Source organism: Triticum urartu, chromosome 5, assembly GCF_003073215.2.
Source record: "Triticum urartu cultivar G1812 chromosome 5, Tu2.1, whole genome shotgun sequence".
Taxonomy (NCBI): domain Eukaryota; kingdom Viridiplantae; phylum Streptophyta; class Magnoliopsida; order Poales; family Poaceae; genus Triticum; species Triticum urartu.
This window is the reverse complement of record NC_053026.1, coordinates 257,248,240-257,392,418: the sequence shown is the minus strand read 5'-3', so window position 1 is coordinate 257,392,418 and position 144,179 is coordinate 257,248,240.

Genomic DNA, 144,179 nt, shown 5'->3' with positions numbered 1-144,179 from the left:
TGTCTCTAATGCATAACCCCAAAACTATAGTGGTAAATTGGTAAGAGACATCATAGAACACACCATATCTAATAAAGTACAATTACGATGTCCGAACACACCATTACGTTGTCGTGTTCCATGTGGCGTGAATTGTGAAACAATTCCAAATTGTTTTAAATGAAGGCCAAACTCGTAACTCAAATATTCGCCTCTGCGATAAGATCGTAGAAACTTTATTTTCTTGTTACGATGATTCTCCACTTCACTCTGAAATTCTTTGAACTTTTCAAATGTTTCAGACTTGTGTTTCATTTAGTAGATATACCCATACCTATTGAAATCATCTGTGAAGGTCAGAAGATAACAATACCCGCCGCATGCTTCAACACTCATCGGACCACATACATCTGTATGTATTATATCCAATAAGTCATTAGCTCGCTCCATTGTTCCGGAGAATGGAGTTTTAGTCATCTTGCCCATGAGGCATGGTTCGCAAGTATCAAATGATTCATAATCAAGTGATTCAAAAATTCCATCTGCATGGATTTTCTTCATGCACTTTACACCAATATGACCTAAACGGTGGTGCCACAAATATGTTGCAAAATCATTATCAAGTTTGCATCTTTTGGCATCAATATTATGAATATGTGTATCACTATGATCGAGATTCAATAAATATTTCACATTGGGTGTATGACCATAGAAGGTTTTATTCATGTAAACCGAGCAACAATTATTCTATGACTTAAATGAATAAACATATTGCAATAAACATGATCCGATCATATTCATGCTCAACGCAAACACCAAATAACATTTATTTAGGTTCAACACTAATCCCGAAGGTAGAGGGAGTGTGCGATGGTGATCATATCAACCTTGGAATCATTTTCAACACACATCGTCACCTCGGTTTTAACTAGTCTTTGTTTATTTTTCAACTCCTGTTTCGAGTTACTAATCTTAGCAACTGAACTGGTATCAAATACCAAGGGGTTGCTATAAACACTAGTAAAGTACACATAAATAACATGTATAAAAATATACCTTTATTTACTTTGCCATCCTTCTTATCCTCCAAGTACCTGGGGCAATTCCGCTTCCAGTGACAATTCCCTTTGCAGTAGAAGCACTCAGTTTCAGGCTTGGGTCCAGCTTTGGGCTTTTTCCTGGGAGTGGCAACTTGCTTGCCATTCTTCTTGAAGTTCTCTTGCCCTTTTTCTTGAAACGAGTGATTTTGTTAATCATAAACACTTGATGCTCTTTCTTGATTTCTACCTTCACCAATTTCAGCATTGCGAAGAGCTCGGGAATCGTTTTAATCATCCCTTTATAGTTCATCACGAAGTTCTAGTAGCTTGGTGATAGTGACTAGAGAACTTTGTCAATCACTATGTTATCTGGATGATTAACTCCCACTTGATTCAAGAGATTGTAGTACCCAGAAATTCTGAGCACATGCTCACTGGTTGAGCTATTCTCCTCCATCTTGTAGGCAAAGTACTTGTCAGAGGTCTCATACCTCTCGACATGGGCATGAGTCTAAAATACCAATTTCAGCTCTTGGAACATCCCATATGCTCCATAGAGTTCAAAATGTTTTTGAAGTCCTGGTTCTAAGCCATAAAGCATGGCACACTAAATTATTAAGTGGTCATCATATTGAGCTTGCCAAACGTTCATAACGTCTGCATCTGTTCCTACAATAGGTATGTCACCTAGCGGTGCATCAAGGACATAATTCCTCTGTGCAGCAATGAGGATAATCCTCAGATCATGGACCAGTCGCATCATTGCTACTATCATCTTCCAACTTAGTTTTCTCTAGGAACATATCAAAAATATAGGGGAGCTATATCGCAAGCTATTGATCTACACCATAGATATGCAAAACTATTATGACTAAGTTCATGATAAATTAAGTTCAATTAATCAAATTACTAATGATATCCCTGTGGGAGTCTTGGATTAGGGGGCCTTAGGTGTCTGGTCTATTCGCTATGGGCCGGACTGATGGGTCATGAAGGTGAAGCAGAAGACCACCTCCCGTGTCCAGGTAGGACTTCTTTGTGCGTAGAATGACAAGTTTGGTGTCCGGGGTGTAATATTCCTTTCCTATGTGAACCGACTTTGTATAACCCTAGGCCCCTCCGATGTGTATGTAAACTGGAGGGGTTAGTCCATAGGGGGCATCAGAATAATCTTAAGCTAGACAGCTAGGGTTTGGCCATTACGATCTCGAGGTAGATCAACTCTTGTAACCTCTATACTCATCGAATAAAACCAAGAAGGACGTAGGGTTTTACCTCCTTTGAGAGGGCCCGAACCTGGGTAAATACCGTGTCCCTGTTGTCCCTTGTTACCATCGATCCTTATACTCACAGCTTGGGCCCCCCTACCCGAGATCTGCCGGTTTTGACACCGACAATGGTGCTTTCATTGAGAGCTCTGCTATGTGGTCACGAAAATGATCTATGGCTCGCCTTGTCATGAACGATGATATCACTTCTGGAAGGAGACTAACTTCAGGATAGGTCCTCCAGCTCGGCGGTTTCACGGTGGGTGCCCACACGGCCATCAAGCCGATAACGTCCCCTGTGATCGCCAAACACCACCCATGCATCAGTCTCGAATACTCTGAAAAGATGGATCCGACGGACGCCTCGTCCTTAAATGAGTTGCTAGATCACATCACCGCCCAGGGGCTTTCAACGTCCTATGATCAGATCGGGCTTAAAACTGACTAGAGGGAAATCAATCTCCCGCTGATCACTCTCCTGGTAGCGGTCGTCGAGGAACGGGCCAAAAACACTTCTTCTCCAAAATTGAAGACCAGCTATGTTCGGACCTCCAAATCCATTGAGTCGGATAACCTTCCTTTGGGTGGGACCCCACGCCCCGCGAACTCAGGGTCGGACATAGAGTCCCAGGAGCACTTGGATCTTCCCCGACCCGAACTGGTGACCTTAGATATTTTACAAGCTCCGGACACAATTTTGGGTCGGGATTTAAGTTTTAGCCCACCCACCCACCACAATCAATACTCTCCAAGTAATTCAGGACCTCCAGGCATATATGACTTGATGTACGTACGACAGCAACCTCAGGAAACGGTCCATCACTTTTGGGCTAGGTTCCTACTTGTCAAAAACAAGATTAAAGATTGCTGCGGCGACGATGCAGTCCTAGTCTTTCATCGCAATTGTACCGACAAGGGAATTTGGAATGCCCTCGACCGCCGTCACATACAGAGTTTCAAGGAACTATCGCACATAGTAAAAAAGTACTACGCAATGGAAAGCACATGGAAGGCCCAGCAAACCCAATTGGAATCTGCTGCCTTTAAGCAGTGTACTGCCCGGGCAAAACGGATACATCCTCACGAGGCATCCGACCATAAGCCCGTCGGCAAGAAAAAACCTTTTTCGGGATACAGGTCCGTTCTTGACGTACTCGTCATGAAGCCCTGTCCGATACATGTGATGCCAAGCATAGACTCAACTCACAGCCTTCGAGCATGTTGGGTACTCCGGCAAGTAGCTAAAAGTGGGGAGGCCATCCTCACCACCTCCACTCCAGAGAATCACCCTCCAAAAGATGATGATTTTAACGTCCTTACGGTCTTCGAGACTTTCTCTTCAAATATCCGGCGTAAGAGGGAACTTCATGAACTTATCGAAGTCCACCAAGTAGCCGCAGTGAGCCCATGGAGCGACGCGGCAATAACCTTTACCGCTGACGACGAACCAAGGGCCCGATCAGTCCGAGTGCTTGCCTCTTTAGTACTAAACCCCATTGTGGACAACTTTCGACTTACCAAAGTGCTCATGGACGGCGACAGTGGGCTAAACCTCATTTATGAGGACACGCTCGAAAAACTGCAGATCGATAGAACACGCATCGAGCAAAGCAATACCACCTTTCGAGGCATCATCCCCAGTCGAGAAGCATGATGTTTGGGGAGAATTAAACTTGATGTAGTATTCGACACGCCTAAAAATTACAGGTTAGAAGAGTTGCTCTTCCATGTTGTTCCCTTCAATAGCAGATATCACGCCCTTCTAGGATGGGACGCTTTCTCACGCTTCCATGCAATACCCCATTACGGGTACATGAAGCTTAAAATGCCAGGGCCCAATGGAATACTCATAGTCACGAGTGATCCAGATAAGGCACTCCGCGCTGAAAACATAACCACATCCTTGGCTCTTGAGTCACTATCCGAAGCCTTTGCGGCCGAAGAACTAACCACCCTACTATCCATGGTGGACAAGGAAGATGTAATACTCGACAAGAGACCTAAATCCACCTCTTTCAAGCCAGCAAATGAAATAGGTTAATTTCAAGTGCACCTGATGAAGCTATGTACCTAGGGTAGGGGCACGGACCTGTCCAAAGAGCCCTACCCAAGGACATCCCTAGAAGAAGTCACCTTTCAATCGACTTGAAGGTATCCCACTCGACGGGTTCAAGACACTCGACCAAGAAGCTATCACTCGACCATGAAGCCAACCACTCGACTGCCAGGAGACCCAAAGTCACTCCGCAGGCAAACGGTCGGCTATTAAGTAGTCTTTATGGTCATTATAGCACTTTATTAGGGGCGTTACCAGAAACGCCCAACCTTAAATGTACCTTAAACCCTGCATTACTGAGGGCAGGAGAGGACCGGCAAACTCTATATAAGCCACCCCCTCCTCAGTACGAAGGGTTCGCACCCCTGTTATTCACACGCCTATAATCCAATCGACCGCCTCCGGGCACCGAGACGTAGGGCTGTTACTTCCTCCGCGAAGGGCCTGAACTCGTACATCTTGGTGTGTTTACAACTTCCCAATAGCTAAGATCTAGACTCTCCATACACCCCCCCCTACATCACTGTCAGAGTTAGAACCACGACAGTTGGCGCCCACCGTGGGGCAGGAATCTTAGCGCCTGATTGGAGAAGTTGCGATTTTTCCGATCCCTTTGATCATGGTTTCGTGCGGAGTTTTGGTGGAGGGCCGCGAGATCCGCCTCGGCGCGCTCACATTCATCGCCGACGACTCCGCCTGGCTTCAGGAGGCACCACTCGACATTGACGCGCTCCCCGTCCGCGGTGTGACGCACTTCCGCGCATGAGTTCGTGGCGTCCTCCTGCGGCAGTCGTCGACCCAGTATCGGTTGGCCCCCGTGTCGTCTCCCCACTCTGTCTCCCATCGGCGCAAGCGCTCCGGTCGGTCGAGACTTCAGAGGTGGGTGAGGCATGCCGTGGCTCGCCAGTCGGCCGCCCCACAAGTCGCGGCAATCGAGCCCGACGAATCCCTCTGCGGCCTGTTCGACCTGTCGACTGGCTCCGCGGAGACCGCATCCGAGTGCGACAGCAGCGACCCAGCGGCTGAGGTTCTGGCGGTCGATGGAACGCACAGTCCTCCCAGTTTCCCTCGCGCTGATGGAGGCGCGGGTGGGGGCGACCCATCGCATCCCCACGATGAGTATCTCCCCGAACCTCTCACGTCATTACAGCGAGAGGAGCTTCGCTGCCGGAACATGGACGCACTCCACACTCCTATCGTCGGAGAGACCCCCGAGGCCCGGGCCTTGGAGGACGCGCGCTTGGCTAACTTGGCCGAGCGCACTCGACTGGAGAATCTTCAGCGAGCACTCGACGAGCAAGCGTGTCAGCGGGCTCCCGAGTCTAGTCGACGTCAGCTCTTCCTGCCGATGCAGGTATACCGAACCCCAGTTCAGAATTTGGCCGCCGAGGCCCGTATAGCAGAATCGATTCAGCCCTCCCAGTCGGAGGCTGGCAGGGGCTTGTTGCAGATCAGAGCGTTGCTCCGGGCGGCGGGAAACCAGAATTCCGCTGTTTCTCAGTCACGGAATAGGATCCACAGTTGATCCGTTGCAACAGATACAGTCTAGTCGGCTCACAGCCCGAGATCGCCCCCGAGGCGTGAGGGACGCGGTGACCGGCATGATCAGTACAGAAGGAATGAGCAGTATGATCACCGATCCGATCGTGATGATCGATGTCGAGTGCCAACCCCTCCCCCGAGGAGTGGGTCATATGCGCCTCGACATCGAGATGACAGGCGCCCTCATAGTGTTGGGCAGAGGATTCCAGTCGACCCCAGGGACCCAGGCTTTGACGCGAGATCTATCCTCGTTCAAGGTTTGGTTGACAGGAACAGAGCTCATCAGGAAGGCCGCAATAGAGATGCGCCTGCCGGCAGCAGAGTACATGTTTCGGGGCCGGAGTGTTTCAGTCGAGCCATCAGAGCCGCAGTGATTCCTCCCAACTTCAGGTTGGCGACTGGAGTCAGCAAGTTCACCGGTGAGTCTAAGCCTGACACTTGGCTCGAAGATTACCGAGTGGCTGTACAGATTGGCGGTGGCAATGATGAGGTGGCCATGAAGCATTTTCCTCTCATGTTAGAGGGCTCAGCCAGAGCGTGGCTAAATCAGTTGGCACCCAGCAGCATCTACACTTGGGAGGACCTCTCCCGAGTGTTTGTCACAACCTTTGAGGAAACATGCAAGCGACCAGCGGGCCTTACAGAATTGCGTTCTTGCGTACAGAAACCGAATGAAACTCTGAGGGATTACATCCAGAGGTGGATCACGTTGCATCACACAGTTGAGAATGTGCCTGACCATCAAGCAGTTTGTGCCTTTAAAGAAGGCGTTAAATACAGAGAATTGAATCTGAAGTTCGGTCGAACTGGAGAGATGTCTCTGAACCGGATGATGGAGATTGCCACCAAATACGCTAATGGTGAAGACGAAGATCGACTTCGGAGTGGCAAGCACAAGGCAGTCGCCCAAGAAACCGGAGGAAACTCCAGTCGGAAACAGAAGCGGAAGGCCGAGCCAGCCGCCCCTGGGGAGGCCCTGGCCGTAACCCAGGGAAAGTTCAAGGGAAAACCCAAAGGCCCCTGGAAGCCCAAGAAAGTCAAGGATCAAGATGGAAATGATGTTTTGGATCTGCCATGTCACATCCACACCAAGAAAGATGAAGAGGGTAATTTTATTTACCCAAAGCATACCACTCGACAGTGCCGGCTCCTGATCCAGCAGTTTCAGGGAAAACAGTCCAAAGATAAGGAAAAAGAGTCGGACAGAGTTGAGGACAAGGAAGATAGTGACGATGGATACCCCCAAATCAATTCCACCCTGATGATTTTTGCTGATGTCGAAAGCAAAAGTCGACTGAAAGTCATTAACCGTGAGGTGAATATGGTTGCTCCGGCAACACCTAGTTATCTGAAGTGGTCCCAGACTGCCATCACATTCGACCAGTCTGATCACCCTACGCACATTGCCACCCCTGGGAGGCAAGCTTTGGTGGTCGACCCAGTTGTCGAAGGCACTCGACCGACCAAAGTCCTGATGGATGGTGGCAGTGGCCTGAACATATTGTATGCTGAAACATTGAAAGGAATGGGCATTCCGATGTCCAGGCTCAGTACCAGTAACATGAGCTTCCACGGAGTTATTCTTGGGAAGAAAGCCGAATCACTCGGCCAGATCGCTCTTGATGTGGTTTTCGGTGATTCAAAGAATTACCGCAAGGAAAAGTTGACATTCGAAGTTGTGGACTTCCAAAGTGCTTATCATGCCATTTTAGGCAGGCCAGCTTACGCACGCTTCATGGCTTGACCATGTTATGTGTATCTCAAGTTGAAGATGCCTGGTCCCAAAGGTGTGATCACTATTACAGGCAATCGGAAGAAGGCAGAAGAGTGTTTTCAGAAAGGCTCGAAGATTGCTGACGCTCAGATGGCAGTTGTTGAGCTGCAAGAATACCAGAAGACTGCTGATCCGAGTGAATTGCTGCGAGCCAAGAAGCCAGCTTCAGAATCAGCTTTTCAGTCATCCGGTGAAACTAAGCCAGTTCACATTCACCCGACCGACCCCGATGCTGCTCCGACTCACATCTCAACGACGCTTAACTCCAAATAGGAAGAAGCGCTCATCCAGTTCCTCCGTGAGAACTGGGACGTCTTCGCATGGAAGCCTTCTGACATGCCTGGAGTTCCCAGGGGGCTGGCTGAGCACCGCCTACGAGTCGACCCAAAGTTCAAGCCTATGAAAGAACATCTTCGACGGTCCGCCGTCCAGAAGAGGAAAGCTATTGGCGAGGAGGTGGATCGGCTCTTAGCAGCGGAGTTCATCCGAGAGATTTACCACTCCGAGTGGCTCGCCAATGTTGTCATGGTCCCCAAAAAGGACAAGTCACTTCGCATGTGCATTGACTTTAAACACATCAATCGGGCCTGCCCGAAAGATCATTTCCCTCTCCCCCGCATCGACCAGGTAGTGGACTCGACCGCGGGGTGTGAGCGTTTGTCTTTTCTAGATGCTTATTCAGGGTACCATCAGATCCGTCTGTATGGACCCGACGAGATCAAAACGGCTTTCATCACCCCATTCGGATGCTTCTGTTATATCACCATGCCCTTCGGCCTCAAGAATGCTGGAGCCACGTTCATGAGGATGATTCAGAAGTGTTTGCTCACTCAAATCAGTCGGAACATAGAAGCATACATGGATGATATTGTGGTTAAGTCACGGAAAGGTTCCGACCTACTGACTGACCTTGCCGAAACCTTTGCTAACCTCAGGAGATATGATATCAAGCTCAATCCATCAAAGTGCACATTCGGAGTTCCAGGTGGAAAGTTACTCGGTTTCCTCGTTTCCGAACGGGGAATCGACGCCAATCCCGAGAAAGTTGGCACCATACTCCGGATGAAGCGCCCTGTGCGTGTACACGATGTCCAGAAGCTTACAGGTTGCTTGGCCGCTCTAAGTCGATTCATTTCTCGTCTCGGTGAAAAGGCGTTGCCTCTTTACCGACTGATGAAGAAGTCTGACAAGTTCGAGTGGACTCCAAAAGCTGATGCAGCGTTCACAGAGCTCAAAGCTCTGCTCTCCACCCAGCCGGTGCTTGCTGCCCCAATCAGTAAAGAGCCTCTGCTGCTTTACATTGCGGCCACGGGACAAGTTGTCAGTACAGTACTTACGGTCGAGCGGGAAGAAGAAGGAAAGGCCTTCAGAGTTCAGCGCCCAGTATATTACATGTCTGAAGTTTTGACTCCTTCGAAGCAAAGATATCCCCATTACCAGAAGCTTGTATATGGGATTTACATGACCACGAAGAAGGTTGCACACTACTTCTCTGACCATTCCATTACAGTCGTCAGCGACGCTCCGCTGTCAGAGATTTTGCACAGCAGAGATGCAACTAGTCGAGTGGCGCATAGCATCATCACTGACAATGGGTCAAACTTCGATTCCGACAATGGGTCAAACTTCGATTCCGACAAGTTCAGAGCTTTTTGTGCCTCTCAAGGCACACGAGTCGACTACGTGTCGGTCGCGCATCCCCAGTCGAATGGACAAGCTGAAAGAGCAAATGGTCTAATTCTCAAAGGACTGAAGCCTCGACTGATGCGTGATCTCAAGCACGCAGCAGGCGCTTGGGTCGACGAGCTTCCGTCAGTTTTGTGGGGACTAAGGACCACCCCGAACCGGTCGACTGGAAGAACGCCATTCTTTCTGGTTTACGGAGCCGAAGCCGTCCTGCCGAGTGATCTACTTCACAACGCCCCCAGAGTCGAGCTTTACGACGAAGACGAAGCAGAGCAAGCCTGGCAAGACGCAGTCGACCTCCTAGAGGAGGAGAGGGAAATGGCTATGATCAGATCGACCATCTATCAGCAAGACTTGCGTTGATTCCATGCCAGAAATGTGAAGAGTCGAGCCTTCCAAGAAGGAGATTTGGTCCTCTGAGTGGATCAGCAGAAACCACACAAACTTGCTCCTACTTGGGAAGGCCCCTTCATCGTCACCAGAGTCCTCCACAATGGAGCATATCACCTCTACAATGTTGATCGCCAGATCGACGAGCCACGAGCTTGGAATGCAGAACTGCTCCGCCCCTTTTACACTTGAGTTCTCCCTTGGACGAGATGTAATAAGAAAAATTTTCTGCAGTTTATTTTTACCAAAGACAAGAGTGTTCCAATAATTGCTGTCACTTTTGTTTGCATACGAAATCCCCAGTGGGTGACTTAGCTGCGAATCCGTTCCGCCTAAGTTTGAAAAATCCTACCGAGTGGAGAGCCAGACTCCCACTCGGGGGCTTAGCTGCAACCCAATGCTTGCCTGAGTGTTCAAAAATCCTATCGAGTGGAGAGCCAGACTCCCACTCGGAGGCTTAGCTGCAGCCCAGTGCTCGCCTAAGTGTTTAAAAATCCTACCGAGTGGCGAGCCATACTCCCACTCGGGGGCTTAGCTGCAGTCCAGTACTCGCCTAAGTTCTCCCACTTAGAGACTTAGCTGCAGTCAGGCACTCGCCTAAGTTTGAAAAAATCCTACCGAGTGGAGAGCAATCCTCCCACTCGGGGGCTTAGCTGCAGTCCAGTACTCGCCTAAGTTCTCCCACCTAGAGACTTAGCTGCAGTCAGGCACTCGCCTAAGTTTGAAAAAATCCTACCGAGTGGAGAGCAATCCTCCCACTCGGGGGCTTAGCTGCAGTCCAGTACTCGCCTAAGTTCTCCCACCTAGAGACTTAGCTGCAGTCAGGCACTCGCCTAAGTTTGAAAAAATCCTACCGAGTGGAGAGCAATCCTCCCACTCGGGGGCTTAGCTGCAGTCCAGTACTCGCCTAAGTTCTCCCACCTAGAGACTTAGCTGCAGTCAGGCACTCGCCTAAGTTTGAAAAAATCCTACCGAGTGGAGAGCAATCCTCCCACTCAGGAGCTTAGCTGCAGCCCAGTGCTCGCCTAAGTGTTTAAAAATCCTACCGAGTGGCGAGCAAACCTCCCACTCGGGGGCTTAGCTGCAGCCCAGTGCTCGCCTAAGTTTGAAAAAATCCTACCGAGTGGAGAGCAAACCTCCCACTCGGGGGCTTAGCTGTAGTCCAGTACTCGCCTAAGTTCTCCCACCTAGAGACTTAGCTGCATTCAGGCACTCGCCTAAGTTTGAAAAAATCCTACCGAGTGGAGAGCAATCCTCCCACTCGGGGGCTTAGCTGCAGCCCAGCGCTCGCCTAAGTACAGGACACAACCCAATCCACAAGGAGTTACGCCACAAATACAAAGTTATTCCGAGTGAAGATCGAGTTCCACTCGACGGATCAAACCATGAAGATATTCAACGAGAAATCAAGTTCAGATAAAGCCTAAAGGTCCCAGACCTCAGATCAAAGTACTCGAGCCCTCGGCTCGGCAGAGTTTAACGGTTACAAATCCACTTGGCATTCTGAGGCAAATTTAAAGTGAAGCATAAAAGTTTTTCATTCCTCAGGAGGAGGACTGGAAGGGGCGACAAACTCGTCCAAGTCGATCCCGTCCGCAATACGAGTGGCAGCGGCGATGAAAGTCTCCATGAAGTCTTGAAAGTTGTGCTTCCTGGTATTGGCAACTTGGATGGCGGCCAGCTTTTCCTCTCGCGCCTCCTTGCAATGGGCGCGGACCAGAGACAGAGCGACATCGGCACCACATCTAGTGGAAGATTTCTTCCATTCCGCCACTCGACCCGGGACTTCATTCAGTCGAGCCATGAGAGACTCGAGGTCGTTCTGAAGTGTCGTCCCAGGCCAGAGTGATGTGTCGATCCGCGACATCGCAACCTTCAGTCGAGCAAGGTAGTCAACAACACTGGTAACACGAGACTCCAATCGGAGCACGTCCATAGCAGCCTCATCCTTCACGAGAGAACTGTCGGGGTCCAAGCCTGGCTCCACTCGACCGGTTTCCTCTTTGAAGTTCTGGCAGAATTCTGCAAACACGATTCAAGAATCAGACAGTGGCTCTACACGGGTTTGGTAACTGCAAGACAGTCGGAGCAGAGTAATTACCTTCGAGCATGACGAACAGCTTCTTGGCGAGTCCACCGAGATAAGTCTCCAGATCGTTCCTCTTCCCCACCAGCTCACCTGCCTTGTCGTGCAGAGCCACGTTTTCGTTCTTCAGTCAATTGACCTCTTGATTGGCTACCTCGAGAGCAGTTTTCAGTCTGGAGTTCTCCTGCTCAAGAGTTACGACCGAAGCCAGTTTCTCTTCTGCAAGCCTCGCTTTGTTCAAGACCTCCTTCTATGCCTTTGCAAGATCTTGATCCTTCTTCTTCAGAGCTTCCTCCAGTTTATCTGCGCTGCATCGAGTGAAATCAACATCAAGAATGGACAAGAAAGAAAAGCCACTCGTCAAGAATGGAGAACCTCACTAGCCATACCTTTTGCTTCTTCCTGCGCCTTCTTCAAATTCTCCTGAGCAAGCTTCAAGTTAAGGTTGAGCTGGATCTGCTGATTCTCCAACTCAGTATAGCGAGCTACAAGTTCGCAGGATTTCTGTAAAAGGAAAAATCAGTCGACAGACGTCCAAAATAAGTTGCTTCCGAGTTACTAAGAGACAATGATGACGTTTCTAAGACTACAGCCGAATCAAGAACATTCGACAGTAGTCTCGGGGACTACACCCAGTGGGTGCACTCAGCATGCCCCCACTGTAAAAAAGAAGTCGACTGCCCGCAGTCGACCGGATACAGTCCCATTCGACATGGCCTGACCAGACCGAGTGAAGAAATACAGCTACAGCAACACAATATAAAGACTACAGTCGACTGCCAGCAGTCCACCGTAGTCTCGCGGACTACACCCAGTGGGTGCACTTAGTGTGCCCCCACTCGTCCAAGAATCGGCAGACACACCCAGTGGGTGTACAGATACAAAGATCTTCAGAAAAGAGATTCTTCAAACAGCATATCATAACAGACCAAGTGTTGAGTCGACTGACCTGGACGTTGCTCTGAAGAGCCGAGCTCGCATCATAAGCTGCTTGGCTGGCCTCCCGAGCCACCTTCACTTGCTCCATCATAATCCCCGCCTGGCGTATAGCCTATTTTGCGGCAGCCGCTTGGTCCTCAGGGATAGGGTACGCGGCAAAAAGCGAAGGCGGATCCGCAGTCGACGTCGAAGGCCGCACACTTGTCAGAGGAATGGCGAAAGTCACAGAAGCCCGAGCGGTGTCACCACCATCCCGAGCTACGGCCTCAGACGCCGGAGCAGATTGGGGGGTCTTGTCAGCCGACGCCCTCTTGTTCCTCCTCACTCTCAGCGGTTCGTTGTCGTCGTCATCCGGGAGGTCGATAACATGAGGAGGGGCTACAAGGGAAACATTCAATCGACCAGAGTTGCAATAAATGTTCAGTCGACTCAAAGCGGAACGTCAGTAATTGTACCAGGGTTGGAGATAACAACATCCTCCATCTCTTGGTCGTCGTCCTTGGCGGAGATCTCAGAAGTAGCAGCACTTCAAGTCTCGAAAGTCAGTCAATTTGCTCAATGAATCGACCAAGGATCTGTCCACGGTCGATAAAGGAAAACAAGTTTTATTATTACCCAGAAATGGTGGGGACGGCCATCTTCATCTTGGGCAGAGCCTTGGGCGGCTTGGACGGTGTCGCGCGTGGGTGCTTGGGAGCCTTTCCAGTCAGCGTAGGACAAGAGGTCTGAGGGCGTTTCGACGACTGCCCAATAGGAGCAGTCGCCCTACCACGCTCCCGCGATGGGTCGTGTGTGAGCTTGGATCGCCCCTCCGGGCGGGGGGGTTCAACCTCCTCCTCCTCCTCTTCGCTGGAGTCGACGTCGTCTCCTTGCTCTCCTTCACCGTCGGACTCCCACTCGCCTTGATCGTCTCCGCTCTCACCTCCGCTCGCCTCTCCTTCCTCAGTTGGCCCCTGTGCCCCGTTGGGCGTCGAGTACATCTCGGTAGTCTCCTGGAAAACAACAGACAAGACGAAAGTTAATCAACCTACTCAAAGAAGACTAATGAAGAAAACAAGATCTCAGTCAGGAGCATAAAGACATACCCCACGTCATACGAGTTGTCGAGTGGAATTACCCTCCTGGCTCCTCGGGGGTTGTCTTTGTTCCCCGTGATGCTCGACAGCCACCCCTCCAGCATCTCGTCAGTAACCTCCTCCGGGTGGACCCGAGTGGTGTCGTCGAGACCCGAGTACAGCCACATCGGGTGGTCACGAGCCTGGAGCGGTTGGATGCGCCTCCGGAGGAAGACCTCCAGCAAGTCCATACCAGTCACGCCCTCACGGACAAGCTCAACCACTCGACCAGCAGTACTTTGACTTGGGCCTTTTCCTCCGGCATCACTTTCAGAGAAGCAGGTTTTTCAGCTCGGTCGAGGAGAAAGGGGGAAGTCCGGTCGACTGCCCTGGGGTCGCCTGGTCTTGACAGTAAAACCAGGTCGCCTGCCAACGCACGGACCGACTCCGGGAAAATGATAGATGAAACAACTCTTTCCCCTCGTCTGGATCGCCAGGCCCCCGCACAGCTGGATCACCTGCGTCCTTTCGTCACTCGACTTGGCCTTCTCGATCGATTGGGAACGACAGATAAAGATGTGCTTGAAGAGTCCCCAATGGGGGCGGCAACCCAAGAAACCCTCACACATGGAAATGAAAGCAGCAAGATATACGATGGAGTTGGGAGTGAAGTGGTGGATCTGCGCTCCGAAGAAGTTCAGAAAGCTCTGGAAAAAAGGATGGGGCGGCAGAGAAAACCCTCGGTCGACATGGGTGGCTAGGAGCACACACTCACCGTCGCGAGGCTGAGGTTCGATCTCTCTCCCCGGGAGACGTGCAGCTTCGTGGGGAATGACTCCCCCCTCGACCATGTCGTCGAGGTCTTCTTGCCGGATCACCGACGGCATCCAGTCGCCCTGGATCTAGCCGCGGGGCAGAGCAGACCTTGAGGAAGATCCGCCCCGAGCAGATGTCTTTCCTTTCCCCTGCGCCGCCGCCTTCTTCGCGCGCTCCAGGGCGGATGTCTTGTCCTTCGCCATCGTCGCCGACAAATCTCGCACGGGTCTGCGGTGCTAGGGTGAGAGCGGAGGTGGCGGAGGAGCTTGCAAAGGGAGAGAGGAAGAAGAGAGCACACTGTTTGGAAACCCCGAGACGGCTACTTATAAGAGGCCGCTCCCGAGTGGCTGACTGGTAGGCCCAGGCAATCCAGTCAAATCCCGTAGCGGACGAGCGCGTAGTGCGTGGCGAAAAAGGTGGCGCGGGAATCGAGGAGCTTCCGCTTTATCGCTTCCGATTACTGCGGCCGCTCCCGTCCCGCGCGCTTCCCGAAATCCGAATCCCACGACATCCGCGGGCTGCAAAACAACTTGTCGAAACAGAAGACCCCGCTCGCGCCGACACTCGGTATGTCACAAGTAAAGAAATTCACTCGACGAAAGGCCTGGAATGGATCAAGGCGACTGGAAGAGGTTGATGACGTCATCCGTGACGATTGACCCAAAACGAGGCACTCATGTAGCCCAAAGAACCAGTCGGAAGGATCTCCAACTCTTTCCCTCAAACCTCGATCCATTCGGGGGCTAATGATGAAGCTATGTACCTAGGGTAGGGGCGCGGACCTGTCCAAAGAGCCCTACCCAAGGACATCCCTAGAAGAAGTCACCTTTCAATCGACTTGAAGGTATCCCACTCGACGGGTTCAAGACACTCGACCAAGAAGCTATCACTCGACCATGAAGCCAACCACTCGACTGCCAGGAGACCCAAAGTCACTCCGTAGGCAAACGGTCGGCTATTAAGTAGTATTTATGGTCATTATAGCACTTTATTAGGGGCGTTACCAGAAACGCCCAACCTTAAATGTACCTTAAACCCTGCATTACTAAGGGCAGGAGAGGATCGGCGAACTCTATATAAGCCACCCCCTCCTCAGTATGAAGGGTTCGCACCCCTGTTATTCACACGCCTATAATCCAATCGACCGCCTCCGGGCACCGAGACGTAGGGCTGTTACTTCCTCCGCGAAGGGCCTGAACTCGTACATCTTGGTGTGTTTACAACTTCCCAATAGCTAAGATCTAGCCTCTCCATACACCCCCCTACATCACTGTCAGAGTTAGAACCACGACAGCACCTGATGAATCCTAATAAAATAGCGTCCATTGGAGCATAGCTGGATCCTACAGTAGACGTCGCCTTACGCGTTCTTTCGTGAAAATTTGGATATCTTTGCCTGGCACCCTTCGGACATGCCTGGGATCCCACGTAGACTCGCCGAACACAGCCTCAACATAATCAAAGGGTTCAAACCAGTCAAGCAAATGCTGCAGGGATTTTCCGAACCCAAACGACAAGCTATGGGGGAGGAGCTAGCCAAACTACTTGAGGTCGGGTTCATCAGAGAAATCAAACACCCGAATTGGCTAGCCAACTTGGTCATGGTGCCAAAGAACGATAAATCTTGGCGCTTCTGTGTCGATTTCAAAGACCTCAATAAGGCTTTCCCTAAAGACCCTTTCCCATTGCCCCGCATTGACCAGATCATGATGCAACCGTGGGACACGACTCACCATGTTTCCTCGATGCTTACTCCAGATACCATCAGATTAAAATGAAGGAGTCCAACTAGGCCGCGACGACGTTCATCACCCCGTATAGGCCTTTCTGTTTCAACACTATGACTTTTGGGCTTAAAAACGTTGGTGCCACTTACCAACGCATGATTCAAACATGCTTGGAGAAACAAATTGGCAAGACAGTTGAAACATATGTGGACGACGTAGTCATCAAAACTAAATATGTAGAATCGTTGGTGTATGATCTCCGCCTAACATTCGACAACCTCTGAACGTACGACATACAGCTCAACCTGGAAAAATGCATCTTCGGCGTTCCAGCCGAAAAGCTACTAGGGTTCATTGTCTCCCATAGAGGAATTAAAGCAAAACCAGCTAAAATCCAAGGCTTGTCGCAATTGGCTACACGAACAGACTTAAAGCATGTCCAAAAGCTAGCAGGGTGCATGGCGGCTTTGAGCCACCTCATCTCTAGATTAGGGGAAAAGCATTACCACTTTATAGACTGCTTAGATGCACCGACAACTTCGAATGGACGAAAGCGGTCACAACCATATTGGAAGAAATAGAAACCTTATTAGCAGGCAAACCAATCCTAGCCGCCCGAAGTGTTGGCGAGCCTATGTTGCTTTACATCTCAGCAACTCACCAGGTAGTGAGCGCTGTCCTCGTCATCGAATGAGAGGAAGCGGGACATAAATTCCCCATGCAAAATCCAATCTACTACATATCGGAGGTCCTTACACCATGCAAATGCTGATACCCTCACTACCAAAAGATAGCTTATGCGGTCTTTATGGCATCCCGAAAACTCCGACACTATTGATGTCGCTTGAAGCTACGTCAGTATTTCCCCAAAGAGGAAGGGATGATGCAGCACAGCAGCGTAGGTATTTCCAACGTAGTCAGAGTCGGGATTCCGAGTCGGACCGATTTTCCTTAGAAAGAATCGAGTCATAGAATCGAATCGTGGAATCGAGGATTCTACTAGATTTACTCAAATAAGATATTTTGTATCAACGCCATGAATTTATATGGTTTCTATAGAGTTTCCATACTAAATATAGAGCAAAAATTCAAAGTACGTCGACCACAATAGAAGTTTTATAATCATAGTGGTAGTAATCTAATAGAAGTCATCCCCATTATTGTTGGCCGTGTACGAGGTGGAAGGATGTGCGCTACCATCATCTCCATCTGGGACATCATCGTATTCTTTATCCTTGTTGTACCCATTGTTAGCTTCATCTTCATTGTATTCAAATACATGATTATACTCGTCGCCACCAAAGCCAAATTCATCGCCACTTGCATGTATATATGAAATTGTATGCATTACTTTATGTCCATATATTATATAATGACATCACAACTATATAATCGACATACTTACATGCATCATCTATGTTCTTTGCCATGGTCTCAACTTCATGGTCAGTATTTTCTTCTGCATCAGCACGTGCTTCCCTTCGAGTAATCCTATCAAGGGAGTGCAACCAATCTTGGTTTATATGAAGCACTGGATCCTCTTTTTCTGTGATCCATTCATCATCTGATTCAATATCCTCCAACTGAAGTGCAGCCTTGGCATCCCGTATCTTTTGTCGTTCTTTTAGTTTGAAGTTGTACATCACAAACACAAGATCATTCATCTTATCTTGGCACAACCGGTTTCTTCTCTTTGTATGTACCTTTATGATTCATAATACAATATATTATTTAATAATGAAATTAGCCCAACTGGATGGTTATTGGTTATACTCATCAGATAAAGGATAAAAAAATTACCAACTGAAAGGCGCTCTAATTCCTATCACACCCTGAAGAGCTACATGTTAAACTTAAGACTCGAATGGCAAACCTTTTCAGTTCTGGGAGTAATCTGTGAGTCACGGGGACTCAGCAATCTCACACCCTCGCGATCAAGACTATTTAAGCTTATGGGAAGGAAAAGGGTAGAGAGGTGGAGCTGCAGCAGCACTAGCATATATGGTGGCTAACTTACGCAAATGAGAGCGAGAAGAGAAGCAAAGCAAGGTCGTAAACTAGAAGTGATCAAGAAGTGATCCTGAAACTACTTACGTTCAAGCATAACTGCAACACCGTGTTCACTTCCCGGACTCCGCCGAGAAGAGACCATCACGGCTACACACGCGGTTGATGCATTTTAGTTAAGTTAAGTGTCAAGTTTTCTACAACCGTACATTAACAAATTCCCATCTGCCCATAACCGCGGGCACGGCTTTCGAAAGTTCAAAACCCTGCAGGGGTGTCCCAACTTAGCCCATCACAAGCTCTCATGGTCAACTAAGGATATTCCTTCTCCCAACAAGACCCGATCAGAGTCGGAATCCCGGTTACAAGACATTTCGACAATGGTAATACAAGACCAGCAAGACCGCCCGATGCGCCGACATCCTGATAGGAGCTGCACATATGTCGTTCTCAGGGAAACACTGTATGAACACTACGTATAGCTAAAACCAGCCCTCAAGTTTCCCTGAGGTGGCGCCGCAAGTGGCTCTGTTTTGGACCAACACTTAGACAAGCACTGGCCCGTGGGGGGGGGGGTAAATAAAGATGACCCTTGAGTCTGCAGAACCCAAGGGAAGGTGATAGGTTTTTAGTGAAAATGTAAAACCAAGGTTGGGCCTTGCTGGAGGAGTTTTATTCAAAGTGAACTGTGAAGGGGTTCCCATTATAACCCAACCGCGCAAGGAACGCAAAATCAAGGAACATAACACCGGTATGGCGGAAACTAGGGCGGCAAGAGTGGAACAAAACACCAGGCATAAGGCCGAGCCTTCCACCCTTTACCAAGTATATAGGTGCATTAATTAAATAAGAGATATTGTGATATCCCAAAAAATAGCATGTTCCAACAAGGAACAAACTCCATCTTCACCTGCAACTAACAACGCTATAAGAGGGGCTGAGCAAAGCAGTAACATAGCCAAACAACGGTTTACTAGGACAAGGTGGGTTAGAGGCTTGGCTTAGCAATATGGGAGGCATGATATAGAAAGTGGTAGGTATCGCAGCATAGGCATAGCAATAGAGCGAGAAACTAGCAAGCAAAGGTAGAAGTGATTTCGAGGGTATGGTCATCTTGCCTGCAAAGAACTCCAAGAAGACGAAAACTTGATCCTCGTAAGCGTACTAAACGGGTTCCTTGAACACAAACTCATCTCCCGGCTCTACCTAAGGCAAGAACACAAGTAAGGGAGACAACAATCAACCACGGTGCAATGCGCAAGCAACATGATGCAAAACATGGCATGATATGCGGGATGTGATATGCAATGCATATGCGAGCTCCGGAAGGAAAAGATTGATCCAGGCCTCAACTTGGCAAACCAAGTGTGCCGCTGGAAAGATGAGATGATATCAGTCGAAATCGATATAAAGATCACCGGAATCGAATGCACAGTTTTGAAATGGCAAGAAAAACAAGAATGGCACAATCCTGCGATCAACAACACGATGCCATCTAGAATGCAACAAGAAACTAAGCTATTGCACTCCAACATAGCAACAAAGCACATGGAAGTGATCTACTCAAGATGCTTGACAAAATATGAACACTGAGTTATGGCTAAATCACACAAGAGCAGGTTCGAACAAGCATGGCAAAAGTGCAAAAGATATCAGGTTCTCAGACTTGGCAGAAAACTGGACATGGCAAAAACAGAGTTACGTAGGCATGTTTGCGAGCTCGATGCACTCAACACAAGGCATTGCATGACAAACTAAACATACTAGTAGCAAGAAGACATGATCAGTAAGCTATCAATGGCAAGAACAAACTCATAGCATGCATGGATCAACTACAACAACGTTGGCAAAATTGATTAACACATAAACAATCTGCCAGGAACATTTTGTAGCAAAAGTAGAGCAAGATTGAGTCATGCTAGGGTAGTCCATAAATGCAAACAAGTGCATGGATGGATAGAGCATAACAATATCTCAAAATCATCCTTACTGAACATGCTCAAAAGAGGCATGGATCACTCTGCAGCAACATGAACACATGGCATTAAAATAACAACAGACAAAGACTTAGTGAAATTCTAAGTCCCTGAAATCAGCAACATCACGAGATCTACTTTGCATGCTTGTGCTAGTCACCACATTGATCACAAAAATACATGGCATACACCCCTGTAAATATGCCATGGCCTATATGAAAACACTTGTAGAACTCATGCTCATAGGAGGCACACAATAGTCATGGCAAAAATGACAAATGCTCATAAACTGATAACAATCAGGAACTACCATTTTATAGCACTCTTTCAACAGAAATTAGGGCATCAAGATGGACTCAAACAAGCATGGTGCAATGGAATGAAAAGAAGAGGGCATCATGATGAACATTTTGATATATTGCACGCGCAAAACGGAGCTACGATGAGGAGTTATGGCATGATCAACCAGGCCTGAAAATATCACAGATCTGGGGACTTAGTGAAAAAAACAGGACCGAAAGTGAGCGTCGGATAACTATCATGCGTACAAGGCGGTGAATAGGCGGAATGCTCACCATGGGCCTGGCCCAGAATGGAGAGGAGGAGGCAGGCGGGCCTTGGAGCTGCGAAGGAGCTGGGCCTGGGATGCGGGGCCTGGCGATGGGGCCCACGAGCGGAGGGGCTCATCGTTCTCCTCCCGATCCCGCCTGGATCGGAGAGGCAGGGAGCAGCGGCGGCAGTCCATGCCGGCAAGGGGAGCTTGGGGCGCGGGGAAGGCCGCGGGGCGCTAGGGGCGACTGGATCGGTCCCTCCAGACCCGTTCCGGCCGGATTCGGCAGCAGCACGCGACGGGGCGGCGACGAGGGAGCTCCGGCGAGGAGATGCGGGCGCCGGCGACTTCGGGAGGTGGCGGCTTCGGCGTTGGATGGCGTGTGCGGGCGCGGAGCGGTGGAGAGGAGCTCGGGCGGGGCCGATCCGGCCAACAGCACCGGTGGAGGTAGGGCTTGGCGGCGAGGCCGCGGTCTCCGGTGAGGTGCGGCGATGATCCGGCGAGTGGCGAGGCTGCGGGTGCGGGCACGCGCCCGCGGGCGAGCGACGACGGCGACCGGGCCCGTGCGGGCCCGCGATGGGCTCCGCAAGGCGTGCGGTGGTGGGAAGCGGCGGCGACAAGTGGCACGATGTGAGTGCGCGAGGGCGGCAGCGCGATGACGTGGCAGCTTCTGATTGGATGGAGTGAGGTGGCGGCTGGACATGTCCGGCCCGGAGGAAGAAATGTCCGGCGGCGCGAGGGGAGCGGTGCTAGGGTTTATCCGTGAAATTTCGGAGGGGTGCATATATTTATAGGTAGAGGGAGCTAGGAGAGTCCAAATGAGGTGCGGTTTTTGGCCACGCGATCATGATCGAACGACCGAGAGGATGGAGGGTTTTTTGATGGGTTTTGGGCCACTTTGGAAAGGTGTTGGGCTGCAACACACACGAGGCCTTTACGGTTCCCCGGTTAACCGTTGGAGTATCAAACGGACTCCAAATGGCACGAAACATGACAGGCTTCTACCAGTAGTAAACCAAGGCCGCTTGGCAAATCTCGGTCCAATCCGAGAAAGTTTAATACCCACACATGAAAAGAGGTAAAAGGAGGGCGCCGGATGACATAGGAGTGCCTGAATGCAAAACGGACAACGGGGAAAATGCTCGGATGCATGAGACGAACATGTATGCCAATGCGATGCACATAGTGACATGATATGAAATGCATGACATGCAAACAAAAGACAAGGAAACAACAGTGAATAACTGGAAGACACCTGGTGCAATGGTCTCGGGGCGTTACAACACTCCACCACTACGAGAGGATCTCGTCCCGAGATCTAGGATGGCACCGGAGGGAACACGGAGGAGGAAGAGAAGAGATGCAATTGAGTTGCTTCTTTGACAAACGCGTGAAACCACGAGCCTTGGGAGGTTGAACAAATTGAAAGAAAGAATAAAACGAAGATGAACAAAGTTGAAAACACTCCGTTAGAAAAAGTAACAAGGAACATTACGAGAACCTTGTAGGTTGAAAAGCATAAGAAAAGGGTTGCAAAGGACAAGAAGTACATGCAAGCACTCCGGTTGAAACGAGATGTACAAGGGACGATAAGGATCAATTACGATAAGACTCGGGTTGGAAATGAAGGCATAGAATATGAACTTCGCAAAATGAAAACACTTGGATGCGACTCCGGTTAGAAGAGGAATAATAGACACAACACTCCGGTTAAGTGAATAAGCATGAAAAGAACACGATCCTGAAAAAAAACAAGAAGGGTTGAAGAGAGCAACGTCACAATGCCTCCGGAATAAAAGAATAGAAGTTCGATCATTGGAAAGGAAAGAGTTGATAAGAAAAAGACATCTTCTACCACAATAGAATTTGAGAAGCATCCTTAGAAAGAAGTATTGAATGGATTTGTTGGAAAATCAACAACGAAAACAAAAAGCTGCTTGTGGGCTTATGAAAACATCTCAAAACTTAAGGTGAAATTCTGCCACTAACGAAAACAAGATTGGGTTGATAAGAACAAGGAGACGAGAAACTTATTTCACCGGGAGGATAAAAGAAGAACTTGGGTCATTTATAAGCACCATAGATAGCAATAATCCTTAGGGAAGGCTTTAAGTGAAATATAACCGAAGATAATTCCAATGACGAGATTGATTGGATTGAGAAGAGCTCATGCTCGAAGAAGTTGATGGGTTTAAACTATCTCATACTTGACAACTCGCGAATCATGAAACACGAAGGGAAATTGTCAAGAAATACATAACACCATCTCAATAGATAAGGGAGAACAATTGCACTCCGGATTACAAGATGAAGAAAACTTGAGCTCCTCTGAAAAGAATCTTGATGAACGCTTCGAGAAGGAATTAAACCCTTGATGAAACATCATGTAGAACCTCCATGAAGAACTCCGGTAATGAAATGATGATAAAAAGAAAGAGAAATTGAAAACACAAGGTGAATCCTTGCGATGATTTAGATGGATCTTCGTGATGATATAATGCGGAAAAACATGGAACTCCGGAAAAAGAAAGATGAACAAAAGAAATCAAGAATTTGATGAACCTCCGGAATAAGGAATTAATCACTTGGATGAAACAAGAATAAGAATTACATTATGCTTATCCTTCACCAATTAAATTGATGACAAGCAACGGATTTGGAATACTACTTATTCTCGTTGAAAGGATTAAGAGAGATATAGCATAAACTTGAGAAGGTCTTCAACGAACCACCGGTAGGATTTGAAAGAAGGAATAAATAAATATGATAACCATGGAAGAGAACTCTTGAATGGACCACTGTAAGAATTGAAAATGAAACTAGCAAAGGCACAATACACTAGGAAGAATTTGAAACCGAACAAAATGATACTTAAGGGAATTTAGATAGATAAGAACGAAGAGATCACGAGCTGATTAGAGAAACACTTGAACGATGCACCGGTAAGATTTGGAGAATGATAGCTGAAAGCTGAGAATGATGGGCTCCGGAGAAACAAACTGCAAAGACTCCTAAATTGCTCCGGAAGGATGAAAAGAATTGTCATAATCGAAACCATTATGAGAGGATGGCATCACGCTAGAACCATGAATCTTGAAGAGAATGGAGCAAGATTGCAGAGAAGCTCTTCTTCGGTCTTTAGATGTGTTGAGAAAGATGACGAGAACCACCACTAAGAATTGTTGAGACACTCCGGAAGAATCAAAAGCGACGAGGTTGAGCCACGATGGAAAGAATTTGACAGATCTTAGAGAAAGACATATGACTGATGACAATTCATACTTACATTGTACTTTGAAAAGAATTTGAGAAGCTCTGGGAAAATTAGAAGAGTCAGGTAAGATCCTGGGAAAAGACCTGTGGGTTAGGGCCCACTTAAGAGAAACACTGTTGAACGATTTAAAAGAGCGATTGCGCCAGTTGAATTAAGTGGCTTGAAAGAGATACCAATCTTGAAAGAGCTTGAACGAATGCAGAGTGGAAACGCGAATCTTCGAGATATCTTGAACACTCCGAAACAATTGAATAGCAAGCGAGGAATGATTATGAGGTCCACCGATATGGGAAAATATTTGAAACGAGGAAAAGGGATATGATCAACACCAAAAGCTTGATTTGAATCCACCGGAGAAGATAAAAGAAACGAAGAATGATGAACTTGAAGCTTCTGAGCATCTCCACGAGAAATCACCGGATAAGAATATTGACGAAAAAGAATGGAGAGACCTTACATCAATAAGATGGATACTTAAGAAATCTCAATCCTTGAATGAAAAGGGTGGGTGGGCGGGAAAAACAAAAGCAACTTGGGGACAGATGGAACGAACAACGTTGGGAAAACCGAGAGGTGATCTTGCGGATGTTGAAATGATCGGATCCACTTGAAGGGAAACCCGCCGGTCTAAAAATGATTGACATGACAATCTCGATTATCAAGAAGGATTAGTATTCACATAGGAACATGAGAACACCGCTTAGGAAAGGTATGTAATCAACATTTGACTTCGAAGCAACTTGAATACCACAACTGAAAACAAAACAAAGGATTTGACTCGCAGAATAAGCCGGAACAAACATATGATAGAGATTTCGTCCGAAGTTTTCGTGGTGGGGCCCACACGGGCTCGATCGTACAACACCATCATGTACAAGGAAGTGCACATGACATACAAAGCATCCCCGAGTCAGCATAGCCAAGGACTCTTTAAGACACAACGAGACCATTGTAAAACCAACCGTGGATGGGCGGACCACTAGATGTCGAACCCCAATCTCATATCATGCATCTGTCGAAAAGATATCCTAGGAGCTACTTGAATTCCCACTTATAAACTCCCGAAGCTTTATGGTTATGCAATCAGGTGTTGGGGATACAGGGGAAGCATAATATCTCACCCAAAACTAGCAAATCCTACATCCAGTTGTATCCATCCTTCAACACATAACCAAGAAACCTTCCGAAATCTTTTACCTCAACCTTCGAAAAGCATCCGTTATACGAGTTAAGGCAATACTCCCGAACTCCCACCCCAATACTGGGTGGCGTCGAGGTTATCTCACCAACAACTGCATAAAAGAGATTTTCGATGTCGGCGAAACTTAGGTATTCTAGAACTGCAACGATAAAATTGTGATGACAACACCTCGGAGCTCAACTCCCCGGGACATTGCCACAACCCCTAAATGTCAGGAGGCACCAAGAACAATGTTCTCGTCACAAAACCATCGAAACGATTCCAAGATACCCGCGTGATCCTAAATTTTTTTTTGTGAAATTTGAGAAGAGAAGAGTCAAAACTCTACGTCAGGATGCCTCACCAGAGCGACGAAGGGACTGAGGAGTAAAAAGAATCCTACTCTCCGATATATATATAATCCTATAAGACTCAAAACTTTTTTTTAGACTCAACAATGCCAGCGATTCGATCAAGCAAGGGGCTCCCAAGCCGGGGAAGGCTCTGATTACCAACTTGTAACACCCACGATGCGGCTATATCTCCCACGTGGCGGAGCACGAGTTAGAGGCATAACCACATTGTAGGCATGTCGCAAGAGGGGTAATATTTACACATCCCATGTACTGAATAAGAAAGGGATAAAGAGTTGGCTGAAAATTGCCACTTCACACAACACAATAAATATATCATTACATCATCCAAAATATAATCAAGGTCCGACTACGGAACCAAATAAAGAAAGACAACCCCTCATGCGAAAGATCCCCGATCGCCCCGACTGGGCTCCACTACTGATCAACTGAAACGAAACAACACAATGAACAAGATCTTCATCGAGCTCCTCCTTGAGCTTGGCTGTGTCACCTGCATGGTATCAACGGCACCTGCAACTGGTTTTGGAAGTAATCTATGAGTCACGGGGACTCAGCAATCTCACACCCTCGCGATCAAGACTATTTAAGCTTATGGGAAGGAAAAGGTGTGACACCCGGATAATTAGGCTACAGTGAACCTCTGCTAATGATGCCACATCACCTCGGTTGTTGTTGTTAATCTCGTGTTAGTTCGAAACTGATTCAAGTTCAAATTTGATTTAAAGTGAAACGATAAAAGTTTTCAAAAAATAAAAATAAAATGTTCGCATTGTTCTATAAATTCCCCTGATCATTTGTCATGTTGAAACAAACATCATTTGACTTGCCAATTAATCCCTAGTAAAATATAAAGTGGTCCAAAACCAACACAGATAACCATTTCAAAATAAACAAATGATTATATATTTCCAACTGAGTTGAAACTTTGTGAGCATCATCATATCACTGAATTGCATTTATGTGCTAGGTTTCATATTTTAGTAAAGTCATTTAGTGCCTCAAATAAATAGAAAGCAGTGTCTAAAATAGAAAACAGTATAGGAAAAAGAGAAAAGGAATAAGAGTTGAAGTCTCCTGTGCACTTTGGCCCAGCGTGAATAGTACATGGACCAGCCCAACTGGGTCTTCCCTGACCTTTCGCCACAGTGGGAGGAGGGAGGAGCCGTGGCGGCCATCCCACGGCCATGGACATGTGCCGGCCATCCCCTACCTCCCTGACGCCTACAAAACGCCAACGCAAACCCTAGGCTGCTCTCGTCCGTTCCCCTCTCTATCCACATCATTCCCTTTCCCCTCTAGTTCGAATTTAGCTCGTCAGATCCGTGGTGACCGTTGCCTCTTCGTCATTGACGCGGCCACCTGCGTCTCCGGCGTGCGGGAGCACGTCGAGGAGGTCCGCCACGGTCGACTTCGTCCGTCTCGGGGACCGAATCAAGCCAAGGCGCCGCATAGACGTCGCCATCACCGGTCTTCTCCACCATGGCCGACACCACCAGGTCGTCATTGCCTCTGCTACGGACCGCCCCTGGCCTCCCCGACCTCGCCATCACGCTCACAGTGAGCTCCTCTGCCGGATCCCCCCTTTCACTGCCTCGATCTATCGCTGATGAGGCCGTTCCCATGCTTGACCGCTATGACCGGAGCTCGCACCGCGCGTGCTCGCCCGTGACCCTGGCCGCCCCGCGCCGCGCCCTGCGTCCACCGCCCGCCCAGCCAACGCGCCAGCGGCGCCCTGCACGTGCGTGCGCGCCCGCACAGCCCCGTGCCTGCTGCTGCGTCAAACATCGCTGCCGCTGCCGATGCATGCTTTGCTGCTGCTCCTAATTGTCGCTGCTGTGTTGTTGCTGCTTGCCGCGTACTGGTGCTGCTGCGCTACTCCTGCTGCTTGCTATGCGATGATGCTGCTCTGCTGCTCATGCCACTACCTGCTACGTGCTGCTATTTACTGCTCGTCCGATGGCTGATGCTGATGCTTGGCCATGGCCATTTTTGCCATGCGCCCGTGCGTGCTGTGTTGGCCATGGCAACACATCCACTAGATGTGAGGCCGGCCCTTGTTCAATTAGTATATAGGGTTAATTAGTAGTTAGGTTAGCTACTAGCATATGCCATGTGGACCCCATTAATTAGGTTAATATTTATTTATTTGTTTAGGTATAGCCTATGACATGCGGGATCCACTTTTACTATTCACATGTTGACAAGTCAAATGTTGACTAGGCCAACCCAGCTCCCTGGCCCCACATGTCATTGACTGTGGCTGGCCCACTACTATGTAATAATAGTATTTCTGCCAAAATTCGAATTAATATTTTTTTTAAAAATGATTAAATCTTTAAAAATTAATATAAAATAATCCAGAGTTCGGATGAAAAAGTTTTATATATGAAAGTTGCTCAGAACGACGAGAAGAATCCGAACACGCAACCCGTTCGTCTGCCACACATCCCTAACATAGCAAACACGCAACTTCCCCCCTTCAGTTCATCTGTCCGAAAACGCGAAACACCGGGAATACTTTCCCGGATGTTTTCCCCTACACCGGTACCACCTCGTACCGCGTTAGGGCACACCTAGCATCACGCTTTGTCATGTCATGCATCATCATGCATTTGTTTGCATTATATTTATTGTTTCTTCCCCCTCTTCCCTTGCTAGACACCGAGACCGACGCCGCTGCTACCCAGTACGACTACGGTGTTGACGACCCCTCTCTCTTGCCGGAGCAACCAGGCAAGCCCCCCTTGATCACCAGATATCTACTCTCCTCTATACTGCTTGCATTAGAGTAGTGTAGCATGTTACTGCTTTCCGTTAATCCTATTCTGATGCATAGCCTGTCATTGTTGCTACAGCTGTTGATACCTTACCTGCAATCCTAAATGCTTAGTATAGGATGCTAGATTATCATCAGTGGCCCTACACTCTTGTCCATATGCCATGCTATACAACTGGGCCGTGATCACTTCGGGAGGTTATCACGGGCATATGCTATATACTTTATACTGTTACATTACTTATGATACTGTTCGGAGATGGGGGCTGAAGGGGCAGGTGGCTCCATCCCGGTAGAGGTGGGCCTAGGTTCCCGACGGCCCCCGACTGTTACTTTATGGCGGAGCGATAGGGCAAGTTGAGACCACCTAGGAGAGAGTTGGGCTTGGCCCTGGTCGGCGTTCGTGGATACTTAACACGCTTAACGAGATCTTGGTATTTGATCTGAGTCTGGCTACTGGCCTATACGCACTAACCATCTACGCGGGGACAGTTATGGGCACTCGACGTCGTGGTATCAGCCGAAGCCTTCGTGACGTCAGCGACTGAGCGGCGCCCGCCGGGTTGGACCGCGTAACGCAATTTCCTTAGTAATGGAGGTTGCTAGGTCTGCTCTCCGGCCGCCCACGCAGCGTGCACGTGTGAAATGGGCGATGGGCCCAGACCCCTGCGCCATAGGATTTAGACCGGCGTGCTGACCACTCTGTTGTGCCTAGGTAGGGCTGCGACGTGTTGATCTTCTGAGGCCGGGCATGACCTAGAAAAGTGTGTCCGACCAAATGGGATCGAGCGTGTTGGGTTATGTGGTGCACCCCTGCAGGGAAGTTAATCTATTCGAATAGCCGTGATCTTCGGTAACAGGACGACTTGGAGTTGTAGCTTGACCTTATGACAACTAGAACCGGATACTTAATAAAACACACCCTTCCAAGTGCCAGATACTACCGGTGATCGCTCTCTCATAGGGCGACGAGGGGAGGATCATCGGTTAGGATTATGCTACATGATACTACTTGGTGAACTTACCATCTACTCTCTTCTCCTGATGCAAGATGGAGGTGACCAGAAGCGTAGTCTTCGATAAGGACTAGCTATCCTCCTCTTATTCCAGCATTCTGCAGTTCAGTCCACATCTGAATACCCTCATTCCATTTGATACTAATGCATACACATGTAGTGTAGCTCTTGCTTGTGAGTACTTTGGATGAGTACTCACGGTTGCTTTGCTCCCTCTTTTCCCCCTTTCTATCCCGATTGCTGCAACCAGACGATGGAGCCCAGGAGCCAGACGCCACTGTCAATGACGACTACTACTACTCGGGAGGTGCCTACTACTACGTGCAGCCCGCTGACGACGACCAGGAGTAGTTTAGGAGGATCCCAGGCAGGAGGCCTGCGCCTCTTTCGATCTGTATCCCAGTTTGTGCTAGCCTTCTTAAGGCAAACTTGTTTAGCTTATGTCTATACTCAGATATTGTTGCTTCCGCTGACTCGTCTATGATCGAGCTCTTGTATTCGAGCCTTCGAGGCCCCTGGCTTGTAATATGATGCTTGTATGACTTATTTTATTTGTAGAGTTGTGTTGTGATATCTTCCCGTGAGTCCCTGATCTTGATCGTACACATTTGCGTGTATGATTAGTGTACGATTAAATTGGGGGCGTCACAAAAGGGTAGAGAGGTGGAGCTGCAGCAGCACTAGCATATATGGTGGCTAACTTACGCAAATGAGAGCGAGAAGAGAAGCAAAGCACGGTCGTAAACTAGAAGTGATCAAGAAGTGATCCTGAAACTACTTACGTTCAAGCATAACTCCAACACCGTGTTCACTTCCCGGACTCCGCCGAGAAGAGACCATCACGGCTACACACGCGGTTGATGCACTTTAGTTAAGTTAAGTGTCAAGTTTCTACAACCGGACATTAACAAATTCCCATCTGCCCATACCGGAAAGTTCAAACCCTACAGGGGTGTCCCAACTTAGCCCATCACAAGCTCTCACGGTCAAAGAATGATATTCCTTCTCCCAAGACAACCCGATTAGACTCGGAATCCCGGTTACAAGACATTTCGATAATGGTAAAACAAGACCAGCAAGACTGCCCAATGCATCGACATCCTGATAGGAGCTGCACATATCTTGTTCTCAAGGAAACATCGGATGGACACTGCGTACAGCTAAAACCAGCCCTCAAGTTTCCCCATGGTGGCGCCGCAAGTGGCTCTGTTTCGGAGCAACACTTAGACAAGCACTGGCCCGGGGGTGTTAAAATAAAGATGACCCTTGAGTCTGCAGATCCCAAGGGAAGGTGATAGGTTGTTAGTGCAAATGTAAAACCAATGTTGGCCCTTGCTGCAGGAGTTTTATTCAAAGAGAACTGTCAAGGGGTTCCCATTATAACCCAACCGTGTAAGGAACACAAAATCAAGGAACATAACACCGGTATGACGGAAACTAGGGCGGCAAGAGTGGATCAAAACGCCAGGCATAAGGCCGAGCCTTCCACCCTTTACCAAGTATATAGGTGCATTAATTAAATAAGAGATATTGTGATATCCCAACAAATATCATGTTCCAACAAGGAACAAACTCCATCTTCACCTGCAACTAACAACGCTATAAGAGGGGCTGAGCAAAGCGGTAACATAGCCAAACAATGGTTTGCTAGGACAAGGTGGGTTAGAGGCTTGGCTTAGCAATATGGGAGGCATGATATATCAAGTGGTAGGTATTGCAACATAGGCATAACAATAGAGCGAGCAACTAGCAAGGAAAGGTAGAAGTGATTTCGAGGGTATGGTCATCTTGCCTGCAAAGATCTCCGAGAAGATGAAAACTTGATCCTTGTAAGAGTACTCAATGGGTTCCTTGAACACGAACTCATCTCCCCGATCTACCCAAGACAATAACACAAGTAAAGGAGACAACAATCCACCACGGTGCAATGCGCAAGCAACATGATGCAAAACATGGCATGATATGCGGGATGTGATATGCAATGCATATGCGAGTTCCAGAAGGAAAAGATTGATACAGGCCTCAACTTGGCAAACCAAGTGTTCCGCTGGAAAGATGATATGATTTCGGTTGAAATCGATATAAAGATCACCGGAATCGGATGCACGGTTTGGAAATGGCAAGCAAAACAATAATGGCACAATCCTGCGATCAATAGCACGATGCCATCTAGAATGCAACAAGAAACTAAGCTACTGCACTCCAACAGAGCAACAAAGCACATGGCAGTGATCTACTCAAGATGCTTGACAAAAGATGAACACTGAGCTATGGCTAAATCACACAAGAGCAGGTTCGAACAAGCATGGCAAAAGTGCAAAAGATATCAGGTTCTCAAACTTAGAGAAAACTGGACATGACATAAACAGAGTTACGTAGGCATGTTTGCGAGCTCGATGCACTCAACACAAGGCATTGCATGACAAACTAAACATACTACCAGCAAGAATACATGATCAAGAAGCTATCCATGGCAAGAACAAACTCATAGCATGCATGGATCAACTACAACAACCTTGGCAAAATTGATTAACACGTAAACAATCTGCCATGAACATTTTATAGCAAAAGTAGAGCAAGATTGAGTCATTCTAGGGCACTCCACAAATGCAAACAAGGGCATGGATGGATAGAGCATAATAATATCTCAAAATCATCCTTACTGAACATGATCAAAAGAGGCATGGATCACTCTGTAGCAGCATGAACACATGGCATTAAATAACAGCAGACAAAGACTTAGTGAAATTCTAAGTCCCTGAAATCACCAACATCACGAGAGCTACTTTGCATGCTTGTGCTAGTCACCACATTGATCACAAAAATACATGGCAGACATCCCTGTAAAGATGGCATGGCCTATAACAAAACACATGTAGAGCTCATGCTCATAGGAGGCACACAATAATCATGGCAAAAATGACAAATGCTCATAAACTGATAAGAATCAGGAACTAACATTTTATAGCACTCTTGCAATAGCAATTAGGGCATCAAGATGGACTCAAACAAGCATGGTGAAATGGAATGAAAAGAAGAGGGCATCATGATGAACATTTTGATATATTGCACGCGCAAAACGGAGCTACGGATGAGGAGTTATGGCATGATGAACAAGACCTGAAAATATGACAGATATGGGGACTTAGTGAAAAAAAACAGGACCGAAAGTGAGCGTCGGTTAACTATCATGCGCACAAGGCGGTGAATAGGGGGAATGCTCACCATGGGCCTGGCCCAGAATGGAGAGGAGGAGGCAGGCGGGCCTTGGAGCTGCGAAGGAGGTGGGCCTGGGAAGCGGGGCCTGGCGATGGGGCCCACGAGCGGAGGGGCTCGTCATTCTCCTCCTGATCCCGCCTGGACCGGAGAGGCAGGGAGCAGCGGCGGCAGTCCACGCCGGCGATGGGGAGCTTGGGGCGCGGGGCGCTAGGGGCAACTGGATCTGGTCCCTCCGGACCTGTTCCGGCCGGATTCGGCAGTAGCACGTGACAGGGCGGCGACGAGGGAGCTCCGGCGGGGAGATGCGGGCGTCGGCGACTGCGGGAGGTGGCGGCTTCGGCGTCGGATGGCGCGTGCGGGCGCAGAGCGGTGGAGAGGAGCTCGGGCGGGGCCGATCCGGCCAGCGGCGCCGGTGGAGGTGGGGCTTGGCGGCGAGGTCGCGGTCTGTGGCGAGGTGCGGTGATGATCCGGCGAGCGGCGAGGCGGCGGGTGCGGGCACGCGCCCGCGGGCGTGCGGCGGCGGCGACCGGGCCCGTGCGGGCCCGCGATTGGCTCTGGAGGCCGCGCGGTGGTGGGAAGCGGCGGCGACAAGTGGCACGATGTGAGTGGGCGAGGGCGGCGGCACGATGACGTGGCAGCTTCTAATTGGATGGAGTGAGGTGGCGGCTGGACATGTCCGGCGCGGAGGAAGAAACGTCCGGCGGCGCGAGGGGAGCGGTGCTAGGGTTTATCCGCGAAATTTCGGAGGGGTGCATGTATTTATAGGTAGAGGGAGCTAGGAGAGTCCAAATGAGGTGCGGTTTTTGGCCACGCGATCGTGATCAAACGACCGAGAGGATGGAGGGGTTTTGGATAGATTTTGGGCCACTTTGGAGAGGTGTTGGGCTGCAAAACACACGAGGCCTTTACGGTTCCCCGGTTAACCGTTGGAGTATTAAACGGACTCCAAATGGCACGAAACTTGACAGGCGGTCTACCGGTAGTTAACCAAGGCCGCTTGGCAAATATCAGTCCAATCCGAGAACATTTAACACCCGCACACGAACAGAGGCAAAAGGAGAGCGTTGGATGACATAGGAGTGCCGGAATGCAAAACAGACAATGGGGAAAATGCTCGGATGCATGAGACGGACATGTATGCGATGCACATAGTGACATGATATGAAATGCATGACATGCAGATAAAAGACAAGGTAACAACATCGAATAACTGGAAGACACCTGGCGCAACGGTCTCGGGGCGTTACAAATCAGCAAGGGCATTGACACATATAATTAGATAACTAAAAAAACCGAGGTATATTGAAGAGATGGTTGCTTGTGTGGAAATATTAACATAGTGATTTCTTTAATCTAGTCAAAACTACAGACTGCATTGCAAATAAACCCCTAGAATTTTTGAACAAATCAAGCTGCAAGTCTATCTTTACCCTTTCATTTACATCAGGAACCATTCTTTTCAGGCAATGATAGAGCTCTACTTTTACTTGAGAACCCTTGAAATCAGGCATATAGTGGAAATACGGATTCAAATAATATGCAGCTGAATGCAGAGGCCTCTGGAGTTGTGTTTCCCATCTTTCATTAATAATATTCCATATTCGAATATAACTGAAAATATGGGACAAAAATCAGTGAAACAAAGAAAGTAGTGATAAATAGAATAAAAGTGCGTACTCATGTTAGTCTGGTCTGAAACGTACCTTTTCTTCACTTCGTTAAAATTGTCCTTTATCCTCTCCTTTGCTTGCTCCATCTGAGCATAGATAAATGGCATGGTTGGCTTGTCATTAGAATCAACCATTCTAAGGACCTTGATTATAGGCATCGCAACTTTCAAGCATGCCACAACATTAGGCCAAAATCCTTTACTGTCCATGACAATATCTTGAACTCTTTTACCCTCTATTAAAGAAGCAAAGCGGCTAGCCTTCCATTTAACTGAACTAAACATATTGATTAGTGCACCTTTATGTTGCTCAAGACAAGACAGAGTCAAGTAAGCTGTAGCAAATCTTGTGACAGCATGCCTTATCAAATCCTTTCCTTCTGTAAGTTCTCTCAACTATGCAATAAGCATAGTCCTAGAATAGATGAAAGCAATGATTTCACGTCCCTTTGTGATTGTATTGGCATGCATCTTAATTTTCTTTTCAAAATCCTCAAGCATCAAGTCAATGCAATGTGCACCACAAGGTGTCTAGTAGAGCTCTCTCTTTTCCATTAAGAGATCACTAGCTGCTTTATACTTGGATGCATTGTCAGTAACAAGTTGGATAACATTTCCTCTCCGACCCGCTCTACTATCTGATCTAACATGTCAAATACCTTATCAGCTGTCTTGCTAATTTCTGATGTGTCAATTGATGTAAAAAAACAGTACCTTTTGGGTTGTTCACCAAGAAATTGCAAAGTGACTTTTTCTTTGTATCTGTCCAGCCATCAGACATGATAATACAACCAGTTTTTTCCACTCTTCTTTGTACTCAGAAATCACATTGATCATATTCTGAACTTATTTCTCCAGAAATACAACTCTTGCTTCATGATATGTAGGAGGCTTGAGTCCATTACCAAAGTTACCTATCATATGAATCATCTTGCTGAACTCAGGGTTCCTAACAACATTAAAAGGTATAGCACTAGTGTATAAGAAACGACAAATCTGCGCACAAACCTCCTCCCTCTCTTGCTTTTTGTAGTGTTGGTTCATGGTTCATTGAGCAGTTCTCTTCCTAGTGACAAAATGATCCATCACTTTCTTCTTGCATTTTTGTGATGCCTGCTCTTCATCCTTTGAGGCACGTGCTTCTTCTTCCTCTATGGCAATAAACTTTCTCCTTTTAGCATCATTTGTTTCTACAGTGGTTCCAAGAATCTTAATAAACTTTTCACGAACCTCAGTTGGAACTTTGGTACAAGGCTCGGCATGGAATTTAGTGCCAGCCAAATGATGCTTCAATCTGTATATGCCGCCAGATCTAGTTTCATTGCAAAACTTGCATTCAATTGTTTTAGCCTTTGCATCGATCTCCTCACTGTACTGCCAACCTGGGTCAGTCCGGTTGCCTGCTGCATTCTTTCGCTTGAGTTTACCACCACTGCTACTACCGGTTGTTGACATCTCTGACCTGAAAATTCCAAAGCAACAACAATATCGACTTAATATGTAATAAAGTAGAAATAAAAATACTTATCAAAAATAATCAATAGTGCAATTTTCTCAGCGCCCAAAAATATGATTTGTCCATTTATGTTCTTGTTTTTCTCCTCACATTATTACAAAACTCCCGGCCATACCCACGTATATATGGGCATGCTAGTAAGCCGATTCAATATATATTCTCAAACACAACACAGTATGAAAAAGCTGCAAGTACACGTACACGTACGCACCTCACAAGTATTGCACCCATGAACCTAAGCTAACTAGAACTAGTACCAATTCTGCTTACGTGCACAACTAGTTAGGACCCAAACTTGTTTACTAACCGACTATACGCAATACCAACTGAAGATTAGCTAACACATTAGGTATCCACAGTGTGCATCTTGATTCCTTAACATATAATGGATGCTAGTAAACTCCTAACACTTCTAAAAGACACACACATCAATGCTAGCTATACTCCACTTATTTTCATCACTGGCCTACTATGTATAGTTGCACGTAGGGAACATATAGGAGAGGAAACGTATAGAACGTATGAATCTTCAATGCACGCAATTACCTACAGGGCCGATCCTTGAAGGGTCTTGCTCTCCTCCGATCAATTTTGATGCATCCTTCTTCTCAAACCAATTCCATCTGTCGACAAACTAATCCTCATGTTCAATCTATGCGTTCAATCTAGGGTTTCTGGGAGCAAGGTGTCGGCGGCTGCGTTTGGGGTTGGGAGGGAAAAGGGTCGTGGCTCATATGGAAAGGGTGTGGAGGCTGGCCTAATATCCCACTCAAGAAAAAAGGCTACGGTATTATTATGCTAGAATTAAACGAACGACTCACATGATACATTAGTAGAATCCGTCATAGTCCATAACATATTCGGGATTCTACCGTTTTGTACAGGATTCTACGATCCGGATCCAGAGTCAACATGGATTTTACTTGAACCGGATTCATAGTGGGACTTGGATCAACATACTTCCGTAGGATCGTGAAATCGTAGGATTCTAGCAGTTGAATCGCGACTCTGACTACCTTGGGTATTTCCCTCAGATATGAAACCAATGTTATCGAACCAGTAGGAGAACCAAGTGATACGTCTCCGTCGTATCTACTTTTACAAACACTTTTGCCCTTGTTTTGGGCTCTAACTTGCATGATTTGAATGGAACTAACCCGGATTGACGCTATTTTCAGCAGCCATGGTGTTATTTATGTGCAGAAACAAAAGTTCTCGGAATGACCTGAAACTACACGGAGTTTATTTTTGGAAATAATAAAAAATACTGGCAAAGAATCAAGGCCAGGGGCCCACACCCTAGCCATGAGGGTGGGGGCGCGCCCCTTGCCTCGTGGGCCCCCTGGAGCTTCATCGACCTCAACTCCAACTCAATATATTCGTGTTCGGGGAGAAAAAAAATCAAGGAGAAGGATTCATCACGTTTTACGATACGGAGCTGCTGCCAAGCCCTAAACTCTCTTGGTAGGGCTGATTTGGAGTCCGTTCGGGCCTCCCGAGAGGGGAATCCGTCGCCGTCGTCATCATCAACCATCCTCCATCACCAATTTCATGATGCTCACCGCCGTGCGTGAGTAATTCCATCGTAGGGTTGCTGGACGATGATGGGTTGGATGAGATTTATCATGTAATCGAGTTAGTTTTGTTAGGGTTTGATCCCTAATATCCACTATGTTCTGAGATTGATGTTGCTATGACTTTGATATGCTTAATGCTTGTCACTAGGGCCCGACTGCCATGATTTCAGGTCTGAACCTATTATGTTTTCATGAATATATGTGAGTTCTTGATCCTATCTTGCAAGTCTATAGTCACCTATTATGTGTTATGATCCGGCAACCCCGAAGTGACAATAATCGGGACCACTCCCGGTGATGCCCATAGTTTGAGGAGTTCATGTATTAACCATGTGTTAATGCTTTGGTATGGTGCTCTATGAAAAGGAGGCCTTAATATCCCTTAATTTCCGCTGGGACCCCGCTGCCATGGGAGGATAGGACAAAAGATGTCATGCAAGTTCTTTTCCATAAGCACGTATGACTATATTCGGATACATGCCTACATTACATTGATGAATTGGAGCTAGTTCTGTGTCACCCTATGTTATGACTGTTACATGATGAACCACATCCGACATAATTCTGTATCACCGATCCATTACCTACAAGCTTTCCATATATTGTTCTTCGCTTATTTACTTTTTCGTTGCTATTGTTATCATCACTACAAAATACCAAAAATATTACTTTTGCTACCATTACCTTTTACCACCGTTACCACTACTATTACTTTGATACTAAACACTTCGCTGCAGATATTAAGTTTTCGGGTGTGGTTGAATTGACAACTCAGCTGCTAATACTTGAGAATATTCTTTGGCTCCCCTTGTGTCGAATCAATAAATTTGGGTTGAATAATCTACCCTCGAAAACTGTTGCGATCCCCTATACTTGTGGGTTATCAATACTATTTTCTGGCGCCGTTGCCGGGGAGCATAGCTCTATTCTTTGAGTCACTTGGGATTTATATCTGCTTATCATTATGAAGAACATGAAAGATCCAAGAACCAAGATTTATCCCTCAACTACGAGGGGAGGTAAGGAACTGCCATCTAGCTCTGCACTTGATTCACCTTCTGTTTTGAGTAAGCCTGTGACACCTAAACCTGCTTTTGCTATTAATTTTGATATGTCGCATGTTATTGATGATGCCACTTCTGCTATGCATGATACTTATGATGAAACTACCTCTATGCTTGATACTAATGTGCCACTCAATGAATTTCTTGATGAACAACTTGCTAGGGATAGAGAGAATGAAATTATTGAAACTTATAATATTGATGAAAGTGATGATGAAGGCTCTCCTAATAAATATGAATTTCCTGTTGTGCCTGAGGGCTATGTCATGGATGAAGAAACTAAAAAAGACTTTCTTGCATGCAATGATAGAAGTGATCTTAAGAAATTATTAGCTAAGCTTAAAGAAAAAACTCTAAATGCCAGGATGAAATATGATCCTGCTTATGCTACTTCACCTATCTTTGTTACTGATAAGGATTATGAATTCTCTTATCGATCCTGATATAGTTACTATGGTTCAATCTGATACTTTTTATGGCTATGAATCTGAAACTGTTGTGGCACATCTTACTAAATTAAATGATATAGCTACCATGTTCACTAATGATGTGCAAATTGAAGAAGAGAGTCTCCCACAAGCTTGGGGAGGCTTCTCCAATTACTTAATGCTTTGCCTGATCATCCTCTTAAGAAAAATGAAATACTTGATATCTTTTATAATGGACTAACCGATGCTTCTAGAGACCACCTGGATAGTTGTGCTGGTTCTGTTTTCAGGGAAAGAACACCAGATGAAGCTCAAATTCTATTAAATAATATGTTAACAAATGAAAATAATTGGACACTTCCTGAGCCAGCTCCTGAGCCAACTCCTGAGCCTATTCCTAAACCAACTCCGAAGAAAAGGGGTGTTCTATTTCTCAGTCCTGAAGATATGCAAGAGGCAAAGAAATCCATGAAAGAAAAGGGTATTAAAGCTGAGGATGTTAAGAATTTACCTCCCCTTGAAGAAATACATGGTCTTAATTTACCGCCTGTTGAAGAAATATATGGTTTTAATCCATCACCTATTGAAGAAACACATGGTCTTGATAACCCGACACATGTAGTAAAGGTAAATTCTCTCTATTGATATGATAAAGCTGAAATCCCTCCTACTAAGATTCCTAGCGAATGTTTGGATGAGTTTGATAACTTTATGGTTAAGCAAGAAGACTTCAATGCTTATTTTGGTAGACAATTGAAACAAAATGCTTATATGATTGAACAATTGGGTCATTATATGTCTAGAGTTAAAGGTGAACTTAAACGCATTAGTAAACATGCTTCTATGGTTACTACTCAAGTAGAACAAGTACTTAAAGCTCAGAATGATTTGCTCAATGAATTAAATAGTAAGAAAAATGATCATGCTGTTAGAGTTATGATTAGAGGTGGTAAAATGACCCAGGAACCTTTGTATACTGAGGGCCATCCTAAGAGAATTGAGCAAGATTCTCAGAGAAATAATATAGATGCACCTAGTCCTTCTAAAGGAAGAAAAAGAAAAATGATAGGACTTTGCATGCTTCTAGTGAACCTATTGCTGACCTGAGAATCCCAATGATATTTCTATTTCTGATGCTGAAACACAATCTGGTAATGAACATGAACCTAGTGAATAATGTTAATGATGATTGTTCATGTTGATGCTCAACCTAGTAATGATAATGATGTAGAGATTGAACCTGCTGTTGATCTTGATAACCCACAATCAAAGAATCAACGTTATGATAAAAGAGACTTTGTTGCTAGGAAACACGGTAAGGAAAGAGAGCCTTGGGTTCAGAAACCCATGCCTTTTCCTCCTAAGCCATCCAAGAAAAAGGATGATGAGGATTTTGAGCGCTTTGCTGAAATGATTAGACCTATCTTTTTGCGTATGCGTTTGACTGATATGCTTAAAATGAATCCTTATGCTAAGTACATGAAAGATATTGTTACTAATAAAAGAAAGATACCGGAAGCTGAAATTTCCACCATGCTTGCTAATTATACTTTTAAGGGAGGAATAGCAAAGAAACTTGGAGATCCCGAAGTACCAACTATACCATGCTCCATTAAAAGAAACTATGTTAAAACTGCTTTATGTGATCTTGGAGCCGGTGTTAGTGTTATGCCTCTCTCTTTATATCGTAGACTTGATTTGAATAAGTTGACACCTACTGAAATATCTTTGCAAATGGCTGATAAATCAACTGCTATACCTGTCGGTATTTGTGAGGATGTGCCTGTTGTGGTTGCAAACGTTACTATTTTAACGGACTTTGTTAGTCTTGATATTCCCGAGGACGATAGTATGTCTATTATTCTTGGAAGACCCTTTTTGAATACTGCAGGGGCCGTTATTGATTGCACTAAAGGCAATGTCACTTTTCATGTTAATGGTAATGAGCATACGGTACACTTTCCGAGGAAACAACCTCAAGTTATAGTATAAACTCTATTGGAAAAATTCCATCGATTATTTTTGGAGGTTTTGAATTTCCTCTTCCTACTGTCAAGAAGAAATATGATATTCTTATTGTTGGGGGTGTGCATATCCCCGTTGAGGTAACATAGTGTTATTCGAAATTTCTCCGGTTTCATGTTACTCGAAATGAGTTTGTTAACAAGACTTAATCAACCTTGTTAATGGATTCCTTTTGATGAGCATGAGATGGATGAAGTTAGAAAGCACAAGCTTCTGTACCCTCTTTTTACTTTCTGTTATTTATATTAAATAAAGCAAAAATAGTTATTTCTGTCATTTCTGAATTATCCATGCAATAAAAAATACCCCGAAAAATAAAAGTTCTCCAAATGCCCTGAAATTTAAATATGATTTTTCTGGAATATTTGAGAATATTTACTGGCAGAGAACACAGCAGGGGAGCAAGCACCTGGCCACGAGGGTGGAGGGCGCGCCCTACCCCCCTGGGCGCCCCCCTGCCTCATGGGCCCATGGTGGCTCCCCTCCACTTATTCCTGCACCCACACACTTCTTCTTCCTCCCAAAAAATCACCATCCAGCTCAAGCATGAGTTTTAGCTCATTTTGCTGTGATTTTTCATCTCCTTGCTCAAAGCACCTCTCACAAAACTGCTTTGGGGGATTGTTCCTTGGTATGTGACTCCTCCATTGGTCCAATTAGTTTTTGTTCTAGTGCTTTATTCATTGCAAATTTGTGTCGCCTAGGTGACCATGTTCTTGAGCTTGCATGCCAAATTTATATGGTTCCAAGTAGTTCTAATGCATGATATAGGTCCTAGGCACTTGTAGGAGTAGTTGCTATCAATATTGTTGAACTTTGTTCACTTTTATTTGAAGTTACTAAAAATTTCAGAAATTTTTCAGAAGAAGAAATATGTTTAGGAAAATGTACCAAGGTGGTCCTTCAAGGAAGCAAGGACCCAGGCTTGCAATGCGTGACACTGATGATGAACCACCAAGGGACGCCCCAGTGCGGCCTTGTGAATGGCCTTCAGAGGACTTCATGGATCGAGCAGGAATTAAGGAAGAATTTAACGCATATTTGCGTAACGCTGATCTTGTGAGCTTCGAGGAAGAAAAGTGCTGTCAGTACCACTATCTCACTAGTTCCTTTGTGAGGAGGTTTGAATTTTCATCTTCACGCAATTCTCAAACTGTCCTGTTTGATCTCTATGAAAATTCTTATACTATCTGCCTATCATGTCATATGATATTTCTTTCCTTATAGAATGGACATTTGGACTTCTATATTGTTCAAAGCAATAGTCTAGTTTTTAAATGACAATTTAGATACGCAAGCATATAAACAAGCAACCATGTCTTTCAAAATAACAATGCTAAAATAAGCTATCCCTAGCCCATCATGCTCAAACATTGATCCATTCATGAAACACACTCGAATATTAGCTACACCCAATACTTAAGTACGATCATATTGCCTCCTAGTTGGTGCTTTTATAAGAGAACATGGAGACTCAAATTCAAAAATAAAAATTTCATAAAGGAAAAGAAAGGCCCTTCGCAGAGGGAAGCAGGTATTTATAGAGGTGCCAGAGCTCAAAGAGAAAAACTTAGAGATAAAAACATTCTGAGAGGTGTATCCATCCCACCAACGAAAACGACTTAGAATTCCCAATACTTTCCATGCATAGATATATCATAGGCGGTTCCCAAACAGAAAATAAAGTTTATTCCTTTTTCCACCGTAAGTTTCACTTTCCATGGCTAGCCTATCCACGGTTGCCATCCATAAAAAAACTTTCCAAGGAATTTATTATTTGACAACCTAAAGTAAATTCATTTTTTTGCATTTCGGGATTGGGCATCCCTAATACCTTTGCCTTACTCTCGTGTAATGACAAGTGGATAAACACTCATCTTGAGAATAACACACCTGGCATGGAAAATATTAGCCACCCCTCACCGCTCCACGAGCGAAACAAACACACAAAAGAGAAGTTTATTTTGAAAATTAGAGATGGCACATGCAAATTTTCTTAGAACGGAAAAAGAATACCGCATATAGGTAGATATAGTGGACTCATGTGGCAAAACTAAGTTAAATGTTTTTGGATGCACAAGTAGTGATCATACTTAGTGCAAAATGAAGGCTAGCAAAAGATTGGGAAGTGACTAACTAAGAAACAAATAATCTCATAAGCAAGCATTAAACTTAAATAACACCAAATAATGCACCACAAGTAGGAAATAATTTCATTGCATGACTATTGACTTTTGTACTTGCATAGGGAATCACAAACCTTAACACCAATATTCTTACTAAAGCATAATTACTCATCAGCATAACTCACATATCACATCATCATATCTCAAAACTATTACTAAGAATAAAGTTTATTTTGTCCAATGATCTTCATGATAGTTTTTATTTTATCCTTATTGGATATCTATCACTTTGGGACTAATTTTCATGTGTTGCTTTTGACAAGCTCCAACAAATATAAGTGAAGATCATGAGCATAATATATTTTTCTTTCTCTCAAATTAATTTAAGTGAAGCAAGAGAAAATTTCTTGAAACTTTTACTAACTCTCAAATAAATCTAAGTGAAGCAAGAGAGGATTTCTTCAAAAATACTAAAGCACACCATGCTCAAAAAAGATATAAGTGAAGCACTAGAGCAAGTCCATTGCTCATAAAAATTTAAGTGAAGCATAGAGAGAAATTTTATCAAGTCATGAAATAATTTTGGCTCTCTCAAATAGGTGTGTCCAGTAAGGATTGATGACTTAAAACACAAAAAAAAACAAGCAAAAACTCATATCAAACAAGACGCTCCAAGCAAAACACATATCATGTGACGAATAAAAATATAGTTTCAAGTAAAATACCAATGATCGTTGGAAGAAAGCGGGGATGTCACTCGGGGGCATCCCCAAGCTTAGTTGGTTGCTCATTTTTGCATAATAGATTGGGATGCCGGGGCATCCCCAAGCTTAGGATCTTCCATCCTTCCTCCATCAATCGTAAGATAACCCAAAACTTGAAAACTTCAATCACACAAAACACAACAAAACCTTCGTGAGATCCGTTAGTATAAGAATAATAAATCACTACTACAAGTGCTGTATCAAACCAATTAATATTTTGTTCTTGTATTATATCTAATGTATTCCAACTTTTCTATGGCAAAAACTCATCAAAGAAAACCATAGAGCCATCAAAATAAGCACACAACACAAAGAAAACAGAATCTGTTAGAACAGAACAGTCTATAGCAATCTGACTATTTCGAATACTTCTATAACTCGAAAATTCTGAAACATTAGGACGACCTGAGAAATTTGTATATTGTTATACTGAAAGTGGAATGGATATTTTATCGCTCCCTGGTAAAAAATGAAATTAATTTTGTGAGCGTAAAATTTTATGTTTTTTCAGCAAGATCAAACAACTATCACCCAAGAAGATCCTAAAGGTTTTACTTGGCACAAACACTAATTAAAACATAAAAAACACAATCATAACAGTAGCATAGTTGTGTTAACACAAAAAAACAGGAAGGAAAAAGCAGAAACAAAATTTATTCATTGGGTTGCCTCCCAACAAGCGCTATAGTTATATGCCCTTAGCTAGGCATAAAGTAAGGATCTAAGTTTTGTCTTCCGAAGTTTTGACAACTTTTGTAAGGGTTTTCTCAAACCTGGGAGGATCTTTACACTTCCCTAAATTCTCTGGAAAAGAAACGATCTTAAGACCCAAAATATCCAATCACTTGTTACAAAGATTAATAAGGGCATTCATGCGATTGATACTACCATTGAGATGTTTGAGGGGTTCATTATATTTTTGTATTTCAAGCATATGCTTATGCAAATCACCAAGTTTGTCCAACATTTGAGCTCCCTCAGGGGTAAAAGGAAACCTCTTCTTTTGATGTGGGATTCCCAAAATTCCCTCTAAGATTTCATAGGCAACATTGGCATCAAGTTCAATGAAGTTTCCTTTAGCGGAAAAATCGAGAAGTTGTCTACGATGCAAAGCCAATCCTATGTAAATTTTTTGAAGCAAAACTTTAGTGTCTCCCTTTAAGTTGGAAATAGAATACGATTCCATAAGCCTATACCAAGCATCTTTCAAATTTTCTCCTTGTCTTTGTTTGAAGTAAAGGACTTCAAAATCGGGTGACAAAGGAGGACTAGGGACGCTAGCCATCGAGACAAGAAAGCAAGAGAACGACAAACAAAAAAGAGAGGCGAATAAAACGGCAAATTTTTGTGAAGTGGCGGAGAGGAAAACGAGAGGAAAATGGCAAATAATGTAAATTGCAAGGAGATGAGATTTGTGATTAGGAACCTGGTATATGTTGAAGATCCTCCCCGACAACGGCGCCAGAAATCCTTTTACTATAGCTTGAAGCTACGTCGGTATTTCCCTAAAGAGGAAGGGATGATGCAGCACAGCGGCGGTAGGTATTTCCCTTAGATATGAAACCAAGGTTATCGAACCAGTAGGAGAACCAAGCAACACAACGTAAATAGCACCTGCACACAGATAACAAATCCTCGCAACCCGACGTGTTAAAGGGATTGTCAATCCCTTTCGGGTAACGGTGCCAGAAATTGGAAAACAAACGTGAGAGAGTTGTAAATATTGATAGATCGAACACCAAATAAAATAAACTGCAGCAAGTTATTTTTGGATTTTTCATTTAATAGATCTGAAAATAATAGGCAAATAAAATAGATCGTGAAGGCAAATAATATGAGAAAGAGACCCGGGGGGCGTAGGTTTAACTAGTGGTTTCTCTCGAGAAAAATAGCAAAGCGGTGGGGTGAACAAATTAAAGTTGGGCAATTAATATAACTTCAAATAATTATGACGATATCCGGGCAATGATCATTATATAGGCATCACGTCCAAGATTAGTAGACCGACTCCTGCCTGCATCTACCACTATTACTCCACACATCGACCGCTATCCAACATGCATTGTAACATCCCAAATTTTCAATTTGGAATGTTATACATAGGTCATCATATGCATACCATCGGAGAGAGTTGGGGATTTCACTATTTTCATATTTGATTTTTTCTCAAATTTGAAAAGAGGATCATTTTGTTTTTAATATTTTTCTCTCCGAAATATTTCCAATATCAAAATAAATGAGAGGAGATAAAACGACTTCTCCAAAATAAAATAAATATTGGAGAAAAAATGTTGAAATTAAATAAATATTTTATTTGGGATTTTATTGCTATTTTATTTGGATTAGAAAAATATGCATTTTTTAAAATTGCATTTTTAGGCCAGAAAAATGTTCACTATTTATAAATATTTATTTAGACGATGATTTTTTAGGCATTTTTAGAATTTTTTATTTTTATCTAGGATGTTTCCTTTTCGGAAGAATTTATTAAAAAAATAAACGCGTCGCCCGACTGGGCCAATGGCCCAACAAGCCGGCCCGGCCCAGCACCCCGCAACGCCTCCCTCTCCGACTCGGGACGGAGTCCCGAGCCGCGCAGCCGCCGCCGCCGCCGCCGTGTCCAGCCCGGACTCCGCCGCCGCCAGCCCCTCCCCCAAGACACCCGCACCCCCTCTTTATAAACCCCGCCGCAGCCGCCCTCTCCCCCACATCGCCGGCGCCACCACCGCCATGCGCCGCCTGCCGCTGCCGCTGCGGCCGCCCACGCATCGCCGCTGTTGCTGCCCGCGCCGTTGCCCGCGCCGCGCCATGGCCCTGCCGCCCCGCGCCGACGTCGCCACCTCGCCGGAATTCTGAGCCACCGCCGTTGACTTCGCCGCCGCCGATTTTTTCGGTTTTTGGTGTAAACCGCTCATTTTTTTCTTTAAAACCCTAGATTGGTGTCGGTGTCAAAACCGACGAATCTCGGGTAGGGGGTCCCGAACTGTGCATCTAAGGCAGATGGTAACAGGAGGCAGGGGACACAATGTTTTACCCAGGTTCGGGCCCTCTTGATGGAGGTAAAACCCTATGTCCTGCTTGATTATTCTGGATAGTATGAGTAGTACAAGAGTAGATCTACCACGAGATCAGAGAGGCTAAATCCTAGAAGCTAGCCTATGGTATGATTGTATGTTGTCCTATGGACTAAAACCCTCCGGTTTATATAGACACCGAAGGAGGCTAGGGTTACACATGGTCGGTTACAAAGGAGGAGATATGCATATCCGTATTTCCTAGCTTGCCTTCCACGCCAAGTAGAGTCCCATCCGGACACGGGACGAAGTCTTCAATCTCGTATCTTTATAGTCCAACAGTCCACCAAAGGATATAGTCTGGCTGTCCAGAGACCCCCTAATCCAGTACTCCCTCAGTAGCCCCTGAACCAGGCTTCAATGACGATGAGTCCGGCGCGCAGTGTTGTCTTCGACATTGCAAGGCGGGTTCCTTCTCCGAATACACCACGGAAGAGTTTGAATACAAGGATAGTGTCCGACCTTGCAAAATAAGTTCCACATACAACCGTAGATAGAATAGTATTTCCACAAATCTAATCTGCTGACACGTTTTGGCAGCATGACATCACGCCACAGCCCGGTAATTATTTGAACTATTTTTCTTTAACCAGCCCCGCACACAGCGCGAGGCGGTTTCTTGACACGTCTTGTCAAAGCAGAGATCGTATTCCCCTTATCACGGGATTCTCATCAATACAAACGTGGCTAACCCAACCATGCCTATTGGTATGACTCCTAGATCTTAGGTAAGTCTCGAACAGCCACGAGGAGGACGCCTGATATTCATCCCCTTTATAAAGGGACAAGGCTTTTTCTTTTTTCCCTCCTGTGCTCAATCGAATCCTTCCCCCGCCTCGAGTTCTAACACCCAAAGCCTAGGTCAGGTGCTTCGGATCTTCAATCATGTCTGGATCCAACCTTCAAGGCCGGTGGATGCCTTCCTCCGTCACGGAGGAGGACATCAAGAAGTTGAAGGAGGCCAGATATCTGACCGCCGAAATTTCGCATAGGCTGCCCGCCCGAGGGCAGGTCGTCCCTACTCCCGAACCCAATGAGAGCGTTGTGTTCATCTCCCACTTCCTCCGAGGACTAGGCCTCGCTCTGGATCCCTTTGTTAGGGGTCTTATGTTCTATTACGGGCTGGATTTTCATGATCTGGCCCGGATGCCCTTCTCCACATCTCGTCATTTATTGTCGTCTGTGAGGCCTTCCTCCACATTACCCCTCACTTCGGCCTGTGGCTCAAGACCTTCGATGTGAAGCCGAAGATGGTCGAGGGGCAGTACGCAGCGTGCAGAGGTGCTCTAATAAGCAAAATTGCTGGCGCTCCATGGCCAAAGGGTTCTTTTCCAGAGGTGTCCGGATTGTGGCAACGGGAGTGGTTTTACATCACAGCTCCCCGAAGTGCCAAGTGGGTAGCTTCCCCCACCTTTCGCTCAGGCCCTCCACCACAACTGATGTCATGGATCAGTAGGGGGCTGAGCTGGGGTCCAGCCAAGGACGTGCCAATACTGCAGAGCCTCATCCAAGATCTCTTCGAGGGAGATTTCAGTCTGGTTATGGTAATGCATGTTATGCTGGTTCGTCGAGTCCATCCTTGCAAACGCAGGCCCCTCCGCATGTGGGAATTCAACCCGGAAGGACCGTGCACTATTCAGAATTTCCTCGGCATGACGCACGAGGAGATGTACAAATCATTCTTCGGACCCCAAATAGAGTGTCCGGACACTACCGAGGACGTGGGCCTGAGCTGCAACTGCCCCGCTGCCCAAGTAAGTAATCCCATGGCTGAACACACTGTCCTTTTATTTATCATGACATCATTCTGAAGAATCGCCCTTTGACCAAGACTGGATAACAAAGGAGAAGATGATCCGGTGTTCGGCCCCCCTTCCTGAAGGCTTGGACAATCCGGTGCTGGAAAAGATGCTCGAGCCAACACCTTTTCTAGTGCCCTCAAAGGAAGATGAAGGGGGGAATAAAGAGGGCGGAAGCGGGCCTCCATCTCTACCCATTCCAATCGAGGGAATGAGCGCCTCCGCGAGGGAGGATAACCAACGGTAAGAATCTGACATTCTCTCTCCCCGGGGAAGGAAGATGGCTACCTCTGAAGATCCGGAAACTAAGGTTTCCAAACGGGAGAAGAAATCTCCGCCAGAGGATCCTGCCTCGGAGGGTATTCTTGTCGCACAATGTCTGCACGGGGATCAGCCCTCTACCGAGCTGTAAGTAATCAAAAAGTACTTAATAGTGAAGATATCCTACCTTACTTCCGAAGACAATAACCGATGCTTGTAAATTGTAGTCCGGATCACAGCCCTTCTCGACAGAGTTCATCTTCGGGGGATCTTCTTCTGGAGATGATGGAGAGCAAAATGCCTCCCCCGGACTCCCCAGCTCAAGAAGCGGGCGACCTTGAAGTGCCGTCGCGAAGGGTATCTCCGGATCCGATATCGCCAGAGGATAACCCTTTGGCTGCCCGGCATCCCCAGTATCCGGCTCTTGAGAGTGACAACAAGGGTCCGTACTGTCTGCGGTCGGACACGCTGAAAGATCTTCTGGGGAAAGCTGCCGTCTCGGAAGCGCATCGTATGCTAATGGGTACATTAATTGAAAGGATTTCATCCGCCGAAAGCGGTTTGCACGAAGATTTTATGAGTCTGCTGAAAGGCTTCGAGGTACGTAAAATAATGTATGCCTTTAATAGTACCGCATACGTTAGGTATGCCCATGCAGATAGTAGCCCCTGAGACTCAGGTTGTCGTCGAGAACTGCAGAAAGCAGAGGATCATAGTCCCAGGTATTAACCATACCGCCTTTATGTGGAGGTGGTTGAAGCTTTGGTGGCTAGCCGGACTGATGGGTTTGCCGAACTAAAGCGGCAACTGGATGCAGCAAATGCCGACATCGTGCTTGTCAACAAGCGGCTTGACGAGGCACCGGGTGAGTGATTTTTCTGGTGATCGTCACGTAATAAGAGCAGCATGATGCCAGTATCTTTAATATGTTGTGACTGTAGATGGAGCGGCCACCGTGGAGACCCTTCGGGCGGAGCTTGCCCGAGCCAAGGAGCAAGGAAGGAGTAGCAATGCGGCCGCTTTACAGGCGGCCAAAGAGTTAAGGGCCGAACAGGCCGCACATTGCGTGAGGAAAGAAAAAATTCCCAAGATGGCCGTGGAGTTAAAAGATGCTGCTGACCGTTACCGGCTTCTTGAAGAGGAAAACCAGGTGAAGGCGACGGACCTGGAGAAGGCCCAGGTGGCTGCCAAGGAAGCCCGGTCCAAAATTAGAGCGACGAAGGAGGAGCTGAATCAAGCTGCAGATATCGTGTCTGGGAAGCCCTTCTTGTTGCGGACTAAGTTCGGAGATCCGAAGTATGCTCCTCTGGACTGGCTATGGAGTTCTGCGGACGTGTACATGGATTTGGCTGCAAGTGCTGCTGATGCAGCCGAGTACTTCAAGGATCAGAAAGGTCCCGAAGTGGAAAAGCTTGTTCTGGTCACAGTTTCACGCTCCAGTCCGTCCGCTGCTGCTGAATGAGCGATTGACCGGTTGGGCCGAGCTCCATAGGTTGTCCGGACTTGCCATGAGGTCCGTTGTGGATCACCTGTGGCCGGGAGGGCCAAGGCCGAGTAGCTACTTTAGCTTAGTGCAACAATTCCTTGAAGCTGTGCCACGCATCGATGCTGTAAAGAGATCAGCGTGCATAGAAGGTGCGCGGATGGCCCTTGCCCGTGTCAAAACATACTGGGCGGAGATGGAGGCCACCACTGTTGCGGCACAGGGTTCGGCCATAGGCCGAGTGGCTGCCGAGCACTACTTTGAAGAAGTCCTTGAAGGCGCTCGTTCGATAGAGGCTCAGTGCTCGAAGAATATTATTTTTCCAGTGACATGTAGTCCCATTGTACAAACAATGTTTTATTGAATTTATCAAGGCTGTATTTATACTTTTGCCCGAAAGTGCCTCCGGTGCGGCCGTTTATGTATATATGTATATAACCTGAAAGATGGCAGTCGTCGGCTTCAGCCCCCATGCCTATAATGCGGGAGTGTTCGCAGAAGACGCACGTTCACACTTGATCCAACGTCTTGGTCCATTAAGGAGGTGATAGCGCAGTGAACTAGGCAACCGGACTATAATGCTTTAACACTTTCACTTAGCCAGAGGAGTTTGACAGTGGGGCTACTATATAGCCCCTGCCTGGCCGGGAAACGGCCCTTCATTAAGGCGGAGGAATCCCGAAGATTCCGCTAGGTCATCGAGTGGTTGACCAGTCTCACGCTATATCATGACAGTCAGTTTTCGCCTTTCTCTACTGAGGTGCTCGTCCGGATGAACCAGGGCACAATCGCAGTAGTTCTCCTAGTGCCGCCCTAGCCGATAGAGCGGAACGTAGGCCAGCAAAACACAAGAGCCGGGCAAACCCAACATTTGACCAAAGACATGATTCAGAGCTGATGCATATAAGGCCAAACTCGCGACGCCGAACACTTCCTAAGGTATTCGGTCTTTATGATGTAAACTGGGCCTAAACAGTGCCTTTGTAATAAGCCCCTAGTGTCCAGGTACGTGCATTATTCTGACGTGGCCACATGCCAAGACGTCAGCATCCTTCTCAACTGTACTGAGAATCCGAGGGCTGTGTATCAACAAGAGACAGTAAAAAAGATTTACGCAGGGTCTTAATCTAAAAAGAATCCTTGGAACGGGTCCCTGCTGCACGTCTGCGCCTGTGTCTCTGTTGTGCCGTATTCTGGACGGGTGTAGCACGATGGTCATCTGAAAAGGAAAGGAACTTAATCGAAAAGTTGTCGTGCAAAAGGTAGGTTATACTAAATAAACCATGTATAGTTAAAAATGAGTAAAGTTGAGCCTAATTGCCACTTGTTTGTGCGCTTTGAGCCCCTTGTATTGTAATAGGGGTATAGCCATCAAACCTGTAGTAATTACATATAGCTGCACCGGACTCGTCCAGCCGAGTCCGTGGTCTTAACGACCTGTCAGATCCTTTAGTTGGTGAGGCCGCTTAGTGTGCGGCTGCCAAGGCAGCCGCACGGTCTTCCGCGCGCAAGGAGCGCTCAATATTTCCATTTACTGTAATGATGCCACGTGGACCGGGCATCTTAAGCATGAGAGAAGCGTAATGCGGTATTGCGTTAAAGCGAGCGAAAGCTTCGCGTCCGAGTAGTGCTTGATAGCCACTTTGGAACGGAGCGATGTGGAAGGTTAATTTTCGCTGCGGAAGTTATCGGGAAAGCCGAATATAACCTCTAGTAGCAGGGAGCCCGTGCAATGGGCCTTGGCCTGGCGTTACTCCTTTAAAGGTAGTATTGCTGGCTAATTTTTGTTGGGTCTATCCCCATTTTGCAGACTGTGTCCTGATATATCAGGTTTAAACTGCTGCCGCCGTCCATCAGGACTCGTGTGAAGTGGTATCCGTCAATTATTGGGTCTAATACCAAGGCAGCCCATCCTGCACGCCGGATACTTGCCGAGTAATCCCGATGGTCAAAGGTGATCGGTTGGGACGACCAGTGGCAGAACTCCGCGGTGATAGGCCCTGGGGCATGTGTCTCTAGGAGTGCCGCTTTGTTTCTCCCCTTTGTCACGTGTAACACGTTTACTGTTTTGACTTCTGGTGGGAATTTCTTCTGTTCCCCAGTGCTTTGCTTGCGAGGCTCGTCCTCGTCTTTGGCTTGGTGTATCCTGCCCCTTGTGTTCGGCGTTGAGCTTGCCGGACTGCTTGAAGACCCAACATTCTCTATGGGTATGATTTGCAGGTTTATCGGGGGTGCTGTGGATCTGACATATTTTGTCCAGAATCTTGTTTAGGCTGGACAGTTCGTCTCTGTTGCCTTTGGAGGGCAGCTTTTGCTGACCTGGCCGAGAGCTTCTGAATCCGGCGTTTACCGCCGTGCTCTTCGGGCTGTCTTCTTTATTCCGGCGCTTGTTTTTGCTGCGTCGTGGCTTCCCGTTTCCGTCCCTGACTTCGGATGTACTTGGGTCGCTGGTGCTGCATCGGGCTAACCAGCTGTCCTCGCCGCGCAAAAGCGGGTCATGAGGCTTGTTAATGCTGCCATTGTTCTCGGCTTTTCTTGGCCGAGGTGTCTGGCAAGCCATTCGTCTCGAACGCTGTGCTTGAAAGCTGCTAAGGCTTCGGCGTCCGGACAGTCGACTATTTGGTTCTTTTTAGTGAGAAACCTGTTCCAAAGCTTTCGGGCTGACTCTCCGGGCTGTTGAGTTATATGACTTAAATCGTCTGCATCCGGTGGTCGGACATAGGTCCCTTGAAAATTTGCCCGAAAAGCGTCTTCGAGCTCTTCCCAGCTTCCAATGGAGTTTTCGGGGAGGCTTTTAAGCCAGTGCCGAGCTGGCCCTTTGAGCTTGAGGGGTAAGTACTTGATGGCGTGGAGATCGTCTCCTCGAGCCATGTGGATATGGAGGATGTAGTCCTCAATCCAGACCCCAGGGTCTGTCGTTCCGTCGTACGCCTCTATGTTTACGGGTTTGAATCCCTCTGGAAATTCATGGTCCAGCACCTCATCGGTGAAACATAGGGGGTGTGCGGCACCCCTGTATTTGGGTGTACCGTGGTGTTGGGATGTTTGTTGTGTTGCATTGCATGCTGGAGCGCGCTTGCGTGGCCCGTAGATGGATCTGGTTGCGCCGTCCTTTTGATGCGAGCCCTCACGTGGATCGCGTACTAGCTTATGTGCGGCGTCGTTTGCCGCTCTATGTTGGCCACGAGGTCGTCTATCCGACCGGATGGCCATTTTGTTTTTTGATTGCGGGGGATCTAAGGCCTCCTCATCGAATTCAGGTAGCAACTTTCGCTTCGGGTAGCTCTTGGTGTGGCGATTACCGCCGTACTTCGCTGCAGTGTTGAGTACTTCACTCCATCTGATTCTGAGTGTGTCTTGTGCAGCCCTGAGCCTTTGCTTCTGCTTTTTCAGACTCCTCGCAGTGGCAACAAGCCTTTGATGGGCATTCTGTTGCTCCGGGTGCCTGTCCGGTGTGATGTCGTCCGGACTGTTATCTTCGACGGAGTCGGGTTGTTCGGTTTGATTCTCCGTGTTGCCGTGGTCGGACGATGGTTCAATGCCGTGTTTGTCGTCCGCTGGCTCCTTGCTCTATCGCTGGGTTTATATGATCGCTGCTTCTGCCGAGGCGGGATTTGGAGCGGCGCTTACGCCGCCGCTTTGACTGCTTCTCGAGGGAACAACCCTTCGCTGCGTCCTTCCGTTCCTCGTCGTCGTTTTCTTTGGGTGTGTCCACCATGTATACATCATATGATGAAGTGGGCGTCCAGTGCCCTGTGGGCAGTGGTTCCTGTTCGTCTCCTGCATCGTCGTCCATACCGTCGATGTCTTCGGAGTCGAAGTCGAGCATGTCGGTCAAATCGTCGACAGTGGCTACTAAGTGGGTGGTGGGTGGGCGGCGAATTTCTTCGTCATCCGCATCCCAATCCTGCCGGACATAGTTCGGCCAGGACTCTCCTGACAGGAGAGAGACCTTAATGAGTTCAGTATGTCGCCGAAGGGCGAGTGCTGAAAGATATCCCGGAGGTGAACTCCATGATCGGCGCCCAGTCCGGATTCGATAGGCACGGGCGCAGGCGGTTCGGAGTCCGTGGCCGGGGAAGAATCCGGCAGTTTGGCGTCACGGCTCTCGTGAAGGGTAAGGTCGATACTCGGCTCGATCGCCGATGAGAGTGCGGCCTCCTGGCGGGGTCTATCCACCCCACTGGATGGCGCAATTGGCTCCGATTTGAGGGTCGAGCGGTCGCCGGTGCGATCTCCCGAACACTTGTCCGATGGTAGAGCTAAGTCGTGCTCATCGTGACCGTGCGGCGCACTCGGCAAGGGCTCGAATCCGTCGAAGATCAAGTCTCCGTGGATGTCGGCTGTGTAGTTCAAGTTTCCAAATCTGACCTGATAGGCCAGGGGCGTAGCTCTCGATCTGCTCTAGATGGCCAAGCGAGTTGGCCCGCAGTGCGGAGCCGCCGAATACAAAGATCTGTCCGGGGAGAAAAGTCTCACCCTGGACTGCATCGCTATCGATGATCGAAGGAGCCATCAAGCCTAATGTGACGACACAGAGGAACTCTCAATGAAAGCACCAATGTCGGTGTCAAAACCGGCGGATCTCGGGTAGGGGGTCCCGAACTGTGCGTCTAAGGCGGATGGTAACAGGAGGCAGGGGACACGATGTTTTACCCAGGTTCGGGCCCTCTTGATGGAGGTAAAACCCTACGTCCTGCTTGATTTATTCTTGATAATATGAGTAGTACAAGAGTTGATCTACCACGAGATCAGAGAGGCTAAACCCTAGAAGCTAGCCTATGGTATGATTGTATGTTGTCCTAGGACTAAAACCCTCCGGTTTATATAGACACCGGAGGCTAGGGTTACACAAGGTCGGTTACAAAGGAGGAGATATGCATATCCGTATTGCCTAGCTTGCCTTCCACGCCAAGTAGAGTCCCATCCGGACACGGACGAAGTCTTCAATCTGTATCTTCATAGTCCAACAGTCCGGCCAAAGGATATAGTCCGGCTGTCCGGAGACCCCCTAATCCAGGACTCCCTCAATCGGTTTTTTATTAAGGTCAGTTTTCCTAGGTTTTCGGTTAGGTTATTTTACGAACATTCGTTCGTTTGGTTCTGTTAATGAACGATTTTGTTCGTTAGCCTCTATTAGAGGACGTTCGTCCGATATATTTTTCTTTTTCTATTTATTTTTCACCAAGGACCTATCTGTGATTAATTTTATCGCAGATTAGCCCCTGATCTTCAAACCCTCGCAACTTTTTAACCGTTCGTCCAAATCCAGTGAAACCAACACCAAAATATTTTTCTCGAATCCCTCTTTCCAGTTAATCAACTTGAACATGGTTTGGACAATTTAAAATTTGGTTTCAAGCAGATTTGAATTCGAAGTTCTTTTGGCCGTAGTTTTAGTTTCGTAGCTCCGATTTGATCGATTCTTTTTGCAAATCGAAGCTCTTCAGTTGAACTTTAAGATTGGATCTTCTTATTTGAGTTTTAACCTTGCATATATATGCTTGAGTGCTTATGTATTCTATTGTTTGTTTGCGATAGAATTTTTGGACTGCGAAGCGTGCTACTACGAGTCTCTAGGGTTTGCAGATCGTCAGCAAGGTGAGTAACACTTTGATCATACTTCTTTATTACCCAATTTTTATGCATTAGCTACAATCCTCAAACATTGCATGAGTAGGATCTCTTAACATGTGGGTTTCGGAAGTAGATGATGAGGTAGAACCTATTGCCCTTTTATTATCAAACCATTGGGAGTTACTTCTACGTTATGCTCAGATTGCGATGCTATGCTCGTAGACGTGGTTTGGTTTGAGTGATCTATGACAGATGTGAGATTGTTAATTAATGGTTAACTTAAGGTGACTACTTAAATACACATATGGGTGGATTGGTTGCGGGCACCTGGGGATATACCAGTGTTGTCTTTTGGTTCGCCACCCAGGCTCAAAGGGATCATAAGATTATTCATGCTAGAAACTTCCGTGTGCAGCCACAAGCTATTATTGGCTCTAGGATGGTTGAGTATGTTGCATGACCTCTTTCAGTGGTAGGCTAGCAAATGTAGGGGCAAGTAGGTGTAACTGTCTACCCAGAGTAAAGAGTTAATGCTTCTAAAAGACTATGTCTCGGTCATCCATTTCCCAAACACCATGTAGTGCGAGAAATCCAACGGAGGAAATCGAGTCTTGTGGGGAAAAGTGCACAAACCTCTGCAGAGTGTACAAACTAATCATGATTAGCCATATCCCCGGTTATGGACATCTTGAGTATCTGGTTCTTGAATTATCATGTTGATCTCATCACTCTAAATTAATTTGTTGGGTTGTTAACTACTGTTTAATTAGGATTGAGATGGGGTTACTATTATCAATGTTTATCAACTACCATGATAGTTAAATAAAATATATTCCTTTGTTGTAGGAAAAAATTGGCTTTTCGCAAAGAAATTATAACCATAGAGCCTCCACCAGCCATATATGCATGTAGTGATGGCATTTACTTGTTCATTTCTCTATTGTGTTATCTTGCCGGCATATTCGATGTGCTGACCCGTTTCGGGCTGCAACATATCATGTTGCAGACTTTTTAGACGAAGAGTAAGGTGCGCTAGGTCGTTTGTCGTGCACTCAGCTATGCCGTTGGAGTTGGTGGACTCACTTTATCTTCCAAGCCTTCAGCTGTTATCTTATTTAGATGGCCTTAAGCCATATTATTGTATTAAGTTCTCTCTTGAGACTATCGGTGTAATAAGTGTGTGATTGCTACTCTGTTATAAATCCTTCGAAGTACTGTGTGTGTCAGCATTACCAATCCAGGGATGACACGTATGCACGAAGATTTGACTGTTCGAGGTCAGATCGCTACAAGATGGTATTAGAACACACGCTGACTATAGGACACGACCACTAAGATAAGCCATATGTCACTCTTCTGTACTCATTTATGACTTCTCTCCATTTTCCGCTCTATAGGATGGCGGACTCAAGGAACAAGTTTGCACAACCATATGAAGACACACCTTTTGGGAGACACTTGAAGGAAGTCACTAGGTATCTGAACATTGGAATACCAAGTGAGGGAGTCCTCGATTAGGGGGTTTCCGGATAGCCGGACTATAACCTTTGGCCGGACTGTTGGACTATGAAGATACAAGATTGAAGACTTCGTCTCATGTCCGGATGGGACTCTACTTGGCGTGGAAGGCAAGCTAGGCAATACGAATATGGATATCTCCTCCTTTGTAACCGACCTTGTGTAACCCTAGCCCTCTCCGGTGTCTATATAAACCGGAGGGTTTTAGTCCGTAGAACGACAACTACAACATACAATCATACCATAGGCTAGCTTGTAGGGTTTAGCCTCTCTGATCTCATGGTAGATCTACTCTTGTACTACCCATATCATCAATATTAATCAAGCAGGACGTAGGGTTTTACCTCCATCAAGAGGGCCCGAACCTGGGTAAAACATCGTGTCCCCTGCCTCCTGTTACCATCCGTCCTAGACACACAGTTTCGGACCCCCTTGCTGCAAGATCCGCCGGTTTTGACACCGACATTGGTGCTTTCATTGAGAGTTCCTCTATGTCGTCGCCATCAGGAAGGATGCCTCATCCCGTCTTTAAAGACGACACCGTTGCTAAGGGAGCTTTGGCTGTCGGCCCAACTCTCCGGCTAGGTGGTTTCCTTATGACCGCCTGTTCGGCCGTTGCGCCGACGATGACTTCTCGGGTCATTAAAAACAATCTTCACATCGACTCAGAATTCGCTAAGCAGTTAGATCCAATGGAGCTCTTTTCCCTAAACGAGCTCTTGGATCACATCGCCGCCCTGGGAGTCGCTACAGACTACGATCAGATTGGGCCTAAACCCGATCTGAGAGAGATCAACTCTCCCCAGGTCACCCATCACGTTGCAGTGGTAGAGGAACAACGCGGCGACCCTTCATCTATCTTAAGGACTAGCTATGTCCGGATTCCCGGTCCCTCCAAGACGGATATCCACGGAGGGGAGGACGTTACTCAAGACCTGAACCTAGAGTCAGGCGGCGGGCTAGATTCAGTGGAAAACATCCAAGAATCCAAACTTCCGAGTTCAAAAACTCCTTGGCCCCTGAGTCTTAGATTGGGTAAGGTTTCGGATTCAATTCCACCCACCCACCCAAACATAAGCGATCTATCCCAAATTAGGCAAGGGCCTGAAGAAACAGTACACCATTACTGGGCCAGATTCCTCCTGGTCATGAACAGGATAAAGGACTACCGTGAGGAAGACGCAATTTCATTCTTTTGTAATAATTGCACGGAGAAGGGAATCCTCAATGCCATAAGTCGCCATGAAATTACACGCTTCGCCGACTTGGCGTCCATAGTACGAAAGTACTGTGCGATTGAAAGCGCCTGGAAAACCAAAATAAAATTTTGGGACAATCCGGCCCTGAATACAAACCCAGTCCGAAATAAAAGGGTGCATTATCGCCAGACACCCGGGTTAAACACCAAAAAGAAAAAACCCTCTACAGGGCATGGAACCGTACTGGAGGGATGGCTCAATGGACCCTGTAAGATTCACAGTATAGAGGGCGCCACACCAACCCATAGCCTTAGAGCATGTTGGATACTCCGGCAGGTAGCCAAAAGTGGCGAAGATCTTCTAACCCCAGAAGCCACAGAGCACCAGCCCAGGGATACCAGTACGGTATTAACAGTCTTCGAGACTTTCGCATCAAATAATATGCGAAAACGAACACTCCGCAGCCTTGCCGAAGTCTACCACGTGGAAACAATAAACCCATGGAGTGACACGGCTATTAATTTTAATGCCAGTGACGAACCTAAATTCCGAACAGCCGAGCACCAGCCGCATTGGTCCTCAGTCCAATAGTGGACGGCTTTCGACTCACCAAGGTACTCATGGACGGTGGCAGCGGATTGAACCTCATTTATGAGGAAACCCTTCGAAAAATGGAAATAGACTAGAACCGCATTGAGCGAAGCAGCACAACCTTTAGAGGAATAATCCCCAGTCGGGAAGCGCGCTGTACAGGAAAAATCACACTAGATGTGGTGTTCGGCACGCCGGATAATTACAGGTCCGAAGAGGTCACGTTCCAAGTGGCCCCGTTCAGTAGCGGATACCACGCTCTATTAGGGCGGGAGGCGTTTACAATCTTCCAAGCCATACCCCATTACGGGTACATGAAGCTCAAAATGCCCGGGCCCAACGGAATCATCACTCTTGCTAGTGATCCGGACATAGCACTCCGCGCCGAAAATAAGACAGCCGCACTGGCCCTCGAGGCACTTTCCGAAGCCCTAGCGGCCGAGGAACTGACTGTGCTGCGCTCCACGGTGAACAGGGACGATGTGATACATGATAAAAGATCCAAGTCCACCTCCTTTAAACCGGCGGACGAAATAGTCAAATTCCAAGTCCATCCAACGGACCCTACAAAAACAGCTTCCATCGGGGCACAATTAAACCCTGATGTAGACGCCGCACTACGAGAGTTCCTACGCGAGAACTGGGACATTTTTGCCTGGCACCCTTCAGACATGCCAGGAATCCCACGCAGGCTGCCGAGCACAAGCCTAAATATCCTAAAAAGGATTCAAGTCAGTCAAGCAGGCTCTTCGGCGTTTCTCCGAACCTAAGAAGACAGCATGGGAGAGGAACTATCCAAGCTATTGGAGGCCGGATTCAATCAGAGACATAAAACATCCGACCTAGCTAGCAAACCTGGTGATGGCCCCAAAAGAAGGACAATCCTAGCGCTTGTGCGTCGATTTTAAGGACCTCAACAAAGGCTTTGCCCAAAAAGGATCCTTCCCCCTCCTCGCATCGACCAAATTATCGATCGCTATCGCCAGGACACGATTCATTGTGTTTCTCGACGGCATACTCCGACTACCATCAAATTAAGAATGGGGAGCCCAGACAAGCCGCAAACGGCATTCATCACACCCATACGACCCATTCTGCTTCAACACAATGCCCTTCGGGCTCAAAAAACGCCGGCGCAAACAATATCAGCGCATGATTCAGACATGTCTGCAAACAGATCGGGCAAAATAGTGGAGGCATACGTAGATGACGTGGTCGTCAAAAACCAAGCATGTCGAATCTCTAGTAGATGACTTGAGGCTCACATTCGATAAACCTCTGAAACATACGACATCCAAGCTCAACCGGAAAAATGCGTTTTTTGGCGTACCAAGTCGGAAAAGCTTGGGCTTCATTGTAATCCGGTAGAGGAATTGAAAGCAAATCAGCCCAAGATCCGAGCTCTGTCACAATGGACATCCCAAAGGACCTCACAATACAAAAATTGACCGATGCGTGGCGGGCTCTTAAGCCGCTTTTATCTCCCGCTTAGGAGAAAAGGCATTCCCCCTTTATCGCCTCCTCCGGCGCACCGAACACTTTCGATGGGACGGATGCCGCCACGGCCGACTCGAGAAATAAAAGCCATAATTGGCAACAAACCAGTCCTGGCGCGCCAAACATTGTGAAACCAATGCTATTAATACATTGCGGCACTCATCAAGTTGTAAGCGCAGTGCTCGTCGTCGAACGGGAGACGGACAGACACAATTCCCCCTTCAAAAGCCGTTTACTATTGTGTCCACTATCCTTACTCCATGCAGTCACGGTACCCGCATATCAAAAGATAGTCGTACGCGGTATTTATGGCAATCCCGGAAGCTGCGACACTACTTTCAAGAGTGTTCGATAACGGTAGCCTCGAAGTACCACTTAAACGATATTATAAACAACCGCGATGCGACGGGCCGGATTGCGAAATGGGCCATTGAGCTCCTCCCGTTCGACATAACTTACAACCCACGGCGAGCTATTAAGTCGCAAGTTTTGGCCGACTTCGTCGCCGAATGGACGGAAGCCGAACTCCCTAAAGAGTACGGCACATATTCCAACTAGATCATGCACTTCGACGGCTCCAAAATGTTGGCTGGTCTGGGATATGGCGTCGTTTTGACGTCCCCAACAGGAGATGCAGTTCAATACGTACTCCAGATAATGTATACGGACTCCAACAACGTAGCCGAATATGAGCCCTTCTACATGGTCTCCGGATGGCAGTCTCCATGGGCATTCAACGCCTAGAGGTGTGCGGGGATTCAAACCTCGCGATATCTCAAATAAACGGAGACTTTGATGCCAAGGATCCGAAAATGGTAGCTTATCGCAACGCCGTCCTAAAAATGTCAGCTCGGTTCGAGGGGCTCGAATTTCACCATATAGCCCGGGAAAACAATCAGGCAGTAGATGTCCTGGCACGCATCGGCGCAAAACGCGACACCGTCCCCCCCCCAACATCTTCTTGGAGAGGCTGTTCAAACATCCGTAGTATGGGAAGGGGAACCCGAAATAACAGCCCGGACCCAACCGCACTGCCGACACCGAACATTCTGACATAATTGGAGGCTCTGCCAACGAAATAACATCTTCAGCCCACGTAATAATGGCAGTCATCGCCCCGTGGACAGAACCATTCCTAGCCTACCTAACTAAGCAGGAACTTCCGAGGACCAAAACGAGGCACGCTGCATAGTGCGGCGATCTAAAGCCTATAAAGTCCATGAGGGAGAGCTTTATAAGAAAAGCACCACCGGAGTCCTTCAAAGGTGCATCTCCGAAGAGGAAGGGCGGAATCTTCTGGCACGAAATTCATGCTCCGGACCTAGATGGTGTCTGCTATGGGTGCTGTTAATCTTATATATGAAGGTCAGTCCACGCCCGTGCAGCCCGGGCCTTGTAAGCAGGCCTTCCACGCATACAGGTATTTTAATTGGCCGACGTGTCCGCATGTGAACAAGGGGTTGTTTTTTGGTGTGTTTACGCTCAGGACATAGTCCAACGTTGTGTTGGTTGCCAGCTTTTTGCAAACCAAAGCCATATGCCACCCACCGCCCTCCATACTATCCCCATCACCTGGCCCTTCGCGGTCTGGGGGCTTGACATGGTTGGACCCCTTAAAGGAGGAACCCACAAGCAAAAATACTTACTGGTCATGGTGGATAAGTTCACCAAATGGATAGAATCCAAGCCTGTTAAGACGGTCGAATCCGGGCCGGTGATAGACTTCATATCCGGGGTCGTACACCGTTACGGTGTCCCCCACAGCATCATCACTAATAACGGCACGAACTTTACGGCCGGCGAGGTAAAACTCTGGTGCAAAAACATGGGCATCAAGCTCGATTATGCTTCAGTCTATCACCCACAAACTAACGGTCAGGTCGAGCGAGCAAATGGTCTTATCATGAGCGGCATCAAACCCAGATTAGTGCAGTCCCTCAAGGAATCTAACACGCATTGGGTAGAGGAGCTCGACTCCGTACTCTGGGGGCTGCGGACCACACCGAATCGCACTACCGGATACACACCATTCTTTATGGTGTACAACATAGAGGCGGTTCTGCCCTGCGACATAATTCATGACTCACCTCGAGTGCGCATGTACGAAGAAAGAGAAGCCGAGCTCGATCGGCAGGACAGTTTGGACGCCTTGGAGGAGGAGTGTGACGTGGCAAAATCCCGTTCGACATTCTATCAACAGCAGGCTCGAAGATACCAAAGCAGAGAAGTACGGGTCAAAACCTACAATGTTGGCGAGTTAGTTCTACGCCTGCCCGATAAGAAAAAGGACAAACTCAAGCCCAAATGGGAAGGTCCATTCATCATTGACCAAGTCCTGACTGGTGGAGCGTACCTTCTGCGGGATGCATCGGATAACCGACTCGAGCCGAACCCATGGAACACAGCCCGACTCCGAAGATTCTACGCCTAATGCCGGACTCTGTGTTCATCTCCTTCCTGTGTCCATTTTTATACACTATATGTCTTATATTTTTCTCCTTCTCCCTTTCTTTTCTCTCATAGCCTTTAGGGGCCCATTCGTGCCTTGTTTGCACGCAACTGACGCGCTATCTGCGCTCATTATACCTGGGGGCTTCTTTAACAGAAGTGTATTAATACGGGCTTTATGCCCAACACATGTGTTATCCTTCCGCATGTACCCTTTATTCATCATTATATGCACCGATATGACTTAAGTTTTGGCCAAGCTGGGTTGCTTGGCTCTTGTATTTATGCCCTACGTTCCCGTTAATTCGGCTAGGGCACAAGGGGAGCACCTCTGTGATTGTTACTGCCGGGTCAGTCGGATGTGTACCTCAGACTGGGTGAAGCCGAAAGCTAGCGTTCTTAAGGGAATATTCGGTCGGTGAACTAAAGATGATTTTTTCACTTATTTACTTTTCCGCCCCTAGATGTTTTTTCCTACGTCTCTTCTTGCAGTCCGGACATGCACTTTAAGGCATGCCTCCCAGGGAAAGGAACCCCTAACAGAACTATTCCCCCTGGAAGATGTTTCTTACTAACCATGTAATATAACATAACTAGTTGGGCACTTGTCTGTTCAAGCACTAATGACCCCTACGCCTGGTCTCCATGCATGCCCCGGTTCTTCCATGACCGAGAGGGTATTCGGATACACTCCGGACCGTCCGGTCCCGAGGTTGAAGCGAAAAGGTCTGCCACGACAAACGATCTACAATCCGGCTAGAAGGCATTATACATGTCACTTTAAATTACATAGTCAATTTGACTGGTTGAATTCCTCTTCAATACCATCCACTAGGTTGTCTAGTCTACAGTCCTGTTGGGAATACTTTGCGGCCAATTCTACTTGGCCATACACTAAGCTCATAGGGATCTCATTTCCATCGGGCCCCATAGGTCCGACCTCGGCCATGTGGTTTGGGTCAGCCTTCGTGTACCGCGTCTTCACCAAGGCCCAGGCTTCCCTGGCGCCCTGATAGCAGGCCAATATCTTCCATAATCGGAAGCGCCGCCGCGCTCCCTTCAGCTTCTCTGCAAGCTCTCCAAGGCCTTCGGGCATGGAGACGGATGGCCACAACGCCCGGGCGACGCCTTGCATCACCTGCCAAACTCGTTCGTGCAGTTGTGAGAGCTCGGGAAGAAGGTCACCCGTAGAACCGGGCATTTCCTCTGCAGGACGACCTGTTAGAATACCTACAGACATAACTCTATCAGCCAACTTCCTCGCCGAACTCTTTTTCAAACTTCGTTCAAGCACTTACTAAATATGCCGCGTCGAAGCCTCCGATTCTCATTAACGGAGTCCGACAGTTGGGCACGAACATCCTTTAGTTCCACGCCCAGCTTGGTGTTGGCATCTAGGAGATCATTCTTCTCCTGCCTCACCCTCGTAAGCACGCTCTCACCGGCCTTTAGCTGGCGTAGGAGCTGTTGCTTATCCGGATTTACTCCAGCGTCATCTGCAATTTTATCGTTAGATCTGCATATACGCCGCACTTTATATGATACTTATCATTTGACGAATATATTACCAGAGGGGGTCTCTTTGGGCTCCCCTGCTGCGGCTAGTGCGGCCTGAAGTTGGGCTTTGCACCCTTCCAGCTCCTGGGACAGTTGGATATTCTTTTCTATAAGAACCTGTATAACAAATGATCCTTAAATCAGTTATTCTAACTGTTTCAAGTCTCAGGGGCTACTGATATATATATAATCACCAAATTTTCTCACCCGTATGTCTTTTACATACCGCTCCGTGGCTCTGGCTAGACCATTTTGAGTGGCACGGAGGTACGCATCTCCCGAGTTGAAGGCATCCAATGCCTCTTGGGAGAAACAAGCGTCACGAAGAACAGTCTGGCGACGCTTGTGGTTCATGGCACATTCCACCTCGGAATGGGTGGCGGACAGTCTATCCGCATCCTCTATCGTAGGAGCGCCCGACGCACGCCTTGTATCCGTTCCCGCCTCCGAATACTGCCTTGGAGCCTGGCTGGTGGAGGCGCGATTAGTAGCCTCTCCGGATATAGTCCGGCGAGCGCTCTTTTTCCTAAAATGAAGGCATGGGTGTTAGTATGCCTCCAGGAATAATGCCTTGGAATAAAAACGGCGCGCCGTACCGCTGCGCCGGTGTCTCAATCCGGACCGCGTGTCTCTTCAGCCTGCCTAGCCTCGTGGCCCCTTGTTGGCTAGTCGCCGCAGGCTCGACCTTCCGCCTCAAGGACCTCCCCTGCAAAACACGGTTGTTATACGGTAATCAAAAACACGCAAGGACGGATCCCTTTTCAAAGTACTGGGACTTCGGTCTCGGTTACCTGTGAGGCTGGAAGTAGTCCAGGGTAATCGGCCGTAATGGCCACCAAGGCGTTGTCATTACTCAATTGGTAAAATACCCCATCAATTAGCTTCACAGATATGTCCGGATCCTCTTGGGAGGCCGGGTCAAGGGACCGTTCCGGGTCCTCGGGTTGTGAAGGAGGGCTGTTTATCTCCCTTACAGCCTGGTGCAGCTCCTGCGTTGAAATCGCTAGACTGAATAGTTAACTATGGGAATGTGAAACGGATGGGCGAGAAAAAGTGTCTGCTGACCCATCTCGGAGGATTGTACATAGAAAATCCGCCCTGCGGGTTGACGCGGAGGAATTCCTCCTCCTCTCCTTTGTACAAAGTGGATAAGATCTTTATTAGATCAGCAACCGATTTCGGCCCTTTGCGGCCGTAGCGGGTGGCGTCATCCTCCCTGTTGAAATCTCACATGGGGTGGCCTCTATACTGAAGCAGCTGCACCCCCCGCATGATACATGTGGCCATGACCTCGATCATGGTCAATCCGGATCGAGCTAACAAACTTATCCGGCTCATCAGGTAAAGAACGTCCCTGTCATCATCCTCCTGGGGGCTCCGTGGACGCCAGCTCCGGCGCTTCTTCAAAGGGGCGTTGTCGAACTCAGGGAGGCCGATTCGAATAGGGTCCGAGAGGGGGAAGTCTTCTATATAAAACCATTCTGAAGGCCAGTCTTCGGACGTCTTCTTTGGGGTTCCGGATATATATCCGGTCCCGGCAATACACCACACTTCGGCTCCGCCCACTTGATATATTGACCCCTCCTGGCAATGGGGCACTAGGCAGAACAACTTCTTCCACAGCGCGAAATGAGCCTCACAGCCCAAAAACAGCTCACAAAGGTCTATGAAGCCCGCAATATGCAATATGGAGGCAGGCGTAAGGTTGTGCAACTGGAGGCCGTAGAACTCCAGGAGCCCCCAGAGAAACGGATGAATTGGAAATCCGAGCCCTCTTACCAAATGGGGGACAAGGCTTACCAGCTCTCCCTTGGAGGGACTGGGAAGGCTCTCCGCTTGCTGTCCACCATTATAGGTGGCGAGCCCGGCTCGAACCGGGACCATGTATGCTGGGGGAAGAAATCCCTTGGCCTGAAGCATCACTAATTTGTCGTGCGGGACGGAACATCTCTCCCAATCTCCAGGCTTGGGGCTAGGGGAGCGAGAGGAGGAGCTACGTCGAACGGCCATGTTGGAATGGATCTCTGTCGGATGCGCTCCGATGAAGGCTCGCCGAGAGAGGATGGTGTGATTTGGATCTGAATCCTCGTCTCTTTAATATGCAGCTCATTCGCACAGCTAGGGGGGTAAAAGAAAAAAACACCCTGACTCTTCACATTCGCTCGACACGTGGAAAGTGGCCATTATTGGGCGTGGAAGCCAAGGAGCGCAACATTCACAAGAAGCCGGACACTATTTAAACAGGTACACGGAATTTGGAGAGGAACCCGCCTTGCAATGCCGAAGACAATCTGTGCGCTGGACTCGTCGTCATTGAAGCCTGGTTCGGGGGCTACTGAGGGAGTCCTGGATTAGGGGGTCTCCGGACAGCCGGACTATATCCTTTGGCCGGACTGTTGGACTATGAAGATACAAGATTGAAGACTTCGTCTCGTGTCCGGATGGGACTCTACTTGGCGTGGAAGGCAAGCTAGGCAATACGGATATGGATATCTCCTCCTTTGTAACCGACTTTGTGTAACCCTAGCCCTCTCCGGTGTCTATATAAACCGGAGGTTTTAGTCCGTAGGACAACTACAACATACAATCATACCATAGGCTAGCTTCTAGGGTTTAGCCTCTCTGATCTCGTGGTAGATCTACTCTTGTACTACCCATATCATCAATATTAATCAAGCAGGACGTAGGGTTTTACCTCCATCAAGAGGGCCCGAACCTGGGTAAAAACATCGTGTCCCCTGCCTCCTGTTACCATCTGGCCTAGACGCACAGTTCGGGACCCCCCACCCGAGATCCGCTGGTTTTGACACCGACACCAAGCTTCACTGGGACCTACACCGCCACTTTACCAGAAGAGGAGCGTTGGATGATTTGAGTTCAAGTACTAGGAAGGACATTCACGCCAGTTACTGAGCCCATAGAGTTTTCCTTTGATGCACCAACCTGGAGTTTAGGAAAGAGCATGGCAGCTCACATCGCCATGGGACGCATCGGCTAAGTTTATCAGAAGGATCTTAAGGACACCATCTACCAGATATGTGGGCACCGAGATGAGCAATGGGAGATGATCTGCACCAAGAGGGACATGTCCATTGCATCTTTCATCCAGGAGTTAAACCAGCACATTTGTCGCCAGGAGAACCAGATGTGCGCAAGCATGATAGATCCGAAGAAGTTGATGACTAGGAACATGGAGCTTGAAGAGGAACTCAAGTCTACATGCAACGAATATGAGGAGAAAATCACAATACTAGTGGAGAAGAATGATGAGCTGACGAGGAAGCTAGGAGTATTCATGGGAGACCCCGCGCCAGGAGGAGATGACTGATACATCTCCAACGTATCTATAATTTTTGATTGTTCCATGCTATTATATTATCTATTTTGGATGTTAATTGGCTTTATTTTACACATTATATTATTTTTGGGACTAAACTACTAACCCAAGGCCCAGTGCAAATTGTTGTTTTTTTGCCTATTTCAGTGTTTCGCAGAAAAGGAATATCAAATAGAATCCAAACGGAATGAAACCTTCGGGAGAGTTATTTTTGGAACAAACGTGATCCAAAGGACATGGAGTGGACGTCAAGAAACAAACAAGGAGTCCACGAGGCAGGGGGCGCTCCCTCCCCCTCATGGGCCCCTCGTGGGTCAACCGACCTACTTCTTCCTCCTATATATACTCATATACCCTAAAAACAACCAGGAGCACCACGAAACCCTATTTCCACCGCCGCAACCTTCTCTACCCAAGAGATCCCATCTTGGGGCCTTTTCTGGAGCTCCGCCGGACGGGGAATCGATCACCAAGGGCCTCTACATCAACTCCATGGCCTCTCCGGTGATGTGTGAGTAGTTTACTTCAGACCTTCGGGTCCCTAGTTATTAGCTAGATGGCTTCTTCTCTCTCTTTGGATCTGAATACAAAGTTCTCCTCGATCTTCTTGGAGATCTATTCGATGTAATCTTCTTTTGCGGTGTGTTTGTCGAGATCCGATGAATTGTGGGTTTATGATCACGATTATCTATGAACAATATTTGATTCTTCTCTGAAATGTTTTATGTATGATTGGTTATCTTTGCAAGTCTCTTCGAATTATCTGTTCGGTTTGGCCTACTAGATTGATCTTTCTTGCAATGGGAGAAGTGCTTAGCTTTGGGTTCAATCTTGCGGTGCTCGATCCCAGTGATAGAAAGGGAAACAACACATATTGTATTGTTGCCATCGAGGATAAAAAGATGGGGTTTATATCATATTGCTTGAGTTTATCCCTCTACACCATGTCATCTTGCCTAATGTGTTACTCTGTTCTTATGATCTTAATACTCTAGATGCATGCTGGATAGCGGTCGATGTGTGGAGTAATAGTAGTAGATGAAGGCAGGAGTCGGTCTTCTTGTCACAGACGTGATGCCTATATACATGATCATGCCTATATATTCTCATAATTATTTGCTTTTCTATCAATTGCTCGATAGTAATTTGATCACCCACCGTAATACTTATGCTATCTTGAGAGAAGCCACTAGTGAAACCTATGGCCCCTGGGTCTATCTTTTATCATATAAGTCTCCAATCTATTTTATTTTGCAATCTTTAGTTTCAATCTTTATCATAAAAATACCAAAAATATTTATCTTATTATTATCTCTATCAGATCTCACTCTCGTAAGTGACCATGAAGGGATTAACAACCCCTTTATCGCGTTGGTTGCGTGGTTCTTATTTGTTTGTGTAGGTACGAGGGACTTGCATGTGGCCTCCTACTGGATTGATACCTTGGTTCTCAAAAACCGAGGGAAATACTTACGCTACTTTGCTGCATCACCCTTTCCTCTTCAAGGGAAAACCAACACAGTGCTCAAGAGGTAGCAAGAAGGATTTCTGGCGCCGTTGCCAGGGAGTTTACGCACAAGTCAGGACATACCAAGTACCCATCACAAACTCTTATCCCTCGCATTACATTATTTGCCATTTGCCTCTCGTTTTCCTCTCTCCCACTTCACCCTTGACGTTTTATTTGCCCTCTTCTTCTGTTCCCCTTCTCTTCTCTAGTTCATCTCCTTTTGCTTACTTTGGTGTGCTCGTTCTTTTTGCAATTTGTTGCTATCATGTCTGAAACTGGGGATGTTATCATTGATAAGGATAATAATATGGAAAACTTTGATGCTCTTGATGATTCTCCTGAAAATCCTACTATTTTACACACTAAAAAGTTTCAGATTGGTAGCGGTAATATTATTGGGAAGGGAGTTATTCAAGATTTCTTTACCTGTGACGGTGCTTTACCCACCATGAGCGGGTCTATTCTTCATAAAACTAGTAGTCTCGCGGATGCTATATCTTTACTCATAGTTGAACTTGAAAGACAATTTTTACATATGCATCCTTCCATACAAAGGATTTTCCTAGAATTTTCTAATATTGAGCATTCTTCTGTTAAGCGAGCAGCGACCATCTTTTTAGCTCATGAGTTCAGTTTTATAATAAAAGAGGCCAATGAAATTTTCGTGCATTATAGGGTGGATACAGGACGTCCTCCCATAGAAGCAAATCCTTTTTTATCAAGAATACATTATGCATTTACGATCTTTAGATCATGTTGCTTTTAATGAAAACCTTAGAAAAAAGGTTCCTACCGATGTTCTTGTTAATAGGATCTCTGAACTTAATGATAATTTTGCTATCCAGAACAATGGGTTATGTTTTTCCCTTGAACAAAGGCTCATGACTTTTTGCCAAAAGAATGCTCATAATCTTTGAACCAATACCTCCCGAGCTTGATCTTCGAGACTTTTGTCCCATTAAATTTAGCCCTTTTGATTACTTTTTCTTACCACAAAGAAAGCTTGATGCTGAACATAGGGAGTATGAAATGCGTTTTCGCGATTTACCTTATCATTATCATGGCAATACCTAGATCTATCCTTGCTTTTATGCCTTGCTACAGGCGTTAAACGACAGTGCTTGTTGGGATGCAACCCAATTTTATTTTTGTTTATTGCTTTTTGATTCTGTTTAATAATAAATAATTCACCTAGCCTCTGTTTAGATGTGATTTTATGCTTTTAATTAGTGTTTGTGCCAAGTAGAACCTTTGGGAAGACTTGGGGAAAGCCTTTGCGATCTTGCTGTAAAAAACAGAAACTTTAGCGCTCACGAGAATTGCTGCCATTTTTTACTGGAGAGTCCTATTTAGTTAATTATTTTTGTAGATGATTAATAGATAAATTACTCACGCCCAGAAATTTATTTTAGTATTTTTGGGGTTCCAGAAGTATTCGAAACCTACATATTACTACAGACTGTTCTGTTTTTGACAGATTCTGTTTTTCGTGTGTTGTTTGCTTATTTTGATGAATCTATGGTTAGTAATAGAGTTTATGAACCATAGAAAAGTTGGAATTCAGTAGGTTTAACACCAATATAAATAAAGAATGAGTTCATTACAGTACCTTAAGTGGTGGTTTGTTTTCTTTTACTAACGGAGCTCACGAGATTCTCTTTTAAGTTTTGTGTTGTGAAGTTTTCAAGTTTTGGGTAAAGATTTGATGGATTATGGAACAACGAGTGGAAAGAGCCTAAGATTGGGGATGCCCAAGGCACCCCAAGGTAAAATCCAAGGACAACCAAAAGCCTAAGCTTGGGGATGCCTCGGAAGGCATCCCCTCTTTCGTCTTCATCCATCGGTAACTTTACTTGGAGCTATATTTTTATTCACCACATGATATGTGTTTTGCTTGGAGCGTCTTGTATGATTTGAGTCTTTGCTTTTTAGTTTACCACAATCATCCTTGCTGTACACACCTTTTGGGAGAGACACACATGAATTGTAATTTATTAGAATACTCTATGTGCTTCACTTATATCTTTTGAGCTAGATAATTTTGCTCTAGTGCTTCGCTTATATCTTTTAGAGCACGGCGGTGGTTTTTTTATAGAAATTATTGATCTATCATGCTTAACTTACATTATTTTGAGAGTCTCTTAAAACAGCATGGTAATTTGCTTTGGTTATGAATTTAGTCCTAATATGATAGGCATCCAAGATCGGTATAATAAAAACTATCATAAAAAGTGCATTGAATACTATGAGAAGTTTGATACTTGATGATTGTCTTGAGATATGGAGATGGTGATATTAGAGTCATGCTAGTTGAGTAGTTGTGAATTTGAGAAATACTTGTTCTAAAGTTTGTGATTCTCGTAGCATGCACGTATGGTGAACCGTTATGTGATGAAGTTAGAGCATGATTTATTTATTGATTGTCTTCCTTATGAGTGGCGGTCGGGGACGAGCGATGGTATTTTCCTACCAATCTATCCCCCTAAGAGCATACGCATAGTAATTTGTTTCGATAACTAATAAATTTTTGCAATAAGTATGTGAGTTCTTTATGAATAATGTTGAGTCCATGGATTATGCACACTCTCACCCTTCCACCATTGCTAGCCTCTCTAGTACCGCGCAACTTTCGCTAGTACCATAAACCCACCATTTACCTTCCTCAAAACAGTCACCATAGCTACCTATTATGGCATTTCCATAGCCATTCTGAGATATATTGCCATGCAACTTTCCACCGTTCCGTTTGTTATGACACGCTTCATCATTGTCATATTGCTTTGCATGATCATGTAGTTGACATCGTATTTGTGGCAAAGCCACCGTTCATAATTATTTCATACATGTCACTCATGAGTGATTGCATATCACGGTACACATCAGGAGGCATTCACATAGGGTCATATTTTGTTCTAAGTATCGAGTTGTAATTCTTGAGTTGTAAGTAAATAAAGTGTGATGATCATCATTATTAAAGCATTATCCCAAGTGAGGAAAGGATGATGGAGACTATGATTCCCCCACAAGTCGGGATGAGACTCCGGACGAAAAAAGAGGCCATAAAAAAGGAGAAAATAAGGTCCAAATAAAAAGATGAGAGAAAAAGAGAGAAGGGACAATGTTACCATCCTTTTTCCACACTTGTGCTTCAAAGTAGCACCATGATCTTCATGATAGAGATCTCATATGTTATCAGTTTCATATACTAGTGGGAATTTTACATTATAGGCCCTAGGTCTTCGTGAGCGAGCAAGTTGGATGCACACCCACTTAGTTTCTTTTTGAGCTTTCATACACTTATAGCACTAGTGCATCCATTGCATGGCAATCCCTACTCACTCACATTGATATCTATTGATGGGCATCTCCATAGCCCGTTGATACGCCTAGTTGATGTGAGACTATCTTCCCCTTTTTGTCTTCTCCACAACTCCCCCACACCCACCATTCTATTCCACACATAGTTTTATGTCCATGGCTCACGCTCATGTATTGCGTGAAGATTGAAAAAGTTTGAGAACATCAAAAGTATGAAACAATTGCTTGGCTTGTCATCGGGGTTGTGCATGATTTAAATACTTTGTGTGCTTAAGATAGAGCATAGCCAGACCATATGATTTTGTAGGGATAACTTTCTTTGGTCATGTTATTTTGAGAAGACATAATTACTTAGTTAGTATGCTTGAAGTATTATTATTTCTATGTCAATATTAGACTTTTGTATTGAATATTTCGAATCTGAATATTCATGCCACAATAAATAGAATTACATTGAGAATTATGTTAGGTAGCATTCCACATCAAAAATTCTGTTTTTTATCATTTCCCTACTCGAGGACGAGCAGGAATTAAGATTGGGGATGCTTGATACGTCTCCAACGTATCTATAATTTTTGATTGTTCCATGCTATTATATTATATGTTTTGGATGTTAATGGTCTTTATTTTACACTTTTATATTATTTTTGGAACTAACCTACGAACCCAAGGCCCAGTGCTAATTGCTGTTTTTTTGCCTATTTCAGTGTTTTGCAGAAAAGGAATATCAAACAGAATCCAAACGGAATGAAACCTTTGGGAGAGTTATTTGGAATCTCTCTCTTTTGGTGGACTTGGAGTGCACGTCAAGAAACAAACGAGGAGTCCACAAGGCAGGGGGCGCGCCTACCCCCCTGGGCGCGCCCTCCCCCCTCGTGGCTCAACCGACCTACTTCTTCCTCCTATATATACTCATATACTATGAAAACAACCAAGAGCACCACGAAACTCTATTTCCACCTCCGCAACCTTCTGTACCCAAGAGATCCCATCTTGGGGCCTTTTCCGGAGCTCACCGGAGGCGGGATCGATCACGGAGGGCCTCTACATCAACTCCATGGCCTCTCCGGTGATGTGTGAGTAGTTTACTTCAGACCTTCGGGTCCATAGTTATTAGCTAGATGACTTCTTCTCTCTCTTTGGATCTCAATACAAAGTTCTCCTCGATCTTCTTGGAGATCTTTTCGATGTAACTCTTTTTACGGTGTTTTTGTCGAGATCCGATGAATTGTGGGTTTATGATCAAGTCTATCTATGAACAATATTTGATTCTTCTCTGAAATCTTTTATGTATGATTGGTTATCTTTACAAGTCTCTTCGAATTATCAGTTTGGTTTGGCCTACTAGATTGATTTTTCTTGCAATGGGAGAAGTGCTTAGCTTTGGGTTCAACCTTGCGGTGCTCGATCCCAGTGACAGAAAGGGCAACGACATGTATTGTATTGTGCCATCGAGGATAAAAAGATGGGGTTTATATCACATTGCTTGAGTTTATCCCTCTACATCATGTCATCTTGCCTAATGCGTTACTCTGTTCTTATGAACTTAATACTCTAGATGCATGCTGGATAGCGGTCGATGTGTGGAGTAATAGTAGTAGATGCAGGCAGGAATCGGTCTACTTGTCAGAGACGTGATGCCTATATACATGATCATGCCTAGATATTCTCATAATTATTCGCTTTTCTATCAATTGCTCGATAGTAATTTGTTCACCCATCGTAATACTTATGCTATCTTGAGAGAATCCACTAGTGAAACCTATAGCCCCCGGGTCTATATTTTATCATATAAGTTTTCAATCTATTTTATTTTGCAATCTTTAGTTTCAATCTTTATCATAAAAATACCAAAAATATTTATCTTATTATTATCTCTATCAGATCTCACTCTCGTAAGTGACCATGAAGGGATTAACAACCCCTTTATCGCGTTGGTTGCGTGGTTCTTATTTGTTTGTGTAGGTATGTGGGACTTGCGTGTGGCCTCCTACTGGATTGATACCTTGGTTCTGAAAAACTGAGGGAAATACTTACACTACTTTGCTGCATCACCCTTTCCTCTTCAAGGGAAAAGCAACACAGTGCTCAATAGGTAGCAATGACGACCATCCCAAGGACTACATCATCATCGACGACACCGACTCCGACCCCGACAGTAGTGATGATGACTATGAAGATGAAGCTGGAGCGGATATCATGGAGTCTTCCACCGATCAAAATTTCTAGTCGACCACCACATTATCAGTAGTATTCCCCCATGTATATAGTAGTAGTCCGAGCACTTTTTTAATGGTAGTTAGATCGTTTGTATGCCCTTGTTTAAATTGAGTGGTGTGATATGAATGTGTTTGTCGCATGTGCATATGGGTAGTGCTTCTCCTAGACCTCACTCTATTCTATTCTCTCTAAACCCTCAGATCTCCGAGACGTGACACCGGATTTGTCTTTCCACCGGAGCTCACTCAGTTGATCCAACAGCAGAATGCCTTGATGCGGCTACTAGTCCAGAACCAAGGCAACAACAACAACAACAACCCACCGCCACCACCACCAGTTGACAACTTAGCCCATTTTCTGAGGTTGCAACCGCCGGTGTTTTCTAGTAGCATCGAGCCAATAGTTGCTAATGACTGGATCCATAGGATTGGAAGGGAGTTGACCACGACAGGTTGCACAGATGCAGAGAAGGTGTGTTTTGCCGCACATCAATTGGATGGACCCGCATCCTCATGGTGGGAGAATTACACATCCACTTTTCCCATAGTTAATGTCACATGGGATCAGTTTCGGCAAGCATTCCGCACAGCCCATGTCTCTACGGGAGCAATGAATATGAAGAAGCGTGAGTTTCGCAACTTACGCCAGGGAAACCGTACTGTGGGGCAGTACGTGGATGAGTTTAGCAAGTTAGCCCGTTATGCCCCAGATGATGTGGCCAGAGATGCCGCGAAGCAGGAGAAGTTTATGGAAGGGATGAATGATGAGATGAGTATGCAGTTAATGGTGGTAACATTTAACAACTATCAGGAGTTGGTAGACAAGACTCTTATGATTGAAGGGAAGCAGCAGCAGATTGAGAGCCGCAAAAGGAAGTGACAAGGGAAGTACAATTCAGGAGCTCAGCAGAAGCCTCATTTTACCCCGAACTCGGGAGGATATACCCATAACCATGGAGGCCACATGCACAATAGAGGAAGTTCGCATAACCACAGTGGCCCCAAGAATGGAAATGGGAATGGAGCAGGTAGCAATCAGAACCGTTCTAACCCATCCACACCCGCCAAGAAGGACCAAAGTCACATTACTTGATTCAAGTGCGGGAAGACTGGACATTATGCCAATGAGTGTCCTGAAGCAAAGAATGGAAATGGCAACGGAAGCTCTGGGAAGAAGCTCAATCCTTTCAACAGGGGACAAGTGAACCACGTGAACGTGGAGGAGGTTGAAGAGCAGCTAGATGCAGTTATAGGTAAGTTTTTGGTTAAGTCATTTATTGTAATCATTCTTTTTGCTACTGGTGCATCGCAATACATATCAAGGGGATTTGTGGATAAATATAAGTTGCCCACCAAAGTTCTTAGGACACCTATGTTAGTAAGCTCGCCAGGAGCGGAGTATATGGCAAGCCAAGGATGTTTTTAGGTGCCATTGACCATAGGTAGGCATGTTTTCCCCTCAGACTTAATAATTCTGGAGTCGCAGTGATTGGATGTGATTTTAGGAATGGATTGGCTATCGATGTATGGAGGAAACATCGATTGCGCCAGTAAGTCAATTCTGCTCACCACCCCGGAGGGAAAAAGGATTAAGTATGTATCTAGGCATCCGCCTAGGAGGACGCAAGTAAATTCCCTCTCGGGAGTTGTTCAGGAGGAAGTGCCTGTAGTGAAGGATTACCCGGATGTATTTCCAGAGGAACTACCAGGAATAACGCCGGATCGAGACATTGAGTTTTCGATAGAGCTGCGAGGCACCTGACCAATATCGAAGAGACCATACCAGATGCCCACAAATGATCTGGAGGAGATTAAGAAGCAGATGTAGGAGTTATTGGAGAAATGATACATTTGATGAAGTTCATCGCCATGGGGAGCTCCAGTGCTCTTGGTTGAGAAGAAGGATGGATCTTGGAGAATCGTTGTTGATTATCGTGCGTTGAATGAAGTAACGATCAAGAACAAGTACCCACTGCCGATGATCAATGGTTTGTTTGACCAGCTACAAGGAGCTAAATTATTCTCCAAGATCAATTTGCGATCAGGATACCACCAGGTGAAGATCCAAGAACAGGATATACCTAAGACAACCTTCACCACAAGGTACAGGCTATATGAGTATATGGTTATGTAATTTGGATTGACAAATGCCCCTGCCTATTTCATGAGTATGATGAATAAGGTGTTCATGGAGTTTTTGAATAAGTTTGTAGTGGTGTTCATTGATGATATTTTGGTATACTCATAGAATGAAGAGGAACACAAGGAGCATTTGCGTTTAGTTCTCGAGAAGCTCAGAGAACATCAGTTGTATGCTAAGTTCAGCAAATGTGAGTTTTGGTTGAAGGAAGTGGGATTTCTTGGACATGTTATATCAGGAGAAGGTATAGTAGTAGACCCTACCAAGGTTCAGTCAGTCACTAATTGGCTAGCACCCACCTCAGTAGGAGAGATCCGCAGTTTTCTGGGACTCGCGAGATACTAACAGAGATTCATTGAGAATTTTTCCAAGATTGCGAAGCCTATGACGGAGTTTTTGAAGAAGGACACCAAGTTCAAATGGACAAATGAATGTGAGGCAAGTTTTCAGGAGTTGAAGAAACGTTTGGTTACAACCCCAGTGCTGATTCCGCCGGATATACGCAAGGATTTCCAAGTGTATTGCGACGCTTCTTGCTTAGGACTTGGAGGTGTACTTATGCAAGATGGTAAATTTGTTTCATACGCCTCACGTCAGCTTCGACCGCATGAGTTGAATTATGCCACGCATGACTTGGAGTTTGCAGCTGTAGTTCATGTACTCAAGACTTGGAGACACTTTCTTATTGTAAATCGATGCGATGTGTACATGAATCACAAAAGTTTGAAGTACATTTTCACACAAAAGGAGCTGAATCTCAGGCAAAGGAGATGGTTGGAGCTTATAAAAGATTATGATATGAAGTTGCACTATCACCCAGGCAAGGCCAATGTCGTAGCAGATGCTTTGAGCTGGATGAGTTATGCCAATACCCTTGTGAGTGGAGGATTACCAAAGGAGTTAGCCGAAGATCTCAGGGAGCTTCGTTTGGAGATAGTCCCTAGAGGTTTTGTTGTAGCAATGGAGGTTCATTCAACATTATTGGGAAAGATTCGAGAAGCTCAGAAGGATGACAAGGAAATTGCTAAGGTAAGGGAGAAAATGAGCAAAGGAAAAGCCAAAGGTTTTCGTGAGGATGAGCACGACACTTTGTGGTTTGAGGACCGTGTTTATGTACCCAATATTGCATAGATCAGGAAGTTAATACTTCAGGAAGCTCATGACTCGCCATACTCGATACACCCCGGAAACAACAAGATGTATTTGGATTTAAAGGAGCGTTTCTGATGGACTGGTATGAAGAAGGATATCGCAGAGTATGTAGCTGTATGTGATGTATGTCAGAGAGTGAAGACAGAACATCAGAAACCAGCAGGATTACTGCAGCCTATGCCGATACCCAAATGGAAGTGGGACAATCTTGGCATGGATTTCATCACTGGATTACCTAGGACCCAGTCAGGATATGATTCTATTTGGGTAGTAGTGGATCGTTTGACCAAAGTGGCTCACTTTATCCCAGTGATAACAAACTATGCAAGTGCGAAGTTGGCCAAGATATATATGACCAGGATCGTATGTCTGCATGTAGTTCCGAGGACCATCATATCAGATAGAGGAACATAGTTTACTTCAAAGTTTTGGCATCAGCTGCACCAGACTTTGGGTACCAGGTTAGAGTTCAGTACAGCCTTTCGTCCGTAGACAGATGGACAGACTGAGAGAGTCAATCAGATTCTGGAGGACATGTTGAGAGCTTGTGCTCTAGTTTATGGATCTAGCTGGGATGATAATTTGCCTTACGCGGAGTTCTCATACAACAACAGTTACCAAGCCAATTTGAAGATGGCACCTTTTGAAGCCCTGTATGGAAGGAGGTGCAGGACACCGTTGATGTGGGATGAAGTTGGAGACTATCAGTTGTTTGGACCGAATTTGATCAAAGAATCCGAAGAGAAGGTTAAGTTGATTCGCGATAGACTGAAGGTAGCTCAGTCCAGGCAGAAGAGTTATGCAGACTCAAAACGCAAGGAGGTAGTTTAAGAAATCGGAGAAAGAGCATATATTCGGGTGTCATCTCTCCGAGGAGTTAAACGTTTTGGAGTTAAGGGAAAGTTAGCCCCGAGATTTGTAGGACCATACCGAGTTTTCGAACGTATGGGAGAAGTTGCCTACAAGTTGGAGTTACCCGAAGGACTGTTAGGATTTCATGATGTGTTTCACGTTTCCCAATTGAAGAAGTGGCATGCAGAGATGGCCGATATTCCTCTGAGAGATACAGTGCCCCTGGAAGAAATTCAGTTGGAAAGTGATTTGACCTACGAGGAGAAACCTGTTAAGATTCTCGAGTTTGCCAGCCGAGTTACACGCAGCAAGGTTATCAAGTTTTGCAAAGTTCAGTGGAGCCACCGTACTGAGGATGAAGCCACCTGGGAACGAGAGGATGATCTACGGAAAGACCACTCACACCTATTTTCTAGACAACCCAAATCTCGAGGGCGAGATTCATCTTAAGGGGGGGGTAGGTTTGTAACATCTGAAATTTTCAATTTGGAACTTGCCCTGAGAATGAGATATGTGCAGCTCCTATCGGGATTGTCGGCGCATCGGGTGGCTTTGCTGGTTTAGTTTTACCATTGTCGAGATGTCTTGTAACCGGGATTCCGAGTCTGATCGGGTCTTCCTGGGAGAAGGAGTATCCTTCGTTGACCGTGAGAGCTTGTGATGGGCTAAGTTGGGACACCCCTGCAGGGATTTGAACTTTCGAAAGCCATGCCCGCGGTTATGGGCAGATGGGAATTTGTTAATATCCGGTTGTAGAAAAACCTAAAACTTAACTTAATTAAAATGCATCAACCGCGTGTGTAGCCGTGATGGTCTCTTTCCGGCGGAGTTCGGGAAGTGAACACAGTGTTGGAGTTATGTTTGATGTAGGTTGTTCTAGGATCACTTCTTGATCATAGATTCTCGAACGTGGTTTGCCTTCTCTTCTCGCTCTCATTTGCATATGTTAGCCACCATATATGCTAGTGCTTGCTGCAGCTCCACCTCATACCTCTTACCTACCCATAATCTTAAATAGTCTTGATCGCGAGGGTGTGAGATTGCTGAATCCCGTGACTCACAGATACTTCCAAAACCAGCTTGCAGGTGCCGGTTGAACCGTGCAGATGAGCAACCAAGCTTAAGGAGGAGCTCGATGAAGATCGTGTTCGCTATGTTGTTCCGTTTCTAGTTGATCAGTAGTGGAGCCCAGTTGGGACGATCGGGGATCTGTGTAGCATTTGGGGTAGTCTTCTTTTATTTTGGTTCCGTAGTCGGACCTTGATGTATTGGATGATGTAATGCTTTATTCATGTAATTGTGTGAAGTGGCGATTGTAAGCCAACTATGTATCTCTTTCCCTTATGTATTACATGGGTTGTGTGAAAGATTACCTCACTTGCGACATTGCTTTCAATGCGGTTATGCCTCTAAGTCGTGCTTTGACACGTGGGAGATATAGCCGCATCGAGGGCGTTACAAATTGGTAATCAGAGCCTTCCCCGACCTTAGGAGCCCCCTGCTTGATCGAATCGTTGGCGTTATTGAGTCTAGAAAAATGTTTTGTTTCATTTAGGAATTATATATATCGGAGAGTTAGGAATTCTTTTTACTCCTCAGTCCCTTCGTTGCTTTGGTGAGGCATCCTGGCATAGAGTTTTGACTCTTCTCTTCTCAAATTTCACTAAAAAAAATTAGGATCACGCGGGTATCTTGGAATCGTTCTGATGGTTTTGTGACGAGAACATTGTTCTTGGTGCCTCCTGACATTTAGGGGTTGTGGCAATGTCCCGGGGATTTGAGCTCCGAGGTGTTGTCGTCACAATTTTATCGTTGCAATTCTGGAATACCTGAGTTTCACCGACATCAAAAATCTCTTTTATGCAGTTGTTGGTGAGATAACCTCGATGCCACCCAGTACTGGGGCGGGAGTTCGAGAGTATTGCCATAACTCGTATAACGGATTCTTTTCGAAGGTTGAGGTAAACAATTTCCGAAGGTTTCTTGGTTATGTGTTGAATGATGGATACAGCTGGATGTAGGATTTGCTAGCTTTGGGTGAGATATTATGCTTCCCCTGTATCCCCAACACCTGATTGCGTAACCGGAAATTTTCGAGAGTTTATAAGTGGGAATTCAAGTAGCTCTTAGGATATCTTTCCGACAGATGTATGATATGAAATTGGGGTTTGACGTCTAGTGGTCCGCCTATCCACAGTTGGTTTTACAGTGATCTCGTTGTGTCTTAAAGAGTCCTTGGCTATGCTAACTCGGGGACGCTTGGTATGTCATATGCACTGCCTTGTACCTGATGGTGTTGTACGATCGAGCCCGTGTAGGCCCCACCACGAAAACTTCGGACGAAATCTCTATCATATGTTTGTTCCGGCTTATTTTGCAAGCCAATCCTTTGTTTGTTTTGAGTTGTGGTGTTCGAGTTGCTTCAGTGTCAAATGTTGATTACATACCTTTCCTAAGCGGTGTTCTCATACTCCGATGTGAATTCCAATCCTTCTTGATAATCGAGATTGTCATGTCAATCCCTTTCAACCGGTGTGTTTTTCTCTTCAAGCGGATCCGTTCATTTTCAACATCCACAAGATCACCTCTTGGTTTTGCCAACGTTGTTCGTTTCATCGGTCCTCAAGTTGCCTTTCTTTTTCCCGCCCTCCCACCCTTGTTTTTCTTGAAAGATACAGATTTCTTGATTGAGTATCCATCTTATTGATGTGAAGTCTCTCCATTCTTTTCCTTCAATGTTCTTACCCGGTGATTCTCATGAAGATGTTCTACTAGTTCATCATTCTTCATTCTTTTCTTCTACGGTGGATTCAATTCAAGATTTTGGTGTTGATCATATCCCTTTTTCCTTGTTTTCAAATGCCTTCTCATGCCGGTGCACCTTATTCAGTCACTTATCGCTATTCAATTGTTCCGAAGTGCTGAAGATATCTCGACGTTGTTATCTCATTCTAGCCTTTTAATTCAACCGATGCAATCTATCTTCCAAGCATCCTCCTTAACGGTGTTTCTTTTCAGTGGGCCCTAACCCACAGGTCTTTTCCCAGGATCTTACCTGACTCTTCTATTTTTCCGGAGCTATTCTCAAATTATTTTCAAAGTGTGACGTAAGAATGAATTATCATCAGTCATATGTGTTTCTCCAAGATCTTTCAAATTCTTTTCACCGTTGGCTCAACCTTTCTATTCGTCTTCCCGGAGTATCTCAACAACTCATGGTGGTGTTTCTCATCGGTATTTCCAACTTTTGAAGACCAAAGAACAAGTGTTTCCTCTAAATCTTGCTCCGTTCTCTCAGAGACTCGTGGTTCTAGCTTCATGCCATCCTCTCATAATTGTTTTCGATTGTGACAATTATTTTCACCCATCCGGAGCATTTCATGAGTTGTTTCCATTTCTTTCCTCCGAAGGTCATCTTTTCAAATATTATTCATTCCAGCTTTCAACTATCATTCTCCAAATCTTACCGGTGCATCATGCAAGTTTTTATCTATTCAACTCACGATCTCTTCGTTCACTTGTATCTAAATTCTCTCAAGCATCTTCATTCATTTGCTCATTCTTCCCGGTGTTTCGCTATCTTTCCTTTGATCGTTTTCAATTATTTCGGTGGTTTGTTCAAGATTCCTCTTTATACGTTATCATATCAATTCATTCTTTCTTTCCAATCCTACCGGTGGTTCGTTGAAGACTTTCTCAAGTTTGCGCTATATCTCTCTTAATCCTTTCTACGAGAATAAGTAGTATGCCAAATTCGTTGCTTGCCATCAATTTAATTGGTGAAGTATAAGCATAATGTAATTCGTATTCTTGTTTCATCGACTAAATTCAATTCCTTATTCTAGAGGTTCATCTAAATTCTTGATTTCTTTTGTTCATCTTTCTTTTCTGGTGTTCCAAGTTCCCACTGTATCTCGTCGCAAAGCTTCATCCAATCACTGCAAGGCTTCACCTTGTGTTTTCAACCTTCTCTTTTCTTTCGTTTGGTCATTCTTTCATTACCAGAGTTCTTCATGGAGGTTCTACATGATGGTTCATCAAGGATTTAATTCCTTCTCGAAGTGTTCATCAAGATTCTTTTCAGAAGAGCTCATGCATTCTTCATCTTGCAATCCGGAGTGCAATTCTTTCTACCGTATCATTGGAGGTGGTATTATGTCATTCTTGATAATTTGAGTTCATGTTTCATGTACACATGTTGTTAAGAATGAGGTATTTTAAATCCATCAATTCTCTTCATTGGAGTATATTGGGTTATATTTCACCTAAAGCCTTCCCTAAGGATTGTCGCTATTTATGGTGCTCATAAATGACCCAAGTTCTTCTTTTATCCTCCCGGTGATTCAGTTTCCCGTCTCCTTGTTGATATGTATCCAATATTGTTCCCGTTAGTGGTAGGTTGTCACCTCATAATTTTGAGAAGTTTATCATAAGCCCACTACGAGCTCACTCATTTGGTTGTTGTTTTTCCAACAACTCCGTTCTAGAATTTGTTGTAAGCGTGCTCTCTCAAGATCTTGTTTCCCCTCCATTCATTCCATTCCACTAATTCGTTTCTTCTGGAGCCATGGTGATGTTTCTCACTTCTCTCTTCATCTCAAGTTGTGATTATCGTGTTCTTTTCGTGCTTATCCATTTAACCGGAGTGTTGTGTCCTCTTCTCAAGTTCTTTTCATCTTGTCAAGTTATTGTTCTATACATTCCATGTTCAACCGGAGTGCTGTCCGAATTTGTTCTTCGTTGTTCCTCTTTTCCTAACGGAGGTTTTTCAATTACGTTCATCTCCGTTGTATTCTCTCTTTCAAGTTGTTCAACATCTCAAGGTTCTTTGGTTTCTCTCGTTTGTCAAAGAAGCAACTTAGTTTTACCTCTTCTCTTTCTCTTCCGTTCCCTCCGATGCCATTCTAGATCTCGGGACAAGATCCTCTCATAGTGGTGGAGTGTTGTGAAGCCCCGAGACTGATGCGCCAGGTGTCTTCCAGTTATTCGCCGACGTTGCCATGTCATTTGCTTGCATGTTGCATCTTGCCATGTCATCATGTGCATTGCATCATCATGTTTTCAAAACTTGCATCCGTCCCGGCCTCCCCGTTTCTTCCGTTGTCCGTTCTGAGTCCACACACCCTTGCACGCGCCCGCGGCATGTCCGAAATATTATTTTATAAGTGGCCGGAAAATGTTCTCGAATTGGGTTGAAAGTTGGCGTGTGGTCTTATTATAGTGTAGATAGACCGCCTGTCAAGTTTCATCGCATTAGGAATTCGTTTGATAGCCCAACCGTTAAACTATAGCGGCATTATAGCCGGGCACACGTCGAACATTTTCGGTCTCCGAAAACTGCTGCCAGGCTCTCTCTCTCTCTTCTCTCCTCTCAGCCTCACCACAGCCCACCTAGTCCATCCACCTACCCCTCTTCGCGTCCGGAGCTGTCCGATGTGATCGCACGGTCCGAAAACCCTCTCTGCTCAGTGCATCGAACCCCTCTCATGCGCGTCTGAAACTTCCCCGAACCCGGCCGGGCACTCGTGATCGTTGAGTCCGGATCGTCACCCGACATCCCTAAAGCATCTCCGTTTCTTTTTTTGGACTCCCCAACCTTTTCTATCTCGACCGTCCGATCTAAATCGGAGGGTCCAAATAGCCCTTTATCTCATTGCTATATATATAGTGGCCAACCTTAACATCTAGGGAGTCTGTCCCATCATTCCTCCTCGCCGCCGCCATAATCAAATCCCACATCAGGATCCTCCCTGATCCCCTCGTCCACCTACTCCAACCGCACCGCTCTAATCGTGCAGGAGCCCAAGCTCGCCTCATCCACGAGCTCTTCAAACCCCCCTCCTGCTCTGCTTCGTCCCGCTCACCGAGCCCTGCCTCGTCACCGGAAGCCAGCGCCGTCCACCTCGAATTGCGGCCTCCTCTGCCACTCTTGACGCCCGAGCACCGGCCAGCTTGCTGGAGCGGACCACCAGCACCTCCGGCCTCCTCTTGTTCACTCCGAGAACCCCAACACCAGCCGCCCTCCTCGATCACCTAGCGTCGCCGTCGATGAGCTCCATTCAAGATGAGCACCGCCGCACCTTCTTCTTCTCCTTCCCGGTGTTCCCCCGTTCTTTTCGATCTCTCATCGCCCTTTCTCTTTTCTTCACCAGGAGCTGCCGCAAGACGCCTTGAACAAGACCCCATGCGCTGAGTCGACCAGTTCGCGCTGCCGCCCTCAGCGTTTGCCGCCCGACACCATTCTTCGCTTGGCCCCGCTGCTGCTCCACCACGTCGCAACCGGATCCGGCCTGATTCGACCTCCTCAAGCCCCAGTTCGCCCGCCGCGCCAAGTCCCTCTAGATGTTTGGCCCCATTGCTACATCGAGCAGCAGCAACTCGGACAGAGGTGGAGGACGCCTCTGCCTCCACCACTTGTGGCGCCCTTGGAGTTCGCCGTCGGTAGCCGCCTTCGCAGGACCACGCCGCCCCCTCCAGGCACCTCCTCGCGCTCCATTCTACCCGTTCCGGCCAGTTCCCTTCAACCCCGTCGCCAGGAACCCCTGCTATCAATCTCTGCATCGCCATGAGGTGTGGCTGTTTCTGTCTGCAGAAATGAGCAGGTTGCCAGCTCGCCCGTGCCTCGCGTTGACCGAGCGCCTGCCTCCAGCGCATCATGGGCCAGTGCCTCCCCAAGGCCCATGAGGCCTGGTGAGAACCCCAAGGCCCTCCTTTTTTTCGTCTTAATGTTGCGCCTGTTACCCTGTTGGGCCTCTGCTTAGTTTCAGCCCGCATGCGGTTTTTTCCAGTTCTGCGTTTTAGTTTTAATCCAGTGAGCTGCAGTTTTTACAGAAAAACCCCTCATGTTCATGCATATCCTAACTCACAAATGGTGCTTCATATTAAAACAAATTATATATGAAAACTGCTTAGAATTCTGTGTAGATTAATAATATGTCACTTTCATGCATGTTTAAAATGTTTAAAATGATGTTTGCATATATTTTCCCATATGCCATGTTAAAATGTTTTATTTGATTACTAAATAATTGTAACTCGGAATTTAATAAACTTTATATGTAAATGGGGTAGAAAAATGCCTAGTTTAACATGGTGGCTTTACTTTGCATGTTTAAAACTCTAAAATTTTGTTTAGGGCAGAACAGCACCAAATCTAAAATATTCATATGGAAATTTACCGGAATTTGTTGTTCGTTGTTTCCGGCCTCATTTAAACTTGTCTAGATAGGTAGTTTCCTTTGCTTCACCCTCTTGCCATGTTTAACAACATTTAATATTGTTGGGTACATAAACAAGATCGAACTAAATAACTTGAATGTGGTGTTCCGTCAATATGCAACTCGTTGCATATGGAGCTCCACTTAATTTGTAGGATTGTTTGTGCACTTTGCCATGCCATGTACATTAAACCGGACATGCATCATACTTTGTTGTGCATCATGCCATGATTATGTGTTGGTTGTTTACTATGTTGTTTGCTTTCTTTCCGGTGTACTTCTTCTTGTTAATCCGGTAACGTTGCGTTTGTGAGGATCCGTTGGCTACGTCCGTTTGTCTTCTTCATGGACTCGTTCTTCTTCCTTGCGGGATCTCAGGCAAGATGGCCATACCCTCGAAATCACTTCTATCTTTGCTTGCTAGATGCTCGCTCTTTTGCTATGCCTATGCTGCGATACCTACCACTTGCTTATCATGCCTCCCATATTCTTAAGCCAAGCCTCTAACCACCTTGTCCTAGCAAACCATTGTTTGGCTATGTTACCGCTTTGCTCAGCCCCTCTTATAGCGTTGCTAGTTGCAGATGAAGATTGGAGTTTGTTCCATGTTGGAACATGGATATTTGTTGGTATATCACAATATCTCTTATTTAATTAATGCATCTATATACTTGGTAAAGGGTGGAAGGCTCGACCTTATGCCTGGTGTTTTGTTCCACTCTTGCCGCACTAGTTTCCATCATACCGGTGTTATGTTCCTTGATTTTGCGTTCCTTACGCGGTCGGGTTATAATGGGAACCCCTTGACAGTTCGCCTTGAATAAAACTCCTCCAACAAGGCCCAACCTTGGTTTTACCATTTGCACTAACAACCTATCACCTTCCCTTGGGTTCTGCAGACTCAAGGGTCATCTTTATTTTAACCCCCCCCCCCCCCCGGGGCCAGTGCTTCTCTAAGTGTTGGTCCGAACTGAGTAGACTGTGAGGCCACCTCGGGGAAACTTGAGGGTTGGTTTTACACGTTGGATATCTCATCCGTCGTTGCCCTGAGAACGAGATATGTGTAGCCCCTATCGGGATTGTCGGCGCATCAGGTGGCTTTGCTGGTTTAGTTTTACCATTGTCGAGATGTCTTGTGACTGGGATTCCGAGTCTGATCGGGTCTTCCTGGGAGAAGGAATATCCTTCATTGACCGTGAGAGCTTGTGATGGGCTAAGTTTGGACACCCCTGCAGGGATTTGACCTTTCGAGAGCCGTGCCCATGGTTATGGGCAGATGGGAATTTGTTAATATCCGGTTGTAGAAAACCTGAAACTTAACTTAATTAAAATGCATCAACCGCGTGTGTAGCCGTGATGGTCTCTTTTCGAAGGAGTTCGGGAAGTGAACACGGTGTTGGAGTTATGTTTGACGTAGGTTGTTCTAGGATCACTTCTTGATCATAGATTCTCGAACGTGCTTTGCCTTCTCTTCTCGCTCTCATTTGCGTATGTTAGCCATCATATATGCTAGTGCTTGCTGCAGCTCCACCTCATACCTCTTACTTACCCAATAGCTTAAATAGTCTTGATCGCGAGGGTGTGAGATTGCTGAGTCCCCGTGACTCACAGATACTTCCAAAGCCATCTTGCAGGTGCTGTTGAATCGTGCAGATGACGCAACCAAGCTCAAGGAGGAGCTTGATGAAGATCGTGTTCGCTATGTTGTTCTGTTTCCTGTTGATCAGTAGTGGAGCCTAGTTGGGACGATCGGGGATCTGTGTAGCATTTGGGGTAGTCTTCTTTTATTTTGGTTTCGTAGTCGGAACTTGAGTGTATTTGGACGAATGTAATGCTTTATTCATGTATTGTGTGAAGTGGCGATTGTAAGCCAACTATGTTTCTCTTTCCCTTATGTATCACATGGGTTGTGTGAAGATTACCTCACTTGCGACATTGCTTTCAATGCGGTTATGCCTCTAAGTCGTGCTTTGACACGTGGGAGATATAGCCGCATCGAGGGCGTTACAAAGGGATCCTCACAAATCTGAATTTAGAGATTTTCTTGCTAGCATAACTGTGGGAGAATCTGGAGATATTACACAAGCTACTATAGGGAGCATTCACTTTCCAGCTATACATTAATTTGCTCTCTTCATAGGTAGATGTATCAATGGTAAAGATGAGGCATATCACATTTGTGTCCCCGATCTTAGTATTCTTAGGAGTGCTGTGTTAGGAGACAAATCATATAATTTGGGAGCTATTGTTGCATGTAGGTTGCATCTTAATAGATTCAATGGAGATTTCTTTGGTGGAATTTATGCAACCCGCGTCGCTAATTTTCTTAGTGTAGCCATACGCGAAGATGATATTGAATTACCTCCTGCTTATCCAGATTTTAATGTTATGGTTCACCACCAGTTTGTTGAGAGGAATGAATCACCTCTCCAGTATCGACTAATCTTTGACAGACGCCGTGCTATCCATATTACTCTCCCTGCTCCTGCCTTCTTTGATTATCAGGCAAGAGGAAGATATACTATTACCAGAGAGGAGGCAGATGAGTACGAGAGGAGAGCGGAGGCCGCTCATCGCCACGCTGCAGCTCAACAGGCGATAGCCGCTGCATCTCAGTACGACCCCAACTATTATTATGGATATCCGCCAGGCTAGCCGTGGCCATAGACCAACTTAGGACAAAAGCCTAAGCTTGGGGGAATACGTATTTCCCACCGACATTACATTTATGTTCACACACTCATTGCTAGATGTCGGTGCTCATACTTTTTCATCGTATCATCCATGCTAGTTTATTTTCCTTTTTATGCTTTCTTCTTGTGTGTTTAATAAACCTTAAGAAAAACCAAAAAAAATTGTTGTAGCTTTTAATCAGTTTAATTTCCATGCTTGTAGTAGTAATTAAGAAGAAAACCCAAAAATATTTCCTGTTCTTGTTTTGCTTGTTGGGAGCTTTCCTGTGTAAATAGTTTTATTTCTTTTGGGGTCGATAGGAGAAGACCATAATTAAATTGTTGAAGTGGCTCTTATATGCATTATTGTTTATCTGACAAATGAGCCCATATTGCCTTGTCTTCTCCTGTTTATTGAATGCTTGCAGATTCAAGCTTTGTCCAATGCACATGCACTATTATTATTCACACTGTTCGGTCGTGCAAGTGAAAGGCAATTATGACGATATATGATGGACTGACTGAGATGAGAAAAGCTGGTATGAACTCGACCTCTATTGTTTTTGTAAATATGATTAGTTCATCGTTCCTGATTCAGCCTATTATGAATAAACATGTTTGCAATGACAACTAGAGATCATAGTTTCTTGTGCCATGCTTGATTAGCTATGAGTTATAATGGTTTACCTTGCATGCCAACATGCTATTGAGATAGTTATGATGTGGTATGATAGGGTGGTATCCTCCTCTGAATGATTTAAGTGACTTGACTTGGCGCATGTTCACGCATGTTGTTGAAACAAAATCAACATAGCCTTCACGATATTTATGTTCATGGTGGATTATATCCTACTCATGCTTGCATTCGGTGTTGATTAATTTTAATGCATGTTCATGACTGTTGTCGCTCTCTAGCTGGTCGCTTCCTAGTCTTTTGCTAGCCTTCACCTGTACTAAGCGGGAATACTGCTTGTGCATCCAATCCCTTAAACCCCAAAGTTATTCCATATGAGTCCACCATACCTACCTATATACGGTATCTACCTGCCGTTCCAAGTAAATTTGTATGTGCCAAACTCTAAACCTTCAAATAAATATCCTGTTTTGTATGCTCGAATAGCTCATCTATCAACTAGGGATGTCTGTATCTTCCATGTTAGGCGGGTTATTCTCAAGAGGAGTGGACTCCGCTCCTCACTCACGAGATAAATGGCTGGTCACCGGGATGCCTAGTCCAATGCTTTATGCAAACTAAATCAAAGTAATTGCAAACAAAACTCCCCCTGGGACTCTTGTTAGTTGGAGGCACTTGTTGTTTCGAGCAAGCCATGGATTGATGCTTGTTGGTGGAAGGGGGAGTATAAACTTTACCATTCTATTTGGGAACCGCCTATAATGTGTGTAGCATGGAAGATATCGCCGTCTCTTGGTTGTTATGTTGACAATGAAAGTATACCGCTCAAAATATTATTCACCTCTGTTTCAAAACCAAGCTCTGGCACCTCTACAAATCCCTACTTCCCTCTGCGAAGGGCCTATCTATTTACTTTTATGCTAAGTCATCATCCTCTTATTAAAAAGCACCAGTTGGAGAGCACTGCTGTCATTTGCATTCATTATTGTTAGTTTACATTGAGTATGACTTGACTGGATCTCTTTTACCATGAATTACAATGTCTAGTCAGTCCTTGGTCTTTAAAGGTGCTCTGCATTTATTGTTTTGTGGTCTCAGAAAGGGCTAGCGAGATACCATCTTGTTATATCATATTTTGATTGTTCTGAGAAAGTGTTGTCATCCGAGATTTATTATTATGGCTCGCTAGTTGATTATGCTGTTGATATGAGTAAACTTGGGACCCATGCGTTATTGTGAACGTGGTTAGTTATAATCTTTGCTGAAAACTTGAATGCTGGCTTTACATATTTACAACAACAAGAGCAAACAGAGTTTGTAAAAGTTTTTCTTTTTCACTTTCAGTTTATCAACTGAATTGCTTGACGATAAGCAAAGATTTAAGCTTGGGGGAGTTGATACGTCTCCAACGTATCTACTTTTCCAAACAGTTTTTCCCTTGTTTTGGACTCTAACTTGCATGATTTGAATGGAACTAACCTGGACTGACGATGTTTTCAGCAGAATTACCATGGTGTTATTTATGTGCAGGAGCAAACGTTCTTAGAATGACCTGAAACTTCACGGAGCCACTTTTCAAAAAATAAGAAAAATACCTGCAAAAGATGAAAGCCAGGGGGCCCACCACCTCTCCATGAGGGTGGGGGGCGCGCCCCCCTACCTCGTGGGCCCCCTGTTGCCTCTCTGACTCCAACTCCAACTCTATATATTGAGTTTCGAGGAGAAAAAATCAGAGAGAAGAAATCATCGCGTTTTACGATACGGAGCCGCCGCCAAGCCCTAAAACCTCTCGGGAGGGCTGATCTGGAGTCCGTTCGGGGCTCAGGAGAGCGGAATCCGTCGCCATCATCATCATCAACCATCCTCCATCACCAATTTCATGATGCTCACCGCCGTGCGTGATTAATTCCATAGTAGGCTTGCTAGACGGTGATGGGTTGGATGGGATCTATCATGTAATCGAGTTAGTTTTGTTAGGGTTTGATCCCTAGTGTCCACTATGTTCTGAGATTGATGTTGCTATGACTTTGCTATGCTTAATGCTTGTCACTAGGGCCCGAGTGCAATGATTTCAGATCTGAACCTATTATGTTTTCATCAATATATGAGTGTTCTTGATTCTATCTTGCAAGTCTGTAGTCACCTATTATGTGTTATGATCCGTTAACCCCGAAGTGAAAATAATCGGGATACTTACCGGTGATGACCGTAGTTTGAGGAGTTCATGTATTCACCATGTGTTAATGGTTTGTTCTGGTTCTCTATTAAAAGGAGACCTTAATATCCCTTAGTTTTCGTAAGGACCCCGCTACCACGGGAGGGTAGGACAAAAGATGTCATGCAAGTTCTTTTCCATAAGCACGTATGACTATGTTCGGAATACATGCCTACATAATATCAATGAACTGGAGCTAGTTCTGTGTCACCGTAGGTTATGACTGTTACATGATGAACCGCATCCGGCATAATTCTCCATCACTGATCCATTGCCTACGAGCTTTTCCTATATTGTTCTTCGCTTATTTACTTTTCCATTGCTATTCTATTATCACTACAAAATACCAAAAACATTACTTTTACTACTGTTACCTTTTGTTACCATTATCACTACTATCATATTACTTTGCTACTAAATACTAGTTGCAGATATTAAGTTTCCAGGTGTGGTTGAATTGACAACTCAGCTGCTAATACTTGAGAATATTCTTTGGCTCCCCTTGTGTCGAATCAATAAATTTGGGTTGAATACTCTTCCCTCGAAAACCGTTGCGATCCCCTATACTTGTGGGTTAGCAGTCAGCCGCATTGCTGAAGAGCCAGGCCGGCCTCCCCTTGTTGTGTAGTGGAGCGATGCGGCGGTGGATGAAATCTGCCTTGATCATCTCTAGGGTGAGCCCGGCAACGGCGAGGCAATGGATTCTGGTGATGGCGACCGTGAGCCTCCCATCCTGGGGGTCGGCATCGCCCCAGTCGTCCCTGCGAACCGGCGGCGTCTGGCGAACCTGGCAAAATTCCTGAGGGTCCTCCTCTTTAATCCAACACCACTGGTTCCGCCACTCCTCCCACCTCTCCTTCTAGGCGCCCTCTAGATACGTCCCCTTCTCCAGGGTCCTTGGGATCCAGGCAACGCAACCGGAGATGGCGCCTCCCCTCTGGATCCGAGGGTAGAAGTAATGGCGGAAAAGCACCGTGTTGGGATGCACTCCGGCGAAGCCCTCGCAGAGATGGGCGAAAAGGGCCGTGCACACCACGGCATTTGGAGTGAAATCCAGAAGGTGGAAGCCGTAGGTGTGCATGACATCGTTGAAGAAATCGAAGAAAGGGGGGCAGAGGCCGCAGGAAAAGTAGTCGACAAAAAATGGGTACCGATTCGGGGCGGCCTTGGCGCAATCAGCGGGGATGACATGCGTGGCTGGGTGCCCCGTCGTCTCTCCCCCCGTCTTGCACCCCCACAGGGGCCTGAAGTTGTCCCGGAGGTGGACTGCGTCGACCGTCGAGGGAAAGTAGGTGAGATGCATCTGTCGCGTCACCGACTCTCTCTCCGGCGGCTCCGCCCCCCCGGCGTCTTTGGCCACTCCTTTGCCTTTGTTGGTTTTGGGTGCCATGGCGGCTGCGAGAGGTGAAGGAGGAAGGGAGGAGAAAATGCGGCAACGTCGAGCAAGAGCAAGAGCTTGAGGAGGAAGAAGGAGGGGATGGCGGTTCCGAGATTGGGGAAAGCACAGAGGGTAAATGAGCAGTGTGCCCGCGGTTATTCCTTTTTACGGGGAAGTCGCGGGCCGCCTCTTTACCATCCGCCACGATGTGATGCATGTGTGCGGAAACCGCCCCATGCATGACCCCCCACATTGCGCATTCAACGCGCGTCGTGGGGAAGCGCAGCAGACGGAGAAGTTACTGCAGTAAAAGTCCGCCCAACTTGCCCGCGCACCGTTCTAGGCCTAGCCCAAGAACGCGTCGCGCTTAGGTGTGGCCCAGGCCCTGGGGCTCCTGTCGGTGCCCAAAAGTAGGGGCTCTCCTTTTGCGCCCCTTTACTTATGCACGGGCAGTCAGAGCCGCGCCCACGGCCACACTAAGCAGGGCAGAGGAAGGAAGCAGGAACACAAGACGACCAAAGCAATGCCAAGACTAGAGGCACGAAGAGAGCAAGAGGGCGAGGTGGACTCCCCCGGCAAGACCCTTGCCGGGGTGGCTTCCGCAGCCTCGGCAAGATCCTTGCCGGGGCGACTTGCTTCACGCCAGTGGAGCGCGCCACCCTTGAGCCTAAGTGTTTCCAATGCCATCAACTACATTGGAACCAAGGCTCAGGAGGCACCTCCATGGTGGCATGCAGATCTTTGTAGAGATCCTAAATACGCAAGATCAGGCGAGAACTAGAAGATGATGATCCTTGGCGAGATCCTTGCCAAGGAAGTCAACGAGACCCCCAACAAGATCCTTGCCGAGGACGAACGCGGTGCCACGGCAAGATGCTCGTCGGGCCCCCGGCAAGGCCCTTGCCGAAGACACCTACGGGGCCGCAGCCAGGCCCACACCTGCCAGGACTCCACCGCCGCTCCCACACAGCTGCTAGCTTGACCAGCTGAGCAGGCATCTGCGTGGCAGCGCGCGGCCTCCATACCAACTCAGCAAGCACCTGCGTCGTGGCATGCAGATCTTCATGAAAGCTCAACCACCATGCCAGCGCAGCAGCCAGCCAACGTGGCGCTACAACGCCACGTCAGCTTGGACACACGTCGGAACCAGGCAAGGCGACGACAGCTGGGACGAGCTTCTTTGTCGTCCCCAATAAACCAAGAGGGGCACGTCGGCAACGCATTAAATGCGTTTGTCCTACAATGCCAGGGGATAGACTCAGCCCCTGTACACCTTTCCACCTCCTGTGTGCCACTGTGGTGACCCCTTTTGTCTATAAAAGGAGGCTCGAGGCGTACTAGAGAGGGATTCAGATCTTTTGGACTAGATAGACACCACAGCTAGTTCAAGAACACAAGAACACTCAAATATAAATCAAAGTAGGACTAGGGTTTTACGCGTCTGCGCGGCCCGAACCTGGGTAAACAATTTGTGTGCTACCCGCCAGACCCGCTCTTTGCACAACCCCACGCCCGCCAACCGTAGAAGGGATCCCAGTGACCCCATAGGTGTCGTTTACCACTGAAAAATACTGACTCCAAGTGCAGTAGACCAATATACAAATTATTTAGGACGTCCTAATTTCTCAGGATTTTTGGAGTTACAGAAGTATTCGAAACCTACAGATTACTACAGACTGTTCTGTTTTTGACAGATTCTCTTTTTCGTGTGTTGTTTGCTTATTTTGATGAATCTATGGCTAGTATCGAGGGGTATGAACCATAGAGAAGTTGGAATATAGTAGGTTTAACACCAGTAGAAATAAAGAATGAGTTCATTACAATACCTTAAAGTGGTGGTTTGTTTTCTTATACTAACGGAGCTCATGAGATTTTCTGTTGAGTTTTGTGTTGTGAAGTTTTCAAGGTTTTGGGTAAAGATTTGATGGATTTTGGAATAAGGAGTGGCAAGAGCGTAAGCTTGGGGATGCCCAAGACACCCCAAGGTAAAATTCAAGGACAACCAAAAGCCTAAGCTTGGGGATTCCCCGGAAGGCATCCCCTCTTTCATCTTCGTCTATCGGTAACTTTACTTGAGGCTATATTTTTATTAACCACATGATATGTGTTTTGCTTGGAGCGTCTTGTATGATTTGAGTCTTTGCTTTTTAGTTCACCACAATCATCCGTGATGTACACACCCTTTTGGGAGAGACACACATGAATCGGAATTTATTAGAATACTCTATGTGCATCACTTATATCTTTTGACCTAGATAAGTTTTGCTCTAGTGCTTCACTTATATCTTTTTAGAGCACGGTGGTGGTTTTATTTTATAGAAATTATTGATATCTCATGCTTCACTTATATTATTTTGAGAGTCTTTTAGAATAGCATGGTAATTTGCTTTGGTTATGAAATTAGTCCTAATATGATAGGCATCCAAGATGAGTATAATAAAAACTTTCATATAAAGTGCATTGAATACTATGAGAAGTTTGATACTTGATGATTGTTTGAGATATGAGGATAATGATATTAGAGTCATGCTAGTTGAGTAGTTGAGAATTTGAGAGATACTTGTGTTAAAGTTTGTGATTCCCGTAGCATGCACGTATGTAGAACCGTTATGTGATGAAGTCGGAGCATGATTTATTTATTGATTATCTTCCTTATGAGTGGCGGTCGGGGACGAGCGATGGTATTTTCCTACCAATCTATCCCATAGGAGCATGCACATAGTACTTTGTTTTGATAACTAATAAATTTTTGCAATAAGTATGTGAGTTCTTTATGACTAATGTTGAGTCCATGGATTATACACACTCTCACCCTTCCACCGTTGATACGCCTAGTTGATGTGAGACTATCTTCTCCTTTTTGTCTTCTCCACAACCACCATTCTATTCCACCTATAGTGCTATGTCCATGGCTCACGCTCATGTATTGCGTAAAGATTGAAAAAGTTTGAGAACATCAAATGCATGAAACAATTGCTTGGCTTGTCATCGGGGTTGTGCATGATTTAAATATTTTGTGTGATGAAGATAGAGCATAGCCAGACTATATGATTTTGTAGGGATAACTTCCTTTGGCCATGTTATTTTGAGAAGACATGATTGCTTTATTAGTATACTTGAAGTATTATTATTCTTATGTCAATATTAAACTTTGGTCTTGAATCTTTAGGATCTGAATATTCATGCCGCAATAAAAAAATTACATTGAAAATTATGCTAGGTAGCATTCCACATCAAAAATTCTGTTTTTATCATTTACCTACTCGAGGACGAGCAGGAATTAAGCTTCGGGATGCTGATACGTCTCCAAGGTATCTATATTTTTTGATTGTTCCATGCTATTATATTATCTGTTTTGGATGTTTAATGGGATTTATTATGCACTTTTATATTATTTTTGGGACTAACCTATTAATCGGAGGCCCAGTGCCAGTTGCTGTACTTTGCCTATTTCAATGTTTCGCAGAAAAGGAATATCAAACGGAATCCAAACAGAATGAAACCTTCGCGAGGATCTTTTTTGGAACAAACTCAATACAGGAGACTTGGAGTGGAGGTCAAGGAAGCAAAGAGGCAGCCACGAGGTAGGGCGGCGCCCCCAGGGGGCAGGCGCACCCCCCACCCTCGTGGGCCCCTCGTAGCTCCACTGAACTACTTCTTTCGCCTATATATACTCTTATACCCTAAAACATCCAGGGGAGCCATGAAACCACTTTTCCACCGCCTCAACCTTCTATACCCGTGAGATCCCATCTAGGGACCTTTTTCGGCAATCTGCCAGAGGGGGATTCGATCATGGAGGGCTTCTACATCAACACCCTAGCCTCTCTGATAATGTGTGAGTAGTTTACCACAGACCTTCGGGTCCATAGTTATTAGCTAGATGGCTTCTTCTCTCTCTTTGGTTCTCAATACAAAGTTCTCCTCGATGTTCTTGGAGATCTATTCGATGCAATTCTTTTTGCGGTGTGTTTGCCGAGATCCCATGAATTGTGGGTTTATGATTGAGATTATCTATGAAAAATATCTGATTCTTCTCCGAATTCTTATATGCATGATTTGATATCTTTGCAAGTCTCTTCGAATTATCAGTTTGGTTTGGCCTACTAGATTGATCTTTCTTGCAATGTGAGAATTGCTTAGCTTTGGGTTCAATCTTGCAGTGTCCTTTGCTAGTGACGGTAGGGGCAGCAAGGCATGCATTGTATTGTTGCCATTGAGGATAAAAAAGATGGGGTTTATATCATATTGCTTGAGTTTATCCCTCTATATCTTGTCATCTTGCCCAATGCGTTACTCGGTTCTTATGAACTTAATACTCTCGATGCATGCTGGATAGCGGTCGATGTGTGGAGTAATAGTAGTAGATGCAGAATCGTTTCAGTCTACTTGACACGGGCGTGATGCCTATGGTCATGATCATGCCTAGATATCATCATAACTATGCGTTTTCTATCAATTGCTTGGCAGTAATTTGTTCACCCACCTTAATTTATGCTATCTTGAGAGAAGCCACTAGTGAAACCTATGGCCCCCGGATCTACTTTACATTATATAAGTTTACAATCTACAATTCTACTTTTATATTTATTTTGCAATCTTTACTTTTCAATCTATACAACAAAAATACAAAAAATATTTATCTTATTATCTTTATTAGATCTCACTTTCGTAAGTGACCGTGAAGGGATTGACAACCCCTTTATCGCGTTGGTTGCGAGGTACTTGTTTGTTTGTGCAGGTACTAGGCGACTTGCGTGTAGTCTCCTACTGGATTGATACCTTGGTTCGCAAAAACCGTGGGAAATACTTACGCTACTTTGCTGCATCACCCTTTCCTCTTCAAGGGAAAACTAACGCATGCTCAAGAGGTAGCAGGCTCCTTTTTTAGGATGATTTCCAATTACTTACATTGGAGAAAGGGAGAAGGCCGGGGTAGTTGGCCATAATAGCCACTATTGAGCCGTCAAGGCTCGCTTGATAAAAGACTCCATCATCAAACTCTATAAATATAGCCGGATCCTTGCGGAAGCCAGGGTCTTCGTTGCGAGCATAATCCTCTGGCTGTGGGGAGGGGCAATGATCCTTTTCGACCACCTTGCTCCATGTCTATTTTAGGACGACCAAAACAATTTGATTAGCATACCTTGATAATGAGGTAGGACAATGCTGATAATCAAGAACTTACCCATTCAATGGGGTTATACATGGAAAAACATTCCCGGCAATTTAAACGGGTGAATTCTTCTTTCTCCCCCTTATAAAGATCTGCCAGAATGGCGGCAAGAGCGGCTGGGGTATCCGGGTCCTCACGCTTATAACGAGATGCATCGTCCGCTCCGTTGTAACACCATAAAGGGTTCACTCTAGACTAAAGGGGTTGGATGCCTCGCTTTATCACGATGGCCATGACTTCGAATATCGAGAGTTTGGAATGGGCAAGTACCCTGACCTTGCTAACCAACCTCTGTACCTCCGCACTGTCTTCTTGCTTGGGGATCTAGGACGCCAATTGAATCGTTTCTTCAAAGGAGCACTAGAGAATTCGGGAAGTCCACGCCGAACTGGGTCTGGAAGGGGAACATCCTCAATATAAAACCATTCCGAAGTCCATTTTTTAGATTCCTTCTTGGGAGTTCCGACGAGGTAACCTGATCCTGCTATGCACCATACTTCAGCACCGCCCACTTCAAATATGGAACCCCCTTGGGAATGAGGACGAGGAAAAATAACTTTCTCCATAGTTCGAAATGAGTCTTGCAACCTAAAAACAGTTCGTGGAGAGCGACAAAACACAAAATATCCAGGATAGAACCTGGTGTGAGGTTGTGCAGCTGGATCCCGTAGAATTCCAATAGACCTCTGAGGAAGGGGTGGATCGGAAACCCTAAGTCCCTCAGAAGAAATGAGACAAAGCACACCCTCCTCCTTGTTTGGGTTGGGGATGTTTTCTGCTAGCACCTCATTACGAATCGAGGCCAATCCCGCCCGCACGGAGACTAGATCTGTGGGAGGAAGGTATCCCTCCATCTGAAGTCAATTAAGATGGAGGTGTGACACTGAGCAGCTTCGCCAATCACCTGCTTGAGGGCCATGAGGGCGCGGGGAAGAGCTAGGAGCGTTCGCCATGTTTTGAAGTTTATCATGGTTTGCTCTGATGCTCTTTGCGCGATGTGGGATGGCATTTGGGGATCTAACATCCTTATATAGATGCCGCCCTTGCGCGGTAAAGGGCTTATTTGTAAAAAAAATATGGACCGTTCGCATTCACCCAACGCGTGGAGATCGAGGCGACAACAGGGAGGAATTGTAAAGGTAGGGCATAAAGGTCAAAATCGGACTGTCATTAATTTGAAGTATGATGAAGAACCCGTGTTGCAAAGCCGAAGACATAAGCCGGATACAACATCGTCATTGAAGGCAAGTTCGGGGGCTATTGAGGGAGTCCTGGATTACGGGGTCCTCAGGTGTCCGGTCTATTCGATATGGGCTGGACTGATGGGTCATGAAGGCGAAGCAGAAGACCACCTCCCGTGTTCCTGTAGGACTCCTATGTGCATAGAACGACAAGTTTGGTGTCGGGGTGAAATATTCATTTCCTCTGTGAACCGACTTTGTATAACCCTAGGCCCCTCCGGTGTGTATATAAACTAGAGGGGTTAGTCCGCAGGGGGCATCCGAATAATCATAGGCTAGACAGCTAGGGTTTGGCCATTACGATCTCGAGGTAGATCAACTCTTGTAACCTCTATACTCATCAAATACAACCAAGCAGGACATAGGATTTTACCTCCTTTGAGAGGGCCCGAACCTGGGTAAATATTGTGTCCCTGTTGTCAATTGTTACCATTGATCCTTAGACTCACAGCTTGGGCCCCCTACTCGAGATATGCCGATTTTGACACCGACACTCGCACTTAAAACAACATCCCTCAAGTTGTCTAAGTGATACATGATCCAAATCAACTAACCCATGTCCGATCATCACGTGAGATGGGGTAGTCTTCAATGGTGAACATCTCCATGTTGATCATATCTAACTCATGTTTGACCTTTCGGTCTTCAATGTTCCGAGACCATGTCTGAACATTCTAGGCTCGTCAAGTTTAACCCATGTATTCCGTGTGTGTAAATCTGGCTTACAGCCGTTGTATGTGAACATAGAGTCTATAACACCTGATCATCACATGGTGTCTCGAAACGATGAACTTTCGCAATGGTGCATACTTAGGGAGAACACTTTTACCTTGAAATTTAGTAGAGGGATCATCTTATAATGCTACCGTTGTTCTAAGCAAAATAAGATGCAGAAAAGATAAACATCGCATACAATCAAAATATGTGACATGATATGGCCATCGTCATCTTGTGCTTTTGATCTCCATCTCCAAAGCAACGTCATGATCTCCATCATCACCGGCTTGACACCTTGATCTCCATCATAGCATCGTTGCGTCGAGGTCGTCACGCCAACTATTGCTTCTACAACTATCGCTAACGCGTACTGATAAAGTAAAGCAATTACGTAGCACTTGCACTTCGTACAATAAAGAGACAACCCTAAGGCTCCTGCCGGTTGTTGATATTACAAAACATGATCATCTCATACATCAACATATATCACATCATATCTTGACCATATCACATCACAACATGCCCTGCAAAAATAAGTTAGACGTCCTCTACTTTGTTGTTGCAAGTTTTACGTGGCTGCTACAGGCTTCTAGCAAGAACCGTTCTTACCTACGCAAAAACCACAATGGTGTTTCATCACGTTTGCTGTTTTAACCTTCTTCAAGGACCGGCCATGGTCAAATTTGATTCGACTGAAGTAGGAGAAACAGACACCCACCAACCACCATTATGCAAAACTAGTTGCATGTTAGTCGGTGGAACCTGTCTCAAATGCATGGGCATGTAAGGTTGGTCCGGGCCGCTTCATCCCACAATACCGCTGAATCAAAATAAGACGTTGGTGGTAAGCAGTATGACTATCACCGCCCACAACTCTTTGTGTTCTACTCGTGCATATCATCTACGCATAGACCTGGCTCATGATGCCACTGTTGGGAAACGTTGCATGGAAAAAAAATTCTACGCACACGCAAGATCTATCCATGGAGATGCATAGCAACGAGAGGGGAGAGTGTGTCTACGTACCCTCGTAGACTGTAAGTGGAAGCGTTTAACAACGCGGTTGATGTAGTCGTACTCTTCGTGATCTGATCACGATCCAACCGATCTAGTGCCGAACGGATGGCACCTTTGAGTTTAGCACACGTGTGGCTCGATGACCTCTCCTCCTTCTTGATCCAGCAAGCGAGAGAGGAGAAGTAGATGGGATCACAACCAACATGACAACGTGGTGGTGATGGTGGTGGTGGAGTACCGACAGCGCTTCGCTAAGCGTCGTCGGGACGAGGCAGTGGAACTACAGAGTAACGGGAGAGAGAGAGAGGGGCGCCAAGGGCTTGGTGTGTCCTCTTGGGGCACCCCTCCCCTCTATATATAGGTGGAGGGGCGTGGGAAACAGCCCCTCCAAGCCATATTGCACAGCTAAGGCTGATAGGACTTGGACTCCGAGACCAATCCTATTCCTATTAGGACTCCTTCCTTTTTTGCCTTCCCTAGCCACATGGGCTTTTGAGGACTTGGTGCGCCTATCCCAATAAGACCAGGGCACCTCCCCGCAGCCCATGCTAGCCCTTGGGGCGTGGTGGACCCAATTGTGGACTTTCGGACCCCTCTAGAATCCTCCGAAACCTTCTAGAAGCTTCCCGGTACAATACTAAAAAAACTGCACTTTTTTCCGGAACCCAAAATATGACTTCCCATTTATAAATCTTTACCTCTCGACCATTCTGAGACTCCTCGTGACGTCCGGGATCTCATCCGGGACTCCGAACAACATTTGGTTACCACTCATCAAATATCCCGATACTACTCTAGCGTCAGCGAACGTTAAGCGTGCGACCCTGCGGGTTCGGGATTATGTAGTCATGACTGAGACACCTCTCCGGTCAACAACCTATAGCGGGACCTGGATGCCCATATTGATTCCTACATATTCCAGGAAGATCTTTTATCAATTGAACCTTTATGACAACATACATAATTCCCTTTGTCTATCGCTATGTCACTTGCCCGAGATTTGATCGTCGGTATCTCTATACCTAGTTCAATCTCACTACTGGCAAGTCTCTATACTTGTTCTGTAATACATCATCTTGCAACTAACTCCTTAGTCACTTTGCTTGCAAGCTTCTTGTGATTTGTATTACCAAGAGGGATAGTATCTCTATACTTAGTTCAATCTCGTTACCGGCAAGTCACTTTACTCATTCCGTAATACATCATCTTGCAACTACCTCGTTTGTCACTTCGCTTCCAAGCTTCATGTGATGTGTATTATCGAGAGGGCCCAAAGATATCTCTCCGATACACGGAGTAAAAAATCCCAATCTTGATTCAAGCCAGCTCAACAGACACCTTCAGAGATACCTATAGAGCATATTTATGATCACCCAGTTATGTTGTGACGTTTGATAGCACACAAGGTATTCCTCCAGTATCCGGGAGTTGCATGATCTCATGCTCGAAGGAACATGTATTTGACATTCAGAAAGCAGTAATAATAAACTGAATGATCATATGCTAAGCTAACAGATGGGTCTTGTCCATCACATCATTCTCCTAATGATGTGATACCGTTATCAAATGACAACTCATGTCTATGGTTAGGAAACCTTAACCATCTTTGATCACCGAGCTAGCCTAGTAGAGGCTTACTAGGGACTGATATTTGTTTATGTATCCACACATGTATGTAAGTTTCCGGTCAATACAATTCTAGCGTGAACAATAAACCTTTATCATGATTTAGGAAATATAATATTAACCATCTTATTATTGCCTCTAGGGCATATTACCATCACTAACACTGAATGAACATCTGCATGTCCACCGCTTGCGGGAGGAAGAGCTTCTCCTAGTCCTGCGAGCCACCACGCTCATGGGTGAGGGTGAGGGCATTGTAATCAAGCTTCTCCTTATTGTACGAGTTGACGCGACACGTCAAAGCAGTGCACTCGATATATTTCAATAATTTGAGTTTAGTGATGCATTAATTACAACACATGCATGCATGCCATGACTTTCCTTTTGATACTTTCATGTGTTTATTTAGTGCACCTTGAAGTAGTATGAATATGTGATGGCAAAACATTCTAATGCCCAGGCCCTAAAGCTAGAGATGGTGTGCCCTTGCCCTCACCTTGGTCCACTGCCCCTTCTGCCTCCGCCCCTTGAAGCCTCCAGTGTACGAGGTTCAAATACACCTCGTCCGTCGGCTGATCGAGCAAGGTTTATGAGGACATCAATACCATTGTTACACCCACAACCCCTGCTGCTATACATAGTGAACCAATTACTAGAGCTCGCACACGCCAATTGAATTACCAGGTACTTTTGTTTCTTGGTAACAATTCTAATGTTCATGAGAATATGATGCTGCCTAAATTGGATACATTTGTGTTGATTACTAGTGAAGGGCCTAGCATGGACAAGAGGGATGAACACTAGAGGAAGATCAAGCATGGAGATGAATGCACACACGAAGGGAACCAGAACAACGTTTCTAGTGTAGATTGCAGTACTTTGAAGCCTCCTTGATGACATACAAGGACATGGACGAAATATACAAGATGCCTTGTCATAAAATTCGTCCATAGCTTATAATAGGTGTTGCACCACCTTATTTTTGGGCCAGGCCCATGTAATTTTGAAATACTTGAGTATAAACTGTTTTTGAAGTCCGTATGTGGAGTTAATTGCAAGGCACTACCACACTTTGGCACGTCGTAACGAATCAGTACCAATAGTCATTTTTTTTATCATGCAGTGCCAACTCTAAGCCTAAGTGTTGCAAAACGGTCTTACAGCCATATAATAACGTATTGACGGTGTATCTGATACTCGGACCCACCTGCTAGGTGCTGACGTGGCATGTTTTTTTTTGCAGAAAACCCCCTTGCTTTACAAGTAATCACGTAAAGGCACCTTACTTTGCGAGGAAACCAAAGATGATTTTTTTCGTTCGCAAGTTTTCAACACCCAGCCGGACTTATTTGAAAGTTTCCGTCGAGTCGGACAAATAAATAAAACGAAGGAAAATTTACGCACTAGCAGGAATCGAACCTGCGACCTCTTGTTCGGAGGCTGGTCGCGCAAGCCACCACGCCATGCGACGATCCGGTGATGTTTGAGGCGACTTTCTTTTTATACTAGACGACAAGCGGTGGGCCGGCTGTTGGGCCCAACGAGGCCAGCACACTGAGTTACTTTTTTTTCTCAGGGTGTAAATACATTTTTACATAAACTTATTAGTATTCGTATAAGTGTCAAGCACCCAAATTTTATGTGTCTTCACTCAGGATGACATGCATGCACACTTATTATTTATTCTCATTATATTTTTAAAATGCGCAACTATTAAAAAAATTATATGCCCAGCACACAGTTTTTTTAGTTACTTGTATATTGATTGTATTATTTTAAATGCACAGTTACTTAAAAAACTAACAACATGTCTGAAAAATTACTTTGAGAATTGCTAAACATTTTTTGCAATGCAAGAGTTTTTTTACACAATAATTTTCATTCATGCTGAACATCTTTTTGAATACACATTGTCAAAACAATTCATCATATATAAATGTTCACCATATAAATTAGAAAAATTTCACAACGCATTATTTAAAATGTTCATCATATCTTAAGAAAATTGTTCAACATATATTACAAAAATGTTCAATTTGTATTCAAAATATGTTCAACATACATTACCAAAAGTTCATTATATTTAAAAAATACCGTTTGTAAAGAAAAGTTCATCATGCATTACAAAGTGTTGACTATGCGCAGAAAAAGTCTTCAGCATACACTAAAAAAAGGTTCATACGTATTTGAAAACATATTCATCATATACTTAAGCCTACCTTAAAAAAATGTTTAGTAAGTGTGTTAAAAATCCAGTAGAAAAACCAACCCAGTGAAAGAAAACAAAAGAAAAGAAGAAAAAACTAAATATAAGCCAAAAACAGAAAAGAAAAAAAAGCGTAAGCAAGAAATCTGGGCAACGAACGAGCCAGGCATGCGGGCTAGTAAAACGTGAAACGAAAAAAATAAAGTGTTGGCCTCACTTGGCCTAACCAGACGGCCCAGCGTTGCTGTGCTGTATAAATAAAGTGGCGCCTGTCCTCTATCACCCTCGGCTGTAGTGGCTAGCACGCGAAGGCGGGGTGCATTAGGTCACAGGTTCGAATCCTGCAGTTGCCTGAATTTTCGTTTGTTTTATTTATTTGCGAACTTCAACGGAAACTTTCAAACGAGTCTAGCTCGGTGCAAACTGGGGAAGGAAAAAATGTTCACCTTTTCCCCGGCAAAAAAGGGCATTTATATTATTAAGTATAGAATAAGGGTCTTTTCTACAAAAAACATGCCACGTCAGCACCTGGCAGGTGGGTCCGAGTGTCAGATACACGGTCAATACGTTATTATACGGCTGTCAGACCGTTTTGCAACACTTAGGCTTAGAGTTGGCACTTAATGGCAAAAAAATGACTATTGGTACTGATTCGTTACGACGTGCCGAAGTGTGGTAGTGCCTTGCAATTAACTCCCTTATGTGTGGGGAAACCAGAGTTAGGGTTGGTTTCGGACCCCTCCTCCAAGGGGTCACAAAATCCCCCCTCTTCGTCCATATATATAGCCCTTAGGGCATCGTTCAGACTTTGGGTTTTGTTTAGATTAAAGTTCGCCATAGCTGCAACTCACGTACTTCGTTTGTGTTCAATGACCAAACCAAGACGTCATAGAACCCCACTTTCATCAATAAAGCTTTCATCTTATATTCGCAATATCCAGATTGCAATCTCAGTTTCTTGCTTGTTTTTCGTTTGCTCGCAGGAAATAGACCCTCGTGGTCAGGTTGATCGTGCCCCGGCATGGTTAATAACCACTCGAAAGTTGGTTTAGCGATTTCTAAGGCACGCCATCTTTGCATGTTTGTAGTCGGATCGTCAAGGTCGACTCCCATCGAAAACGGTAGCTATCACATTGAAACATCGGGACACCTTCACCTCTATCATGTGGTATCAAACTTCCAGGTTGCTCAATGAGATTTTCCAGTTTTTCATAGTTTAGATTGAGTCTGTTCTTCATACCTATAGTCCTCAAAAAAAGTCAAAAAATAGGGTTAGTTCATCATATCCAAACCAGTCTGAGCCATTGCATAATCTTTTCTGTATTTGCTTTGTTGAATTTGCAGTTGCATCGTCGTGTCTAGTTGCTGGTCTTAGCGTCTAGTGTTTTAGAGCTTCGAGTTCTGGTCACAGGTTGTCATGCTGCCGCCGCACCATCTTCATCACTACCATATACCACCACCCCACCATATACATCGTCACTGCCATATACCACCACCCCCACCATATCATTCACTTCTGCCATATACAACTACCAATCTGAGTCCACATATACCATCGCCATATACCACAACCAATCCGAATCCACATACACCACCGTCATATACCATCACTAGTTCGAGTTCCCCCAGATTCATCTCCGCCACCAGTTCGAGTCTAGTATTTAATTCCTTGTTATTGATTTCAAGATCACGCCCTAGTACCAGTCGTGATAACACCAGATTCCCCAACTTTCGTGCTACCCGTACAAGAAAAGTAGTGCCAGTTAAAAAAACTAAGTCTGGAAAATTCTGGCTAGGCAGTTTTTAGACCATTTGTAGATTTTTTCGGACAAATTTTGCGGAGCAAAAAAAGAGGGAAAAAGTGAAAAAAGGAAAAAAGGATTCAGAGTGTGCTCCTCCCTGTTTACGTGAATCGCCGTGATTTTGTTAGTGTTCTAGGATCGCGTCTCTAGCACGGTCTAGCCTAGGACCAGCATAATACCGCCGTTGAGCGTTTATTCAACTTTGCATCTCTAAATTGATTATTGCTAACATTTTTTGCTACCATATCATAAGCCTTCCCAGCTCCACATACATCTACATCGTGCGTTTGACACCACCTGGCAATCGCTCTGTCCAGGCTTTGAGAGTTTTGACTACAACGGTTGCTGATCACCACCTGCTGCTAGGTAAGAACTGGTAAGAATTTGAGATTTGCTCGACAGATTTGTGACACCCCACGACTGTCGCATCACAGGTTCGGGCAAAACCCTTGAGGTTTGAACACTGGGGTGCGTGCGAAGGTTTTCTCCCTATCGATCCACGCCCTAGCTCTCTAAGATCTTGCGGACAAACTCGACGAACTCACAACACAGAAACACACAAGATTTATACTGGTTCGGGCCACCGTTGTGGTGTAATACCCTACTCCAGTGTGGTGGTGGTGGATTGCCTCTTGGGCTGATGATGAACAGTACAAGGGGGAGAACAGCCTCTTGAGGTTGAGGTGTTCCTGTGCTTGGTGAACTTGTTTGGGTGGGATGCCTCTCGATCTGATCTTGATCCCCTCCTACTGTGGTGGCTAGTTCTACTTATATAGGCCCTGGTCCTCTCCCCAAATATTGAGTGGGAAGGGAGCCAACAACGGCCAATTTGAAAGGGGACAACTAGTACAACTTATCCTGACAAAAGGTGGTCTTCGCCTGCCAAAGACTCTGGTGGTGACGCCGTCCTCGGCTCCATGGTGACCTCTGTCTTGCCGTCCTTCTAGTCTTGGTCTCTTTGCACCAATATGGAAACCTTTGCTTGATGCCTTGGTACTCTGCGCCTGTGCTTGCCCCCTTGGCACCAAAGAGGAAGCAAGGACACTGCGTGCGCTGGCTCCCACCTGGTCTCGATCATCATGGCTCACATCATGAGGACCTCGCGAGGTTTTCCTTGCCTTGATCTCTCTGCCCCTCGTGAGGCTGCCTGGCGAGGCCGCTCCTAAGGAGGTCTTGCGTCGCCCGCCTCGCAAGGCTTGGCCCCTCGCGAGGGTCTTGAATGCCTTGTCGATGAGATGGGCTGTACAAACCTGCCAGCCTAGCCACGCCGTGGGCCACAGGCAGGCAAGTCTGGGGACCCCCGTTCCCAGAATGCCGATAGTATCCCCCGAGCCCAGGGCGCGCTCGGGCTTGGCTTCGAGGCGGAGCCAAAGGGCCAAGCACAAAGCATCGCGGGCCCCAAAAGCTTGCGGCCTCGGTTGACGCGTGGCGGTTGATTGGACGTGGGCGTCTCCGCTTCCCCACGCTGCCTCGGCAACTGCCTGACTTGACAAGTCCCTGCGACATGCAAGGAAAACCATCATTACCTGTGATCGTGGGGGTGTTGGTTGGCCTTCACCTGCTATAAATGGGGAGGGGGCAGAGCCCCCGTCGCCCATCTCTTCTCATTCTGCTCGCTTCTTCTTCCTCTGCTCCACTGCTAGCAGCAACTTCAATGGCGCCGATCCATAGGTTTTCGGCTGAGGAGAAGGGGAAGGTTCCCCTCGACGTGCCGGCGCTGCTCCCGCCGAAGAAGAGGTCGGTCCACCGCCGCGACACCGTGGATATGCAGGTGTGACGAGGCCTTGGTGCGAGCGGCCTCCTCCTGGGGCTCAGGAGGAAGGAGCGACGGGAATCGGCGTGTGCACCGCGGGCAAGGTCGACGCGCCGCGGCGACGAGCGCCGTCGCTCCTGGAGTCCATGCCGCGGACTCCTCACGCGAACTCGTGCTATGGATGGCGATGCCCCCAAGATCCTGGATCTGCTTCCCGTGCTTCTTCTCTGACGTGATGCCGCCGAGGGGGCCTCTCGAGCTCTGGTTGAGCATGCTGACTGCAAAGCTCCGGCGACCGAGGCAAAGGTTGAAGCAGTCTCCACCAGCAAGATCTTCATGACCCACGACTGGGGCGAGGTTGCACGGGTTTGTCGTGTGGAGGGCGCCCTCGCGATCCACTTCGAGTATGACGGCGCCTCCACGCTATTCTTCAAGGTCTTCGACGCGGAGGGTCGCCGCTTGGAGTGTATCCCCGAAGGGGAGCGCCGGGATGAAGCGCGCCCCGCTCGCGGCTGCTCTAGCAGCACCGGCTCTTGGGAGTCCAGCGGTTCTTCTGAGCTCTACGAGACTCAGGAGATGAGCGACGACAGCTACGTGCCCCCGAGCTCTCGTGCGCTCGGAGCAAGGCCGCAACGTCCGGCCGCCACCGTCGCTGATCTGGATGGGGTTGGCGCCAGCCTCCCGCGGCCCACTGTTGATGATGTCATCGTCTGCGCAGGGGGGGTGTAGATAGGATTCTCCAAGGTTTTTGTCTTTTGTTCCCTGCGAGGAATCTAGAAGTACCCCGTGGGGGCGTGTAAAGAGTTTGCAATGTCTTTTGTTGATGTTATCCTAATTATGGAAGCCTTGCGAGCGCAAGTCCTGTTTAGGCTCAGTCTTCCCTTTCCAATCTCGTAACAGCTTGTTGCTCTACACTGACAGGTCCCGGTCCCCAGGCAAGCTTCAGCCGTCGCTGGTATGCCAGGTCGCGTGCCATGGTCAAGGCCAGGAGGTGCATGGCCCGAGGTCCAGTAAGAGCCCCTCAGGCGCGATGCTTAGGGGGTCCCCTTTAGCGCTCAAGCCGCTGTGGTAAGATAAGAAAGGGAGGCGACATTGCCGCAATAGGTCTGCAGCGAGCGGGTCCCCTAGGTCCCAACGATTGGTCGTTCTGAGCTCGCGACTTATCTTGGCGGTCCAGGGTCGATTCTTTGTGATGCCCCAGACCGGTGCGCGAACATCCGCAGCATAGCTAGGTCAGGCCCGTACGAGCCCTCCCCTTCCTATGCTCTCCTTTGTGCTCTACGTCCTCAGGTCTAGGCCCTCGAGCGAGCTCAGCCGCCGCTGGTATGCCAGGGCATGTGCCGTGGTCAAGGCCAGGGTGAGGGCTGGAGAGCCAGTAAGAGCTCCTGAGTCGCGATGCTGAGGAGCCCCCCTTTTAACGTGCAAGAGGATTACTCGGAAGAGGTGGGAGCTCGCGGTGCCGCCTGGTGTTATCCTCGTGAGATTCCTGCGAGCCAGCACAAGGAAGAACATGATCTACCATTATGGTTGCCAGCCAACCGCTGGTTGCCCCGCGAGGGGGTGAAGGCACTGAGGGCCTGGTGAGCTGACGTGCGCGGGGCATGCCATGAGCCAGAGCTCGACCGCTCAGGTTTATCAACGTAGTAGGGACGGACCCGTGCACGAGCACCATGTCGGCATGAGGAGGCCCCATGGGAGGCAACGATTAAACATGTAGTAATCATAGGTAGATCAAACATGAGAGCAGCAGGCTTAAGTAAGTGCATGAGGGATATGTGCCACTGGGTCAGGCCCGAGCGGCTTCGGGATGATGCGGCCCAAGGGGTGCTCCCAACAAGGTAAGCTGAAGACAAAAAAGAGATACATACCACAGGGACGGACCCACGCGGCCTGGGAAGGATGCAGCCCGAGGGGCGCTCCTAGCTAAATGAACTTGGAAAGATGTCACCTAGTCATGTTGACGAAGGAGAGTTGGGGCAACTGAAGGTGCGCGGCAAAAGGGTTGCTCCTCACGAGCCACCAGGGCTTTGAGCCTCGGGAGGCTCTAGGGGCTCAGTTGGTTCCTTGAGGACCGTCTCCATCTCCATCAGGACGGCGTGGTTCCTGGCCTCCTGAGTCGCTAGGATGCGCCGCAAGTTGCACTGGCAGGCGGACGATACACTCGACAGGCCAAAGGGCATGCGAACGTAGCTGTGCGGTGGGCCCTTGCAGCGTCCTATGCGCGAAGGCCAGAAAGGCTCCTGAGAAGCGGCCCTGTTCAGTCCTGGAACGTCGATGCAGACATGCAGCTCAGCGTCCTCCCCAGGATGGGAAGCTGCATCTCTTGAGCGGCGGTCATCGCGCATGGCCCTTGCATCTTGCAATTCCTGGGTGGTCTTGGTGATGAACTCCTGAACGGTGGGCAATCCTTGCCCTGTGCTCTCCTGAGGGAAACGTGTCGCGAAGCACACCTCCAAGTGGTGCCCAAGCGCCTCCCTCGTGATGTGGGAAAGGTCTGGGGCCTTCCAGAAGAAAGCCCCCGAGCCCTGCCCGAGAAGGGCGCCGGGCGCGCCTTCCTATGCGATGGAGGGAGGCGCCCCTGGAGCGGGCGCTGATCCTGACGAGGCTCCGGCTGTGACGCCACCCTCCTAAGGTCCTGCACGGCGCAACTGCTTCTTCTTCTTGGGGATGGCCTCAGGAGGGCCCTCGCCCTTGCTGTCAGGGTCGCTGATTGCTGCAGCTTGGAAGGCACGCTCGAGGGAGCACACCGCATCTCTTTCTTCACATGGGACCGTGATTATCCCGCCGCTTCCCGGCATCTTGAGGACATTGTAGCCATGATGGGTCACCCCCATGAACTTGGCCAGGGCTGGATACCCGAGGATGGCATTGTACGGCAGGCGGATGTGCGCGACGTCGAAGTCGATGAGCTCGGTGAAGTAGTTCTTGCGTTCCCCGAAGGTGACAGGGAGGCGGACCTGCCCTATGGGTGTGGTGGAACCATCAGTCACTCTTGAGAAAGGCTTGGTAGGCTGAAGCTGGTCATATGGCACTTGGATGCTGTCGAATGTGTCGACGGATAGGACGTTGAGCCCTGCGTCGTCGTCGATGAGGGTGATACGTCTCCAACGTATCTATAATTTTTGATTGCTCCATGCTATATTATCTACTGTTTTGGGCAATATTGGGCTTTATTATCCACTTTTATATTATTTTTGGGACTAACCTATTAACCGGAGGCCCAGCCCAGATTTGCTTTTTTTTGCCTATTTCAATGTTTTGAAGAAAAGGAATATCAGACGGAATCGAAACGGAATGAAATCAACTAGAGAAGTTATTTTTGGAAGGAAACACACCCGATGGAGTTGGACCCCACGTCAAGGAAGGAACGAGGTGCTCATGAGGGTGGGGGGCGCGCCCCCCCTAGGGCGCGCCCCCTTGTCTCATGGGACCCCGTGGCTCCTCCGACGTCCTCCCTGCACCCATATATACCCACGTGACCTAAAACTTCCAGAACGGAGATTAGATCGAGAGTTCCGCTGCTAGAAGCCTCCATAGCCACCAAAAGTCAATCGGGACCCTGTTCCGGCACCCTGCCGGAGGGGGGAACCCTCACCGGTGGCCATCTTCATCATCCCGGCGCTCTCCATGACGAGGAGGGGGTAGTTCTCCCTCGGGGCTGAGGGTATGTACCAGTAGCTATGTGTTTGATCTCTCTCTCTCGTGTTCTTGAGACGATACGATCTTGATGTATCGCGAGCTTTTCTATTATAGTTGGACCTTATGTTTCTCCTCCCCCTCTTCTCTCTTGTAATGAATTGAGTTTCCCCTTTGAAGTAATCTTATCAGATTGAGTCTTTAAAGATTTGAGAACACTTGATGTATGTCTTGCTGTGCATATCTGTAGTGACAATGGGATACCACGTGATTCACTTGATGTATGTTTTGGTGATCAACTTGCGGGTTCCGCCCATGAACCTATGCATAGGGGTTGGCACACGTTTTCGTCGTGACTCTCCGGTAGAACTTTGGGGCACTCTTTGTCGGAGTAATGGGCCACGGGTAGGCCAACCAGAGCCCCATGACCTTTCAAGACATCGGGGCAGGCTGCGCCCCTCAAGACCACAGGGCGAAGAGCCGCCTCCTGGGGAGTCTACGGCAAGGCGGCCGACTGCCCGCTCACGGCCGAGTCCCAGGGACGACTTCCAGAGAAGCCGGCTTTGGGGAGTCGGCCGGCGACTCCAACAAACCGTGACCTCATCGAGGGGGACAGGGCAGGGGCATGGCTACAATGAAGCCCACTCCCCGCCCCTTACCCAGGGCAGGCATGGCTACAACGCGCCGTACTTGGGAAGACCTCCCCACGGCGTGGCACTGTTTCCCTGCCGGCCCTGACATTAGCACCACTGTACCTGGTCCTGCGCCCACGACGGCTTGTCTGTATGGCCTGGAGGCAGCAGGGCCCACCAGCCAGCGAGACCTCGGGAGACGACGGGAGCACCGCCAGTCGGACCCAACGGGAGTCGGCCCGGGGGAGTCGGCCGAGCCCTCCCCCGGGGCCCACGCGCCATTAATCGAGAAGAGATGGGGAGTGGCCACAGTGATCGCCCGCCAGGCGGCGGGGCTGTTGCCATGACCCCATGACCAAGGTTGCATCATCAGGAGCACGGCTACAGTAATCAGCAGCCAGCAAGACCTGCCCGCGGCGGACGCGGCCTGTCGGCTCCGTACCAGACCAGTCGGTGGGGCCCACCAGCCGATGGGCCCCAGCAGTCGGCGGAGAAGTCGGAGGTCGGAGACACTGACGGCTGGGCCCGCGCGCAGTCACATTACCATTGTACCCCTGGGGGGTAGGCCTATATAAACCCCCCAGGGCACCCATGCAAAGGGTTGGATCCCAGTAGTTCTATACCTCACCAGATAGAGGGAGAGAGCTAGCCTTGCCCTCTCCTACCACCATACACAGCTCAAGGAGCAACCGTGTAAACCCTTGACTATAGTGATCATGCGGAGACCCCGCAGAGCAGCAGTAGGGGTATTATCTCCCCGGAGAGCCCCGAAGCTGGGTAAGATTCGCCGGCGTGCATGTCTTCGCCTCATCCCGTTTCCAGGCTCCGGCGGTGTTCTACTCGCCCCCACCATGATAAGCCAACCATTGGCATATGTCACACCAAACCCCCAACATTTGGCGCCCACCGTGGGGCCTGGTGCACCGCCGTCCGGAGATCTATTTTGGACGGGAACCCTTTTCCTCCCTGGCGAGCGCAGCCAGCCAGGCACGCTAGACGAAGTTTGCGTCAACGCGCTGCGCGGCGTGGAGATCGCCTGCGTAGCTAGCTCCTTGGCTGAACTTGTCGGCGAGATCCGCCTCTCCGACGAACCTGCGTCCGACGCAGGCGTAGGCGCCCCCGAAAACCTACTCGCGGGCCTCCTTGATCAACTCCATGTTTCCGGCGAGCTTGCCATAGACTTGGAGTCCATAGGCTCCACCGACCCGATGCTGGTCGACTGCGACACCACGTCGGTCGACGCGTTCCCCTCCAACATGGTGGTCTACGACAAACCTCTCCCCACGCGGAGAGTGATGGGAGGACCGTCACTGAGGTGCTGGTCATCAGTCATGACGAGTTCCTTGGTGGAAGGGCGCCCGACTCACTCGGCGCGGCGCTGCAAGACCAAGCTGCGCCCATTCCGGAAGATGCTGACGCAGAGACGTTACAAGCGCGCCGCCTTCAGCTTGTTGAAGGCGCGATGACGCTAGCCAGCATGAGACGCTTGTTAGAAGCTTACCAGCGGGAGATGGATCGCGCTGTTGGCGGCTCGCCGGCTCCGGCAGGGCCCAGCCACCTTGGCGCGGTTCAGCAGTGCGGCGTAGCCATCGCCAGCCTATTTGGGGTTAGCTGCCTCGTGTATGCCACGCCAGCAGAGAACATCCGAGCCGCCCAGGCAGCGGCGGATGAGCTGGACAATTTCGAGTGCGAAGAGCGCCGCCTCATGATGGAGCGAGTCCAGCGGCTCCTCGACGCGACCGCTGCGCAGAATGAGGCCGGCTGCCGCACGGAGGCACCGCAGCGGCCAAACGACGACCCGCACCGAGATCAAAGCGCGACGTCTCGGACGCCGACTGGCGGTGCTCGAGGAAGGAAGGACAAGGAGCCGGCTATCAGCCACAGTCGGACTCGGATTACCATAGAGCGCGACCGAGAAGTCCACCCGAGAGCAGTGGAACGACGGGACGACTGTCCGCCTCCCCCTCCCCGCAAGGAGAGGCGAGTCTCCCCGCCGCCCGTTGACCATCCGACTCTCGGTGACCGCCTTGGCCGCCGAGAGGGAGTTGGGGAGAATGACGCCCGCCACCGGATCGACCGACTTCACCGGTCCCTGACGCTGGAAGAAGAAGACGAGCTGGGTCCACCTTGTTTCGAGCCCCGCATTCGGGACGAGCATTTTCCCAGAGGGTTCACGCTCCCAAGAGACACGCCCAAGTATACCAGCTCCGTGAAGCTGGAAGACTGGCTAGTCGACTATTCCACGGCTGTCAGCATAGCAAACGACAACAAGCGTGTCGCCGTAAAGTACGTTCCGCTCATGCTCCAGGGCACGGCCCAGACATGGCTGAACAGCCTAAAGCCCCGCAGCATCAACAGCTGGGTCGACTTCACCGAAGCATTCGTTCGCAACTTCACCAGCACGTACAAGCGTCCTCCCAAGCCGTTTCAGCTCTCCTTGTGCGTGCAAGGTCCTGACGAGTTGACTCGCGACTACCTCACGCGTTGGGCCGAGCTCCGGAACTCCTGCGAGGGCGTGCACGAAGTGCAGGCCATCGAGTACTTCACAGCCGGGTGCTGAGAAGGCACCCTCAAGCACAAGCTCCTCTGCGACGAGCCAGAAACCCTCCACGAGTTGCTGATCATAGCGGACAAGTATGCTACGGCTGACTCCTCCATGAAGACCGAAATTCAAATTAGCACGACTGGCAAAGTAGCTCCTCAGGCTCCAAGAACTCCGGCAGCAGACGCCGGCCAGCGAGAACAGCAGGGCGACCACAAGCGCAAGGCCCCGCAGCCGGCTTCCAGCAGCCGGCAGGTCGCGACCGTCGAAGCCTAGCAGCGAGAAGAGCAGCCTCCGCCCAAGCGACAGAAAGGCGGCAAGCCGAACTGGTTGTCGGACATCTCCTACGAGAAGACCTTGGATGGACCTTGCAAGTTCCACAGCGGCGCGAAGCCATCGAATCACACCACCCGGAAGTGCCACTGGCTCACCAGGATCGCCAAGGGAGACGGCCTACTACCACCCCCGCCTGCTGGGTAGCCGCCTCTGCCTCCGCCTCCGCCCCAGCAGCCGGCAGTCAGGCCAGTCGGTGCAGTACAAGACGAGTACCTTGAAGAGCACGGAGCCTACATGGTATTCACCAGTGTGGCTGATGATCGACGCAGCAGGCGGCTCCAGCGACAAGAGGTGAACGCAGACGCCAGAGTTCATGCACTGGTCAGAGAGGTCCATCAGCTGGAGCAGGGCTGACCACCCAGAAGTGATGCCGAGTCCGGGCTCCTATGCCTTGGTCCTGGGCGCCACCTTTGCCACGGACAAACGGGCAGCGCGTTTCTCGCGAGTTCTGATAGATGGGGGCAGAAGCATCAACATCCTGTACAAGGACACCATGGAGAAGTTAGGAATCAAGCAGAGACAGCTTCAGAACAGCCGGACTGTGTTCCACGACATTGTTCCTGGGCTTTCCTGTTCACCAATCGGCAAGATCCTGATTGACGTCCTCTTTGGGGACAAATATCACCTCCGAAGAGAGTCTGTTTGGTTTGACGTGGTGGACCTTGAGAGCCCATACCATGTGCTACTTGGCCAGCCCGCCTTGGCCAAGTTCATGGTGGTCCCCCGCTACGCCTACCTCAAGATGAAGATGCCCAGTTATAGGGGAATTCTGACTGTGGCCGGCGACTACCGGAAGTCGTTCGCTTGCGCGGCTGAGAGCAGTCGGCTGGCCGAGTCCCTGGTGATTGCGGCCGAGAAGCGACTCCTTGAGCGAGCTGTGGCGATGGCCGGCAAGCAGCCGGAGATATTTCCCGACCCGAAGGAGTCGGAAGCCGAAGGTTCGTTCAAGCCGGCCAAAGGGACAAAGAAAATACCCTTGGATCCGGAGCACCCAGAGAGGTACGCCGTCGTAGGTGCAAACCTCGACAACAAATAGGAAGGCGAGCTCGTCGATTTCCTCCGTGAGAATCTCCCAAAGACATGCCAGGTGTGCCGACGGAATTCGCCGAGCACAAGTTACACGTCCGATCTGATGCAAAGCGGGTTAGGCAGCCCCTGAGCCGCTTATCAGAAGAGAAGAGAAGAGTTGTCGGAGAAGAGATAGCCCGACTCCTAGCAGCCAGCTTCATTATGGAAGTTTTCTTCCCGGAGTGGCTGGCGAATCCGGTCCTAGTGCTAAAGAAGAACAAGCAATGGCGAATGTGTATTGACAACACGAGCCTCAACAAGGCCTGCCCCAAGGACCCGTTTGCTCTGCCAAGGATTGATCAGGTGATAGACTCCACAGCCGGATGCGAGCTGTTGAGTTTCTTGGATGCGTACTCAGGATATCACCAGATCAAGATGAACCCGGCTGACAGATTGAAGACCGCCTTCATCATGCCATTTGGAGCATTCTGCTACCTCACCATGACGTTCGGCTTGAGGAATGCCGGCGCCACCTTTCAGCATTGCATGCAGAAGTGCCTCCTCAAGCAGCTCGGCAGGAACGCCCATGTCTACGTGGATGATGTGGTGGTGAAGACGGAAAAGTGTGGAACACTGCTGGAAGACCTCAAGGAGACCTTTGAGAACCTGTGTCGGTTCCAGATCAAGCTCAACCGTGAGAAGTGCGTCTTCGGAGTACTAGCCGGCCAGCTGCTAGGTTTCCTGGTCTCTGAACGCGGCATAGAATGCAACCCAGTAAAAATCAAGGCCATTGAGAGAATGGAGGTACCCAGCCGACTGCTGGATGTGCAGAAGTTCACCGGCTGCTTGGCGTCCATCAGCCGATTCATCAGTCGGCTGGGCGAGAAAGCTCTCCCCTTATACCAACTCATGAAGAAGACCACTTTTTCGAGTGGAACCATAAGGCGGACGAAGCTTTCCACCAGTTGAAGAAGATGCTGACTACTCCACCTGTCTTGATGGCTCTGACTCCCAAGGAACCTATGCTCCTGTACATCGCCGCCACCAGCCGAGTAGTCAACACAGTCATTGTAGTAGAGCGCAAGGAGGAAGGCAAGGCGCTACCTGTCCAAAGACCAGTATATTACCTGAGCGAGGTACTGTCGACCTCCAAGCAGAACTACCCCCACTACCAGAAGATGTGCTATGGCGTACACTTTGCCGCCAAGAAATTGAAGCCTTACTTCGAAGAGCATCCAATCATGGTGGTCTGCATGGCCCCGCTTGCCGCGATCATCGGTAGCCGAGATGCCTCTGGTCGAGTGGCCAAGTGAGCCATAGAGCTAGCTCCTTAAACCATCTACTACCAGCCCCGCACCGCTATCAAGTCACAAGCACTGGCCGACTTCCTCGTCGACTAGGACGACTCCGGCAAGGAGACATAGCGGCCATGGAATGCAAATCCTCTCCGGAGATTTTACAGTTGATGCAGTATGTACCATGCTACCTTTTTGTATTAAAGTACCAAGACTTCGGGCCCCCCGAGACGAGCTCGGGGACTGCCCTCTTTTGTCTGTACGATAAAAATTATGCCTACAAGTATGTTACTCTTCGTCATGCCGCTTGGCACTGGGCTCGACAAGTCGGCCCGGGGACTTGCCGCCTTGCACTATGAAATGCTTCCTACAGTCGGACAAGTAGTGTGTAAACACCTAAGCCGTCTCCTACCAGAAGCCACAGCTTGCAGAGCGACTGTACGGTGGGCAGCAGTAAGGTAGAATGGGCATTCGCATGAAAAATGGCTAAGGACCCAAAGCATAAAACATAACTCAAGACGGCTTCCAAGCCTTTTTCGCAAAGCTGACTCTCGGACAGTCGGATTATCATTTTTTATCCAACTTGCTCAAAGAATCTTGAAATCGGCTAAGTACTTGCTTTCCCAAAGTAGCCTAGCACTTGATCCAGCGACAGTCTGCAGAGTGGCTGTCCAATTGGCAAGGCAGGCAACTAGGGGAAAGCGGCAAAGGAAAACAGGCAAAAGAACAATGAGCAAGAAAAGATAGACATATATATATATATATAACATAGGCCCTTGGCCGAATTGTCAAGCAGAGGTTCAAAATACACCCCGTGGGTGGAATTGTGCGAATTAACAAGTTCTTCAAAAGACTACTGAAGCAGATAAAACAAAAGACACAGCGGCAGCTTAGGAGGCGGCAGACGGAGTCGGGGGGTCGGAGGAGGTGCCAGCGTCAGTTGTCGGGGCGGTCGGCCAGCTAGTCTCGGCTTGATCGCCTCCGGTAGCAGTTGGATCGGTCGCACGCGGCTCGTTGCTGGAGGTGCGGTCGGGCTGAGGCTGGCCGTCTGCTCCGTCTTCTGGTGCCTCCGCCTCGTCCTCCTCCTCGACGTTGGAGCCGATCACCTCCGCCTAGTCTTTGCCGTAGTCTGGGTTCATCCCAAACCACTCCAGCGGGACCTCCTCGCCGTCTTCAGACCACTCGGGGACAAAGACGCTCGTATCGGTGTACTCGGCGATCACCGCAACACGCTTGACGAGGGCGTCTTCCGCAGCCGCCAGCTCCGGCTGGGCCTCCGACCGAAGCGTGGCCAACCGGTCTAGATCCAGACCCGGGTACCACGCCTTGACGAAGTCCAAGGCCCGGCACGCTCCAGCCCAGGCCGAAGAGCCCTTCCAGGCCTCTAGGCGACCAGCCGCGACCTCCAACTAGTTGGCCGTCAGGCTGGGGGTGCGTGGAGCCTGCATATCCGGCCAAAGGGCGGAGATCGCCTGGGCGCCGACGCGCTGAAGTCGGCGCAGCATCCGGTGAGCCGGCCAGAGGCGAGCCTCAATACTCAAGATGTGCTCATCAAGAGTTCGGGGGGCATCGGCGGCGATCTCTGCACCCTCCGCCCTCCGACTTGCACGATCGGCCTCGATGGCTTGGATAGCGGCCTGAGACTACCCAGGGAAGAAGTCTGCAAAAGACACGAAGAAACAAAAAAGCAAGTCAAAAACCAGGAGTCGGCACGACCTAGGTCGGCGGCTCAAAGAAAGAAAACAAAGAGACTCACCATCAATGATGTCTTCGATCTCGTGGAAGCCGGAGGACAGCAATGCCTCCTTGTTAGACCAGGAAGAGCGCTCGCTCGCGAACTCGGCCAGGAGGGTGGCCTCCGTCTCCTCCGCCTCCCTCTGCGACTTCGCGAGAAGCCCCTTCTGCTCTGCCAATTGAGTGGTCAGCAGATCGCGCTCCGCGGCGAGCTTGTTGCACTCCTCCCCTTTGGCGAGCAGGGCGGAGTTGGCTTCGCTCATCTGCTGTTGAAGAGCAGCGTTGGCCCCTGAAGGAAAGAAATAAAGACAGTAGTCGTCAATAAAGTAGGTCGCCGGGGAGATCCGGCCTGACTGCTCAGCAGTCGGCCCGAATCTCGGGGACTACAGCCCGTGGGTGCGCTAGCGCGCCCCCGCAGAGAAGAGAAAAAGGAGAAGGACTTACTCCGGCTCTCCGCCAAGTTGGCGGTCCGCTTGCCCAACTCTTCAACATTACGGTTGAAGGCGGTGACGCGAAGGTTGTGGTAGTCCTGCAACAAGCATTTCAGACAAAGTTAGTACGCAGAAGTTCATCAAATTGGAGTTCCGGGCCTCCTGCTCAGCAGCCGACCCGGAACTCGGGGACTACACCTAGTGGGTGCACTGGCGCGCCCCCACAGAGAGGAACAAGAAAAATAAAGGCCCAAAGAAAAGACATACCCGGACGGCCGCTCGCGACGCCAGGAACGCCTTGGTGCAGCTCTGGAGGGCGTCGCCCTCAGCACGGAGCTTCGCCTGGACGTCCAGGAGTGCCCGGTTCAGCGGCCCTGTGCCGCCTCCCTGCACCCACCCAACAGGTGCGGCGCTCGTCGCCTCGGTGTCTGGAGCCGCCGAGCTGGCGGTGCCGGCTTCCAGGGGGCGGGGTGCCGAAGTCGCCTTCTCCAGACGACGGTGCGCTGGCGAGCCGACCTGGAGGAGTAGCCTCGCCACGGCCTCTTCTTCGGTCAGCGACACTGGAGGGTCCGCTGGCTGATCGCCTTGCACGCCTTCAGACGGTGGCGGAGGCGGCGGCGGAACGTTCACGCCCGGAGTAGAGGGCTCGCCGCCTTCCCTCTCCTCGACGAGATTCTCCCCGCCGGCTCCTCCAGTCTGCCCCGTGAACTCCGGCGGCGGCGGCGCAGAGTTCAGCGGGATAACAAGCAAGGCCGCCTGGCGGTGTGCAGCTTCCTCAGCCTGCTGCTTCGCCGCGGCGGCGGCTTCGGCCTCCGCTAGTTTTTTCTTGGCGGAGGCCTCCGCCCTGTCGGCCTCCCTCTTCTCCAGGCGGAGGGCCTCTTCTTCATTGCGCTTCTCCTGCGCATTCCGCTCCGTCGCCTCCCGAAGGTCGGCAGCGGGGTCTATCCGCCGAGTGGTGGCGGGCGTCTCCGCTGACCCCATGACAGAGGCGGCGGCGACCCGCTCAAGAGAGAGGGGAGCCCTGAAGAAAGAAGGGCGAGCAGAGACTCAGACAAAACACGAAGAAAGAATAAACTTTGAAGTCAGAATACTTACGCAGAGACCAACAGCGGCTTCTTCACTTCCTTACGGAAGAGGATGGCCTTCGCGGCTGCCTCGTCCCGCTGGGTCGCCGCAGCCGAGCCCTTGGGCTTCTTCGACCGGCTGCCAAACAAAGTCGGCGCAGCCCGGCGCTTCTTCCCGCCGCCTGGAGCGCTCGACGCGGCAGAAGAGCCCGCGCCCGGCTGGCTGGCTCCTGGCCGATGGTGAGGGGCGACTCCTCCCTCGGCGTCGTCTTCAGGCCAGTCGGCAAAGGTAGCCGAGGGCCTGAAGTCGCCTGTCGTCCCTCCTCCTCCCTCAGCGTCGTCTTCTAGAGCCGCCGCCCCCAGATCGGGGTCGTCGACGTCGCTCTCCGCCCGATCGGCGGCGAACTCACGGGCCGGCCCCGAGGTGCCGGCTGGTGGGTGAAGAAGGGGATTCTAACCGAAAAGCAGACTGATTAGAACAAGACTCGGCAAGAATAAGACAATCTAAAGAAAAGAAAGGCGACTCACCACGGGCGGGGGGTTGACGCGGGAGTATGGCTCCTTGCCGAATCGCCAGTCCTCCGGGAGCCTGCTGTCCGAGAGGTAGTTCACCATCAGGGCCACCTCTTCGTGAGGCATGTCCTTGGTGCACATCCGACTCGGGTCGCGGCCCCCGCTCATCTGGCATATTAGGTGAGGGCGGCCTTGGAGTGGGAGAACTCGGCACGAGACAAAGGCGGCCAGCAGGTCCGGGCCAGTCAGACCCTCCGACTGCGTCAGCACTCGGAGTCGCGTGATGGCGCCGGCTCCCGCAGGCATCGGCGACCTGGCCCGATACGACCAGTTGGGAAGTCTGCCAGCCGGCGGGCCGTCTTCGAAAGCCGGAAGATTAACCCAGTCGCCCCTCGTGGCGACGTTCCTGACGTAGAAGTAGGACCGCTGCAACATCTTCACCGACTTCAGCAGCGAGATGGAGGGGAAGTGGTTGTCGGCTCCTGTCCTTCGCACGGCGATGAAGGCGCCGCACTGAGCCAGCACGCCCGCGGCCTGGGTGCCGAGCTTGGAGAAGAAGAACTCCCCCCAGAGCTCGAGGGTGGGGAGGACTCCCAGGAAGCCCTCGCACAGAGCCACGAAGGCGGACAGCAGCACCACTTTGTTGGGGGTGAGGTGGTGCGGATGGTGTCCGTAAAACTCCATGAACGACCGGAAGAAGCTGCTCGCTGGCAGCCCCAGCCCGCGCAGGCAGTGCGAGCGGAAGATGACCCGCTCGCCCTCCCGCGGGGCGGGGGAAATCTCCCCCTCCGGCGCGAGATGCACCTGCACGCGATCCTCGCCGGGAAGCCGATGGGTCCGGTGGAGGAACTCGATATGGTCTTCGTGGACCTCGGAGCCGTCCCAGGTGCCGGAGCGCACTGGGGGAGGCACGACAGCGGAGGAAGAGCTCATCGCGAAGCTGTCGCCGCGGTGTTCGCCGGAGCTTGGGCGTGCGGCGAGGCGAAGAAGAGAAGAGGAAGCAGGAGAGCGAGGAGCTGCGAGGAGGAAGAAGCGAGGGGTAGTGGGAAGGAGGGGCGCGCGTGCCCCCCTCTTCCCCCTACTTATAGTCCTATGGGCTGCGAAGCCGAGGGGGCAGACGTGGGGATTTACTATGCCCGCAGCCCCACGACCCCCACGATCCACGTAAAGTTACTGCGTGCAGTAACTTCGTGGGAATCTCAACCGCCCGCCAGGGCCGCAGCGGATCCGCTCGGGCGCCGAGGCGCGGCAGCGGCGGGCCCCGCCTATTGGCCTGTCCCGTCGCGTGCGTGGGATGGCAGAACGGCCTGGCCATGTGCCCTCGTGTGACAGGCCCGGAACGGGCGACGGCCTGGAAGCTTAGCTAGCACGCCACTTGAAATCCCGCCGTGACGTTCGAACTACTGAGCAAGTCAGAATTGAGTGAGTCCGAGTTGGGCGAGTCCGACTCCTTCTAGTCAGCCCGGCGGAAGTCAATCAAGACCATGTGTTGCACCCGGAAAGAGAAACAGTTGAGGCTTCTTGGCCGATCATCCGTGGCGCCTCACCAGCTTCGGGGACTACTGTCGGAGTAATGGGCCACGGGTAGGCCAACGCGAGCCCCATGACCTTTCAAGACATCGGGGCAGGCTGCGCCCCTCAAGACCACAGGGCGAAGAGCCGCCTCCTGGGGAGTCTACGGGAAGGCGGCCGACTGCCCGCTCACGGCCGAGTCCCAGGGACGACTTCCAGAGAAGCCGGCTTTGGGGAGTCGGCCGGCGACTCCAACAAACCGTAACCTCATCGAGGGGGACGGGGCAGGGGCGTGGCTACAATGAAGCCCACTCCCCGCCCCTTACCTAGGGCTGGCATGGCTACAGCGCGCCATACTTGGGAAGATCTCCCCGTGGCGTGGCACTGTTGCCCAGCCGGCCCTGACATCAGCACCACTGTACCTGGTCCTGCGCCCACGACGGCTTGTCTGTACGGCCTGGAGGCAGCAGGGCCCACCAGCCAGCGAGACCACGGGAGACGGCGGGAGCACCGCCAGTCGGACCCAACGGGAGTCGGCCCGGGGGAGTTGGCCAAGCCCTCCCTCGGGGCCCACGCGCCATTAATCGAGAAGAGATGGGGAGTGGCCACAGTGATCGCCCGCCAGGCGGCGGGGCTGTTTCCATGACCCCATGACCAAGCTTGCATCATCAGGAGCACGGCTACAGTAATCAGCAGCCGGCAAGACCCGCCCGCGGCGGACGCGGCTTGTCGGCTCCGTACCAGACCAGTCGGCGGGGCCCACCAGCCGGCGGGCCCCAGTAGTCGGTGGAGAAGTCGGAGGTCGGAGACACTGACGACTGGGCCCGCGCCCAGTCACATTACCATTGTACCCCTGGGGGGTAGGCTTATATAAACCCCCTAGGGCACCCATGCAAAGGGTTGGATCGCAGTAGTTCTATACCTCACCAGATAGAGGGAGAGAGCTAGCCTTGCCCTCTCCTACCACCATACACAGCTCAAGGAGCAACCGTGTAAACCCTTGACTATAGTGATCATGCGGAGACCCCGCAGAGCAGCAGTAGGGGTATTATCTCCCCGGAGAGCCCCGAAGCTGGGTAAGATTCGCCGGCGTGCACGTCTTCGCCTCATCCCGTTTCCAGGCACCGGCGACGTTCTACTCGCCCCCACCATGATAAGCCATCCGTAGGCATATGTCGCACCAAACCCCCGACACTCTTTGAGGTTCTATGTGTTGGTTGAGTAGATGAATTGAGATTGTGTGATGCATATCGTATAATCATACCCACGGATACTTGAGGTGACAATGGAGTATCTAGGTGACATTAGGGTTTTGGTTGATGTGTGTCTTAAGGTGTTATTCTAGTACGAACTCTAGGTCTGTTTGTGACACTTATAGGAATAGCCCAACAGATTTATTGGAAAGAATAACTTTGAGGTGGTTTCGTACCCTACCATAATCTCTTCGTTTGTTCTCCTCTATTATTGACTTTGGAGTGACTCTTTGTTGCACATTGAGGGATAGTTATGTGATCCAATTATGTTAGTATTGTTGAGGGAACTTACACTAGCGAAAGTATGAACCCTAGGCCTTGTTTCCTAGCATTGCAATACCGTTTACGCTCACTTTTATCACTTGCTACCTTGCTGTTTTTATTATTTCAGATTACAAATACATTTATCTACCATCCATATACCACTTGTTTCACCATCTCTTCGCCGAACTAGTGCACCTATACAATTTACCATTGTATTGGGTGTGTTGGGGACACAAGAGACTCTTTGTTATTTGGTTGCAGGGTTGCTTGAGACAGACCATCTTCATCCTACGCCTCCCACGGATTGATAAACCTTAGGTCATCCACTTGAGGGAAATTTGCTACTATCCTACAAACCTCTGCACTTGGAGGCCCAACAACGTCTACAAGAAGAAGGTTGTGTAGTAGATATCAAGCTCTTTTCTGGCACCGTTGCCGGGGAGGTGAGTGCTTGAAGGTATATCTTTAGATCTTGCAATCGAGTCTTTTAGTTTCTTGTTTTATCACTAGTTTAGTCTATAAAAGAAAACTATAAAAAAATGGAATTGAGTTTGTCTCATACGCTTCACCTTTTTAATATCTTTCGTGAGTATGATGGAAATGATAATTGTGCTCAAGTGCTAGAAGAAGAAATCTATAAAATGTTTGGAACCCAATATTTGAATGATGAGCATGATTGCAATGTTGTTATTATGAATTCCTTGAATATCTATGATGCTAATGATATGCAAAGCCGCAAGCTTGGGGAAGCTATGTTTGATGAAGATGATATTTTTTGTCCCCCAAGCTTTGATGAGCAAATTTATTACGATGAAAGCATGCCTCCTATCTATGATGATTATTGTGATGACACTTATGATTTAAAGAATGATAATGAACCTTGTCAACTTGATCTTAATTTTCAATCACATGATAGTTATTTTGTTGAGTTTGCTCCCACTACTATTCATGAGAAGAATTTTGCTTATGTGGAGAGTAGTATATTTTGCATGCTTGTAGATCATGAAAAGAATGCTTTAGGTGCTGGTTATATTGTTGAATTCATTCATGATGCTACTGAAAATTATTATGAGGGAGGAATATATGCTTGTAGGAATTTCAATAATATCAAGTTTCCTCTCTATGTGCTTAAAGTTTTGAAGTTATGCTTGTTCTACCTTCCTATGCATGTTGATTCTTGTTCCCAAAAGTTGTTTGCTCACAAAATCCCTATGCATAGGAAGTATTTTAGACTTAAAATGTACTAGTCATATTCTTCATGATGCTCTCTTTATGTTACAATTCTTATCTTTTATGTGAGCATCATTGAAATCATCATGCCTAGCTAGGGGCGTTAAATGATAACGCTTGTTGGGAGGCAACCCATGTTTACTTATTTTGATGAATCTATGGCTAGTAAAACAGTTTATAAACCATAGAGAAGTTGGAATACAGTAGGTTTAACACCAATATAAATAAATAATGAGTTCATTACAGTACCTTGAAGTGGTGATTTATTTTCTTATACTAACGGAGCTTATGAGTTTTCTGTTAAGTTTTGTGTTGTGAAATTTTCAAGTTTGGGTAAAGATTCGATGGACTATGGAATAAGGAGTGGCAAGAGCCTAAGCTTGGGGATGCCCAAGGCACCCCAAGGTAATATTTAAGGACAACCAAGACCCTAAGCTTGGGGATGCCCCGGAAGGCATCCCCTCTTTCTTCTTCATTCATCGGTAACTTTACTTGGAGCTATATTTTTATTCACCACATGATATGTGTTTTTCTTGGAGCGTCAATTTATTTTGTTAGGATTTGCTTGCTGTTTGAATAAAATACCAAGATCTGAAATTATTAAATGTTAGAGAGTCTTCACATAGTTGCATAATTATTCAACTACTCGTTGATCTTCACTTATATCTTTCGGAGTAGTTTGTCGTTTGCTCTAGTGCTTCACTTATACCTTTTAGAGCATGGTGGTAGTTTATTTTGAAGAAATAGATGAACTATCATGCTTCACTTATATTATCTTGAGGGTCTTAAATAGCATGGTAATTTGCTTCAAATCCTAATATGCTAGGTATTCAAGAATAATAAAATTCTCTTATGAGTGTGTTGAATACTAAGAAAAGTTTGATACTTGATAATTGTTTTGAGATATGCAGATGGTGATATTAGAGTCATTCTAGTTGAGTAGTTGTGAATTTGATAAATACTTGTGTTGAAGTTTGTGATTCCCGTAGCATGCACGTATGGTGAACCATTATGTGATGAAGTCGGAGCATGATTTATTTATTGATTGTCTTCCTTATGAGTGGTGGTCGGGGACGAGCGATGGTCTTTTCCTACCAATCTATCCCCCTAGGAGCATGCGCGTAGTGCCGAGGTTTCTGATGACTTGTAGATTTTTGCAATAAGTATGTGAGTTCTTTATGACTAATGTTGAGTCCATGGATTATACGCACTCTCACCCTTCCATCCTTGCTAGCCTCTTCGGCACCGTGCATTGCCCTTTCTCACATTGAGAGTTGGTGCAAACTTCGCCGGTGCATCCAAACCCCGTGATATGATACGCTCTGTCACACATAAACCTCCTTATATCTTCCTCAAAAAAGCCACCATACCTACCTATTATGGCATTTCCATAGCCATTCCGAGATATATTGCCATGCAACTTTCCACCGTTCCATTTATTTTGACACGCATCATCATTGTCATATTGCTTAGCATGATCATGTAGTCAACATAGTATTTGTGGCAAAGCCACCATTCAAAATTCTTTCATACTTGTCACTCTTGATTCATTGCATATCCTGGTACACCGCCGGAGGCATTCATATAGATTCATACTTTGTTTTAGTATCGAGTTGTAATCGTTGAGTTGTAAATAAATAGAAGTGTGATGATCATCATTCAATAGAGCATTGTCCCAAAAAATGAGAAAGGCCATAAAAAAAGAGAGGCCAAATAAAATAAAGGCCAAAAAAGGGACAATGCTACTATCCTTTTTCCACACTTGTGCTTCAAAGTAGCACCATGATCTTTATGATAGAGAGTCTCTTGTTTTGTCACTTTCATATACTAGTGGGAATTTTACATTATAGAACTTGGCTTGTATATTCCAACGATGGGCCTCCTCAAGCGCCCTAGGTCTTCGTGAGCAAGCAAGTTGGATGCACACCCACTAGTTTCTTTCGTTGAGCTTTCATACATTTATAGCTCTAGTGCATCCGTTGCATGGCAATCCCTACTCCTCGCATTAACATCAATCAATGGGCATCTCCATAGCCCATTGATTAGCCTCGTTGATGTGAGACTTTCTCCTTTTTTGTCTTCTCCACATAACCCCCCTCATTATATTCTATTCCACCCATAGTGCTATATCCATGGCTCGCGCTCATGTATTGTGTGAAAGTTTATGAGTTTGAGATTACTAAAGTATGAAACAATTGCTTGGCTTGTCATCGGGGTTGTGCATGATTTAAAGATTTTGTGTGGGGAAGATGGAGCATAGCCAGACTATATGATTTTGTAGGGATAACTTTCTTTGGCCATGTTATTTTGAGAAGACATGATTGCTTAGTTAGTATGCTTGAAGTACTATTATTTTTATGTCAATATGAACTTTTTTCTTGAATCTTTCGGATCTGAATATTCATACCACAATTAAGAAGAATTACATTGAAATTATGCCAAGTAGCACTCCACATCAAAAATTATGTTTTTATCATTTACCTACTCGAGGACGAGCAGGAATTAAGCTTGGGGATGCTTGATACGTCTCCAACGTATCTATAATTTTTGATTGCTCCATGCTATATTATCTACTGTTTTGGGAAATATTGGGCTTTATTATCCACTTTTATATTATTTTTGTAACTAACCTATTAACTGGAGGTCCAGCCCAGATTTGTTGTTTTATGCCTATTTTAGTGTTTTGAAGAAAAGGAATATTAGACGGAGTCGAAACGGAACGAAATCAACTGGAGAAGTTATTTTTGGAAGGAAACACACCCGATGGACTTGGACCCCACGTCAAGGAAGGAACGAGGTGCTCACGAGACAGGGGGGCGCCCCCCCCTAGGGCGCGCCCCACTGTCTTGTGGGACCCGCGTGGCTCCTCCGACGTCCTCCCTGCACCCATATATACCCACGTGACCTAAAACTTCCAGAACGGAGATTAGATCGAGAGTTCCGCCGCCAGAAGCCTCCGTAGCCACCAAAAGTCAATCTGGACCCTGTTCCGGCACCCTGCCAGAGGGGGGAACCCTCACCGGTGGCCATCTTCATCATCCCTGTGCTCTCCATGGCGAGGAGGGAGTAGTTCTCCCTCGGGGCTGAGGGTATGTACTAGTAGCTATGTGTTTGATCTCTCTCTCTCTCTCTCTCGTGTTCTTGAGACGATACGATCTTGATGTCTCGCGAGCTTTGCTATTATAGTTGGATCTTATGTTTCTCCTCCCCCTCTTCTCTCTTGTAATGAATTGAGTTTCCCCTTTGAAGTAATCTTATAGGATTGAGTCTTTAAAGATTTGAGAACACTTGATGTATGTCTTGCCATGCGTATCTGTGGTGACAATGGGATACCACGTGATTCACTTGATGTATTTTTTGGTGATCAACTTGCGGGTTCCGCCCATGAACGTATGCTTAGGGGTTGGCACACTTGGGGCACTCTTTGAGGTTCTATATGTTGGTTGAGTAGATGAATTGAGATTGTGTGATGCATATCGTATAATCATACCCATGGATACTTGAGGTGAAAATGGAGTATCTAGGTGACATTAGGGTTTTGGTTGATGTGTGTCTTAAGGTGTTATTCTAGTACGAACTCTAGGGCTGTTTGTGGCACTTATAGGAATAGCCCAATGGATTGATTGGAAAGAATAACTTTGAGGTGGTTTCGTACCCTACCATAATCTCTTCGTTTGTTCTCCGCTATTAGTGACTTTGGAGTGACTCTTTGTTGCACATTGAGGGATAGTTATGTGATCCAATTATGTTAGTATTGTTGAGGGAACTTACACTAGCGAAAGTATGAACCCTAGGCCTTGTTTCCTAGCATTGCAATACCGTTTACGCTCACTTTTATCATTTGCTACCTTGCTGTTTTTATTATTTCAGATTACAAATACCTTTATCTACCATCCATATACCACTTGTTTCACCATCTCTTCGCCGAACTAGTGCACCTATACAATTTACCATTGTATTGGGTGTGTTGGGGACACAAGAGACTCTTTGTTATTTGGTTGTAGGGTTGCTTGAGAGAGACCATCTTCATCCTACGCCTCCCACGGATTGATAAACCTTAGGTCATCCACTTGAGGGAAATTTTCTACTGTCCTACAAACCTCTGCACTTGGAGGACCAACAACGTCTACAAGAATAAGGTTGTGTAGTAGACATCAGAGGGTCTTGGTAACTTGCACATTGCTAATGACTGGGGAGCAAAGCATCGGGAGGGTGCCTGCGGTAGCTGCGCACTTGAGCTGATCTGCCGAGTTGAACGTGATGGGGCACTGGGACCATCTGAGCGGGCACATGGCTTCGAGCTTGGGGAGGACTGCATTCACTTCACGAGAAAACTGCTTGAAGACACGCTGCGAGGCTGGGGCCTGGGCTCTGCCCAAGATGCAGGCGATAGCACGTGGTTCCTGGAAGCCCCCAGCCCCCTCGTCCTGATGGTGTTCGTCATTTCTTCTTGGCGGTGGTGGCAGCGGAGGGTGTCCGGCGTTGCCTTGAGGACGATCCTGACGAGGCTGATCCCTCAAGGCGCCCTTGCGAGGCTGATCCTGCCAGCGGTCCTTGCGAGGCCGGTCGCACCATTCCTGGCGTGGGCCACGGTCCTCCCAGCGTCCGCCACCACGTCCTCCTCCTCGGCCGTAGCCCCGGTCGCCGCGCTCGGGGCGCCGACCGAAGCATCCTTCGCGAATGGCTCTAAGCTCTTGACACTCGCTTGTGTTGTGGGTGTTCAGGTTGTGGAAGGCACAGAACGGACGACTGCCCTTGGATGACTCTGGTTGGTCTCTGCCACGCTTGGTGTGTGGTTCCGCTGCGAGCACGGCTGCTCCCTTGCGCTTCACGTCCTTGGCCTTGGTTTCTTCTCCTCTGGGTCCGCAGCAGGGAGCTCGAGGAGGGAGAGGCGCTCCACCTTAGCTCTAGCACACTTGGTGGCGATGTTGAATAGCTCTAGGGTCGTGCACAACTCTTCACGGATGGCGAGGTCCTCGTTCATCTTGACGTCCTGAACACTGTCGGAGAAAGCTGAGATGATGGCCTCGTTGGTCACCTTGGGGATCTTGATCCGTGTGCTGTTGAAGCACTGGATGTACTTCCGCAGGGTCTCTCCTAGTTGTTCACAGGTCGCCCGTGACCGGGGGACAGTTGCGAGTGCCCTGGAAGTTGGCGACGAAGCAGGTGCGCATCTCGTCCCAGGAGGAGATTGAGCCCGGAGGCAGGTTCAGGAGCCAGGAGCGGGCGCCCTCCTTGAGAGCCATGGGAAACCAGTTCGCCATGAATTTCTCGTCACCGTTGGCCGCTTCGATGCTCAGCTCGTAGAGCTGCAGGAACTCCTCGGGGTCGGGGGTGCTGTCGTAGCAAGGAGGCAGATCTGGCTTGAACTAGCTCGGCCAAGCGACGCTACGCAGCTCGGGGGTGAAAGCGCGGCAGCCGACTGTGGTCACCGAGACCCACCTTGGGGGTGGAGCTTGGTCTTGATGGGGTTCGCGCCCTGCCGCTACAGGTGGCACGTGGTTTTGCCGTAGCAGCCGGTCCTGGCACGGTGGCGCGAGGAGCGGCGGAGCGTTTTCTTGCGGTCGAGGGACTTCTTGACAACTTCTTTCTTCACGCGTGGGCACGGGACACGGCGGGTCGCGTCGCGGAGCCGCGCGTCTTGGCGCCAGGGTGCCGTCTTGGGGCTGAGGTGGTGGAGGCACTCCATGAGCTACGTCGCCCGTAGCTGGCGGAGGGCGAGGCGGAGAGAGGGACAGCGCAGGAGAGCCCCCTGCGTCACGGACAAGCTCGACGATGCGGCTGAGCCAGTCCTCGTAGAGGTCGTCCACCGGGCGGTAGCGTAGAAGCTCGTGCGCCATGAGGAGCGGGCCCCATGCGTCCATGGGAGGACGACGTGCATGGGAAGAAGAACCGGCCGAGGTCGGCGATGGAGTGGCGGTGCGGCCGTCCCGCCGCACCGAGGGGTGCAGTGAGGACGCTTGCTGCTCGTTCCCCGCTGGGCCGGTGGCAGCTTTGGCGGCGGGCGACGGGGAACGACAAGGTGGCCCGCCGACGGGAGCCGTCTGAGCGACATGGGCGGCGAGGGCAGCCCGACGCTCAGCACGAGCGCGGCGTGCGTCTGCCATGGAGACGACGGGGCGACGGGACGCGGAGCGACGGACGGAGGCTTCGGCGCACCCCTACATGGTGCGCCAAATGTCGGATCACGGGTTCCGGCAAAACCCTTGAGGTTCGAACACTAGGGTGCGCGCGAAGGTTTTCTCCCTACCGATCCACGCCCTAGCTCTCTAGGATCTTGCAGATGAACTCGACGAACTCACAACACAGAAAAGACACAAGATTTATACTGGTTCGGGCCACCGTTGTGGTGTAATACCCTACTCTAGTGTGGTGGTGGTGGATTGCCTCTTAGGCTGATGATGAACAGTACAAGGGGAAGAACAACCTCCTGAGGTTGAGGTGTTCTTGTGCTTGGTGAACTTGTGTTGGTGGGATGCCTCTCGATCTGATCTCGATCCCCTCCTATTGTGGTGGCTAGTTCTACTTATATAGGCCCTGGTCCTCTCCCCAAATATTGAGCGGGAAGGGAGCCAACAACGACCAATTTGAAAGGGGACAACTAGTACAGCTTATCCTGACAAAAGGTGGTCTGCGCCTGCCAAAGGCTCTGGTGGTGACGCCGTCCTGGGCTCCATAGTGACCTCCATCTTGCCGTCCTTCTGGTCTTGGTCTCGTTGCACCAATCTGGAAACCTTTGCTTGATGCCTCGGTAGTCTGCGCCTGCGCTTGCCCCCTTGGCACCAAAGAGGAAGCAAGGACACTGCGCACGCTGGCGCCCGCCTGGTCTCGATCGTCATGGCTCATGTCACGAGGACCTCGCGAGGTTTGCCTTGCCTTGATCTCTCCGCCCCTCGCGAGCCTGCCTGGCGAGGCCGTCCTGAGGAGGTCTTGCATCGCCTGCCTCGCGAGGGTCTTGAATGCCTTGTCGATGAGATGGGCCGTACAAACCTGCCAGCCCAGCCACGCCGTGGGCCGCAGGCAGGCAAGTCCGGGGACCCCCGTTCCCAAAACGCCGACAACGACCACCAGTTTCTAGTAGTCTGTAGGATCATATTCTTGTGTGTTTCCATTGCCGCTAACCATGGCAGGACCACAAGCCGACGAGATTGACTGGGAGAACATGACGAAGAAGGAGCTTCATGATAAGTTTCAGCAAATGTTGGTTCAACAGGTGGAAGATGTGATGGCCAACTTTGGAAAGGCACTAGCGAGTATTGATGACATTGAGAAGACAATTGACACCAAGTTGGACGCCAAGTTAGATGAAGTACTCGCGTGTCTATCACAACCACCAACCACATCTGCTGCACCATTGCGATCCAGCAAGGCGAGCGCAGCATGTTTCTCTTGAGCCAGGACAAACTTCTGGTGTCGCTACTACTGCTGTTCATGCTTCTGTAGCTCCTGCTGCTACTGTAGTGGAGGAGGACTATTACGAGGATGAGGTTGATCAAAATAAGAACTACGTGCAAGCACCAGCACCACCACCACCACCAGGGGTCCTCATGCATATAATCGCAATGGTAGGGCTGCACCACGACCTCAGGTACGAGATCATGACCATCTTCCTAAACTGAAATTGAATATTCCACCATTTGAGAGTAGATATGTTCCTGACATATATAGTACTCGGGAGTTAGAAACTGAACAATGTTTTAGATGTTTACAATATCCCGAAGAGAGATGTGTTGCTACTACTATTTGTGCTTTCACTAGTTTTGCATGTGTATGGTGGTCTAAACATTGTAGATTATATCCTATTTTAGCTACTTGGACTGCTTTGAAAACCGCTATGCGTACTCATTGGGTTCCACCATATTTTCAACGTGAATTACTTCAAAAATTGCAGTGTTTGAGACAAGGAATTTTTTTAGAGGAATATTATCAGGATTTACAAACTAGTATGATTAGATGTGGAATTGTTGAGGATAATGAAGCTATGCTTGCATGTTTTATGGGTGGATTAAATGGAGAGATTCATACCATTTTAGAGTATAACGAGTATATCAATATCACTCGTTTATTCCATCTTGCTTGCAAAGCTGAACATGAAGTGCAGGACCAACAGTCATTGGCGCGAACTAACTTTTCTGCAGGTCGACCTTCATCATGGACACCATGGGCATCCTCTACTTCCACACGTTTTGCTGCACTGGTGATACATCTCCATCATATCTACTTTTCCAAACTCTTTTGCCTTTGTTTTGGAATCTAATTTTCCTGGAACTAACCCGGGCATACATTGTTTTCAGCAGAATTGCCATGGTGTTATTTCTGTGCAGATCAAAGTTCTCAGATTGACCTGAAAATTTACAGAGAATTTTTGTGGAATATATAAAAAAATACTAGAATAAATAGATACCAGAGGGGGGCCACCCATGGGCCACAAGCCCATGGGGTGCCCTCTCGGCTTGTGGGGCCCCTGGATCGCCTCCGACCCTAATTCCAACTCTATGTATACCTATTCGCGGAGAAAAAAATTAGAGAAAAGGATTCATCATGTTTTACGATACGGAGCCACCACCTCCTATTCTTCATCAGGAGGGCTGATCTGGAGTCCATGGGCTCTTTATTAGATCAACAATAATGCATATGAGAGCCACTCAACATTTTCATCATGGTCTTCTCCTCTCGACCCCCAAAGAAAAGAAAATAATTTCAAAGAAACACTAAAATATTTTTGGAGTTTTTGTTCTTCTGAAGAAAGGGAAACAAGAACGAGAAAAACTATTTACACGGGAAAGCTCCCAACAAGCAAAAGAAGAATGAGAAATATTTTTGGGTTTCCTATTAATACTACTACTAAGCATGCATAGGGAGTAAATTAACTACAACTAATTTTTTTGTTTTTCTTAAGGTTTTTCAAACACACAAGAAGAAAGCGGGAAAAAGAAATAAACTAGCATGGATAATACAATGAAAGAGTATGAACACCGACAACTGAAAATGAGTGTGTGAACATGAATTTAAAGTCGGTGAGAAATACGTACTCCCCCAAGCTTAGGCTTTTGGGCTAAGTTGGTCTACGCCCACGGCTGGCCTGGTGGATATCCAAAGTTTAGTCAGGGTTGTACTGATATGCAGCAGCTACCTCTTGGCGAGCTGCCTCCTGGAGGCGAGATGCCTCCGCTGTTCGCTCATACTCGTTTGTCTCCTCTCTAGTTATAAAATATCGCCCATTTTCGTGAAAGTTAAAGAAAGCAAGAGCATGAAGAGTAACATGGACGGCGTGTCGATTATCAAAGATTAGTCGGTACTGGAGGAACTGTTTGTTCCTCTTAAGAAACTAGTATTGTACCATAGCCTCATAATCTAGAAAAGAAGGTGGCAACTCAATATCATACCCTCTTATGGGTACACCCAAATAATTAGCTAAATGAGTTGCATAAATCCCACCAAATAAATCTCCATCTTTAGCATTATGGTGTAATCTCCTAGCAATAATAGCCCGTAAATTATATCGTTTATCATCCAACACCACACACTTGAGGACACTAAGATCTGAGGCAAAAAGGTGGCTATGATCATGCTTAACATTAATGCATCTTCCTATAAAGAGAGCAAAATAATGTACGAGGGGAAAATGAATGCTCCCCATGGAAGCTTGTATGATATTTCTAGTTTCTCCAACAGTGATGCTAGCAAGGAAATCATTATATTCAGCTCTGTGAGGCTCACTAAGAAGGCCCCATTATGGAATTTTGCATGCATCACAAAAATCTTCTAGGTCCATGGTATAAGATTCATCATAAAGATCAAACAAGACAGTATGAGTATTACGCTTAGATGAAAACTCAAACCTCCGCACAAAGGAATCGGTGAGATAATAATATTGTAGGCACTTGTCTGATAAGAAATCCTCAAGGCCGGCATTCTGTACGTATGCATAAAATTCATCCTTGAAACCTGCTCGATCCATAAATTCATCTGACGGCCATTCACACGGCTTCACTTGAGCTTCCCGTGGTGGTTCAGGGTCCAGTTTGCGTATCGCACACCTCGGTGCTTGCTTCCTTGAAGAACCACCTTGGTACATTCTCCTAGACATTTTTCTTTCTCTAAAAAATTTCTGAAATTTTTAGTGACTCAAAATAAAAATGAACCAAACTCAACAAAATTGATAGCAACTACTCCTATAAGTGCCTAGAGGCTATATCATGCATCAAAACTACTTTGGACCATAAAATTTTGACATGTAAGCTCAAGAACAGGGTCACCACGGGAGCAAAAATTTGCAATTAATAAAGCATTAGAACAAAAACTAATTGGACCATTGGAGGAGTCACATACGGAGGAACAATCCCCCAAAGTAGTTTTCTGAATGGAGCTTTGAGCAAGGAGATCGAAAATGGCAGCAAGATGAGCAAGAATACGAGTTTGGGCTATGGAGTGATTTTTTCTGGAGGAAGAAGGAGAGGTTGGGTGCTGGAATAAGTGGAGGGGGGCACGTGGGATACACAAGGACAGGGGGCGCGCCCACCCCCCTGGGGCGCGCCCTCCACCCTTGTGGCCAGCAGGTGAGGCCCGCTGGTGTGTTTTGGTGCCAAACATTCTAAAATAATCTATAAAAAATCATACTAAATTTTCAGGACGTTTGGAGAACTTTTATTTTTAGGAATTTTTTTATTGCAAGGATAATTCAGAAAACAGACAGAAAATACTATTTTTTCGATATCTATACCAATATAAAAAGACCCAAAGGGGCAAATCCAATTAATCTCGGCCATCAAATCATGTCAATCCAACGACCTAGACTGCTTCAATGTCGAGCGCTCAACGTGTTTAGCGTGTAGTTAATTTCATCCCAAATATAGTGCTAATCACATAATGACACACAAATAGATAATATCCTACTTAATATCCGCATGCAGTTAATATACTTCCAAATTAATGTGCAACTAATTTCATGCCAAATAGTGCTAATCACATAATAACATGCAAATAATATCCTACTGAATATCCGCATACACTTAATATACTTCCAAATTAACGTGCATTGCACGTACACATTGCTGCCTCTTGAGCATGTGTTGGTTTTCCCTTGAAGAGGAAAGGGTGATGCAGCAAAGTAGCGTAAGTATTTCCCTCTGTTTTTGAGAACCAAGGTATCAATCCAGTAGGAGATAACACGCAAGCCACCTTGTACCTGCACAAACAATCAAGAACCTCGCAACCAATGCGATAAAGGGGTTGTCAATCCCTTCGCGGTCACTTGCGAAAGTGAGATCTGATAAAGATAGTAAGATAATTTTTTTTGGTACTTTTGTTGTATAGATTGGAAAGTAAAGATTGCAAAATAGTAAACGAGATGCGATAATAAAAAGAGATGCAATATAAAAAGAAAGAGACCCGGGGGCCATTTGTTTCACTAGTGGCTTCTCTCATGATAGCATGTATTACGGTGGGTGAACAAATTACTGCCGAGCAATTGATAGAAGAGCGCATAGTTATGAGAATATCTAGGCAATGATTATGAACATAGGCATCACGTCCGTGTTAAGTAGACCGAAGCGATTCTGCATCTACTACTATTACTCCACACATCGACCGCTATCTAGCATGCATCTAGAGTATTAAGTTCATAAGAACAGAGTAATGCTTTAGGTAAGATGACATGATGTAGAGGGATAAACTCAAGCAATATGATATCAACCCCATCTTTTTATCCTTGTTGGCAACAATACAATACGTGCCTTGCTGCCCCTACCGTCACTAGTAAAAGACACCGCAAGATTGAACCCAAAGCTAAGCACATCTCCCATTGCAAGAAAGATCAATCTAGTAGGCCAAACTAAACCGATAATTCTAAGAGACTTGCAAAGATATCAAATCATGCATATAAGAATTCAGAGAAGAACCAAATATCATTCATATATAAACTTGATCATAAATCCACAATTCATCAGATCTTGGCAAACACATTGCAAAAAGAATTACATCAAATAGATCTCCTAGAACATCGAGGAGAACTTTGTATTGAGAACCAAAGAGAGAGAAGAAGACATCTAGCTAATAACTATGGACCCGAAGGTGTGTGGTAAACTACTCACACATCATAGGAGAGGATATGGTGTTGATGTAGAAGCCCTCCGTGATCGAATCCCCCTTCGGCAGATCGCCGAAAAAGGCCCCAGATGGGATCTCACGGGTATAGAAGGTTGCGGTGGTGGAAAAGTGGTTTCGTGGCTCCCCCTGATGTTTTTAGGGTATAAGAGTATATATAGGCGAAAGAAGTATGTCGGTGGATATTCATGGGGTCAACGAGGGTGGGGGGCGGGCCTACCCCCCTGGGTGTGCCCTCCTATCTCGTGGAAGCTTCACGGAGTTCCAGACTTCCACTCCAAGTCTCCTGGTTTGCGTTTGTTCCAATAAAGATCCTCGCGAAAGTTTTGTTCCGTTTGGATTCCGTTTGATATTCCTTTTCTACGAAACACTGAAATAGGTAAAAAAAACAGAAACTGGCACTGGGCCTCTGGTTAATAGGTTAGTCCCAAAAATAATATAAAAGAGCATATTGAAGCCCATTAAACATCCAAAACAGATAATATAATAGCATGGAACAATCAAAAATTATAGATACGTTGGAGACGTATCAAGCATCCCCAAGCTTAATTCCTGCTCATCCTTGAGTAGGTAAATGATAAAAACAGAATTTTTGATGTGGAATGCTACCTAACATAACTTTCACGCAATATATGAGCGCGAGCCATGGACATAGCACTATAGGTGGAATAGAATGGTGGTTGTGGAGAAGACAAAAAGGAGGAAGACCGTCTCACATCCACTAGACGTATCAATGGGCTATGGAGATTCCCATCAATAGATATCAATGTGAGTGAGTAGGGATTGCCATGCAACGAATGCACTAGAGCTATAAGTGTATGAAAGCTCAGCAAAAGAAACTAAGTGGGTGTGCATACAACTTGCTTGCTCATGAAGACCTAGGGCAATTTGAGGAAGCCCATCATTGGAATATACAAGCCAAGTTCCCACTAGTATATGAAAGTGACAACATAAGAGACTCTCTATCATGAAGATCATGGTGCTACTTTGAAGCACGTGTGTGGAAAAATGATAGTAACATTGCCCCTTCTCTCATTTTCTCTCATTTTTTGGGCCTTCTCTATTTTTATGGCCTCTTTTTTTCGTCCGGAGTCTCATCCCGACTTGTGGGGGAATCATAGTCTCCATCATCCTTTCCTCACATGGGACAATGCTCTAATAATGAAGATCATCACACTTTTATTTACTTACAACTCAAGAATTACAACTCAATACTTAGAACAAAATATGACTCTATGTGAATGCCTCCGGCGGTGTACCGGGATGTGCAATGAATCAAGAGTGACATGTATAAAAAAACTATGAATGGCGGCCATGCTACAAATATGATGTCAACTACATGATCATGCAAAGCAATATGATTATGAGGAAGCGTGTCATAATAAACGGAACGGTGGAAAGTTGCATGGCAATATATCTCAGAATGGCTATGGAAATGCCATAATAGGTAGGTATGGTGGCTGTTTTGAGGAAGGTAAATGATGGGTTTATGGTATCGGCGAAAGTTGCGTGGCACAAGAGAGGCTAGCAGTGGTGGAAGAGTGAGAGTGCGCATAATCCATGAACTCAACATTAGTCATAAAGAACTCACATACTTATTGCAAAAATCTACAATTCATCAAAACCAAGAACTACGCGCATGCTCCTAGGGGGATAGATTAGTAGGAAAAGACCATCGCTCGTCCCCGACTGCCACTCATAAGTAAGGCAATCAAAGAACACCTCATGCTTCAAATTTGTCACACAACAGTTACCATACATGCATGCTACGGGACTTGCAAACCTCAACACAAGTATTTCTCAATTTCACAATTACTCAACTAGCACGACTCTAATATTACCATCTTTATATCTCATAACAATTATCAAGTATTAAACTATTCAATGCACTCTATATGAAAGTTTTTATTATACCCATCTTGAATGCCCATCATATTAGGACTAATTTTATAACCAAAGCAAATTACCATGTTGTTCTAAAAGACTCTCAAAATAATATAAGTGAAGCATGAGAGATCAATAATTTCTATAAAATAAAACCACCACCGTGCTCTAAAAATATATAAGCGAAGCACTAGAGCAAAATTATCTAGCTCAAAAGATATAAGTGAAGCACATAGAGTTTTCTAATAAATTTCGATTCATGTGTGTCTCTCCCAAAAGGTGTGTACAGAAAGGATGATTGTGGTAAACTAAAAAGCAAAGACTCAAATCATACAAGACGCTCCAAGCAAAACACATATCATGTGGTGAATAAAGATATAACCTCAAGTAAAGTTACTGATAGAAGAAGACGAAAGAGGGGATGCCTTCTGGGGCATCCCCAAGCTTAGGATTTTGGTTGTCCTTGAATTTCATCTTGGGGTGCCTTGGGCATCCCCAATCTTAGGCTCTCGCCACTCCTTATTCCATAATCCATCAAATCATTACCCAAAACTTGAAATCTTCACAACACAAAACTTAAATAGAAAATCTCATGAGCTCCGTTAGTATAAGAAAACAAACCACCACTTAAGGTACTGTAATGAAATCATTCCGTATTTATTTTGTGTTAAGCCTACTGTATTCCAACGTATCTATTGTTCATAACCTCCGATACTAGCCATAGATTTATCAAAATAAGCAAACAACACGCGAAAAACAGAATCTATCAAAAACAGAACAGTCTGTAGGAATCTATAGGTTTCGAATACTTTTCTAACCCCAAAAATTCTAAAATAAATTGATGGACGTGAGGAATTTATCTATTAATCATCTTCAAAAACAATCAACCTAATCTCACTCTCCAGTGAAAAATGGCAGCAAATCTCGTGAGTGCTAAAGTTTCTATTTTTTACAGCAAGATCGCAAAGACTTTCCCCATGTCTTCCCAAAGGTTCTACTTGGCACAAACACAAGGTTTCTTAATAGTGGAATATGCAAGGTGCAAATTTAAAGAACAATCATAAAATTCGCAAAAACCTAACACATCACACAAAGTTTTTGGAATCGTGGAAACACTAGCACCCAAATCACACAAAGCATAGCATTCATAATCTTTAATTTTAATCTTAATAGTAGGTTCCTACTCATCATAAAGTTTTCTAGGAATAGAAACTTCTAGTTCAAGCTTTTCTTCATAAGATTGCATAAAATCATCAACGATATGTTTAGTAAAAGGTTTATTTTAATCATAAGCATGAGGGGAATTTAACACGGATTGCAACAAGGAACTACAATCTATCAAAGAGCAATTATCATAATTAAATTCCTTTAAATTCAAAATAGTGGGTTCATTGCTATGTAAAGTTTTGACCTCCTCAATCCCACTTTTGTTAATTTTAGCATCAAGATCTAAAAACTCCGAATCATTGGGACGCCTTTTAACTAAAGTTGACTCATCAATCACTTTTAGATCTTTATCATTATTATCATTCTTAAGATTCATAGTGGAAAACAAAGATTTAATAGGAGACACATCAATGACTTTTAGATCTTTATCATTATTATCATGAAAACCAGAAGAACACGCTTTCACAAAGCAATTTTTTAGCACGCATCCTAGCGGTTCTTTCCTTGCACTCATCAATGGAAATTCTCATGGCTTTGAGAGACTCATTGATGTCATGCTTAGGTGGAATAGATCTAAGTTTCAAAGAATCAATATCAAGAGAAATTCTATCCACGTTCCTAGCCAACTCATCAATCTTAAGCAATTTTTCATCAACCAAAGCATTGAAATTCTTTTGCAAACTCATAATTTTTTTAACATAAGTCTCAAAATCAGAGCGCATCTTATTAAAATTTCCATAGGATTTGTTGTAGGAATTACCATAATTATTAGAGGAATTATTAGGAAACAGCCTAGAATTAAAGTTTCCTCTATACGCATTGCTACCAAAATTGTTCCTACCAACAAAATTCACATCCATAGATTCATTATTATTCTCAATAAAAGTGGACAAAGGCATATCATTAGGATCAGAAGAAACACTGTTATTAGCAAACAATTTCATAAGTTCATCCATCTTTCCACTCAAAACATTAATCTCTTCAATCGCATGAACTTTTTTGCTAGTGGATCTTTCGGTGTACCATTGAGAATAATTAACCATAATATTATCTAGGAGTTTAGTAGCTTCTCCAAAAGTGATTTCCATAAAAGTGCCTCCCGCGGACGAATCTAAAAGATTTCTAGAAGAAAAATTCAATCCGGCATAATTTTTTTGTATAATCATCCATAAATTCAAGCCATGTGTAGGGCAATTATGTATCATTAATTTCATCCTCTCCCAAGCTTGTGCAACATGCTCATGATCAAGTTGCTTAAAATTCATAATATCATTTCTAAGAGAGATGATCTTAGCGGGAGGAAAATACTTAGAGATAAAAGCATCTTTGCACTTATTCCATGAATCAATACTATTTTTAGGCAAAGAAGAGAACCAAGTTTTAGCATGATCTCTAAGAGAAAACTAAAATAGCTTCAATTTAACAATATCGTTATCCACATCTTTTTTCTTTTGCATATCACACAAATCAACAAAGTTGTTTAGATGGGTAGCGGCATCTTCACTAGGGAGGCCCGAAAATTGATCTTTCATGACAAGAATCAACAAAGCAACATTAATTTCACAAGATTCAGCATTGGTAATAGGAGCAATCGGAGTGCTAATAAAATCATTGTTGTTGGTACTGGAAAAGTCACATAATTTAGTATTATCTTGAGCCATCATGACAAACAATCAATCCAACACACAATCACACAAGAAGCAAGCAAAAAGAGACCAACAAAAAAAGGGCGAATAAAACGGCAAAGGTGAAGTGGGGGAGAGGAAAATGAGAGGCGAATGGGAAATAATGTAATGTGAGGGAGAATAGTTTATGATGGGTACTTGGTATGTCTTGACTTGAGCGTAGATCTCCCCGACAACGGCGCCAGAAATCCTTCTTGCTACCACTTGAGCATGTGTTGGTTTTCTCTTGAAGAGGAATGGGTGATGCAGCAAAGTAGCGTAAGTATTTCCCTTAGTTTTTTAGAACCAAGGTATCAATCAAGTGGGAGATAACACGCAAGTCACCTAGTACCTGCACAAACAATCAAGAACCTCGCAACCAACGCGATAAAGGGGTTGTCAATCCCTTCGCGGTCACTTGCGAAAGTGAGATCTGATAAAGATAGTAAGATAAATATTTTTGGTATTTTTATTGTATAGATTGGAAAGTAAAGATTGCTAAATATTAAACGAGATGCGATAATAAAAAGAGATGCAATATAATAAGAAAGAGACGCGGGGGCCATAGGTTTCACTAGTGGCTTCTCTCATGATAGCATGTATTATGGTGAGTGAAAAATTACTGCCGAGCAATTGATAGAAGAGCGCATAGTTATGAGAATATCTAGGCAATGATTATGAACATAGGCATCACATCCGTGTTAAGTAGACCGAAACTATTCTGCATCTACTACTATTACTCCACACATCGACCGCTATCCAGCATGCATCTAGAGTATTAAGTTCATAAGAACAGAGTAATGCTTTAGGCAAGATGACAT